This window comes from Xiphophorus hellerii, chromosome 21, assembly GCF_003331165.1.
Source record: "Xiphophorus hellerii strain 12219 chromosome 21, Xiphophorus_hellerii-4.1, whole genome shotgun sequence".
NCBI classification, from domain to species: Eukaryota; Metazoa; Chordata; class Actinopteri; order Cyprinodontiformes; family Poeciliidae; genus Xiphophorus; species Xiphophorus hellerii.
Window position 1 is genome coordinate 140,028 of NC_045692.1, and position 114,570 is coordinate 254,597.

The 114,570-nt window shown below is 39.5% G+C and overlaps 5 protein-coding genes and 2 long non-coding RNA genes across 8 annotated transcripts; 5 read left to right on the forward strand and 2 right to left on the reverse strand.

The window, feature by feature from the left end:
• The first annotated feature begins 3,960 nt into the window (after nucleotides 1-3,960).
• On the forward strand, nucleotides 3,961-36,614 carry steap2 (STEAP family member 2, metalloreductase). The gene is made up of 6 exons (XM_032552165.1): nucleotides 3,961-4,335; nucleotides 13,035-13,468; nucleotides 21,391-21,557; nucleotides 22,007-22,534; nucleotides 30,221-30,385; nucleotides 35,330-36,614. Exons 2-6 carry the CDS (start codon nucleotides 13,093-13,095, stop codon nucleotides 35,621-35,623), a joined length of 1,530 nt encoding a protein of 509 aa, XP_032408056.1. The 5' UTR covers nucleotides 3,961-4,335; nucleotides 13,035-13,092; the 3' UTR covers nucleotides 35,624-36,614.
• A 1,709-nt stretch (nucleotides 36,615-38,323) lies between these two features.
• On the reverse strand, nucleotides 38,324-40,397 carry mos (v-mos Moloney murine sarcoma viral oncogene homolog). The gene has a single exon (XM_032552171.1). It carries the CDS (start codon nucleotides 39,978-39,980, stop codon nucleotides 38,967-38,969), a length of 1,014 nt encoding a protein of 337 aa, XP_032408062.1. The 5' UTR covers nucleotides 39,981-40,397; the 3' UTR covers nucleotides 38,324-38,966.
• A 5,264-nt stretch (nucleotides 40,398-45,661) lies between these two features.
• Nucleotides 45,662-59,524, forward strand: alg14 (ALG14 UDP-N-acetylglucosaminyltransferase subunit). 2 transcript variants are annotated; one of them, XM_032552179.1, is made up of 4 exons: nucleotides 45,662-45,890; nucleotides 46,119-46,270; nucleotides 52,049-52,171; nucleotides 58,015-59,524. In XM_032552179.1, exons 1-4 carry the CDS (start codon nucleotides 45,749-45,751, stop codon nucleotides 58,243-58,245), a joined length of 648 nt encoding a protein of 215 aa, XP_032408070.1. In that variant the 5' UTR covers nucleotides 45,662-45,748; the 3' UTR covers nucleotides 58,246-59,524. The 2 variants fall into 2 exon arrangements, with proteins under 2 accessions (XP_032408070.1, XP_032408071.1); XM_032552180.1 differs by lacking the exon at nucleotides 58,015-59,524 and adding an exon at nucleotides 46,912-47,258.
• A 3,183-nt stretch (nucleotides 59,525-62,707) lies between these two features.
• cnn3a (calponin 3, acidic a) lies at nucleotides 62,708-74,990 on the forward strand. The gene is made up of 7 exons (XM_032552172.1): nucleotides 62,708-62,887; nucleotides 69,724-69,845; nucleotides 71,948-72,014; nucleotides 72,129-72,266; nucleotides 72,377-72,493; nucleotides 72,630-72,776; nucleotides 74,021-74,990. The coding sequence occupies exons 1-7, from the start codon at nucleotides 62,831-62,833 to the stop codon at nucleotides 74,360-74,362; spliced, it is 990 nt and encodes a 329-aa protein (XP_032408063.1). The 5' UTR covers nucleotides 62,708-62,830; the 3' UTR covers nucleotides 74,363-74,990.
• Nucleotides 74,991-97,127: 22,137 nt separating this feature from the next.
• On the reverse strand, nucleotides 97,128-101,809 carry LOC116712303 (uncharacterized). Its single transcript, XR_004337496.1, has 2 exons — nucleotides 101,620-101,809; nucleotides 97,128-97,708 (listed from the first exon to the last, which is right to left on the reverse strand). It is a non-coding gene; the product is annotated as an uncharacterized LOC116712303 (long non-coding RNA).
• Nucleotides 97,468-112,002, forward strand: f3a (coagulation factor III, tissue factor a). Its single transcript, XM_032552173.1, has 6 exons — nucleotides 97,468-97,660; nucleotides 99,024-99,144; nucleotides 104,713-104,906; nucleotides 109,064-109,245; nucleotides 109,375-109,543; nucleotides 111,194-112,002. Exons 1-6 carry the CDS (start codon nucleotides 97,606-97,608, stop codon nucleotides 111,337-111,339), a joined length of 867 nt encoding a protein of 288 aa, XP_032408064.1. The 5' UTR covers nucleotides 97,468-97,605; the 3' UTR covers nucleotides 111,340-112,002.
• Nucleotides 101,816-103,227, forward strand: LOC116712300 (uncharacterized). The gene is made up of 2 exons (XR_004337494.1): nucleotides 101,816-102,315; nucleotides 102,745-103,227. It is a non-coding gene; the product is annotated as an uncharacterized LOC116712300 (long non-coding RNA).
• Nucleotides 112,003-114,570: the final 2,568 nt, after the last annotated feature.

Here is a 114,570-nt window from a genome sequence, read left to right on the forward strand (position 1 = left end):
GGATTTAACAAAAATCATTTCATGCATTTGCATGGTCAGTAGTAGATGGTGTATTTTATGATGCATTAGTGTCCACTTCAGTGGTCTGTGTGCATTTATAACATAAAAATCCACAGGAAGCACAAGAAAATGGCTTTTAGATAGCTGTAAACTTCAGTGACCTCTATGCATGAAAGGGTTATGTTCTCCAATAGAGAAGGGTTAGTTCATCAATCATCAGTATAACTCTCTTTCCTTCTTAAAACATCAACATTTCAAAATTCAGTTTTCTTCCTTCCCTGGATTTCATTAAGTGATAAATTATACCCTCTATGTATCTCCACAAATGTGCTTACTAAAATATCAACCTTTTCCCTATCAGGTACTGCTACTATATTGTTTTTTATTAAGTATTGGATACCATTCTCTTCTACCAGCCATCCCCATATTTTTATCATTCACCAAATTTTTTCTATTTTTGTTTTGCTACCAATTGTGTCTCAGAAATCTCCCCAATATGTTCTTTTTGCTCTTCTTATTGTACTTCTTACTTTTGCCTGTGCCTCTTTATTTTCAATTAATTGTTGAAAATGACGAGACCTTTTGACCAATTTAAATGCTTTATTTCTTTTTCTTGCTACTGTTCTGCACACATCAGTCCACCATGGAACTAACTTTCTCCTATATTTCTCTGATGTCTTTAGAATAGACTCCTCAATAGCTGTTAAAATGGAATGACTTGACTTATACTTTCAATATTTGAATCATTTTGAACATTTAAAAGTTTACTTTCACATAAATGATTACATTTTCTCCAATTAGCTTTCCCAAATACCCACTTTCCTGGGGGTTTCTGAAATTTCATTTCAGAAATTTGTATCTGACTCATAAGGAGGGCCATCAGGTCCTTCTAGTGGCTCCTCTCTGGCCCAGGAGAACCTGGTTTCCACAGCTCCCCAATGCCCCTTTCCCACATGAAGGTCTTTCTGTCACAGCCTGAGGGTCAGATCCGGCATCCCAATACCAGCCGCCTCCAGCTCTGGGTTTGGCCACTACAGGGCCCGGCATTACCTTCTCAGAGTATGACGGAGACATTGGACATACAATGACTAATGCCAGGGCCCCTTACACATGACTGGTGTACACCCATAAGTGGAAGGTTTTTAGCATCTGGTGTTGTGCTAGACATGAGGTCCCTATACACTGTCCTATTTCTGTTATTTGAACCCTATTGTCTAACTGTCTAACCCTAACCCCTAACCGGTCTCCATCCACTCTGAAAGTCTATGTTGCTGCCATCTCTTGTTGGCATACGGTGGTGGGTGGAGAGATAATAGGCCGTAACAAGGATGTTTTTTTGTTTCTGAGAGGTGCCCGACGTTTGCACCTTCCCACACGCCCTGTTGTGCCTGTGTGGGACCTCTCTCTCATCCTCTCTGCCCTGCGATCTCCTCCGTTTGAGCCCTTGGCTCAGAGGTGAGCCTTGAGTGTTTGTCAAAGAGGACTGCTTTTTTCCTTGCAATGGCTTCAGCAAAATGGGTGGGTGAACTACATGCGTTGTCTGTTCACGAGTCCTGTTGCTATTGGAACCCAGCTGGTTCGGACGTTACTCTTTAGCCTTTCTCCCTAAGGTGGTCTCATCTGCAAGCCACTCTCTGCCCCTCCAGCTTGCTCACTTTGATGCAGGTGGGCCAGATACTCGGGCACTGAAAAAGTGTGTCAGACACATTGCTTCTCTGCGGCAGTCTCCGCAAAGGGCAAGCCCTTTTGAAGCAGCGTCTTACACTTTGGATTCTGGATGTGGTGGAATGGCACCATACACCCGTCCAAACGGGTGTATGGTGCCATTCCACCAGGAGCATTAGTGTGTCATGGGTAAGCGGCCGGGATGAGGATCAGTGCTTCCAAATCCGAGGAGGCTCCAGTCTGGTGCCGGAAAAGGGTAGAGTGCCTTCTCTGGGTTGGGGGGGTGGATTGTCCTGCCCCAAGGGGAGGAGTTTAAGAATCTCAGGATCTTGTTGATGAATGAGGGAAGAAGGGAGTGGGAGATCAACAGGCAGATTGGTGCAGCATCTGCAGTGAAGTGGGCGCTGTACCTGTCCGTTGTGGTGAGGAGAAAGCTGAGCCAAAAAGCAAAGCTCTCGATTTACCGGTCCATCTACATTCCTACCCTCATCTATGGGCATGAGCTTTGGGTTATGCCTGAAAGAACGAGGTCACGGATACAGCAAAAAACCCTACAAATTACAATGAAATAGATCTACTCCCGGTGGGCTCCGGAAGTAAGACCCATAATCGTTTCCCCAGTAAGCCTCCCAGGAATAAGGTGGATAGGGGGCAAAAGTTATGACAATTCCAAGGGCCCCTGACCGACAGGGGGCCATCCGCAATTTATTTATTTAATTATTTATAGAAATAAAAATAAAATTGGGGTCCTGTCAATTACCAAATTAATCATATTGTGTTTTCTAAAATAATTTTAGAAGTAAAAATCAAATGTTACCCCTCCCAGACCAAAGGGCACACATCCGTATTTCGACTAAACTCCCCCTGGATCTGCATGAAATGGTTAATTCCTGCTTATCGCTTGAGGGTGATGATGTTCAGCAGCAGTCAGTAGAAGACAAGGACAACTGTGGCTGTTACTATACTGCCTAGAAAAATAATAAAGTCAGTTTTTCACAAAAAACAGAGAAACAGAGAGAGAGAGAAAAAACAAGAATGTCAATTTATAACCCAGTTTTTCTCCGTGAGGTGAGTAGATTGTGAGATTATCAACCATTTAGCATAATTAGCTCAACTTCAGACTACTGTTTGCCTCCATTTCACTAGCATTCTATGAACAAAGGAAAAAAATTACCAACATATTCATATATTTAACTTGTACCTGCATCTTTTACCACATTTAACAACAGATGAGTCAGTCAGCGGCAGCTCTAACCCACATCCCTCCTGACCCGTCCTCTCCCAAGTGAAATAAAAGCTGCAGTATGTAACTTTTATAAAAAATATTTTTTTACATATTTGTTAAAACTGTCATTATGTTGTGACAGTATGGTATAGAAATAATCTGTGAAAAATCTATTTCCTCTGCCTTCTCTCAATACTATCTAGAAACAACCAGTCAGTGGCAGGAGAGTTTTAGTGCTGTCAATCACAATTTCATGTGGATGCTCCCTCCCTTCCCTTGCTCTGTGCTATGCTGTAACTAGCAATAACGATAAGTTGTTTCTCCACCATTAGCACATTTAGCAGTGAGTGAATGAAGTTGACTGACAGCGCTAAGGCCCTCCTCCTGGTTCTGATTGGTTGTTTTTGGTCAGACCATTGCATCACTTTAGCTAGCAGTTCAGGGAGGAGGTGGAGGAGATTGATTGTTTTCACAGATTATTTGCCTCATAACAGGCTGTCAGGACATGGTGTCAGCTTTAAAAAATATGGAGAAAACATATTTTTTATTAAAATTATGTACTGCAGCTTGAATAAAATGCAACTTCATAGCATTTTTTGAGAAGTCTGGATTGCTTCATGTATATTTTGCATGTTGCCTATGACTGTTGCTCATGAGGAGAGACATTTCAGTAATCTCAAAATAATAGAAAGAATTTAAGCAAACTACTTGCAAATTGTATGCAGACTGTTGCATGTAAAATTCATGAGCCTTAAATATTGTGCTAGTATCAATATTGAACCAAAGAAAGCAAGGCAGTTGCAACCCTTTAAAATTGTGACGCTTTTGATGGGTCAAATAGACTCAAAAAATTGTAACAGCTGCTGCGCAGGGGTGGGGTTGGGGGGTGAGGGGCAATTTTATTTTTTGTCATGGGGCCCAAGATTCCTGGCGGCGCCCCTGCGTCTACGTATTCACGTCTACGCCCGCCGACAATTTAGCTGACCATAATATTTCCTGTTTTATTTTCATCATTATTATTACACTTAGTGTTGATATGTGTTTGATAGGCGGCCTTAGGCGTGTCTATCGGACATTTATAGAAATATGGAATAAATCACGTCCAGTGTTCTGGCCTTTGAGATTCGTCGCGGTGACAGTGCGCCCCTTTCTTGTCTCCTAGGGGTAAAAATCCAGACATGGCACTGCTTCCTGAATACCCAGCAAATATCTTAATATCTTCCCAAGGCACTTTACACTCACGTGTCCTCGCAATAACGGGGAAAACCTTGTTAAAGTAACAACCATGTCTACTCCAATATGCGCAGGATCTAAGCTACAAGACTGAAATGTCCCAGCGAACGTGAACGCTTCAAATAACGGCACAGTGCGCGGAGGTTGCAGCGGCATCAGCAAACAGCTGCATCTAAGCTTGGACAGTTTCATGCACAGGGTCTCCGAGGCAGGTGGGTGGCTAATCGTCGCTCCTTCGGTTTCTGTCTCTCTGTGGACTGGGTGTTTTTCTCCGTGTCTGATTTGCTCCGCTGTGATTGCCACAGGTGCATATATATGCACATCTGCGTCCTTCAGAACATGGAGGCAGGAGGATGTGTTTGCGCGAGCCTCTAGTGAATGAAGCAGCATCACAGTGCAGGCTGCCTGTACACCGCAGCTGCTTTACAGCTGTCATCGTTTCTCTTTAGTGCAAAGAATCTGCTGCAGCGGCAGAAGGAGGAATCTGAGGGGAGATCAGTTTTTGACCGTACTGATTGCACTATAATGATCGCCAATGCTTTGCTGTCATGTTACGAAAAGACTTGTCATGGTGTCATGGAGCATGCTGGTTGTGGAAAAGCATTTTATTAGTCCTATTCAGTCCAGATGTCAGGATCTGTGTTTTTCTATGTTTATTTAGAGTTTTCTGTATCCTTAAGTCTCTTCGTTGTCCTGTCCTCCCCTTGATTGTTCCCAGGTGTGTCTCGTTTCTGTGATTACCCTCCTGTGTATTTAAATCCACCTGTGTTCCTTGTTCCTCGTCGGGTCCTTGTCAACGTCAATGTCTAGTCTAGTCGTCGTCAGTGTTTCCATGTGCCTGCTGCTCGTTGTTGGACTGTGCTTTATCATTAAAATCATCATAATTCATCTGACCTGGGTCCGCTGCGTCTGCCTCACCACCAACACCGCACCGCAATTCATAACACCAGAAGACCAGAAGAGTTGGGCTTTCAGAATGAGTAGTTTCATGTGGATGTTGTTTGGTACACTGCATTAATGATCTGCAAGATGCAGACACACCTAGGGCCAGGCACGTGCAAAGTGCGGGGAGGTGGGGGGGGGGGGGGGTGTAAGGGGCTTGAGCCCCCCCCTCTTATCCTTGATGGCCCAAGTGTCCTTTTTTATTTTATTTTTTTATCTGTGTCAGGAGGCTTGTTTGTGCCCCTCAACAATAACATTAAGCTAAATATAATAATTTAGCAAAATAAACTAGTCTGGCTGCCCTCTCATAATGGACCTTACCAGAGGGGCCGCTTTTCATTGGCTGATGCCCATTCTACATGGTCACGTGCGTGGCCGTCTCACAAACACACTTAGCTTCCCGTTAGCCAAGTACAGCGTAATGGCAGAACTGATACAACTTCTACACCTTGAAGCCTGTCTGCTACACAGTCTTACGTTAGCTAAACAGATCAATATGCAATGTGTCTGTATCTGACTAAACTGTTACTCGTGTTAGCCACGTTAGCACCAAGTACAGCTAGTCAATCAACCATCGCTGTGTTCAGAGAAGCGCTGATTAATAATCAAGAAATAAATATCAAGCCTGGAAACTTGATTTTGTAACGGACTGAATGTTATGTTTTTTGGGTTTTTTTTTTTTTTTTTTTTTACTGCATCATTCACTCAGTGTTTATTTACTGCTTGAGTTCTGCAGAAGAAATACGTATCAAGCACTGGAAAGTAATCCAGTTCTAACATATTACATTTTATCTTGTAATGCAGAACTCATCTGCACTGGAATTCTCAAGTTTATGCGTGATGCTCTCTGTTTTGTGCTTTTGAGTCAATGGCTTGGCTCTATGATAAATATCTATGCATTGGCCTTTGCTTCTAAGGTTAATTAATTATTGATGCTAAATCTTGTGTGATTACAGTACATGCAGTAAAATTAGATGTAATTAAAATACTTATTTGAGTTTCTTAGTGAAAGATCAGTGGTGGTGTTTTTATTTTTAAAACTTTTTTATTTATTTAATATATTTATTGTTTTCAACAAATTAACAAAACTGCAGGACAGTTATCAAAATACAATGATATCCGGATCATCGATCAGACCGCGATGACCAGTTGGCATGGGTTGACGCTGGCATTGGGATCTTCTATATTGTCATCATCAGTGAGTGAGTTCAAACAGGATTGCAGTTACAAATAAATTCCAGAATACGACTGTCCAACTGTCATTTATGTAACCAGAAAATAAACAACAAAAACAGCGATACCCAACCCAACCCAACCCAGATTATTAAGGATAGAAGATAGAACTGAATGTTATGTTTTTAACGTAATCTTTGCTCGTCTTGCGGGGAGCAGAAGGTGTACGCACACCTGTTACCGCACACGGTAACAGGTGTGCGTAAGCTACAAAGAGAGAGAGAGAGTAAAAAGGTAGGAGTGGTTTTGAGTTGATCACCTGTTCGGGTTATTTTACCTTTGTTTACCTTTGCTGTGGCTCATTACAGCTGCTGTAGTTTCTAAACGTTGGACTAATTACCTCGTTCGTTTGTGAGTTTACGTCATTCACAACAAACATCAAATAGAACAAATATATTTCATTAAATTTTAACAAACAAATGGCTTCCACCGCGATAATTATGTGATATTAAATTAATTATATCCCAACTTCAGAAGATTTGCCTTTACCTCTACAGAGCTCTTTGGTTCCTCCTATCAGTCTGTAGCTTCTCATATTGAGGTCATCAAACCAAATTTCAGATCTACCATAACTGACTGACACATGCTGGCCTCAGGTTTGCAACCAGCTTGTGACTGAGAAACCAGTAACCTCCTCCCAGATGATGACATGAACTTGTCAGTTCCTCTGTCCATTGTAGTAGCTGATATATTGTGAAAATCCGGTAGAAATTATGCACTAATCGAGTCATGTTTACATAGAAACAACGCGCTGCGAGGCTTTGTTTGTGAGACTTGCGGTCACATGGGTCGGTTGTGGGCGGAGCTTGGTAAGGTCCATGACTCCGAGGATTCTCAGTTCCTCTGCCTCCATGTTGTTCAGACAACTGGTCCATGGAAAGGAGGAGGGGCCAGATCTGTGCCCTATAGACTATCAAATTATGGGCAGCTACTGAGTTTTCTTTGCCTTGATATCTCAGTCTAATAATTCTAGATCTCTGAGGTGCTAATAGAACAATAATGTAGAGTTAACCCCTCTGAGCCTTTTTGATCTTTAAAGCAGTCTGCAGCTAAGTTGTTGGAGGTTAAACAGAAGTAGTAGGGCTTATTTAGTAAAATAGCAGCAAATTTGCTTATTTCATAACTAGCAAATTTTTCTCCTCTGGTTTGTTTAACACCTACAGTTTCACATCAACACAGCCCTCCAGCTCTGTCAGCAGCAGAAACAGCAACTGTATACCTATCAGGGAAACATAGACTATATTTGCTTTGCATCGTCCCCACATGATGACAATGATACAGTATGAGCTGATTAAATATTAGATTATTGGTTATTGTGGGTTGTTGCTATGTTGTTGTACAGTGTTTTAAGATCTTGTTCAATGTGGCCCTTTTTAACTTTTAGCCCCTGGCCCTCCAAAGGTCTTTGCATGACCCTGCCTAGAGCAACACCAGAAGATAGAAGTGGCCTGACTGTCTAACAAACCACTGACAAGAAATATCAGCAGACACAGAGGTAGTCAGGGAGTGATACCAACAACACCCAGATCTGAGAAGTGATGGAATTGTAATGTGGGTGGGTGGCTGGGGAGTTTCCCTGAAGCCAGGTGGTCAGCATATTGGGCATAAAGACTCAGCATGTGTCTGTTCCCTCACTGGTTCCTCTTTTGAGCCAATGGTACATCTATACAGCACACATGTGGGACAGCTGCATAATCCTACAGCTCTATTTCAAAGAGAAGACAGAGAATTACCTCTATCAATCTAAATCAAGACTGATAGACTTATAAGGTCTATCACAGACCTATGATAATGCCTGATAGGTCTGTGAGGCATTCTTTGTTGTGCGGTCAAATGTTTTATTTGAATTTGTTTTTATCTTTTCTATTTTTTATTTAACCTGTGTTTAATCTGGTAAGTTGATTAAAAACAAATTCCTTTTCAACAACAATCTGTTCAGAAAGCATTAAAACATCATACAACAGAAGATAGAAAAAAAATATGTTATAGAAATCCATCCACTTTCTTACACCCTGTCCCTAGTGGGATTGGTGATCATTTTCTGCAGTGAAATGATATGACGATTGGCCTAATCATTTACGAACTCTTGGGTCTATCAAAGTGATGAATTTATTACAACGCAAGTGTTGCTCTAAATATTGAAGAGTGTCCAAAGGTCATAGTTGTATATATTAATTCATACTAATTTATTAATCTACGTGAATGAAGTGATGGTCAGTTTACAAATGAGTATAGATGGTGGGTATTAAAAGGGGCACCTGTAACAAAACGTGTTACAGTGTGATGACATCTTACTTATGGAGTAGAGTTTCTGCTCTATAGATGATATCACTACTGTATAGTCAATTAGAGGGAGAACTCTCATTCAATTCAAATCAAATCAAAATTCAAAAATAATTTATTAATCCCAAAGGGAAACTAAATGTTGTTGTAACTCATTAATTAAGATTCTTCAAAGTGTTATTGAAGATCATGATGGTTGGTGACAGGAAAGATCTTCTGCAGCGGTCTGTACTGCACTCAATCTGAAGAAGCCTCTGACTGAAGATGCTCTACCTTCCAAAGACAGTCTTATGAAGAGGATGGTCAGGGTTGTTCATAATTTTCTTGATTTTATGAAGAATCCTTCTTTGCATTATCATCTCCTGAGATTCCACAGTCGTCCCCAGATCGAAACCAGCCTTCTTTATCAGGCTGTTGAGCCTATCTAGGTCCCTGGCTCTGATGCTGCTGTCCCAACAGATGACGGCAGAAGAGATGATGCTCTCAACACAGACTTACAGAAGATCTGCATCATCTTGCTACAAACCTTGAAGAATATTATCTTTCTCAATAAGTACAGTCTGCTCTGTCGCTTCTTATAAACCAGGAGTGGGTAATACTGGTCCTCGAGGGCCGGTGTCCTGCAACTCTTAGACGTCTCCCTGATCCAACACACTTCAATCAAATCGCTAAATCACGTCCTAAGTACAGTCGAGTTTTCCAGAGTTCTGATAATTACCTAATTATTTGACTGAAGTGTGTTGAAGTAGAGTCACATGTAAAAGTAGCATTGCACTGGCTCTCAAGGCCTGAAGTTGCCCACACCTTATAGACAGTTTCACTGTCTTGTCTCCAGTCCAGATGAATTCAGATGAACACCGAGGAATTTATATTCCTCAACCACCTCCATATTTCTTCTCCCATGATGGAAATTGGGTTTTTAGGATCTTGGATTGTTTAATTGGGTTTTGTTAATTTCTGTGTTCCTTAGATCCCTTTCTTATTTAAGATCAGCCATGTGTAGCATATTTGTAAAAATAACAATATACTATATTGTTATTCCATATAAATGGATTTTGACCAATAAGATAAATGGTCCTTGGGCTGCCACCTTATTGTGGTGGAGGGGTTTGAGTGCCCCAATGATCCTAGGAGCTATGCTGTCTGGGGCTTCATGCCCCTGGTACGGTCACCCAAGGCCGTACCAGGTCTGGTCCCTAGGTGAGGGACCAGACAAAGCGCAGCCCGAAGACCCCAATGATGAACGACACCATTGGACTTCGTGTTCCCTCGCCCGGACGCAGGTCACCGGGGCCCCACTCTGGAGCCAGGCCTGGTGGCCGGGCTTTTACCCATGGAGCCCGGCCAGGCTCAGCCCGAAGAGGAAACATGGGCCCCCCCTCCCATGGGCCCACCACCCGTGAGAGGGGCCAAAGGGGTCGGGTGCATTGTGTGATGGTTGGCAGCCGAGGGAGGGGACCCTGGCGGTCCGATCGTCGGTTGCAGAAGCCAGCTCTTGGGACGTGGAATGTCACCTCTCTGGTGGGGAAGGAGCCGGAGCTAGTGTGTGAGGTCGAGAGGTTCCGGCTAGAAATAGTCGGTCTCACCTCAACGCATGGCTCTGGTTCTGGAACCAGTCTCCTTGAGAGGGGCTGGACATACTTCCACTCTGGAGTTGCCCAAGGTGAGAGGCGTCAGGCAGGAGTGGGCATACTTGTTGCTCCCCATCTCAGCGCCTGTACGTTGGGGTTTACCCCGGTGAACGAGAGGGTAGCCTTCCTCCACCTACGGGTGGGGGGACGGGTCCTGACTGTCGTTTGTGCTTACGGGCTGAACGACAGTTCAGATTACCCACCCTTTTTGGAGCCCTTAGAGGGGGTACTGGAGAGTGCTCCTCCTGGGGACTCCTTTGTTCTGCTGGGGAACTTCAATGCTCGTGTGGGCAATGACAGTGAGACCTGGAGGGGCGTGGTTGGGAGGAACGGTCCCCCCGATCTGAACTCGAGCGGTGTTCTGTTGTTGGACTTCTGTGCTCATCATGGATTGTCCGTAACGAACACCATGTTCAAGCATAAGGGTGTCCGTCCATATGTGCACTTGGCACCAGGACACCCTAGGCCACAGTTCGTTAAGTGAGCATCGTACAGATTTACGGAAAATGAATGACACCACGCTTTAACTGACCTGCAGCTCTGCTCCTTCCAACATGTCCTAACCTTTGTGCCTCCCCACTCCAGCTAATAGCAGGTAAACTGCGGCGGTACATGTGACCCCCCTACTCAACCACAATTGGCTAATAGTCTCGCGAGACTCGCTAATCATTCTATTAAAAGCATCGCGAGATTTAAGATATAAAAGGCTAAAGAGTGGAAAATTGAAGAATGAGGAAATAAAAGTTAAAATTACACTCGGGTTACACATGTTTCTGTTTTACTTTGGTTCAGTCCTTTCTTAGTGATTCCAGTTTATTATGTTTATTTCTTGTTTCTAGTCATTCCTTGTTACTCCAGTTTATTTGTTTCTTAGGTCTAGTTATTCTTTTGTGTCAGATTAATTTTCTATTCCCCTGTGTACTCTCTCCCTCGCCCCATGTGCCACTCTCTTTCTTTCGTTCCTCAGTCTGCCTTCTGCTCTCTCCCCACCCACCTGTAGTCAGTTACCCAATCAGCCTGGTCCTTTCTTCCAGTATCCACCCTCTCAGTACTTATGCACCTTTTCTCCTTTCACGCCTCGCTGGTTCCTCTAGTTATTCCTCTCTAACGCCTTGTGTTTCCTGGATGATGTTTCCTTGGATTTCTGCGTTATTTTCAGCCCTACCTTCCTGTGGTCTTTTGCATGTTTTTGTGTTCCTCATTTTTCATTAAATATTTTTATCACCTACTCCACACCTTCGCTGTTCTGCATTTGGGTCCACAATCAACCTACCACACATCATGACAAGTGTTTTATCTAAATCTGATTCTTTTGAAATCTACAATCATCTCCTTTGTTTTGTTTACATTCAAGAGAGATGAGATGATTGTTCCCATACCATACCACACAGCGGTCCACCAGATCTCTGTATTCAGATTCTTGTCCATCTCTGATACACCTGACAACTGCAGAATCATCTGAGTATTTCTGTAGATGACAGAATTTGGATTCAGGAAGAGCAGTGTGGTTTTCGTCCTGGTCGTGGAACACTGGACCAGCTCTACACCCTCAGCAGGGTCCTGGAGGGTGTGTGGAAGTTTGCCCAACTGGTCTACATGTGTTTTCTGGACTTGGAGAAGGCGTTCGACTGTATCTCTCGGGGAGCCCTGTAGTGGGTGGTCCGGGAGTACGGGGTACCGGGCCCTTTGATACGGACTGTTAGGTCCCTGTATGACCGGTGTCAGAGTCTGGTCCGCATTGCCGGCAGTAATTGCCGGTGACAGTTGGATTCCGCCAGGGCTGCCCTTTGTCACCGATTCTGTTCATTACTTTCATGGACAAAATTTCTATGATCTATGATCATGAGCTTTGGGTCATGACCGAAAGAATGAGATCACGGGTACAAGTAGCCAAAATGTTTTTTTTTCTGTAGGGTGTCTGGGCTCTCTCATAGAGATAGGATGAGAAGCTTGGTCATCCGGGAGGGACTCAGAGTAGAGCCGCTGCTCCTTCACGTCGAGAGGAGCCAGTTGAGGTGACTCGGGTATCTAGTCAGGATGCCTCCTGGATGCCTCCCTGGTGAGGTGTTCCAGGCACGTCCCACTGGGAGGAGGCCCCGGGGAAGACCAAGGACATGCTGGAGGGACTATGTTTCTCGGTTGGCCTGGGAACGCCAGTGAGAGCAATATTATCATTATTTTTAGCGTTATTACAATAGTACCACAAAATATTGTGATAAAATTCTAATAAAAAAAACAAACTATTACTTCTTTTTTGGGTAATTGTATGTCTGTGAATGCATGGCACAGCATTCATAGCACCTCAAAATTTCCATTGGAAATGGGCTTCTCAGGACACCATACTTAAGAAAGTGTTATTATTTCTAAATTGCTCAAAGTAACTACATTTAATCATATTTTCAAACTTACTGATATGTTTTTATGTTCTTGTGGAACAGTGGAGAAAATAGTAAAAGTAACCTTTCTGATAATAATGTCAGTTTTTAAAAGCATAAATAGAAATTTACTGAAACAATGATAAATCAAAATGTCTTATAATAAGAAATTGTTGGGAAATCGAATTCAAAATGTGTGAGAAGAGTTAAAGATAAAAATTTGTAAAATGTGGCTTCTTACTAGAACTTATGGTTTCTTCTTCTGCTTCTTTGTCTGACTTCTCAGTAAACTGCACGGCTTTCTGTACATCACCCTCTCATTACCGCTAGGATGTCGAGGATAGAGTGGCATCCTGTTGCTACTTTATTCTAAAGTCAAAAACAATCTGAATCTGTCCAAAGTCCAAAAATCAAAAAAACTCTTCACCTCTCTGTTTTCTTTTATAGGTCTACTGGGCTGCTTCTAAACGGAAAAATAGAAACGAAAAAGTGGAAGGAAGAAAAGATGGATTCCATCTCTATGAAAGGGTGCACAAGGAGCCCTGTGTTTCTCACAGCTTCTTCCTCACACTTCAGCCAACCACCAGCTTGTATGTTCCACTGCAACAAACCTGCAGATTCAGGACCTTCCTGTCTAGTCCCTACCACAGTGGCTGTCCTTGGGTCAGGTGACTTCTCCAAGAGCATCACTATTCGCTTACTTCGTTGTGGCTTCAAGGTGGTGATAGGCAGCCGCCGTCCCAAACTGGCCTCTCATTTCTTCCCACATGTGGTTGACGTGTCACACTATGAGGATGCCATCAAGAAAGCTAACATTCTGTTCTTGGCTATCCATCGAGAACACTACTCTGTGTTATGGGACCTCAAGCATCTCATGGCAGGTATTAATGCACCTACACTCGGGCTTAATTCTTATCCAGGGCATGAAAATTAGCACAGGTCACTTTTTATTTGATAAAGTACCAATCCAGATGTCAAACTCAGTCTGTACATAGGGAATAATTAATAAATGATGTAGAAAGTGTCAGAAATTGCGGTATAGATGGTGAGGCAGATGCTTATAGACCCAGGTTGAGGTGAATAATGATGATTTAATAATAAATAATCCAGAAATGCACAGTCCAAACACCTGGCAGCACGGCTGAGCAGAAGCCGGCTCAACCCCGGTAGCAACAGGTGAACGCAGTGGACAGAACGACAGTCTAGACAGATTGACGCGGCAAACGACAAGGACCCGACAGAGACGCAGAGACACAGGTGACATTAAATACACAGGAGGTAATAAGGGAACGAGACACACCTGGGAACAATCAAGGGGAAGACAGGACAACATGGAAACTCGGAAGACACGGAAACTCAAAATAAATACATAGAAAAACACAGATCCTGACGGTACCCCCCCTCTAAGGGCGGCTCCAAGACGCCCAAAAATGTCCAACAAAAAACACAACAAGGGTGGGCGGAGGGGCGCAGGACGGGGGGGGCAGAGTCCAAATAACAAAAAACAACCCACCCAGGGTGGGCAGAAACAAAGAATGAGGCCAAGAGTCCAAAAACAAAAAGAAACCAGCCCAACCAGGGTGGGCAGAGACGCAGGAGGCCAAAAGTCCAAAACAACAAAAAACACACAGGGTGGGTAAAGACACTGGAGACGGAACCCACGGGGGAGGTCCAGAAGATATCGTAGGTGCATGGGCCGGGCACCTGGAGGCGGGTCCGGCGGGCGACGTCGGCGCACTAGGGAAGGCGAGAGAACACTAGAGGGCGAAGACTCAGGAGAAGCACTGAGGAGCAATGAGATAACACAGGGACCACTAGGGAGCGACGAGGGAGCACTAGGGGATGACGAGGGAACAATGGGAGCACTAGGGGGTGACAAAGAAACACTAGGGGCAACTAGGAAGCCCAGGAGGAACACTAGGAAACTTGGATGGACTTAATGGAAATAATTTATGAAAAAATAAATAAATAAGAATTGATCTCCTCTGCCTCCTCCATGTGTTCTGCAGAATTATTCAGCTCAGTCAGAACCAGCCAATCAGAGTCAGCATTTCTCAGCTAGCCATGCTCTCAGGAAGTTTAGATTTAGTAAGTCAGGATTGTTTATTTTGATGCAACCTGCATTTGACTTTGAATGAATGTTTCCCTCTTTTACTAGACATTATTTGATATAATAAGTGTTATGATATTTATTTGACTCATATAATTTAGGGTACAGAGAACCTTACTGTTAAATATTGTTTAACTGGTTGCAGGTTTTTCAGTTGTCCTTTTGACTGAGTAGCTGCTCTATTGTGCCTGCAAGTATGTTGGATGTTTACGTGAATTTATTACCAGATCATTTTTAAATTTTTCCAGATCACATAGCGGCATTTATACCTAACACAAAAAATCAACAACCAATTCAGGTGATCGACAAAGATCGGTGATCGGCAGAGATCAGCCTAATGGGTGATCACTATTGGAATTGGCAGGGAAAAAACCTGCCGATGGAGCATCCCTACAGTAGTTTCATATACAGTATATATGTATATGTATTCAGTGTCATTAACTTGTGCCATCATCTCCAACATGCTGGATATCCTTTTCTGGACCAAATCCTGACTGATGGGACTAATTATTGTCCCATAATTAGCAGCTGAAGTAAATCACAGTTTTTTTTTCTCCAATCTTTTAGAAGCTGTTTTGACTCTGAACATGTTACTCCACCATCCTGGAATATATACAGAAAATCAGAAAACATGCTTAGCTTTGTTCTTGTAAGTAGTGTTACTCCTGACGCCTGCAGGCATTCCAGTGTGTGGATAGTCAGGATGCTTCAGTGTTGGTAGCTCACTCACCCCCTACTGGGGCTTTGGACTCAGGGTAAAGTGTATTGCTGCCCCAATGTCCTCTACAGGGAGGGCCTTCAAAAGCCTGGAAAGAACAGAGGTTCCAGGGGGCATGTAACTTCTGTATGGGTATGGGGGGCATTTCTTAATTACCAATAATTATGGATGTTCTCTGGGGCTTCTATTGTACTAATTGTGGCATGGTTTGAGGTAGTGTAGTGGCTGCTTATTCATTTCAGTGTAAAGCCACTGTACTGTTAAATGAGTTTCAGTTTTCTTTTGATGACGTTCGTTAGCTTGGGTTTTAGCTAACACCTTTCTGTTCCACAATATGCTCTTGTGCATCTCTTAGTGAAGAATTGAAGAAGTACTTACAAAATCCACACAAAATCTGATGAACGATGACCTTTACTTTTCTTTGAGCAAAAACAATTCTTCAATCTTGCACAGCATTCCACGGTCATGGTAACCCTAACCCTAACAGATCACATCCACTGTACTTTCTGATCTACCGTGATCAACACTTATTTTCTTATTTTGCTATATTTTCAAGTACTTTCACTAGGTGGCGCTTTTCTACAAAAACATACTAAAACAGAATCTTACTCTTAAGAAAATATCTAAATATACAAAGGCATATACACAATAGTAAACAAACTTGATTTTTTTGGCTCTTACAGGCAGACATCTGACCACAACATCTCTCAGAAGACAGGAATAAAAGTTTAACAGGTTTATCCATACAAGCAGAAAATTAATTGTGACAACGACCAGTGATGGCATAGTTACTTTGAAAAAGTAACTTTAATCGGATTACTGATTACTTTCTAGAAAAGTAACTTAGATTACTGATTAATTAATTTGGAAAGTAACTAAGTTACATTAAAAGTACGTTTTTTAGTTACTTTCAGCAGTTGTTGGTGATAATGTTCCGCCACCTGTGAAAATTACATTGAGCTTTGCCATTATTTAATTGTAAGTTATTTTATAATGGTAACATCAACAATGTATTTGTTGATGATCTTATAAAGCATTACCAGGGTTTTCGACCTCTCCCCTGACGTCCCGAAAGAGGGTCAAAAGACCCTGAGTCCAAACTGACGACTCTGATGGCTCAAATTAGCATCCCTTCTTCAATTGTAAATGTGGCCATTGACCGTCAGGCCAGAAGGTAGGAGTGTGAATAGTCCATGTTGGGGGTGGGTGCGATCTATGATGGAGGCAGCTCTACAGTAGACTCTCCTGTAGGTAGTGCTCTTCAGTTTAGTTTTGAAGCATACATGAAGTGTTTTTGGAGAGATGTGACCTTTTGCAGCTGATCCATGATGTTGTGCTGCATTATCTAGGTCATTTTGCCAAATGTACATAGAGTTTGCAAAACATACAATCTGTTTCAAGAAATATGCAAAGGTTTTTCTAAAAGAAATTAGTAATGTTTCTCTTTGAAATAAAGCTAAGTGGGTTTAAAATGACAGTTTAGAAATAAACTAACCAAATTAATTGTGTTGATCCACCTCAAAAAAATCATGCAAAAATTGTAAGCAAAAGAGATCTGGGAGACTTTGCACATGCAAATTTGCATGCAGCCTTTTGTGCTGTGGAGGATAAATAGGTGACTGCTTCACCTATTTAGTTCACAAGAACTAATGGCATTTATTTCAGTCATTATCTTTATCCAGGCCCGAAACCTGGGAGTAGTAGTGGACTCTGACCTGAACCTCCAGAGCCACATAAAGACAGTTACAAAGTCGGCCTTCTATCACCTGAAGAACATTTCCAGGATTAAAGGACTAATGTCTCAGCCAGATCTAGAGAATCTCATCCATGCGTTCATCTTCAGTCGTATTGATTATTGCAACAGCGTCTTCACAGGTCTGTCCAACAAATTAATCAAACAGTTGCAGCTGATCCAGAATGCTGCTGCTCGCGTTCTCACTAAAACCAGGAAGATAGAGCACATAACACCAGTTTGAAAGTCCCTCCACTGGCTCCCTGTAGCTCAAAGAATAGACTTTAAAATACTGGTGTTAGTTTATAAATCACTGAACGGCTTAGCACCACAATACATTAAAGATCTGCTTTTATTGTATCAACCTTCCAGACCTCTCAGGTCTTCCGGTTCTGGTCTGCTCTGCATTCCCAGAACCAGAACCAAACGAGGAGAAGAAGCTTTCAGCATCTATGCACCACAAATTTGGAACAAACTTCCAGAAAACTGTAAAACAAGGGCGAAGTTTCAGGTCAACCATCGATGCAGGAACAATTGTGCAACTGTGCGATTCGTTGAGGCCATTACCAGGGTAATGGCCTTATTTACAGAACAAAAGCGCCTGCTAGCTAAAATCCTTCAGGTCAGTCGACCCATCTCTGGGCTCCAAAGGTAGAAATGTTAAATGACCTTTCTCTGGTACCCCCAGTAAGGTTGAACTGAAGGGGAGATTGTTTAATGGTTACAACAGTACAAAAAAAACTTCAGTAATTTTTGCGTGTTTCACTATTGTCTGGAAAACTCAAAGAGGGTTTTTAGAGTTCCCCCCTTCCCTGCCCCAGCCTCCAGGTTCTGTGTTACGGCCCTGCATGTGCTATCAGAGCGCATCACACAGCGCTCCTCCTGCAGGCTCCACAATTCAGATGTCCCACTGCACAGATTTGTGACACTTATCTTAATATTAATGATTATAATGGCGTTTTAGTTGCGCAATTCTATGGACTCGTTCATTTGTAGCTGTTTTCACGTTTATTGCGCTGTTCATTTTAGTCTCAGTGTTTGCAGCTTTCTGGAGCACAACGCTTAACTTCAAGTCATTCACAGCAAATATATTAACAAAGATACAGCCGGACGGATCATCCAGGAAATTATGGACCTGGAAGGCCTGACTAGAACTAACTGGATGTCAGACAAATTCTGGGGTTTGAGGGAATTTTTCTGCCATTATCCAAGAGCACACATGTTCAGTTTGAGAGCAGGTTTCATGTATTTTGTTTCTATATATCAGTGTTGTAGTCAAGGCCACCAGACCCAGACAAGACCAAGACTTTTAGGGTCCAATACCGAGTCAAGACCAAGACCAGCGTCCCACGCTATATGACACAATAAAATATGAAATATGATTAAAATTGCTAATCAAATTGATCTAAAAGATTCACATTCCCATAAAAACACCTAGATATTAAATACTTAGAGCTTACATAAATTTAACCAATATTAAAAGCAGAACAAACTCTTTGTTCTGCTTATCTAAAAAGATAATACCCTGGGCATTTGCCCATATCATTCATGTCAAAAATCACCACTGTCTGCACCATTAAACATAGCAATTGAGGCAATGCCCTGACATAAACAACGCTCAACTATGAACACTGACCAAAGAGCAACAAGCAAGATGTAACCAAGCACAAGGTGCTCACCTTGACTGGTCTCACCCTCTCTCCCACTGCATGAAGCCAAGCAGCACAATGCTGTAATGTCTACCATCATGGCTGACACTATGTACAGCTGCACCTTTGAATGAAAACAGTCAAAGAGCAGTGGGCATGTTCTGCGTGCTCTTTTGTTCTTGTGTTTTATTTATTTGCTAATTAAATAAATATCAATGTATATAATTAAATAAAATAATGATAGCTACTGCATTACAAGAACAAAGAACGGCTCTCAGTGAGGCTCCAGTCAGTAAAGAGAAGTTCAGAAGACTTGGATCGTTCGTGAATGTCACATCACTATATTGCAAACTTTTGGACACAGTGTTGTCCCATATATGCGACACTTAGTCAACACCTCCGGACATTAATTCAGCGCAGTGAGTGACTTGTTATCATCACAAATGCTTATGTGTCTCTGTACAGATAGCTTTGCTAACATCACGTCAACGGAGCTTACCATTCTTTGAGCTTCTTTCTAAGTTACGAAAAAGTTAGACGTAGTCCCCACCGTCTGTGAAAGCGAAGCGCTGCTGAATTAACTGTCGCCATCGGATTTCTTATGATTTATGCAGTGCAATTTTATTACTGACAATTAGACAGACATCTTCTGCCGCTCAAAGAAAACCACTGGGCAAGTTTTGGAGCGAGTGAAAGGTGGGGAGAGGTAACAGAAACACGTTATTGGTAAGTCACGTTGTTGCTTGGATTTTAGTCGGTGCCTTTTGCATCCAGTGAAAACAAACATGTAAAGTAAACTGGACAGTATGCTTTTAGTGATATTTTCACAGTTGCGGTCTTGAAATAAAATCCGGATTCCTCAGCGCCCGAGACCGCAGGGCAACATACAACCATGTACACACACACCGAGGGAGAATTTAGAGAATTTTTCATGTTTTTGGACTGTGGGAGGAAGCCGGAGTACCCAGAGAGAACCCACGCATTCACAGGGAGAACATGCAAACTCCATGCAGAAAGACCCCGGCCGGGAATCGAACCCAGGACCTTCTTGCTGCAAGGCAACAGCGCTACCAACTGCGCCACTGTGCAGCCAATCTATATAAGTAAATCTATATATATATATATATATATATATATATATATATATATATATATATATATATATATATATATATATATATATATATATATATATATATATATATAATATTTGTGTGTGTGTGTGGGCGTTCATGGGGGCGTGTTCATGTTTTCCATCTGAAGAGTTGTAGATTAGAGAGATTAAGCAGCTGAGATGAATCATTGCAGTGAATCCGTCCCTCCCACTTCTTCCTCACATCGTGTCTTTATGAAACCTTCATAAACAAAAGAGGGGGAGTTATCTTACTTTAGACAGAGTGAAATAATTACATATAAATAACAGTCTTTGCCACCTTGTGTCGCATAATCTAAATCAATGTTAGGGAATAATTTAAACTTTTTAAGATTTACAAAAACTCTGTTAGCCTTCATTGCGGGGGCTGCACCCGGTATTACACTGTTAGCACTATGGCTAATATTAACTGGCATTCTGCCCGTGGACATAAATACAGTATAGTAATATTATATCCACAAGACATAAATGGTAATATGTTCATTTTACCTGTGAAACGTTATCCCCCGAGATCTCACGTCAGTAGTCCATCGATATGAACAAAAACATCCGGCAGTGTGAGCGCGAGGAGAAGTTTTGAGTACAAGCGTTACAAGTTTTGAGACGAAAGACATGAAGTCCTGCTCTCAAAATGAAAATGTGTCCTCTTGGATTATGGCAGGAAAATTCCACCGAGTGTTGCATCCTAGAAATATTTAAATATAATAATATTAAATTGTTACTATTTTTTTAATTTATGGATAAAACACTCCATTTACTTAATATATTTTATTTGCCCAGTTGTTTATGTTCAGCCGCAGAAGCATTACAGAATCTGAGCTGCGTGCTACGTCACTGATTGGTTGGGTAGCGGAAGTGTGTCAGTCGGTCAGTTGTAATGTTGTAACGCGGAAAAAGAAGAAACATTGTAACGGTATCCTGTGTTTCTGTGCCCGGCTTCTTCTGAGAAGAACAAATCCAAAAAAAATACACACAGCATGGGGCAAATAAAGTTGCCGAAACTGAAGTACTCCAGTCTGTTTCGTGAGTGCAACATGAGCGGAGAGTTTCGCAGGCGAAGATTTGCTCCGAGCAGAGACTGTGTGTGAGCGCGAGGAGAAGTTTGAGTACAATGATCGCAAGTTTTGAGCAGACATGAAGTTCTGCTCTCATAATAAAAATGTAAGCAAAAGTATTAAAGATTTTGAGAACAACATATGTGAAATCCTGCTCTCAGACTGAACATGTGTGCTCTTGGATTATGGCAGAAAAATTCCCCCATACTGGGGCTTATGTCTTTATTTCAAAACCCAAATAAGCAACTTCAAAAACAAGCCCAAAAAAGCGCATCCCGTGACTCATTAAATTTGCAAGCGACTTTAGAAAAAACAAGCTCAAAACTGCTTATAATAATCGGACTTGGCGACAGAAACTCAAAATAGTTTGGTTGGTTGTTTTCTAGGAAAAGTCCTTGTTGATGTGAGTAACAATCGGAGATTGAACCAGTATCCAGAATCGAATGCTGAGTATCTGGCTTCACTGTTGCCAGACTCTGTCGTGGTTAAAGGCTTCAACATCATCTCTGCTTGGGCCATGCAGCAGAGCTACCCAAAAGATGCCAGCACCCAGGTACAACTGAATATCATCCATCTATTGATTAACTGGTGTCTCTGTACTTCCAAAGATAAACAGGCTAAAGTAAATAAACGAGTCCAGTCTGAGGAAAAAAGCCTACATTTTCCACCCTTACTTGCCTTCTATTATGCTGATTTTCTTGCCTCAGAAACAGAGTTGCTTTCTCAAGGTCTCTTGACACTGTTGTTTTTTTTCTTTTATCTTTGCATGAAGTATGAATACTGTTGTCATCCTCCACTTTCATAAGACTGTCTCCCTGTATAGGAAAGAAATGGAACATAACATGTAGAGATCCTAGTAATAAGTTCTGATTGTGATCGAACAAAGCCCCTAAAGTCATGGAATACAAGACAGTTTGGGACACAGATCATTATCATCTTACCTCTTTGCCTTCTTCCTTCACTTTTAACCTGCATTTCTTGCTCTGACCCTGGCTCTGATAGGTTTTCATCTGCAGTGACTCGATAGAGGCTCGCCAGCTGATCATGGAATTAGCACGCCAGCTCAACTTCCAGCCTGTAGATATGGGCCCCCTATCTTGGTCCCGTTATATCGAGAATATCCCTGTCCAGTTATTCCCTGGTTGGAAGGGCCCTGTCCTTGCTGCTGTTGCCCTCTCCATCTTCTTTTTTGGATATTCTTTTGTACGTGATATAATTCACCCATATGTGAAGCACAAGCAGAGTGACTTCTATAAGATTCCCATAGAGATAGTGAATCACACCTTGCCCACTGTTGCCATCACTCTCTTGGCCCTGGTGTACCTGGCTGGTCAGCTGGCTGCAGCACACCAGCTTTACTATGGAACCAAGTACAAGCAGTTCCCTCATTGGTTGGAAAGCTGGCTACAGAGCAGGAAACAACTGGGTCTGATCAGCTTTTTCCTGGCTGCTGTCCACATTCTCTACAGCCTCTCTCTGCCCCTGAGAAAGTCTGAGAGGTACCTGCTACTCAACACCGCCTACCAGCAGGTTAGTAATGAAAAGATGGCTAAGTAAGGTGAACTTTTTTTTTGAGAACATGACATTTTTGTCTAAATCTTATATGGTGCTACGCATGTCAGAAATGTGTCTGACGCTTCAAGTTCAATGCGTGTGCACTTTGAATGCAGGCTCTTGACATTTTGCTCTACACCTAGTGTTTCGGGCATCAAGCGCGTCTGGTTTACATTCAAAGTCTATGTGGAGGCATGTCCAGGGCACGTCTGACACATCAAAATAGCTCTGGTTGTTGTTTCTCATTGCTGGCCTATTTGTCGGACGCGCTTGACGCGTCAAACGGTTCAAAATGTGCCGTGCTAGACATGTGAAACGTGTGGCACGCCTCCACATACGTTGAATGTAAACCAGATGCCCTGACGCTCAAAACGCACTTGGTGTGAACTCATCATTAGATGTTACTTAGCAGAAGTAGGCATCAAAGTACAGTGGATCCCACCTGTTTGTGGTGCAGGATTCTTGTATTCACCTCTTCATGGATTTTTCTGCAGAACCGCTAACTCCAAATTATTGGTGGAAAATCTCTTATTCACAGATTTTATTCATAGAACATATCTAAGATATTCTAAAGAAAATGCAGCTTGGGAAGATGCAATACCAAACACAATGCCATTTGACATGGTATCAGCTGGCATTTGCAAATTAGCCAATCCAGGAGCTCCATTTATTTTCCTTGGCAATGATTGGCTGGACACCAAAGAGCAGAGATAAGAAGATTATAGATATTAGCTTCTGTGTTAATGCTAACACAGTTTTCACTGTGTTTTAATGCATATTCATATATATTTAGAGTTTAAAAAATTAAAACAGGCAGTTCTAAGTATTTGCAGGGTATTTGCAGACTTTAGGTACTCATGGATGGTTATAGTACCTAGCCCTCAGAAATACCAGCAACCCACTACATGTATGTGGTATCTAAAGTGTATATCATTGCCAGTACCTTACAGTCAATAGAGACTTCTACAAGTTTCCTTGTTTGTTTAACCTCATAACCATAACCCCTCATAACCCCTTTGTGAAAGAAGGTGTCTTTAAAGAAGCACAGAAAAATCCTACACTGACTTCAACAGTGAATCCCCGATCTGCAAGCACAATATCTCCAGGTACCAGTTTGTTCAAGATACCACACTCCTCTGTTATTTGTTTATCACTGGTCCTCCCTCCCAATTCTTTTGAAATGTAAGTAACATAACCCTGAGGAGCAATGCCAATAAGAAATTTTACTGTATTGTGATGCTTATAATTGGAGCAAGTTTGTGCTCTTGCTAATAAATTGGTTGGCTTTTAGAATAGAATAGAATAGAATTCAACTTTATTGTCATTGCACTGTCACAAGTACAAGCAACGAGATGTAGTTTGCATCTATCCAGAAGTGCTCTACGAGATATATATAATATTTATTTACAGATGTGCAAGACTATGTATGTATGGACTATAAGGGGTTATAGCAAAGAGATATAGATATTGTGTATAAATATAAATATAAATATGGGAGCTGTATGCACAGATTATACAGAATATACAAGAATGTTAGGGAATGGATTATACTGTATATGTACTGTATATAATATAATATAATACAAGATAAATAATGGCAGATAAAATTTACAGGTTGTATGTGTGTGTGAAGAAAACAGTCCGTGATGTGTGTGTGTGTGTGAGGATAGTCCATGTGTTATTGTTGTATGAGAGGATAGGGGAGTACAGTCTTTATAGTTTATGTTTTATGTCAGGAGGCGTTCAAAAGCGTGACAGCTGTGGGAAAGAAGCTGTTCCGGTGCCTGGTGGTTCTGGTCCGTAGGCTTCTGTAAAGCCTCCCAGAGGGCAGGAGGGAAAAGAGTGTGTGTGCTGGGTGAGTGGAGTCCTTTGTGATTTTCCCGGCCCTTTTCAAACACCGCTTCCTGTAGATGTCCTTGATGGCAGGGAGCGGTGCCCCGGCTTTTCAAGAAATACTTCAAAACAGTCCAATATCACTGCAACTTTTAGTCCAAAGACCTTTCTGAATGACATGGGCTCAGTTGACTGGATTACTTCTCGCTCTATTAAAAATTCTAGTCTTTCATGGAAAACAAGACAAATTCGAGACACAGTGGCTGTTGGCACATTAAATCGATACGCAAGGTCTTGAATTTGCAGATTCAATCTTAAGTATCATAATAAATTGCTCAAATTTAGGGAGAGCTGACAATGATGACATGGTGATGTATGATTCACAAAGCTCAAAAATTTGCATCAAAACTAAAACGTTGGGCAGTCCAGTGTAAAACTTTGTTTTCTCATTGTTCTGGAAAGTTTCTAGAGTCACTGAAACTTTCTCCTTAAGGTTGCAGATCTCAGTTGTGTAGCCTTTAACAGCATTCTTCAGCTTTGTGAGGTCGAACATGGTTAGCTCCATCTGGCATTCTGCGTTTGCAGATATTTACTTATTAAAAATTAGGTTCAAAGAATTTATTTAAAAAATAAATAAATAGTGTATTCTTTACTTTTGAATTGTCCATAATAGAAAGTGTTTCATTGAAATTTACTTAGACACTATTAACACAGAACTTACAGATGTTATTGAAATTTATTTATTTTGAGATTTATTAAGGATTACTAAAGTACCCCAGGTGAAAAAAATATATACTTTAATATATTTCAAACATACTTACATTTGCATAAATACATTTTAAGTATACTAAGTATTAAGTGTACTAGTCTACATATAAATATATATGAAGTATGCTAACAGCATGCTTGTACCAATTTTGACGTTATAACTTTTTTTTTTAAGTTTTATTTTAAGTTTTCAAAGTTTAGAACATACAGACAAATAGGGCCCAGATGCACAGGTCAAAGCATAAAACATTGCAGTTGACATATGGTGTACACACACAACACATGTATACATAGTCACATACAAGAGTATACATACACACACTAGAGGGTGACCGAGGGTAGAGTCCATGGAAGAGTTTGTTCAGCTTAGTCTGGTCTTCGTAAAGTGTTCCAGGAAGGGACTCCAGCAACGCGAAAAAGTGTCTTTGAAACCTTTTACAAAGTCTTTCCATCTGTATTATGGACATCATGTCCGTCACCCACAAGTGGAAGGAAGGAGGAACAGAGGACCTCCAGTCTCTCAAGATTAGTCTCTTGGCAACAATCAGTCTCAGTTCCAGTGGTTGCCGCATTGTGGTGGATATAGTCCCCGGCACCTGAGGGCTTCCGAAGATTATAAGTCCTGGTTCAGGTTGTAAGGGTGTCTTATGTAAGTAACATAACCCTGAAGAGGGGTACAAATCAAATATTTTCAACCAAAGACCAGTTAGTCAAGGGCAAGACCAAAAAGCATCAGACAGTGTGCTTTCTGACATGTTACACCTGTCACACATGGAGGAGACAGAGGGGTAAATCTTGGACAATCTGACTTTTGAATAGTGTAACCGATGTGTGATTTCAAACTGAATTAATTGATGCCTGCTGTTTATTGAGCAAGAGCGGATTTTAGAAAGGCACCTGTTCCACAAAGGTCCAGGGATTGTTATCCCCAGCTCCTTTCCCCAGGCCTCCCTGATTTTTGTGATGTGTGCCACAGTGCGGTCACCAAATAGATGTATAATTCTTGTAATAAGATGCCTAGAGTCAGGAGGGCTCCAGCTGAAGAATGTCAAAGTTCTCTATCTTTGACTTAATGTAAGGCCTGACCTGCAAATATCGAAAGAAATGTGAATGGGCAGATTGTATTTTTCTTTCAATAGGCTGAATGATGCAAACTTATTGCCAATACACATGTCCTTAATTGACATCAAAGATATTTTGTGTATATTTTCCCCTCCAGTCGTGTTAAGCTTTGTCCTGCCAAGGAGGCAAAAAACTGTGGTTAAAACATAACGGCATCTGTGCTGATGTATTTGGTACTCCTGATCTGATTTAGGATTCTTACTTCGTGTTTTAACACAAAGTTCAGATTTCGATAGGCTTCTGGTTTTTCAAGGCAGGCAAACAACATAGCTGGTAGGGAGGAATTATTCACCAGTTTGGATTCCATCTTGAGCCACAAAGGAGTATCGACCTGGGTTACCCAGGAACCCCTGCTGCCAGAACATTAGTGCTCTGATGTTGGCAGCCCAATAATAGTGTTTAAATACAGGTAGGCCCAGCCCTCTCTCCTCCCTCAGCTTCTGCAAATGCACTCTAGAAATCCTAGCATTTTTCCCATTCCATATAAGGATTGAATGATCGAGTCCAAGTCTTTAAAGAAGGCTGCTTAAGATAAATAGGAAAATTTTGACATAAATACAACCACCTATAGGTAGGGAGATCATTTTAACTGAATTAATGTGTCCAATCATTGACAGGGGCAAAGTTTTCCAGTACTCAATGTTTTGCTTTAATCCTGACATAAATTCTGCAATGTTTAGTTTGAATATAAGTTTTGGGTCTTTGGGTATAGTAAGACAGGTAAGACGGTTCTCAACCACTTTGAATGGGACTTTTTGTAAAAATCCAGATGGGTACGTATTGTAAAGAGGCATCAACTCTTTGACCAATTGATTGTATACCGGGAAATTTTACTGAAAGATGTAATCAAGCTGAGGAGTTGACATTATAACTTTAAACACACTTGTAGTAAATCATGTGTTCATGCCTCAAAACATTGACAGTTTACTGATAGAGGTTCTACAATAAAACAATATTTGTCCTTAATACTAAATGTAGCAGGTATCTTCAGTTTTACATCTCTCCGAATGTGATCTGTTGTTTTCAGTTTTTTAACTAAAACACAGAAGCTATTTTTACAGCTTTTATTTTTACACAACACAAATCAAAAGAAAAAACAACTATAGCAAATTCTAGACTTATTTCATGTGACTGAACTCAAACTGTTGTGTTCACAGCCAAGCAGACTTCAAAAGGAAACTGGAAGAAGAGTTAAATTTAAATAAACAATATAAAAAAAATCTAAGAAAGAAGTGACATTACATTACTTGTATACTTGGAAGACATTCTAAATATAATTTAAATGTAATTTGATCACAAAAATAGTTAAGATATACAAATCAAGCACATTTATATTACATAAAAGCCGTAAACTTAAAGTATAACTTTAGTTGTTCCAAAAAAGGTGTGACAGTGCACTTAGTACACTTTAAATTGTGCTTTTGTACAATTTAATTACTATTAAAATACCCAAAATAACACACTTCAAGATTACTGATGATTAGTCTGGCTGCATGTATCCTCAAGCATGCTAAAATTTAACATCCATCCATCCATTTTCTAACACCCTTGTCCCTAGTGGGGTCAGCAGGGGTTCTGGTGCTTCTCCAGTGAACGTTGCGGGCGAGAGGCGGGGTACACCCTGGACAGGTCACCAGTCTGTCGCAGGACAACACAGAGACAGACAGGACAAACAACCATGCGCACACACACACACACACACACACACACCTAGGGAGAATTTAGAGAGACCAATTAACCTGACAGTCATGTTTTTGGACTGTGGGAGGAAGCTGGAGAAGCCAGAAAGAACCCAGCATGCACAAGGAGAACATGGAAAAAGAGCCCGGGCCGGGAATCAAACCCAGAACCTTCTTGCTGCAAGGCAACAGCTCTACCAACTGCGCCACTGTGCAACCTTAAAACTTAACATGCTTAGCATATATATTTTTCACCTGGGATACACAGAACCTATTCGAAAATATTACCAGAAGTACAACTTCAGAAAAGTATTGTTTGTATACAATATATTTTTAAAATGTACATTTAAAATATTATTTTTTACAAATACATGCAAAATGTATAATTAAAAGTATAATTTTAGTAATCTATTCAATTAGAATTTAAAGTAAATTTTAGAAAAAAATTAACTTTTAGAAAATGTACCAAAATAGATTTTTTAAGAGTGTTAGAAGTGTGTTTTTAAAAATGCATGTCAGAAAAATATAGCATATTTAAAGCATACTTAATTTTTTTTTCACCAGAGTTGTTTTTATTTTCTAGAATTGTGTCTCTCAGGGTTGCAGCATGTTGGAGTAGCTCCTGTTTAGTTTCCCTTTGGGATCAATAAATTTCTGAATCGAATTTGTACTTGAGCTCTTGCTCTTGGAGTAATTTTGCTAGATTGATCACTCCAGTTGTGTTAATGTCTCAGGGAGAGTTTCATGTTTAATGAAAGAGCTTTAAAAATAATTATTTAACCTAAGGTAATATTTTCATTTACATGATAAAAACAAATTAAGGAGATGTATTACATAAGGTCAGCTTTTTTTTTTTTTAGCCTTTTATCATGTTATAATAGTCCATCATCAAAAACATACTCGGAGTGGTGCTTTGATTCTTTCATACATGTTTGAGAAATGCTTGCTGGTGGCAACCATTCTGCTGTGCAAAGCGCTAGTGGGACTGTTACCACCTTTCACACAGCTCCCGTCCTCAACCTTCCAAGTTTCTGCCTTACAGAGCAGCCCTCCCCTGCGTCTTCCAAACTCAATTCTCAATTCCTCCAGACTAACAGCAACAGCAATAAGCAAACACCTGGTGAAACTTTGCATCTGCAGAGTTTATTATATAAACTATTTCTCAGTCTGATGCTCCAAAGAGGGTTAGGGTTCAGCTTAATGCTGAAATATTGTGATTATGCACTGAAGGCCAAGTAACGGAAAGAGCAGGAGCTTCTTAAAGAGACAGAAACTTCATTTTAAGGCCACAAATTGCAAAGTCAAATTCAAATTTCTTTTAAAGGGCCAGTATTACATAAAGTCAACTTTTTTGAGCTTTACATCAAGTTATAATGTTTTTCTCTCACTCAAGGTATGTTTTTATTTCCTCATTAAAATATACCTGGACTGTTGCTTTGAATCTTTCATGCATGTTTGAGGAATCCTTCAATCTCCTGTGGCAACCATTCAGCCGTGCAAAATACCTAGAGCCACATTTGAGACGCAGCTCCTCCTTGGAGCTGCAGTTTCTAAGCTTCCGACTCACATAGCCCTCCCCCACGACTCCCCAACTCAGTTCCTTCAGACTAATTAGCAGCATTTAGACACCTGGTGGAACAGAAAAACTGCTGGGCTCATTATAAAAGTTACTTCTCAGTACAACACTGGTAAAAACATTGTTAAAGGATCCATTGAGGAGCAATGTTGTGATTACCTTCCATACGAATAGTTTCACAAGGAATTTTTAAAGACTGAGGCCCAAATTAAATGGTTAAATTAAGAAGTAAAACTGAAGGCATATTTCATATATATAGCATTTTTATAACAACTGAAGTTAACATAGTTACTTGATTATGCTTTATGCCTGGAAAACACATAGTGCTGCCCCTTTAAGTTATGTTCGATATGCACAGCACTTTTATAACCATGGAAGGTGACAGCTACTTGATTGAGCTATAAAATAGAACTGTGTACCTGGAAAATAAAAGAAGATGAAGTGTTTTAATAGGTTCAGGAGTCTGACTCAGATAAACATCCCAAAGTGTGCTGAAACCATTGTGGACCTTTCTGCATCATCAAGTGGAACTGGTTGTTGCAGTTCCACTTGATGGAACTGCAACTGGACTTTGTAGTGCTATTTAGTGCTATCTCATTAATATCTCTGATGTTCAGTTTGCTAACAAATCTATAAGGACCGTCAAACATACATGATGAATATATTGTCAACCTTTCCCAACAGATTCATGCTAATATTGAAAATTCATGGAACGAGGAGGAAGTGTGGCGGGTGGAGATGTACGTTTCCTTTGGGATCATGAGCTTTGGGCTCATGTCCCTCCTGGCCATCACCTCCATTCCTTCTATCAGCAACTCTCTCAACTGGCGGGAATTCAGCTTTATCCAGGTACAAACCTGTCTTTCAAGACATGTTAATGGCTTGTATCTACAGAATAAGTAATGTCTGATGAAAAAGTAAAGGTGCCTGTTCACCACTGACCAGCTGAAATTGTGTAACATCATCTTATTTCATGGTTTAGTTTGATAGTAAAATGTATAGAAATAAAGCACTAATACACTTGTATGTAACCTAATTTGCATTGTGTGACAGACCCAGTGTCTGAGCCTGTTAAGATAATTAAATGTTCCTTTAAAACACAGGGAAATGATGACACACACAACTGATGTAGGCCCAGTCCCAATACTCGCATTTCCAGCCTTGTTTCCTTCAAATGCAAGTTCATGTTTAAGGGTTTGAATGACTAGTGTGTCCCAATTTACCACATCCGTCTTCCCCCCTTGAGGTCCCGTTATCACATTCTGCTAAACCTGCACCAGACTAGGGTGACCAGACATCCTCTTTTTCCCGGACATGTCCTACTTTTCAGACCTAAAAAGATGTCCGGGGGGAATTTAAAAATCGTCCGGGATTTTGGTCAACTGCCTCAAAACACATTACATAGCTTACAGTGCATTGTAGGGCACTGCGCACGGCGCTGCGTGTCACGTAATCCCTGAGCCGCGTCAGTGCTGGCAGCCCTGTTCTTAATCAGAAGATGGCTGTCAGTACGCCAACAACATGCGAAAGCACAAATGTATGTAGTTTTCCCGCTTTTAGACTTTCTGTCCACGCGCCCTCCCCCCCGCTCTAAGGTGTTCTGGTTTCCCCAACCCCCCCCCCCCCCCCCCCCCCCCCCCCCCCTCCCCCCACCGCTGCAGGTTGTCCGGGTTTTCCCAAAGTCAAATATGGTCACCCTACACCAGACAGACTTTGGGGAAGCATATTATTTGCAATTCATGTGACATTTTGAAATTAGTTTTATTGAAAATTAAAGCTATTGCAAAAAACAACAGCAACAAATGTATAACAATCTACAAAAAACAGAATGCATCTGCTTTTGAAAAAAAGACATGTTATGGGGTTACTATCTGAAACTCTTCCATTAAGGAACAATTTTGTTCCACTTGTGTTCTGCACCTTACTCAGATGCCTTTTGAACAAAGAGTTGATTTGTGAGAGCAGTGAATGTGTTAGGAATTGGTTTTCTCCGTGTTGATTTGAGTTTTTCTGTGTTTATTTTGAGTTTCTGTGTCTTCTGAGTCTCCGTGTTGTCCTGTCCCTTGGTTGTTTTCCAGGTGTGTCTCGTTCCCTGATTACCTCCTGTGTATTTAATGTCACCTGTGTCTCTGTGTCTCTGTCGGGTCCTAGTTGTTTGTTGCTGTCTTGTCGAAGCTGTCTTTCCAGTCTCCTCGTCCATTTGTGTAGCCTGTTGCTACCAGTGTTGAGCCCTAGTCTTCCGCTCTACTGTGCTGCCAGGTTTTTGGACTTTTTGGATTCTGTTTGGTCAGCGTATTTTTGGATTTTTCATCATTAAACTTCATCATCTCATTTCAACCTGGGTCTACAAGCGTCTGCCTCAACACCTCCTCACACCACTTCCTGACAGAATGAGAGGGAGCATTCTGCAAATCGACATTTATGAGTATAATTTTTTGATACAATAATTACAACATTGACTAGAAGACAATGTCGACTAGAAGATAATCTTGCATTATCAGAGATGCAATAAGTTTATAGCAGATGTGGGAATGATCGACTTGTCTGACTGTTGATTGCAGCAATCCACATTATTAGCAGAAATAGAGGGCCCCAAAACCAATTTTTGGTCTTGGACCGGCCCTAATATGGCGTATATAACAAGAAGATAAGACACTGTTAAATTTCTGACAATCAATGCGCAAGGATTTGGACGGAGTCAACAGCCAGAGAGAAGAAGAGGTGTGAGGCTGTGACAGAGGAGCTAGAAGGTAAAACAGAAGAAGAGGCTGAGGACATTTGCCAGTTTCCATCATTCAGACTTCAGCACTGTAAAACATTTGAGCCACATGTAATGGTGTCCACTATCTTCTACTCTTTACGTCAAATAAATCTTTTGAGTTTTAGATTTTTAACCTGAATGTGTGAGTTTGTGACAGATAAACGTACTAAGTCGTGTTAGCCTTTTATTAATTTTGTTGAACCTCCAGGAGTTGAATAAAGTTTTTATGTTAGTACTTCAAAAAATTGAAAGAAGACAAAAGCAGGAGAGGGAACTGTTTCCCAGAGTGCTTAGTGCCATGTTTTTGTATCCTGTGTTGCACTGTGAGTGAGATGGAAGTGTGTTACATTAACCTGACTCTGGTATGTTATTAAGGCAAATCTTAATTAGACATCCATCCAGCCATCCTCTTCCGCTTATCCGGGGTCGGGTCACGGGGGTAGCAGCTTCAGAAGGGAGGCCCAGACTTCCCTCTCCCCAGTCACTTGTTCCAGCTCTTCCGGGGGAATCCCAAGGCGTTCCCAGGCCAGCCGAGAGACATAGTCCCTCCAGCGTGTCCTGGGTCTTCCCCGGGGCCTCCTCCCAGTGGGATGTGCCCGGAACACCTCACCAGGGAGGCGTCCAGGAGGCATCCTGACCAGATGCCCGAGCTACCTCTACTGGCTCCTCTCAATGTGAAGGAGCAGCGGCTCTACTCTGAGTCCCTCCCAGATGACTGAGCTTCTCACCCTATCTCTAAGGGAGAGCCCAGACACCCTACGGAGAAAACCCATTTCGGCCGCTTGTATCCACGATCTCGTTCTTTCGGTCATGACCCAAAGCTCATGACCATAGATGAGGGTGGGAACGTAGATCGACCGGTAAATCGAGAGCTTTGCTTTTTGACTCAGCTCTCTCTTCACCACGACGGACCGGTACAGCGCCCGCTTGACAGCAGACGCTGCGCCAATTAATTAGACATAAGATTTTTATTTATTATGTTTCTAGAACTTAATGAAATTGGAGTGGTACTCTGAGTGATAAATAAATAAAGCCTTTATTAGTCCTTAGGGTGCAGCATAAGGGTGTGGGTTTGTATGCAGGGGGCAGAGAGAATGGAAGGTGGACATATAGATTTCACAGCTATTGGGGAAAAAGCTGTTCTTTAGCCAAGTGGTTGTGCACTTTACATATCTGTACCATTTCCCTGACAGTAGGGGTAGAGTTTGTGTCCTGGGTGGGTTGGATCAGCAGCAATACAACTGGCCTGGTGGTCAGCTACAGGTTCAGTAGCTGACTCTCCATGATCCACTGGGCAGTTGTCATCACCAGAGCCAAGTTCTTTTTGTCCTTGTTTGTGCAGTTGCCGTACCACACAGTCATACTGAGGCTCTTAATCACGGCTCTGTAGAAGTTATTGAGCAACTGAATAGGGAATCCAGCCCTTTTCAATTTTCTGAGGAAGAAGAGTCTTTGTTGGGCCTTCCTCATCAGAAAAGAGATGTTCAGCAATCAAGTTAGGTCTGAGGTGATGTGGATGCCCAGGAATTTGACATTGTTTATGCCCTCCACCACCTCCTCTTGAATTCTAATAAGTGGGTGCACTGTCCTCCTGGACTTCCTGTTGTCCATTATGACCTCCTTGGTCTTGCTGGTATTAAGCACCAGGTTGTTCACTGAACACCACTGGGACAGGTTCTGGATCTCCTCTGTGCAGGGTCTCATCATTGTTTGTTATCAAAGTCACTACGGTGGTATTATTTGCAAACTTTGGAATCCTGATAGAGGAGTGGATGGCTACACAGTCATAGGTGAACAGTGTAAAAATAACCAGTGAAGCACACAGTCCTGCAGGGTGGATGATATTCAGTCCCCTATTCTCACCACCTGAGGCTGGTTGGTGAGAAAGTCCCTGATCCAAAGACACATTGATGATGAAAGTCCCAGGTCACGGAGCTCCACTATCAGCTTCTCTGGGACAATAGTATTAAATGCTGAACTGAAATTGACAAATAGCATCCTAACATTAGTGAACCTAAGCTTTGCCAGCTGTATTCCTTTTTTTCAGGTCTCTTTGGGCATTAGTGTCCCAAAGAGACCTAATGCTAACTTCTCAGATGTTAGCATTAACTTCTCAGATGACCTGTAGGCAGCATCACGGGCTTTGAGCAGAAATCAGTTCCTTCCATTCACGGCTTCTGATCAGGAAAAACCTTACCAGTTTTAGTGGGTAAGAAGACAGCATTTGTGCAGAACTTCACATAAGATAGAACAGCAAATGTGTAGCTCTCTAGATCTGAGCTCTCCTTGAAAACCTCCCATTGAGTAATCTCAAAACAGTCCTGGATGAGGAGGCATCCTCAGCTATCTTAGTATTTGCTTTATGTGGAATATAGTCAGCAAAGATCAGAAGGGAGCTGAACTCTCTTGTCAGATCGAAGGGTCTGCAATAAACCAAGTACTTCAGGTCAGGTGAACAAACGTTCCAACGGTTTTAACTGCTGTGCACCAGGAGTTATGCACAGACCTTAGCTGAGGCTGCAGTTCTGTCTGCCCGGTGTTCTATCAGTGCTACCTCGTCAGATTTTCCTATCGTAGCACGGATAGATAGGTATATATATAGATATGTACTGTATATACATAATACTCTCAAAGGAGAGTTCATAAGCTCTGACAAAAGAGATCAGAGCTCATAAAAGAGGTCAAAGAAACAAAACTAAGAAAACAAAATTAACTTTAAGTTGATATAAATACATATGTTAACTAAATGTATAACATTTAATAATAGAATAAATGTATCCAAATCAACGAATATATGTTGTATTGAAACTAAAGTGTTGTGTTTGTATAAAAAAATAAATTGTGCATAAAAAGAGTTACTGACTTAAGAGTGTGGCCATCACACTAAACAAGACAGCAAAACCTATTCTAGAAACCACACAGGCAGCAACCTGCAGACATTGTGACCCAAAAGTCGTGTACAATATCAGTGCACAGGTGGACACAGGCCTGTTTTCCATTTTTGACATGAGTCGTTTTCTTTTTCTCCGTAGACCACTCTGGGTTACATCGCCCTTCTCATTGCTACTATTCATGGCCTACTGTTTGGCTGGAGACGGGCCTTGGATGAGGATGCCTACCGCTTCTACCTACCCCCCAGCTTTGTGGTGTCCCTAGCTCTGCCTGTCTGTGTCATACTGGGAAAGGTGCTAATGTTGCTTCCCTGTGTAGGTCACAAGCTTCACCAAATTCGCAAGGGTCTGGACACCAGTCCCTGCAAGGCCCGGCGCCTGGAGCCGGTTGGCTCAGCAGCAAACATTTCACCAGAGAGAGTTACCATTATGTGATTTACTCCAGTTTTTTGCTCATTTATGTGACTAAACACTTTGTGGTTTTAACTCTATGAACATACCACTGTCTTTCTCTCAGCAGTTTTGCTGACTTGTGTGCTGCGTACATGTGACCATGTTAGATCTGATGTCACAGTTTTCTCCAAGTAAAGTTATAGCACTGAATAACCTTCCTGTCAGTATAAAAAGTCTTCCTCTAGTGTTTTATCAACACAATGCTTTCATTCTTTTATACTTTTATTTGAAATTTTACACCAATTGGTTAAATTCTTGTTCTCCTAAGTCTGGTAAAACATGTTTGTGCCGAATGTTTCCTAATCTCCAAGAGAAGCTCTGTCATTTTTATGTAGTAGAAATAAAAACAATGATTCAGCAGTTAGTGAATGCTTTAAACTATTAACCGTCCCGGTGACTCATTGAGCCATCCATGTCCACTGAGGTTGATGACTCTTATTTTCAAGCATTAGCCCTGAGAAAGAAGATGAAGTGGAGCCCGACCTTTGAAAATCTTGCATACATTCTATCACATGCATCACTTCAAAACCGCTTCTTCTTTTGATGGATCTCAACCAGTGACATGCCATCATGGAAAAATAATATATAATGACAAGATAATTTATATAGCTATTTTCACCCTGTGGTTTGCACTATAAAGTATTTATTTTTCATTTAGCTAAACCAATTTTGATTACATTTTTCTTCAAAATCGCTGAATTTTCGCAATTGTCCATTCAAATCTCAGCTTGGATTGCGCAACCTCTCTCTAACTGCACTGGCTGCCATTTGATGAGAGCATCCTGTGTTCCTTCTGTGTGTATGTTCCCAATAAAATGGTTAAAAACATTTAATATATAAAATGATTTTCCATAATGCATATGTTTGGTTTTTTTTGTGATGAGGAGCGATCAGAAACGGCAGAGAACAAATTTGAGGTGTTGTTTTATATATGTTTACATATGTTTAACCCTAATAAATATAAACCCTTTTATATATGTTTTATATCTTATATTCAAACATTACAATCTTATTTCATAAGTGCTAAGCTACTATGCTTTCCTTATATCAGTTACTTTACCCTTACAGTCACTTAATGTTTCCATTTCCTGGTCTTCAGGATTGTCCTGCTTACTTGGAAAGTTACATTGAATTCCAGCCACAAATCAGAGTTCCTCCTTTTTCACCTCACCTTTACTTTTAGACATGGTCTGAATTAGCAAAGATACTTTAAATCACCTTTTCATTCCATCCATCAATCGGTCTTTTCAGGGTAAAAAATATTAGTATCCCACATCTTGGCATTTCCTTTTTCAGGTCATAGATCAGATTTACTGTCATGTCCTGGATTCTGGGTTCTATTCAGAAACTGGATCCAGCTATATGCTTTTCCTCCCTTTGATGAGGAAGGAGCTTCATCGTCAGCTTCCTATTGGATACTACAATGTTTTGTCAAAGCTGTCTGGTATTTGGAACTGTTAATTTTATCAGCCTCGGCTAAAACTCCAGTTCAATCCAAAAAAACCAACAAACCCAAATCACGATGTTGCATCACGTTTCACTGTGAGCATGGTGTTCTTTTGGTTTTTATGTGCCCAACATTGCTATCTGGACTGTGCTTTAAAAGTTTAAACTCAATTTCATCAGGTGTGTGAAAATTTTATCCAAGACTTTTTTCTGAAAACACAAAGCCTTAGTTATAGATCTTGTACCACTTAGATTTTAGTTTCTATGAGACACATCTAATAGAAAAAGTGGTGAAATGTTGTCTTATGTTGCAAACTATCAAATGTGCTTTTTCTTAACCAGGAAATTCACCTGCTGCAGCTCCAGCACACTGTCTGAAAATAAAGTGAACAGGGTGAAGAGTAGAGAGGGGCAGATCCACAGAGCACTGAAGGTGACCCACTTTCAACTCCTGGTTCTAATGGTCCATTCAAAGGCCGTGTCTGCCAGAGACCACAATCATTTGGGGTTGATCTGTAAATAAGGAAGACTTAGAGATAACAAATCTAGGCATTTGTGTTATTGTATGTTTTCCAATGCTGAATGTTGATGGAAGAGTACAATTTGCATTTTCATGCTTGTATTTAATCAAGCAGAAAACTGGAAGCTGTAATATTACACACTGCCTTTAAAGTGTCTCAAGTTAGGACATTGGACGTTTAGATTTCTAAAAATAGAACAGTGTGTGCAGATAAGCCTCATCATTCACTACATCTGCTTTAGATACAGAGTCATTGTTTGGTTTTTAAAGGAACTGGGATGTCCAGGATGACACCAGGAGTCATGCAGAGTCTCCATCAGAATCAGACAGTCGCTTGAGCATTTCATAGCTAAAATAAGTAAAAATCATTCGAAGTCTCATGGATGCAGCATAAACAGTCCCTAAGAGTCTCAGAAAGTTGAGCATGTTCACAACAACACTGTACTCACACAGACACTTGGTTCCAACACCAGGCAACAGGTCAAGCCATTGCAGGATATAGCAGTCCACCCACACTCCAATCTGTCTACCTCTTCAGTGCTTGTAATGCCTCAGGTTACCTTGTGGTGTTTAGGTATGTTGGCTCTTATTGATGGAAAATACTAATTAAATTTAAAAACTGCATAGTATCCAAAACAAAAAAAGAATGATTGTCCAAAAAAGCATTTTCCTCCAGAAAGTTGGGAATGAAGGCTTGAAAAAGAAAACAATCTCAATGAAAGTACAAAGCTTCAATATGCTGCCACACTGAGTGACATCACATTTCTACAATTTATTCATATCAACAATAATTACTTTAAATTTAACATACAAAGTCATTTAAAAACCAAAAACTTAAGTAGGAACTGAAATGTGTCCTAATAAGTACAGTATTCCAAGAAGAGGATTAGGACCACTGAAAAAAAAAATAAAAATCTGATTTTAATCTGAAATTAAACTCAATTCTTTTTTGTCAGCAGCCCTAATGGTCTTCTTAACCATTGTCTAAAAATTATATTTACAGCTCGAGAAATACAGTATGTGAATTGGGCCTAATAAATTAATCTGGTGCAGAAATAAACACCTTTATATATATATATATAGTTACAACAATTTTAATGAAACCATTTGAATCAATTTTAGATAAGCAAAACATACATTTGGAGTTGTTAAGAACAGACTGGTCTGCTGACTGCTTAGAAGGCAGAACCCAAGTCTTCAACTCGTCTGGATGTTTAAGTTTGAGGCACATTATGTCCAAACTGAAAGCTGCGATCCTGTCAGGGTTTCGCTGCACAACACCATCTAAACTCCACTGAAACTCTCCAAAAGTATAATAATAATAATAATAATAATAATAATAATAATAACAACACAAAATCATCTAGGTGACCTTAGGAGCTCAAGCTGATGCAGCACATCCTCGGCGCTGGGTCTGCAGCGGACATCTGCGCTCCAGCAGCGGCCCAGCAATGCCGCACACCGCTTCCCCAGCACAGAAAGAAACACCGGGTGGTCACATACAGACGGCCGCAGATTGTGCGCCACCACAGCATAGAGGACGTGTTGCCTGTCACCCGTGTAGGGGGGCTCTCTGGTCAAAAGCTGCCACATGGTTATCCCCAACGAGAAGATGTCCGCTTTAGGAGACACCTGCTCACCTTTGAGCAGCTCCGGGGCTCGGTGTGAATACGTGCCACATCCGTGGCTGACCTGGGGGCTGACGGCGCTCACTTCACAGTCACGCTCCAGCTTCAGGGAACAACCAAAGTCGGCAATTTTACACACTTCTCCCCGCGACACCAGCACGTTGGCTGGTTTGATGTCCAGATGCACAACACTGTGGGAATGAAGGAAGCTCAACCCCTTCACGATGTCTGTGGAGTACTTCAGCCACCGGTCCTCCCCGAGCTCCTCCGAGCTCTCATATATGATCTGCTGCAGATTTCTGCTGCCCACGAACTCCATGACGATCGCTCCGATCGCTTCATCCTCCAAGTCCGCCAGCACGCACGTGCTTGCGGCGATGACGCGCACGACGTTTTTATGGTGGAGATGTGCGGCGTTCAGCTCAGCCCAGAAACTCTGTCGGGACGCCAGTTTGTTCTTTGTGCTCTTTTTCACTTTCTTCATTGCAACAGTTTCCCCGAGGTACTCCGCCTTGTAGACGGAGCCGAAGCCCCCGGAGCCCACAACTTCCACGGAGCGCAGCTGATCCCAGTAAATCACGGAGGACCAGAGGCGGCTTGCGACTTTACCATGGAACCGCTGGGGGGGAACCTGCAAGGTGGACCCTTGGGACAGCTGAAAGAGCGGGCTGCTACAAGCCGCGACGTCTGCAGACGGGTAGATGTCTTTCCGCAACAGGCGCGTGACGGGAATAGGAGAAGGCATGGCGCGAGAGTTCACACGGGTGTGTTCAAGTGAGCTGACGTCACCTCATCCAATTAATCATGTCCTGGAGGCAATGCATGCTGGTTAGTCTCTCTAAAATAAATACTTATAATAAATATGCAGTCATGCAAATGATCAAATGTATCAAAAACAATTTCAGACAACTCAGCCCAGCTCGGGGTTTACATTGGCTTATTTTTTAACCTTTCAAATAAAATATCGATGTTTATTAATACAAAATAAACAATAAGGATGTAAACAGTGACATATATAAAATGTTGAGTAATTGTGCTCAGATTTGCATAAACATGAGCTCATACATTGCAGAAATCTAAAAATATAATATTTCCAATCTCTGGAGTCATTTCTTTAACTATATAATCAATCAACCTCCCACCCCCTCATAACTTTGGCAAATAAAGAGAAACCGTTTCAAAATTCTCTTTCAGTGTTTTGTGTGATAGTATGTTTGAGCCTCCAAAAATGAGCAAGTAGAAATTTCTTTTATCCAGTAATCTGTCATATATTTAACATTAGAAGGGGATTTTCCAGAAAGCCTACCTTGGTGAAAAATAAATATACTAAGTATGTTCAATTTTAGTATACTTGAGCATACTTTAAGTCAGACTAATCATGAGTATACTTCAAGTTCACTTAGGATTGCTTAAGTTAAAGTGTGACATTTTGGAACAACTAATTTTGTGCTTAGTGTATTTTAATAGTATTTAAATTGTATAATTTAAAGTGTACTAAGTGTACTTTCATGTACTTTTTTGAACAACTTAAGTTACACTTAATATACTTTAAGTAGCTATATTGCTTTTTATGAAATATAAACGTGCTTGATTAGTATATTTTGAGTGTACTATTTTGGTGATTGAATTACATTTAAAATATATTTAGAATGCATTTTAAGTATATTGGCATTACAGATTTTATATATTAGTAGTGTTCTTACAGTATGCTACAATTACACTTTTGGTTTATTATAATTGCTAATGAAGTACAATTTTAGTTAGTTAATGTCTTTTATTATTCTGCTTTGCCACTTTGTACATTACATTACATGCTGAAGCATGTAATACACACTACTTTTTTCAGCAGAACTGAAAAAGTAAAAATCCAGATTTTATGTAAGTTGTCACTGAAGCAAACCACAGGGGGCGCAATGCAACAAAATTCATTAAATTCAGAAGAAGAAGTAATAGGTCGGTTCGGCGTGGGAGAGGCAAGGAGCGCGAGTTTGAACAGGAGGTTGGGGAAGCTTCGACGGAATACGATTAAAACGTTATCTGGCGAGTAATACGTTGAATTTAAAGGTGGTTTTGGCATAATCTGGATTGTGAGTGGATTAAGATGGCTAGTTTGTAGTGGGGGGCTTTCAGAAGATGAAAATATGGACACAGGATGGTCTATAGCAGAAAATAGAAGAGGGGAGGGGGGAAAAGATGAGGTTTAAAGGGACTAAGTGCTGGTAAAATATCTCTTGAGGATGAGGAAGAAAGAGTTGAAATAAGAAAGAAAATAATGAAGATTTTAAAGTCATATTAAAATTTAAGGCTGGACAGGATATGATTGGAGTAAGTACTATCAGTTTGTCAAATGGATTTAAAAAGTTATTGGAGATGTAGAACTGGCTAAAGTCTTAAGGGATGGAAGCCTATTTATCATTTGTAAAAATGCTGAGCAAAAGAATAAGGCCCTAAAATTACAAATGGTGTGTAAAAAAGAAATGCTGGAAAGAAAGGTAGTTGGAGAAGAAAGAGGAGTAAAAGGAGTAATATCAGGGATTCCTGTAGGAGAAACTTGGAGGAGCTAAAGAAAATAATAAAAGGAGGAGAGATTACAGGCATCAAGCGATTACAGGCTTTTAGGAGTGGGGAGAAAATGGACAATACATCTACTACTGGATTTCAAAGATAGAGTTCTGCCTGATAAGGTGATGATTGGTTACATGAGCTTTAATGTAAGAGCTTATATTCCACCACCTCTCAGATGTTATAAGTGTCAAAGGTTTGGACATACTGCAAACATTTGTCAAGAGAAACAGATGTGATAGGGGTGGAGGTGAACAGGTGGAAATAATCCTGTTAAATGTAACTGTGGAGGAAATCATACTGCAGCATATGCAGGGTGCATGGTAAGAAAAGAGGCAGCTGAAATTCAAAAAGTTCAAATTGATAAAAGAATTACTTTTGCTGAAGCAGTGAGAGAAGTGAAGAATAATGATAATGGTCCAAAAACAAATTATGGAAGGAAAAGAATTGCAGACAATAATCAGTGTAGCATTACATTGGAAAAATTGATTCCTTTTCTTGCATATATAATAAATTGCTCAGAATGAGCAAGAACTAAAACTGAAAAAATAAAAATCATTGTAAAGGCAGCTACAAAGTTTTTTAATGCCAAAGATTTATCTTGGGAAAAAATCCATGATGAGCTTAGAGATGAGGAAGGATCATCTGAAGCCGAGGCTTCTCAAATCATCACGTAATTCTAATATTACAATGAAACGCTTGCAGTCTAATAGCAAATGGTCAGGAATTTAAAGGCTCATTAATAATCTAAATACAAAACCAGATGTAATATGCATTCAAGAAACATGGCTCAAGCCGTCATTGCAGTTTAGTGTTCATGGTTACTCAATCTTGTGTAAAGACAGAATAAATGGGAATGGAGGAGGCTGCCATATTTGTAAAGGAAAATATAAAATTTATTCAGCTCCAAATAATATCAGATTTAGAAATTATTGCTGTAGAAATTTGGACAAATGATGGGAATGTTAAAATAATAAATTATTACAATCCTTGCAAACAATTAGAAAAGTTAAAACTTGAAACAATCCTAGAGCACTGGAGAGGGAAAATAGTTTGGTGTGGGAACTTCAATGCACTTTATGGAGAAATCAAGATGATTATAATGGAGGGATTTTAGAAGAGATAATTGAAGAAAAAGAATTGGTAATATTAATTAATGGGATAGGCACTCAGGTAGACTTGGTAAGAGGTAAGGAATCGGCTATTGATTTGACCTTAGTTTCTCAATCTTTTGCTGATAGTTGCAGCTGGAAAGTGTTTAAAGAAAGCACAATAGAGAGTGATCATTATCCAATTTTTGTCAGTATAGGAAATAACGTGAAATAACATTACAGAGAAATATTGAATTATTTCATAATGATGAAGAGTGTAAGGAGTTTATTAATATGAAGTTTTCTTTGTTAGAATTAAATAAAGCATTGAAGAATTCCAGTAAATCGACTCCTGGTAATGATCAAATCAGTTAAATTTAGTGATGCGAGTAAAGAAATATTATTAGAATTGTATAATAAGGTGTGGGAGGAAGGGATATTACCTGAAAAATGGAAAGAAGCCATTATTATTTATATTATAGTATTATAGTATATTATCATTATATCATCTGTAAATCTGGTAAAGATCCTAATTCAGCTGAAAGTTATAGACTAATAGCTCTAACATCATGTTTAGGTAAAATTATGGAAAAGTGGTAAATAACAGATTAATTTATTTTTTAGAATCTAAGGAGCAGATTAAGTTTTATCAATTTGGATTTAGAAAAGGCAGAAGTACAATAGATCCTGCATTATGTCTGGAACATGAAATTAGACATGCTCAGATTAATAAGGAGAATTTAATAGCAGTCTTCCTGGATGTGGAAAAGGCTTACGACATGTTATGGACAGAAGGGCTGTTGATTAAAATAAAACAAATAGGTATAAGGGGTCAAATATATAGATGGATAAAAAAAATTTTAACTGAAAGAAATATTAGAGTAAAAATAGGCGGGGAAATAAGTTCAAAATATCAAGTTGAAAATGGTAGTATAATAAGTCCTATGCTATTTATTATAATGATTAATGATATTTTTAGTAGTATAGATAAATCTTTTGGTGTCATTATTTGCAGGTGATGGTTTTATTTTGAAGAGGGGGAAAAAATACAGAATTTGTAAATAGGAAACTACAAGAGGCATTAAATAGTGTAGAAGCTTGGGCTTTAGAATGGAGTTTTAGATTCTCATCATCCAAGTCTAAATTTGTTATTTTTACAAATAGGAAATTAAATATTAATGTAAATCTCAAATTATATGGAGATGTTATAGAAAAGACAGAACAAATTAAATATTTGGGTATCTGGTTTGATAAAAAACTTACCTGGAAGATACATGTAGATAAAATAGTTGAGAAAAGTAAAAAAAAAAAAAAAGTAAATATAATGAGATGTTTGAGAGGCAAAGAATGGGGAGCAGATAGGAAAGCATCAAAGACAATTTATATTGGACTAGTTAGATCAGTTTTTGATTATAGTTGTATTTTATACAATTCAGCTTCAAGTAGTTTATTAAAAAACAGATCGAATACAATATCAGTCATTAAGACTATGTTGTGGAGCCATGAAAACTACCCCAGTTTCAGCTCTACAGGTTGAGATGGGTGAGATGCCACTGGAGCTCAGGAGAGAACAACTAGCCATAATTTATTGGACAAATATTAAAGGACATAATGAAGATCATCCTCCATATGTAACGCTGCAACCTTGTCAAGAAAAAGAAAAGAAGCAAATAAATAGTTTTGGGTGGATAATAAATAAAGTAAAAGATGTAGGAATAGGTAACTTTTTAATTAGTCCTGTGGTTGTTATTCCTGTTATTCCATCATGGATCTTTGGACTGAAGTTGATTTAAACTTACTGAGAAGAAGGAGACAGTTAGAAAAAAAGGAGGTGGAAAGTTATATAAAAAGAGAATATTCAGAGTATATACAAAAATATACAGATGCTTCTAAAATGTTAGATGGTAGAGTAGGTATATCATTTGTAATTCCAGATTTAAATATTATGAGAAATATAAGAATAACAGATAAATTGACAGTGTACACAGACGAATTAATGGCAATTTTAATGGCTTTAGAGTGGATTGAGGAAACGAGAGAGAGGGAGGTTTTAATTTGTTCAGATTCAATAAGTATTAATAAATATTCTAGAGTTAAATTCAGAATCATGGCAAGATATTATATTGGATATAAGTCACTCAATATTTAGGATTAAAAATGATGTTTCTCATGTTAAACTAGTTTGGATCCCTGCCCACATTGGTGTGGTAGGAAATGAGTTGGCTGATAGTTTTGCTAAGAGTGCTGCAAAAAAGAATATTGTTGATTTAAATATTAAAATAAGTAAAAATGAGGTAAAGAATATTATTAAAATTTATATCAAGGAGAATTGGCAAAACCAGTGGGATAGAGGAGGCAATGCTAGGTTTTATTATAGTATCCAAAAAAGTTGGGGAATTAAGGAAATGTAATAGAATTAAAAAAGAAGAAGATGTTATATCTAGAATAAGATTTGAACATACAGGATTAAATAGTACTCTTAAAATAATTAATAAACATAATACAGGTTGTTGTAATTATTGTGGAAAATTAGAAACAGTCCAACATATATTTTTTAGAATGTAATAAATATGTTCAGGAAAGAGAGGTGTTACTTAAAGATTTAAGTAGGAATAAAAATAAATTGGATATTAGGAAATTGTTTCAGAGATCATCTGGGGATGTAGATTTTAACAGTATTTTTAGTTTTCTAAGAAGAACGGGCATTATGGGGAGATTACAATAGGTAAATGTCTGATCCATACTCCAATCTGGAAGGTGGCGGTAATGCACCTAGAAGTTGTTTGCCAACCGCCATAAAGAAGAAGAAGAAGTAGTAGTAGTACTTTTTTGGTTTAAAACAGCTTCCGTAGTTTCTGTGATGTTGCTTTTCGGACTTGTGTTCTCTCTGTTCCTGACAGCTTTATTATTTCTTCTTCGGGTTTATTTTCTCTTAAATTCGGGATCTAATCATCCGCCCAAAACCAGAAGCCATGTTGCTGTTCTGGTCGTTGCAGGATCAGGTAAGATTCAACATGGAGGCAGAGTCGCACTGCAGGCAGGCAGTTGGTCAGAGACACAGCCTCTTCTGCCTCACACCACCATGTCTAACCAGGTCAGGCCAGCTGTCCTGTGTTCACTTTAGTGACGGATCGTCAGTAAAAAGAATCTGGTGATCAAGTCTCCCTGGGTGATGCAGCTGCATGTTGATTTAGTTTCTCTTAATGTTTGTTTGCTCTTCGTGTTTCTAGGTGGTCACACCACAGAGATCATGCGGCTGATGGAGAGCCTCTCTGCTGCCTACACACCTCGACACTACGTGATCGCTGACACTGACAAGATGAGTGAGGAGAAAATTGTCGCCTTTGAAAGTTCAAAACCACAGTCGCACACTGACGTCCAGGTAAAGGCATTGACCTGTCGACTGTACTGTAGCAGGAAGAACCAGAGCAGCTGTTGAAATCTATCGTTGAAACCAAAAGTTCACTGAATGAAAAGACATCTTATTTTCTCACTGTCTGAAGTTAAATCAGAGGGAACTTCTCGTTTTAGATCAGTTCGAATTACCTGAAAGATTTATGTACTACATGCCACAATGAGAGAGAGAGAGAGAGAGAGAGAATATGTCAAGGATTTTCTTTAATTAATGACTTCAAAATCAGAGGCTTACGTACAGAATGATTACTATTTCTGTAAACAATGACCGAAAACCCAGATAATGACATCATGGGTTTGCAAACTTTTGATTGACTGACAGAGTTAATTGGAGGTAGATCTGGAAAACCCTGCTTTCTGTGACATCATGCTTTCATCCTTTCATATGCTCGGAAATTAGTCAAAATATCAGGAAGATAATTGTGGAGCTTCACCAGTGTAGTTCAGCCTTGAGAACAATTTCTACATGCTCAAAACGTACTACCTTCATCTGCTCAAACAGTTATGCAAGTATAGACATGATGGGAAAGTCCAAACATCATAATGCTCAGGAATTAGACGGGTTCTGGTCCAAAATGTGCAGATTATATATAACATAGTATTTTTCAGACAGTCTTCATGATGGGATTGTTGAGCAATCTGATAGACAGTGCGAAACAACTATTTCTGAGCCTGGCTGTTCCTCAGCGGATGCTACAGACTCTCCTGCCAGACGGCAACCAGATGAACAGACCATGGAGAGGATGGGTGGAATCAGAGAGGATCTGGTTTGCTCTGGCTACGCAGCGACTGTGTGCAATGTTCTGGATAGGGAGGAGTGGAGTTCCAATGAAACTCTCCGCTGTCTTCACCTGTCTTCGCAGAGATTTCCAGTCTGAGGCCTTGCGGCTTCCAGACCAGATGGAGATACTGCTGGTCAGCAGACTCTCAATGGTTCCTCTGTAGAAGGTGAAGAGGTGAGAGGGGGGAGGGAAGCTCTTTTCACCCGTCACTGAAAGTGCAGGTGCTGCTGTGCCTTTTTCACCAGTGAAGTGATATGAGTTGTCCAGCCAAGGTTGTCTGTAATGTGAACCCCCAGGAACTTAATGCTGCTGACAGTCTCCACTGCTTTAGGTCTCCACTACCTATATAGGTGGAATACATACACACATGTTCATGACATACTTTGATTAAATTAATTTCTCTTAGAACTCAAAAATAGAACTCAAAAGTTTTATTTTGATCTCATCTGACCACATAACTTTCTCCCATGACTCCTCTGGATCATCCAAATGGTTCAGGGTAGACTTAAGACATGTGCTGATTTAAGCAGGGGAACCTTTTGTGTCATGCATGATTTTAAACCATGACTTAGCTAAATATTAATGTATGACCCACAGTAAGCTTGGAAAGCAGCACAAAATTGCCTGCACTCAGCCGGATTAGTATGATGGTAAGAAAGCTAAGCAAATAATCCAAAAATAAGTAAAGTCTTTGGGCTAGCGGTGGAAGAGGCTGGGTTCTGCTCTCACTGTTGAACCGCCGCGGCGACGTGCTACTGAGACATAATATTTCCAACGTAGCGCAGTTCCCACTCCACCAAACAGTAATCTCTTACATTGAACACCTGCTTAAAGCTGCAGCATGTAACTTAGAAATTAGTTTTTACATATGAATTAAAACTTTTGCTATGTCCTAATGTACATCTTTTGGGTCGGGAGGGGTGTTGGTGACCATCTCCAGCTGTCAATAGGCGAGAGGCGAGGTACACCCTGGACAGGTCGCCCGTCCATCATGGGATAGATAATCTGAAAAAAATTGAGCTCCTCTGCTTTCTCCCTGTATTCTACAGAATTACACCACTAGATCAGAGTCAGCATAAAACGTAGAATTTTGATTTAGTAACTAAGGATTGTTTATTTTGATGCAACCTACATTTGACTCTAAATGAATGTTTCCTTTTTTATTTTATATAGGCAGTGTTGTGATATTTATTTGACTTTATGTATATTTTAGTGTGAAAGTCTAATTGTTAAATAGTAGCAGTCTAACTATTAAATGGTAACGTTCAAAAAATGTTTGACTGAGCGTTTGTCTATATTAGCTGATTTTATGGTTTCGTTTTGCCAGATTACATAGCAGCATTTATACCTAAAGCAAAAAACGAACAGCCAATCCATGTGATCAGTATCAGTGATCGACCCTCATGGGTGATCGGAATTCTCAGTAATAAACTTGATTGGAGCGTTCCTAAACAGGACTGATTGTTTTTGCCAATACTTATTCTTTGCTCTTTTGTTATGACGTGTAGCCAGAGCAACAAGGTGGTTTACAACAGGGAGCAGCTGCTTTACATAGCATAAAATCAAGAAAATTATGGGCAACCCTGACCATCCTCTTTATGAAACTGCCTTTAAAAAAATCAGTGGAAGGCTTCTTCAAACTGTTGTAATACAGACTGTTGTTGCTACAGGACATCCTTCCTATCAATCAATCAATCAATTAATCAATCAATCAATCAGTCAAATTTTATTTGTATAGCACATTTCAGCAACAAGGCATTTCAAAGTGCTTTACATCATAACAAACACAAAGCCATGCAACATAGAATCAACAATCAAAACACGACATTAAGTCAAGTTCCATCATTAAATTCTTAATTGATTACATTTCAAAACCAACTCTGAACGGCTGGGTTTTCAGTCGAGATGTAAAGGAAGTCGGTGTTTCAGCTGTTTTACAGTTTTCTGGAAGTTTGTTCCAGATTTGTGGTGCATAGAAGCTGAATGCTGCTTCTCCTTGTTTGGTTCTGGAGATGCAGAGCAGAACCAGAAGACCTGAGAGGTCTGGAAGGTTGATACAACAACAGCAGATCTTTAATGTATTGTGGTGCTAAGCCGTTCAGTGATTTATAAACTAACACCAGTATTTTAAAGTCTATTCTCTGAGCTACAGGGAGCCAGTGGAGGGACTTTAAAACTGGTGTTATGTGCTCTATCTTCCTGGTTTTAGTGAGAACGCGAGCAGCAGCATTCTGGATCAGCTGCAGCTGGAGGATGGATTTTTTTTAGACAGACCTGTGAAGACACTGTTGCAATAGTCAATGCGACTAAAGATAAACACATGGAGGAGTTTCTCTAGATCTCGCTGAGACATTCGTCCTCTGATCCTGACCACAGCACTGCTAAAGCATATGTCCAAAAATCTACAATAGAACATCTATCACCTGATGTTCTTCAGGCGATAGAAGGCCGACTTTGTAACTGTCTTTATGTGGCTCTGGAGGTTCAGGTCAGAGTCCATCACTACTCCCAGGTTTCGGGCTGATCGCTGGTTTTCAGTTGTAATAACTGAAGCTGTGCATTGACTCTAGATCGTTCCTCTTTAGGTCCAAAGATGATAACTTCAGTTTTGTTTCTGTTCAGCTGGAGAAAGTTTTGGCACATCCACACATTTATCTGTTCTAAGCATCTGTTCAGTGATTGGATGGGCTCTGAGTCACCTGGTGACATCGTAATGTAGAGCTGTGTATCATCTGCATAGTTATGGTAGCTAATATTATTTCCTGTTATAACCTGAGCTAGTGTCCTCTGCTATGACCATCTACAATAACTCTTTAATTAAATGAGTTGTAACATTTAATTTTCCTCTGGGATTAAAAAATAGTTTTGAATTGAATTTGAATTTAATAAATTGCATTATGAGGAAAGAACAATATGTAAAAATATTGAAGCAACATCTAAAGACATCAGCCAGGAGTTAAAGCTCAGGGCCATCGGAGTCTGCCAGATGGACAATGACCCTCCGCAAACAGCCAGAGTATAAAGCGGCTCAAGAACAAGTTAATGTTTTCAACTCAGTCCTATGGAGAATGTGGGCAACTCTGGAAAGATTTGTGAGATTGAGGCACCTAAAGACCTGACTGAGTTATGCCAGTTCCATCAGGAGTAATGGGCCAGAACGACAGCAAACTATTGTGAAAAACTTGTGGAAGGAAACACAAAAGGTTTCGCCCAAACCATCCAGTTCAAAGGCAGTTCTGCCACATACTTAGGAAATGTACATAAACATAAATAAATAAATAAATCTTTGACATATTCCTTCTCTCATTATTGTGGCATTTAGCAAATGAAAATAACTTTGGTCATTCTGACATAAAACAAGAGATTTGGTCTGATTTAACTTCAGATGGTGAGGAAAAAATGTTGTCTTTTAATATGTTGTATCTAAGATTATGGTTTCAAACCTCTATTAGCAGCACAGTTAATTGATGTTGATTGGGAAAATGTCCTTAAGAGATTCCATTATTCATGATAAAAATAATCATTTACTTATGTGGTCAATAACATTTCCTAAACTTCAAAGATCCTCCTGGTTCCTCAAAAGACCATACTAGCTAATCATAAATTGAAACATGGATGACTGAATTCAATTGTTATCAAAAATCATCGTTCCAAATAAAAGACAGGGCCGGAGAGCAATGGGAGAAGCCAAATATGACCAAGAATGCACCGAGAGGACTAAAAAAAATGTTCCTGAACACAGAACAGTTACGTCTGTGTCCCACATTGATCTGACACATTTTACTGCTTTCCATTTACAGAAAGGCAAATAATGGAGAAGTTTGAAGAGAGTCACTTGCCTCTCACTGGTCTGTATTCTTAGTACTAAGATCAGTCAGCTCAGGCATTCCCGATGAGGCAGGTGGAGGTCACCAGACAGGAGCAAATGAACAAACATGGAAATCCATGTTGAGATGATGGATTGCAGGTCAATAAAGCATAAAAGTATGGAGGTCACACATAAGATGACGGTGAAAAAAGACCATCAAACATCATTTCTTATCTGGGAAATGTGGTCATTCGCTTCAAAGAGTTGGGAAGGATACAACAAGTGTTTTAACTCTGGCTTAAGAGGAATATCTCCAAAAGCAACACATTGGACCTGATCAAAGTCCCTGACAACTCTCAGTCTGGAAGCAGGGCTGCAGCGTACACAATATCACCTCCTTTTCTCACTCTCCCCTATGTACTTTCATCACTCTGTGATTTTTAGCATTTTCGGAAATATCATTTGTGCTCTATGAGATTCTGCTGCCATGAGACTCCAACGGGTGTATTGGCATGAACAATTTATGTTCCTAACAATTTGAACACATTAGCCAACAATTATAGCACTAAATAATTCTTTGGAACATGAGCACACTGATTTTGCTATGATGATATATTTTGCAGCTCTAGGGTTTTAAAACTATTTTTCAGAAGGTGTGCATCCTGTTACATCTGTTGTAAAATGAATGCAACATGTCATAAAAACAATATCCTACCTAGTCTAACATGGTGGTCATAGCGTGGTGGTATACGATTGTTTTACTGCTTCAGAACCTGAATGACTTGTTGATGGAAACATGATCTCTGCTCTAAAGCAGATAATGTCCAACCATCAATTTCTATTGCAGGACAATGATCTGGAGCACACTTGGAAGTCCATCGCTGATTGGTTCAGAAAACAAAATAAAAAGTTGGGATTCCCCTAGTTAACGTCTGAATTTACGGATTAAAATGTTGTTGCATGATCTTCAACAGGACATTGATGCTGAATATCTTCCAATGTGGCTGAATGAAAACAATTCTGCAAAGAAGAGTAGGCATCACTCCTGCACAATGATAAAAATGACTCATTGCCTGTTATCTCAAAGAAGAGATAATTATTTACTTACTTTACAGATCAAAAAGAAGAAAATCCTGACTATGTTTTAACTGTTTAGTTCACCATCAATCGGATCCCACGGAGCCGAGAGGTGGCCCAGTCATGGAGTTCCTCTGTTGTTAGCACCCTGAGCGCTCTGAGATACTCCCTCCCTTTGGTGTTCAGACTCCAGCCTGATGTGGTGAGTGACCCATAACCTTGACACAACCATCTCTTTTGATTCTCTCTGCACTTCATATTATTGATTTGTTTTCAGATGATTCGCAACAGCAGAAAACAAGTGTTTTTTTTTCTGTTGATGAAGTTAAGATTAGAGTTAAACCAATGTGAATAAAAGCTCCAGAGACTTGTCTGCCAGGAGCACAGTGTACAGTTGCTTTGGTAGACAACATGAGTGTGAACCACAAGGTTCTGATTTTGTTTTTGACCCGCTCTGTAGCAACGCCTTTTGTCCAGATGGATATTTCCAGACCTCTGGTAGCTAACATCTTTCCATATATTTAGCTGCTGGAAGTAGGAACCACCTGCTTGACTCTAAGGCAGTCTTTCTCAAACTGTAATAAACAACTGTTTAGTTGCCGTGATGTGAGCTCAAAGACACTACAGTTAGCTTAGCTGTGTTTAAAAATAATAATGGATAAATGGAAACATGATCAAGACACTAAAAAAAGCCTGAAGATATTGGTGGAAAGTTTCTCATTTTAGTGACAGAACTTTAGTTTTTTAATACTGTTGCCATGCTTAGCATGCCACAGGTGTGCAGACCTCGGTCTGCAGCTGTGCTGAAGGTGATCTGACGATGAGGAGGTGGTGAACAGCGTTTTGCCCCACGCTGACTAACTGAATCTTAACACATAAAATAAAATCATTTATGTTGGACTATCTAGTGACTGAAAGAAAATGTTTGTTTTTGCCAATGCAACTCAAGTTATTTTCTTGTATTATAATTATAGGTCACCCTAAAATGTTATTAGTGCACAAGAACTTTTTTTATTTCCATGTGTTTTCCCCCCCTTTTAAAGCTCAGAATCCACATTTTCACAATCTGTAAATAACTCACAACGCCCCGGGGAGCAGGCACGTGATGAGGAGGGGGACAGAAGGGGCTTTACCCCCTGCCCTTTTATCCTTGATGCCCCTAGTGCCCTTTTTGAGTTTTATTTTCATTTTTGTTTTTTTCAATTTTTACATTTTTCTTTAATATGTATGTCAGAAGGCCTGCTTGTTCCCCTCAGCAATAATATTTATCTAAATATAATGAATTAGCAAAATAAACTAGTCTGGCTGCCCTCAGTCTAATAATGACTCAGTTTCTCTTCCTCCATGTTGTTCAGACACCGGGTCCATGGTGAGGAGGAGGGGGGCGGATCTTGGGCCTCTATCAAATTATGGGCAAGAATATATATTATATATTTTCCAACACTTATTTGTGAATAAAAACATAGGTCTGATGTTGAAGTTAGAAAAACTTTCTATTTATTTTTCGGAATTGTCCTCACAATAGCGGGACAGAACCCTCCTCAACCCCAATCACAGAAAAGGCTCAGCTGCAGAGAAAACTTCTGACTTTAACTTTATCAGGCTGCCCAGTGCTGGACTGAATGCAGCCAGAGTCGGTCCCACCCACAGATATAAGGAATGTCTGTCTTTATATTAAACATTCTCAGCGTTTCCCTCAGTGTGTTAAAAGCCTGGTGGGCCACTAGGCTTTACTTGAGCCCCCACCAGGCTAAGCATAGCTAATTTAAGTTTTTTAAATGTTTGCATTTTTAAGACTTTATAGTCAAGCATTAATCTTCCAATAACACATAATTATCAGTTGATATTCTCAAATTGGCAAAACCCTGCATCCTGATATAAAGAAACGGTACTGTGACTGTCTTTACAGTCACAGTACCGTTTCTTTGTTTCAGAGGGATGCAGCACTCTTGAAATTGCTCAGATATCAGGGCATGATCATAAAACCCAGGGGTCTAAATTAAAAATGTTCTCTACCAGCCACAGTGGCTGGTAGAGAACATTTTTCACTGACCACTTTTTTTTCTTTTGGTTACAAACCCCACCAGTACAGGCAAATTATATAAAATATATAATTTATTCTTAACTATATGAAAACCAATTTACTGACAAGACGTTTAGCATACAGATGCACATATACAGAATAATTTAACATGAAGCATGGACACCTTAACAGAGGTGTAGTGCAATAAGTTCAGCAAACTTTAACTACACAACCCTAACATTATTGCAAGCATTTTCTATGTTGAACATTTCCACATTTTGGCTTCAACTCCCCCAGATAGTATTTATTAAAGATGTGTCTAGTCATTTTTTAAACATTTTTAAAATAGTATTAATAGCTGTTTTTTAGCTGTTATATTTTTTTCCCTTTTTACATTTCCTATTGAAATTCACAATTCTTATTATTATTACTAAAAACATCTCAGAACGTGCTTATTACTTACTCAGTGTTTTTCTGACTAAATGCTTGTTCAATGTTTGGTACCCCTACCCGGACTCACTCACACACATCTGCCCTCCTGCCTGGATGAAGCTTGATGAACATTTCCACTCCTTCTAACCGGGCAGCAGCAGCTAACCTGAACTCTTCCTCAATCTGCCCCGGGTCAAGTCTCTCTCATCATCCTCCTCCGACGATAATAATAAAGCCCCTGAATCGCTCATTCCTTCTCCTTGTCCGCTACTGAAGCTCCTCCAACGGTCAAAGTTAGTGTAGTAATTAACATATCGGTTAGTTTGACACATTTTTCTGAATGGGCTTATACGCTTTTTAGCTTTTGTTGTTTCAGTTTTTCTCGCATCCGATCTCGGAGGGGAGGGGCGGGCCAAGAAGGACCAAGAGACTTCATTGGATAAGCCGAATGCCCGTCAATAAAATCAACCAATGGGCTGTCGCTGTCAATACAAATGATATTTAATATAATTTTCTTGTTAAATCATGACAGTGTAGGGCTGCCTCATATACAGTATGTGCGTCAGTCTGTAATCCAGATGGTCAGTCCTCCCCTGCACAAACTGAACACAGTTTGTTTTTTTTTTCCTGTTCAAATTGTCAACCCGTCACAGTGGTGGATGCGTTGCTCCAATTTACACGCCACTCCATACTTTTACCTGCATTTGGCCAGTGGCGGGTGCTAATTTCCACTCAATGTCAAATTTATTTATATAGCACTTTAAAAACGGGTGTAAAACTGCACCAAAGTGCTGTACAAGAACGACGACAACACAAATTGATAAAAACAGAGTATCAAAACACTACTTCAAATAAATGCCAAAGAATAAAAATGAGTTTTGGGAAGCATTTTAAAATGATCCAGGCTGTGGGCAGATCTAATTTGGAAAGGTAGATTGTTCCATAGAATAGGAGCAACAGAAAAAGCCCGATCTCCTTTCATCTTAAGTCGGGTCCGAGGAACTGTCAGTAATAGCTGATTAACTCCTGCATAGAACCATCAAATGTTTTACTGCAAATGGTAAACAGGGTCACAGGAAACGTTTTGAGAACTCCTAAAGATTTGAGAAGAATCAAAAATGAAGCTACCAAGAACTCGTTATCTTCTGGTGTTGTCATATTCCAGAACTGCAACCTGCCTGGAATTCCAGAAGTACAAGATGTTCAGAACTCAGAGACATGGTCAAGGTAAGGAAGGCTGAAACCTGACCACCACTGAACAAGACACACTGTTGAAACATCGAAACTGGATCAAGACAGATTTGAAGACAGATTTTTCAAAGCTTTTTGGACTGATGAGATGAGTGACTCTTGACGGACCACATGGATGGACCTGTGGCTGGATCAGTAATGGGCACAGAGCTCCACCTCACATCAGACGGCAGCAAGGTGAAGGTGTGGTAGTCCTATGGGCTGGCATCACTAAAGATGAAATAGTTGGACCTTTTCAGGTTGAAGATGGATTCAAAATCAACTCCCAAACCTGCTGCCAGTTTTAGAAGACACTTTCTTCAAGCAGTGATACAGAAAAATGTCTGCATCTTTCAAGAAGACCATGGTTTTTATGCAGGAAAATGCTCCATAACATGCATCAAACTACTCCACTATGTGTCTGGCCAGTAAAGGCCTTAAAGATGAAAGAACAATGAAGTGGCCCCCTTCCTCACCAGAACTAAACCCCATTGAGAACTTGTGGGCCCTTCTTAAACAGTTCACATCTCTGATCAGTGTCTGGGAGGCTGTGGTTGCTGCTGCACAAAAAGTTGATCGTCAACAGATCAAGAAACTGACAGACTACATGAGTGGAGGACTTATAACTGTTATTGAAAAGAAGGGTGGCTATATTGGTCACTGATTTATTTTTCAAATGTCAGAAATGTTTGTCAATTTTGAATTGTATATTTATTATTCTCACTTTAACAGATGACAATAAACAAGTGAGATGGGAAACTTTTCAGTTTAAATTCAGTTGCATAATAATCCTGCACACATAAATATTGTTTTAAAAAAGCCAAAAAAACTCACTTTTACTTTCTTAAATATTCAGGTTTGAGAGGTTGTTAACATTTTAGATTGACAGAGAGCACTGTAGATGTTCAACAATAAAATTAATCATCAAAACTACAACTTGAGTAATAATTGTGCACACAGTGTAGTTGGTCACACAATAAGTAATAGCATTGATGTCCTCTCTAGGTGTCTGGCAAAGAGCAATCCAAGTTGTAGACTCAAATCAACCTTGTAGGGCTTCTTTGGCTTCCTGTGATTACATTTTCTTGATTTTATACATCTGGACCCTAAAAAACTGTACAGTAAGTGATGCCTAAGACCTTTACTTAAAACGTGACAGCACAATGCAATTCTAAAATGTCCAGCAGTCTTAACGATAAGAGTGAAACGATGGCTCCCACCTGCAGTTCCTTTGTGGTCGACCCTGAGCCATAGATCCAGCTCTTGGAGCGCTAGGGCTGGTATCTCTTTCCATCCTGTCCTTGTTCCAGGCCTGGGCGGGTCCTCCTCTCCGTCTGGCCAACATACACAACAATGTTGAGTGACAAGTTTCAGCTCGGGTGAGCCCCTCTGTGGCCCCACTACAACCTTACTGTCTCGGTTTCCTTGGGGCTACTCCTCTCTTACGCCATCACCTGCGATGACCCTGAAGCTTGCATCCTTGTTGCTGCTGCTCAGAGCTTCTGGCTGCAACTCAATGCTGGTACCTGGTCATTTTCTGCATGCCTGGTTTACATCTTCTCAGCAGTTTCTGTCTTGCCTCCCAGTCCCTGGCACGCAGGCTGGGTGTTGGCAATGCCCTCATTGCTTTTGTCTCTCTCTGTCCCGTGCTCTCTCCAGACGCCCCGTTATTTCCATCTCCCATCACCACAGATGGGAGAAACTTGTGTAATTAGTCGTAGGTCTCTCCCTGTGACTAATTACAGGGAGGCAAGACAGCAAGCTGCTGAGAGGATCACCGTGATCGATGACTGGCACTGACAGTTGTGGACGAGCCATCGACTTGCAGCCAGAAGCTCTGAGCAGCAATAATGCGGATGCGAGCGTCAGGACCTGTGACCAGGTTCACAGCCAAGGAGAGAACCAGTAGCCTCTAACTCAGCCAGGGAGTGAGAGGCTGCTCCTTCAATAAATGATACAACTCACAAACCTAGAAAGCTAAAACCAAAACCTACATGTAAATAAAAATGGCCACCTTTCCACATATCATTGGGCGTAATGATGTAGCATGTTTATTACCCATTGGAGAAGATCACATTGGAATGAAAAACTGTGAATCAGTATTTGCCAGTAAGAAGCCCAATCACTTCATCTCTCTTTCCACTTTGTGTTCATAGCATGAGAAGCATTTTGTCTAAATGTGGCCTTCAACTTTGAATATAAGTGTGTTTACAACCTCCATTTCTCTGATTAAAGCCAACTTTCCATTACATGGCCCATTTACTGCCATCCTGAAGAGACAAACATGTTCTGATCTTTGTCAGTGTTATATCCTGGAAATGTGCTCAGCCCTCTCTCTTTGTGTCTGTGTGTTTTCACAGGTGCTGTGTAATGGTCCAGGGACCTGCGTTCCTCTGTGTATAACTGGACTTTTACTCAGAATTCTGGGAATAAAGAAAGTCGGGATAGTGTATGTTGAAAGCATTTGCCGAGTGCAGACACTGTCTTTAACCGGCAGGATCCTGTACCTGGTATCTGACTATTTTTTTGTGCAATGGTCATCTCTGAGGGACAAATACCCCAAAGCCATTTTTCTGGGAAGAATAGTTTGATAGGTGATAAACCATGGATGCTAAGTTGCACACATGCAAATAAAGGACTGAATGTCTGCTGTTCCACTTATGTATTTTTCATACTTGCTGTTTTCAGTTGTATACACAATTAAAGTTGAAATATGAAAGAGGTCCACCTCCTGATTAAACCTGTCTGCAAATCCTGAATGTTTTATTCTTAAAAATGATCCCGTCATGGTAAGAAACCCTGGTGAAAAATAAATATACTAAGTATTTAAAATTTTAGTATACTTTGGAATATACTAAAGCCAGCATACTTTAAGTCAGACTAATCATGAGTATAAATTGGTGCACTTTAAGTTCACTTAGGATTAGTTAACTTAACATTTTGGAACAACAAATTTTGTGCTTAGTGTCTAATAGTATTTAAATTGGATTAAAGTGTACTTTCATGTACTTTTTTTGGAACAATTTAAGTTATACTTAATATACTTTAAGTATATTGCTTTTTATGTAATATAAATGTGCTTGATTAGTATATTTTGAGTGTACTATTTTTGTGATCAAATTACATTTAAAATATATTTAGAATGTATTTTAAGTATATTGGCATTACATATTTTATATATTAGTAGTGTGATTACAGTATGCCACAATTCCATTTTTGGTTTATTGTAATTGTAATGAAGTACAATTTTAGTTAATGTCTTTTATTAATCTGCTTTCCCACATTGTACATTACATGCTTCTTACACACTACAGTACTGCAAACACATCAGGTACCAGAACAAGAAGGATCAATTACAACACACTTTCCAGATGAAACAAATTACATTGTGTATTCAATATATTCACATTTTTCATGAGGACATTGCCAATATACTATCACAGAATTGTACAAATTGTCAGTATATTCAAAGTTTACAGGCAACATGCTTCAGAAAATTAGCACAATAAAACAATAGGTACACTTTAGATCAGTGGTGCCTAACCCCCGGGCCGCCCAATATTTCTGTTTTTCAGCTGCTGCTGCTCAGCAGTTTGACCCAAAGCTGACAGGCATGAACTACAGCCATACTGTCAAAAAGTGGCTTTGTTACTCAACAGAGCAGGAGGAAGGCATCAAGGAACCAAAGTGATGCCAATCAGAGTCAGACTTGGGTTACCCCAACTTGTACCGTTTCCCTGGTTCATTCAGTACAAGGCTTAACCTCATGGACGTTGTTCTTTCATGGACGATGGAATGTTGTTCAAAAAGGAGTCAAATGTGTTTACAGATTTATGGCTATTTTCCTAAATAAAATGTAATATTAATGTTGTCATTTTTAAGTTTGTGTAGACACATTATTTTGAAAATATGTATTGTAAGATAATTTTGAACGACATGATATCCATCGTCTGCCAACAAAATTGCCTGTTTAACACCAGTGAAGAAACCTTTAATGGCATGTTATGATGTAGAACTATCAGACCAAAAAGTGTACATGAATCAACATTTATTCCTTAACTTTGAATATAAATCAACACAAATGTGTAGATCCACATTCAGATGATGGTTGAATCAACATTGATATAGTGCCAGTTATGTTGAAACCCTGATGTTGATTCAACATGTAAGTCACCGACCACTTTCAATATCGTTTCAATGTCAGGCTTCAATGTGGATTCAATGTTTCTGCTTAACATTGTTTCAGAGTTCATTCACTCATATTTTCCTATCTGGGATAGCAACTCCATAGCAACAGTCATGACAGTTAGTTACAGTACCTACAAAGATGGCTGTCAACTGCAAAGTTCTTGAAAGTGTGATGTGACATGAGAACTATGTGTTGATCCCAAAAGTATCCCAAGATTCTTGAAAGAGTTACTGTACATGGTGACAGCTGTGAGCAGGAAAGACCTCCTGAAGCAGTACGAGAGAGTGGAGGAAATTCAAACCATCTCTTCCATCTATCATAATGGGCAATGTGAGGCATCACTGTGAGGATCATGATCTTTGAGTTCTCCATTGCACTTAACACAATTGAGCCTGTTTTTGCACAAAGGCTTCTTCTTATTCTCTGTAATACAGACCGTTACAGGAGATCTTTCCTGTCAGCAGCCAACACCATCCACAATTTCTCTTTGAAGAGTTTTGAATTAATACAAGCTACATTTAATTTCCTTCTGGGTCAATAAAGTATTTTTGAATTTGTAACAGAGAATGTGAAGAAACCTCCTACTAAATACACTTTGTTTTTCTGTGACAGTCTCATAAAAAGAATGCTCAGGGTTGTTCATAATGTTCTTGATTTTATGTAAAATCCTTCTTTGCACCAGTGATTCTACGGTCGTCCCCAGCACAGAACCAGCCTTCTTCATCAGTTTGTTGAACCTCTTTGAGTCCCTGGTTCTGCTACTGCGGCCCCAACAGATGATGACAGATGAGATGACACACGTCTAGAAGATATTCAGCATTTTGCTGCAAACCTTGAAGGATCTAAGCTTCCTCAAGAAGTACAGCCTGCTCTGACCCTTCTTGTAGATGGTTTCACTGTTGAAAACCAATCAACAGTGATTGGTTTTCAACAGTGAAAACCACTACAGTCCAGTCTGTTTGACAGGAAGGCTGTAGGTCAAAGGAGGGCGGAATGTCTATTTGGCTGGAATCGAGAGAAGAATGACGAGCTTGTTCCCGAAGTCATTCTGTTAAAGAAAGTGTTCAGCTCATTTGCTTTGTCCAGACTTCCTGTTTTTGGTTGAAGCCTGTGAGCTTCTTCATCCCTGACTACTCATTTCTGATGATGTCCTCTTGTAGCTTACTCTCCAGCTTCTTCCTATGCACCACCTCGATGTCTCCAATCTTAACTTTGAACTGCTTATGTATACTCCTCAATAACTCCCTGCATCTCACACTAAAGACTTTTTTTCTTGTTTAGTAGCTCCTTCACAACTGGCAAACCAAAGTTTATTAGGGAAGCTTCTCACTGTTCTGGTGGGGACGATGTTGTCCACACAGAGGCTCGTATAGTCAGTCACGCATTCAGTCATGACATTGATGTTCTCTCCATGTGGCTGATGAAGAGCAAACCCATCTGTAACCTCAAGAAACTGCAAGGCTTCTTCAGTTTTCTCAGTCTTTTTCTTTGCAGCTTACCTCTGAACAAGGGGTTTATATTTTGAGCAGAGAAAAACAAGGCAGTGATCTGATTTCCCCAGAGGTCTGTCTTTGGAGACATATGAATTCTTGACATTATATTCTATTCTAAATTATACACAACCCATTTTTTTAGACAAGGACTGTAATTCTTTATTCAGTTGTATTAAAAATTTGATCCCACATATCATCAAAACTTGCAAAATATGTTGTGATGCTGAAGCTAAAATCAATTAACTTTATGCTGTGGTTAGGAGAATGGCCTTAAATCAATTTCCTGGTACATGTGGCCTCACTGTTCATTTTCAGAGTAATAAACTTTATTTGAAAAGGGTCACTGTACAGCTCAAATATAAATACCACCATTTCCTACTGAAACCAGATTTGATAGTAAGATCATTTGCATTAGTGTGATCACAATTGTCACTTTATGGATGCAGGTGCAAACACAATACAGCATTCTGAGTTTTGTGATAAATTTCAAATATGTTGTACCCCTGCAAAGTCTAAAAAAATTCAAAACCCTTTCTAATCAGCTTCAATCCATGATTAGACAGGAGTAGATATATTCCAAGGTTTTCCCTCAGATATGGACTCTGTATTCAAAATGTTGATTGTTGTGTTGTCAAATGTAATAACTCTGTAAGTAACTGTTTATCCAATTACTCTGCCGGTGGTGCACTTAAAAGGGAATATAAAACATATTCAATATAAAGAGACTTTAATAAGAACCCTAACCCATAATAAAAGAAATGCAATTTCAAATTATAATCAACATTTATCCAGCTAATGACGTTCTGAGACAGGTTTGAAATGGATATGTGTATATTCTGTGAGAATGGATTTGGATCATCTGTCAGATTGTACTGATCTTCATCAGTTTATCTGGTTCATGGAGTTTATTTAACAGATATACCCATCCAAGAGGTTACATTTGGTGTATTTATTAATGACCATAACAACAACTAAAGGATAAACAATGTTCTCATATGTGACATTTGTATATTTAATGTTTAATTTAATGCTAAAATTTTAGCCAAACATAAATTTGTTGCCTGAGTCCTTTTTTTTTTTTGAAGTCGAAATTATTTTCAGCTGACGTCTTCTTTTTTTTCTAAAGAAATAATAAAAAAAACATTTGTACTTTAATGTATTGTCCTGAACTTTTATGCTGTATACAAGTTTTCATTTTTGGTTTTTACTGTTTTTTGTTTGGGGTTGTTTTGCTGTATGTACTTTGAGCATAGTGTATACGTTATGGTGTTGATTGTATATTCTTATAGTTCTAATATAAAACACAGATGTACAGAAGATGAGAGCAGTAAAAAGTATCTGATTGGCTGTTTTGTGACGTCAGCTCGTTTTCACCACGTCCTTTCTGCCAGCTTTCCTCTGTCCTCCTCAGCTCTGCTTTGTTTCCGCTGCTCTGCTGGACCGCAGATTTTCTTCAGTTCTTTCTGCTTCTGTATTTGGGATTAGGAGCAGAAAATGACCTATTTTAATAAAGGACCTGCCTACGGCTTGTCTGCTGAAGTTAAAAGCAAAGTAAGTGCTTCCTTTCTTCGACACTCGCTTGTTAAAAACTTTTTAATTTGCTTGCGTAGTTACTCTGTTGTGCAAGGAGATATTTATGGTAGAAAAACAACAGTCTTCAAACATTTTAGCTTCTAAAGTTTGTAGCAGGGACAAACCCAAACTCTCCGAAGTTTTTCGAACTCCACGAGTTTCTGTCTCCAGTTCCAACCAGTTTAAGTTTCCATCGTGACCACAAGCGGTGCTTGAGAACAGCTTTAAAAGGCTGGAATGACCTGAGGCCCACAGAAAGGCGAAGGAAGAGAGGAGGGAGATGGAAAGTTGAGTTTTCTCTGATATGTTCCATTTTTGAGCTTTTTTTTTTTTTAATCAGAACCTGAAAGCTCCTTAGGGAGCAGATTGATACTGGAAGCACTGCGTCACACTGGACGGTTTTTGAGGAGGAGCCGGGCCCTCCTGGGCCCTGCTATGATCTGCTGTGTCCGAATGGTTTCACGCCGATCAGTGCCGGCCCAAGCATCCATGGGGCCCTAAGCGAAATTTTGGTTTTTGGGCCCTCTGTTTCTGCTAATAATGTTGATTGCTGCAATTAACAGTCAGATAATTAGATCATTCGCACATCTGCGTTAAACTTATTGCATCTCTGATAATACTGTTTGCAGCTTTTCAGACTGTCTCATAAGATGAGATGGACTGTTGGATGAAAATGCAGAATTTCATTAAAAGTTCAATAATTGTGGTCACTCATTTCAAAAAGTATTTTGTAAATTAATTTAACATAGAGGGAAATGTGTCAGAAAATAAAAACACGATAAAACAATTTTAAATAAAACATCTTCATAAAAAGTTAAGTAAACTTTTTACATAAAAAGTAAACCAGCAACAGAGATACCTGCAACCTGATATGGATATGGCCCACGCTGCTAAAGGTACCACAAGCTGGTTCAATGATAATTGTATACCATGCTTGATTAGCCAGCAAACTGGCCTGACCTTTAACCCTATGGTAACATGGGCCTCCAGAACACCTCAGTAGAACCACTGGGTGATCTTCTCTATTCTGCGCTGCATTGATGTAGTAATTCACACAAGAAAAAGAAGTCCCAATCAAGTACTGAGAACAAAGAAAGTCATAGTTTTCAAAAATCTGACGTATCTGTTGAAAATAACATTTTTATTCATCTTCAATTTTGTAAGACTCTGTTTTTTTGTTTCCATCCTCTGTTAGCCATAATCATCAAAATTACAATAAATCAAACTTTAGATATTTTTACTTGATGTGTAAAGAATCTAGAATATGAGTTCCACTTTTTGAAATAAGTAAATAAATAATAAAATATGATACTTTCTTGTGATTTTTTTTTGCTGTACTTTTATCTGCGACTAGAAGTGGACATTTATTGTAACCCAGGCTTTCCCTCTGGGGTTTGGGTTAGCCCTGACTTTGATTGATGTCATGATAGTACTACAAAATATCATGATAAAATTAGAAATCCATGTAGCCCACCCAGCCACGGCTCCAGAAAAATTTAGCAGGGGGGACATTGGCTTAATTTGGGGGGCAGAGTAAATGAGCTTTTATTTTAATATAAATACATAAACAAACTGTTCAAATAAAATAACTATGTTTATTGATACAAAATAAATGATAAGGATGACATGTATAAAATGTTGAGCACTTATGCTCAAACTTGCATAAACATTAGCTCATACATTGCAGAAATCTAAGAACCTAATGTTTTCAGTCTCTGAAGTATATTTCTTTAAATGCAAAATCAATCTACTACTCAAGTAAGAGTAGTAATAATAATATTACTCAAGAAAAGGAAAACATTACAGTGCATTAAAGCTACTCTCATAAGTACTTTTTCCCCCAAAAGGTTACTCAAGTAAATGTAACCTACTGCCCACTTTGTAACATAGAGCAGTCATCCCCAACCCCCGGGCCGCGGACCGAATGGGTACCGGGCCGCACAACAAATAATTCAATATTTCCGTTTTATGTATTATCTGAGTCTGGAGGATCTTTTATTTTAAAATCCTTTAACCGGATTCTCTCAGTTACATCTTGCGCGCCAACATTGAGCCCACAAGCAGCAAAATGAGTAAGAAACAGATCAGATGTCTTTGGAAAGTTTCTTTGCAAAGGGAAAAGGCCCAGAGAAGAGACAGGAGAATGGATTTATCCCGGATTGGCAGGTTATTCCCACATACCAACCTCGCTCTGCATGATGTGGTGACCGGCTCGTTAATGAAGCATTGAAGCTTCAAACTGCTTCACCACGTAGAGACCAAGAACCCTGAGCATCAGCAACACTTGGGGTGTCTGAGATTGTCTCTCATCACTCCCAGATGGACCGTCTTTTTGCAGAGAAACAAGCTCAGGACTCCCATTAGTCATTATTGTGAGTTAAAATTTTCAGGAAAGTAAAATGTTTGTTTTTGTGATGCATCTGTATCTTATTTTGAAGGGATATGTAAACGTTACCATAGCAACTAGCGTCAGAGAGCGTTAGGGCAGTGGTCGAGACGAAATGAGAGGAGTGGAGCTTGTGAGTTTTAGGTCTGGTTCACACAATTTAAGGATTGTCGGCCGAATTTCCAAACCTCTGTGACCACAGAGCCGATAAAAGTCCAACAGGTTCGGTCGGTTCATGAGTCCAGCCACACGGCAGGAGCAACACACCACAGAACCGATTCCAGAAGAAAATCCCCAACATACTATACGTGAATTTAGAATAATCAAACACAGATGACGATGTAGAAGTAGTAGTGATAGTTTGTGGCTCATTTTAAGGGATAAAAGACGTAACAAAATAAAAGGCCTTTGATAAAAGGCGGCGGGAGCTGCCGCTCTATTTGCTGCACTATGATTTGGAGGTGAGTTATGTTTTTTCGTAGTTAACAATTTAACTGAATAAACATAACCACATAAAATAAACATACACTGCTCAAAAAAATAAAGGGAACACTTAAACAACACAATATAACTCCAAGTAAATCAAACTTCTGTGAAATCAAACTGTCCACTTAGGAAGCAACACTGATTGACAATCAATTTCACCTGCTGTTGTGCAGATGGAATAGGCAACAGGTGGAAATTATTGGCAATTAGCAAGACACACTCAATAAAGGAGTGGTTCTGCAGTTGGGACCACAGACCACTTCTCAGTACCTATGCTGTCTGGCTGATGTTTTGGTCAGTTTTGAATGTTGGTGGTGCTTTCACACTCGTGGTAGCATGAGACGGACTCCACAACCCACACAAGTGGCTCAGGTAGTGCAGCTCATCCAGGATGGCACATCAATGCGAGCTGTGGCAAGAAGGTTTGCTGTGTCTGTCAGCGTAGTGTCCAGAGGCTGGAGGCGCTACCAGGAGACAGGCCAGTACACCAGGAGACGTGGAGGAGGCCGTAGGAGGGCAACAACCCAGCAGCAGGACCGCTACCTCCGCCTTTGTGCAACAAGGAACAGGAGGAGCACTGCCAGAGCCCTGCAAAATGACCTCCAGCAGGCCACAAATGTGCATGTGTCTGCACAAACGGTTAGAAACCGACTCCATGAGGATGGTATGAGGGCCCGACGTCCACAGATGGGGGTTGTGCTCACAGCCCAACACCGTGCAGGACGCTTGGCATTTGCCAGAGAACACCAGGATTGGCAAATTCGCCACTGGCGCCTTGTGCTCTTCACAGATGAAAGCAGGTTCACACTGAGCACATGTGACAGACGTGACAGAGTCTGGAGACGCCGTGGAGAGCGGTCTGCTGCCTGCAACATCCTTCAGCATGACCGGTTTGGCAGTGGGTCAGTAATGGTGTGGGGTGGCATTTCTTTGGAGGGCCGCACAGCCCTCCATGTGCTCACCAGAGGTAGCCTGACTGCCATTAGGTACCGAGATGAGATCCTCAGACCCCTTGTGAGACCATATGCTGGTGCGGTTGGCCCTGGGTTCCTCCTAATGCAGGACAATGCTAGACCTCATGTGGCTGGAGTGTGTCAGCAGTTCCTGCAAGATGAAGGCATTGAAGCTATGGACTGGCCAGCCCGTTCCCCAGACCTGAATCCGATTGAGCACATCTGGGACATCATGTCTCGCTCCAGCCACCAACGTCACGTTGCACCACAGACTGTCCAGGAGTTGGCGGATGCTTTAGTCCAGGTCTGGGAGGAGATCCCTCAGGAGACCATCCGCCACCTCATCAGGAGCATGCCCAGGCGTTGTAGGGAGGTCATACAGGCACGTGGAGGCCACACACAATACTGAGCCTCATTTTGACTTGTTTTAAGGACATTACATTAAAGTTGGATCAGCGTGTAGTGTTATTTCACTTTAATTTTGTGTGTGGCTCCAAATCCAGGCCTCCATTGGTTAATAAATTTGATTTCCATTGATGATTTTTGTGTGATTTTGTTGTCAGCACATTCAACTTTGTACAGAACAAAGTATTCAATGAGAATATCTCTTTCATTCAGATCTAGGATGTGTTATTTGAGTGTTCCCTTTATTTTTTTGAGCAGTGTATATAAAATGACCTTTACATATAGTAATAAACATTTTCACATATCAAATCCGATGTCCACCGGACTCTCAGTTGCCATGTCAACTGTTTGGGATTCCCCTCCATTCTTATGTTGCAGCGCTTTCTGATTGGCTACCTGTCACATTCAACAGGCTGCGTTCTCGCTCCCAGTCAGGAAAAACCCCACAGGCTGTGACAATTGGGCCAAGACAATGTTGAATATGGGACCACTGACATAGATAACAAAATCAGTAGCCTATTCTCGCTAAGAAGCTTAACATGATATATTGCCATTGGCTGCATCCAACAGAATTATTCAACTCACTCGGTTGGTTTGGGGGTGGGGAGGGACTGTACAAAGTTCTTTTTCTTTTGCTGGTTTGCGGCTATGAGTCTAACACATACTCAGCACAGCAGCAGCATGTCTGTTGCTGCCACACAGGTGTAAAACCATGCAAACATCTTTAGGGCTCATGTTACGTTAAAAGGCAGTTCGGACAAATATGTTGTGACATGTTAACAATAGATTAAGCTGTTGTAAAGGCTGAAAAAATGTGTGGGACAACGGGCACAAATATGGGAAGTGCAGGATTCCCAACTGTGTCAAATCAGGAGATGGTTTGATATGACAAGTTGGCCACTGGGGTAAAAAACTGTTTCCAGTCCTGGGGTGGAAGGCTAGGGGGGTATGGCTGACTCTGTAATGGGCAATGCCCCCCGATGCCTGCCCATGCCGCCGGGCCTGAGCCTGCCCCTAATAACTCCTGAGTTCTTGAGTTTAGAGCCCTGTGGGCCAGTAGTGTTGAAGTTTCTTCAGCATTTAATGATTTAAAAGGCAAATAAAACTGTGTTAGATCATCATTTTAGGCCACAGGTCTCAAACTCCAGTCCTCAAGGGCCGGTGCCCTGCAACTTTTAGATGTGCCTCTGCTGCACCACCTGAATAGAATAATTAGGTCATTAAGGCTCTGATCTACACAAGGAGGAGGTCATTAAAAAATTTAATTCCAGTGTTTTGTACCTGTGACACATTTAAAACCTGCAGGACAGTGGCCCTTGAGGACTGGAGTTTGACACTCCTGTTTTAGAGCCTCAACAAAGAGAATCAGTGCAGAAAAAGCCTTTAGATCACTGGAAGATCAATTCTCCACTAGTGTCTGCATTGAGACAGTTCCTCTGTTTACTAGAACTTTTCTACTCAAGTGATAAACTGCATAGGAACTAACTCCACTGCAGGTGTCTAACAGAATAATCCAGTCCCCGTTTTAGTGAGCCCTTTATTACACAGTGAAAGGGATTTTTCAGTATGTAGCACACATTTTTTTGGGTGTGTGTGAGTTACAAATAACTCGGAGAAAAGAGGAGATGGGCTCCAGTCATGGTGTTCTGACAGCATACCTCGGCTCATAATAGTTATGCAAATATTTCATAGAAAAATGTCATTGTTAGCAGCCAGCTGGCACATTTAAAGATCAACACACAAGTACTACATTTAAATCAGCATATTTCTGGCTCATGTCACTAGAAGACAGAAGAAATGATATTATCAGCGTCTACGTTGTCTGATAATATTCTTTCTAGATATGAAGAGGATAATTATCTTTGGCTGCTTTGAGGTTAGTGGAGATCCAGTTGTCCCACAGTCAGTGTAGGGGCTCTTAATGCCTCAAGATCATTTCTCTTTCCTCTTTCCAAAACTCAGGATTCTGTTGTAGTTATTTCAGTACTCAGTTCTGTAATAGCTGAATCATTATTTTGCTTTGTTTTTGGTGCCACTTTGGAGTTTCCTGTCATGCTGCAGGGGGTGCTGAGCTGTTTCTTTATATGATTAAACAGGGTTTCCCCCAGAAAACTTGCTAACCCCCGTGGTTGGGGCCCCCACTGCGTTTTTGTTTTTGTAGTGAAAAAAGACTGGCTAGATTTACCCACCCACATGAAAATTTTCAGCAAATAGACTGAGTAGTTAGTACTCCGTTTGTTCAGGTTTGTGCTGTTAAAATTTTCTTTTGTGCTGCTTTGGTGTCTGAGACATTAAAAATGAAATTTTTAGGCCATCCAGAGGTCACCATCCCTATATCTTGCTCCAAAACACACCAGAGTGGGCAGGTCTGTGCCGTTAAAACTGTCATTAGTTCAGCTTTTCTTTATGAGATATTATGGAGCCCTTGAATGTTATTGTTTACATCTGGAAATTTAACTGGAATCACCAATGGGTTTCTTGAAGACTGATATTCTTCCATAACTTAGCAATACCTTTCACAAGTTAACTACATTTTACTAAAAAATAGTTTTGCAGAAGTTTTGAAAATGTTTTCATTTTTTTAGATTGCTCAAAAATATGACCCCCAGAAGGAGGAGGAGCTTCGCTTCTGGATCGAGGATGTAACAGGGATGGCTATAGGAGAAAACTTCCAGAAAGGTTTGAAGGATGGAGTCATTCTTTGCGAGTAAGTTTTGTTTGTGAGTTTTTATGGCAGACTGTAGGCAGAACATGAGGACTTGGGGTGACTCATCTAAGCTTTCTGCAGATCTTCACTATATCTACGCAGAATGAAGAAGGCTGCTTTGATTTTGCAAATCCTCTGATTAGGTAGAAATCACTCATCTGACTGTCAGATTGAGTGCAGCCTCCGACTCTAAAACGATTTGTATGTGGCAAATCATACTGACCAAACAGAAAGCAGATGTCATTGATAAAGTATAGAGCCTTTTGTGTTCTTCCTCTGTACAAATCAGATGTGAGTAGAGGTAAGACCTAGTCACTCATTCGCAAGTCACAAGTAAGCCTTTGCTTTTCCAAAAAGGCCTGTTTTCAGTCTGAAAATGTAAGCACAAATACTAAAAGTTTGAGGACATAAGACATGAAATGCTGCATTCAGACTAAAAATGTGTGTTGACTTGTGGAAGTAAAATTCCCGAATACCATACCATAGCTACAATCTGATGCTGTGAGTGTAATCTTTATGTTTGAGCTTTGTTTGTTCATAAATACATCTCAGCAAATTACAATTGTCACCGATTAAGCCGGCCAATTAAACTGGGCCCCTCTCCCAGATTCCACTTAATCTACGTATGTTGAGATGCTGTTATTGGTGCTGATGTTCTTAGCACACATGACTTCCTAACATCAGGGAAGCCTGATTGAAGATCAACACAGTGTAATTATAGTCAAGTTAAAGCACCAATGTCAGGTTCTGCAGTATCGCTGCTCGGTGGTGCCAGAGAGACACACTAAACAGAAATTAATTTGGAAGGTGAAGAAAGAGAAAGCAATAGATAAACATAAAACAACAAAAAATAAACAACTTCAGTTTTTATCAGTGACAGCTATCACTTTGTTTCCAGAGGAATCCACAGAGTATCAGGTTTCCAATGATTATGATTTACTGGGAAAGTTTTTGTTTTGGGGGGATGGTGTGTAACTGGCCAGCAGGTGGGCACTTGGAGAAATTAGAATTTCTGACAGCTCAAAATCATGCAATTCCTGTATTGATGCAGCCATTAGTATTATAAGTTCGACCTTAAACTAGTGGGTGCACCGATTTCACAGATTAGGGTTATTTTTGCTTGACTTTGACAACCTCACCAGGTAGATGTGATGTGAAATTTGGTGTGCTTTGGTTCAGCTACAAAATAAAAAAAAAGACAACCAACACACCAAGTCTGACAAAGCAGGTGTTTAAATTGGCTAATCAACCACCTCTGCGTTAGATTAGCTAAAAGCAGCAGTAGCTAATCTGCCACAGCAATCACATTAATATTAGTTGCAAAATAAACATCAAGCCTAAAAACAAAACTTTAACAGATTGAAGGGTCTGTTCTTTGTGTGGGAAGTTTTTGAGTGTTTTTTGATGTTGGATCTTGAAACATATTGTGGTGTTGTTGACAGTTGCTATGGTAACACAACTGTGTTTAGCATAGCCTGTCAAGGAACTGGGGTGTAGTAGGTAGCCACCAGAGGATGACAAAGTGAACCAGTTGCAGGATTGAGGGCTGATTCCCTACAGGTGAGGCTGTACACCTGCAGCTCCTCAAGCCTTATTACATCCTGGATATGAGGAGCTGGTTGCCACTCACTCTTTGCCTGAGTGTTAACCATTGTGGTAATTTCAAGCCCTTCTTGTGAACTCCTGTGTGAACAATATAAGCCCCAGTGTAAGTCCGCATGCTGACCTCCTTCAAGGTCACCATGACCACCTCCTGTGACCTACTGGTGAAACCTTAAGTCATACAAGATCCAGCCATCGCTTCAGTTGAGCTGTACTTCAGCTGTGAATGTAGCACTGAATTAATGCTTAAATCAGCCTAATAGATATTAAAATGAGGCTTTATCCCAGGAACTCTGTGCGCCGCCATATCAACCATAATAATTGTAACCCCCACAACCCGACCCTGGAAAAGCGGAAGAAAATGGAGGGATGGATGGATGCTAATGTTATGTACTCTGAAGTGATGGGAATGTGTGTCAGTGAGCCTGTTGTCACTCAGTGTTTGACTACAGAACCTCAAAAAATAGTTAGTATTTTCAAGTCTGTCTTGTTCCATTTAGATTAATAAATAAGCTGCAGCCTGGCACAGTTAAGAAAATTAACCACTCCCAGCTGAACTGGCACAAGGTAAGACTCCTCTCTAATATCTACCTGAATGTCTTCTGTTTCTTGTCAAAACTTTAAAACAAGTGTTTGTTGTTTTGTTTGGTTGTTTTTTTCCCTCCATGTTGATTTCTGTAGCTTGAAAACCTTGGGAATTTCATCAAAGCAATCCTGACCTATGGCCTAAAGCCTACTGATATCTTTGAGGCCAATGACCTGTTTGAAAATGGAAACATGACTCAAGTACAGACCACACTGCTTGCACTGGCCAGCATGGTAAGTTCAGACGCATTGCTAATGAATTCTTTGTTCTGAGCAGAATTTTGCTTGTGAATGATTGAACTCATGAGGAATTAGTCCTGGCTCTGTTCTGTTGGGTCTATCAGGCAAAGACAAAAGGCATGGACACAAAGATTGATATTGGGGTGAAATATGCAGACAAACAAGCACGGCAGTTTGATGAAGAGAAGATCAAGGCTGGGCAGTGTGTCATTGGGCTCCAGGTAACAGTTTCAGCCTATAAGTTTTCAGTCTTTGCTGAGACAGACATCTCTTTTATTTCTAAACTAAATCTCCATGTTTATTCTAGAGAATTAAGTGATGTGAGTTTGAGAGGCCATCTTTCTGTTTTATCCTCAGATGGGAACAAACAAGTGTGCCAGTCAGGCTGGAATGACAGCATATGGAACCAGAAGACATCTGTATGACCCAAAGACCCACACTGATAAGCCGTATGACCAGACCACCATCAGTTTGCAGATGGGCACCAACAAAGGAGCCAGCCAGGTTAGACCTTACTGTTGTTTGCACCTCAATTTTGATCATTCTTTTTAGTTGTTACATGATGTCACAGAGATGGAGTTCTCATAAAATCCACTGGTTTATATCACTGAGAAATTCAAACAATATAGTTAAAAAAGGGTTAGGTTTACTGCAGCTTGAAGTGACCAAATTCCGATTTTGTTTGTAATGTAATGCAACCTGTATCTGACCTTTTCATGACAGTCTGAACAACACAGGTCAGCTTCTTTTCGAATGCGACCCAGGCCACTTGGGTATCTGATACATATCCTATTCAAATGTGACCTAATGTCCAGGTCACTGGTCACTATCACTGGTACTCGACAAATGTCACTCTTCTTTGTCCTGATAGTGCCAGCGTGAAGATAAACAACAACCCTGACTGACTATAATGAGGATTAAGTTAATATCCTGGCTCTGGTTGGACAACAACTTCAACTGTGTAAATGGATTTTCTCCGTAGGGTGTCTCTGCTCTCCCTTAGCGATAGGGTGAGAAGCTCGGTTATCCGGGAGGGACTCAGAGTAGAGCTGCTGCCGATGCTAACGGTGGATGCTCCACCGTTAGCATCCATGTTTACTTCAGCAAACACTGAGCGCTTCTCCTTCTTATGGCGGTTGGCAGGAGGCTGAGAACGCTGACGTTATTCCACTGCCTAACTGGGACACTTTCAGGTTGTTTGCCCGTTCACACTGGAGAACACATACAGGTCGCATATGTTTGGAAGTGTGAATGGCCAAGGCAAAAAAATCTGATTTGACAAAAAAATCGGAATTGGGTAACTTCAAGCTGCAGTGAACGCAGCCTAAAACACACGATGATAGTTTGATGCACCGTTTACAGTGAGATCCAGAGAAGTTTTTGAGGCCTTCAGAAAGAGGATTGTTCCAGAGATTTAAAGAGTCGCTGTAAAAAAAAAAGTCACAAGTGTGAAACAAGAAAGGCAGAAATAAAACTGGATCCTGTAACATTACAGTAACTAAACATACTCATGCTTTTATTTAGGATTTGCTGAGAATTCATAAATAAAAAGTTTTTTTGTCTGTGTCAACCATATCTTATTCTAATATATCACTGGCATGAATGCCATAGTCTTATTATTTTTTCTCTGCTTTTGAACTGATATTCTTAATGAGGATGATCTGATTAAGGACAAGTATCTAAGCACTCTCAGTGTAGGACATAACAAGCAAATTACAATAATCATGGTGTAATGTGATGTCTGACAGGCAGGCATGTCGGCTCCTGGTACCCGCAGAGACATCTTTGATCAGAAGGTGGCGCTGCAGCCACTTGACAACTCCACCATCTCCCTCCAGATGGGTACCAACAAGGTGGCATCTCAGAGGGGCATGAGCGTGTACGGTCTGGGCCGGCAAGTTTATGACCCCAAGTACTGCGCCCCTCCAACAGAACCAGTTATTCACAAGAATGGCAGCCAGGGCACCGGTACAAATGGTTCAGAAATCAGTGACAGTGATTATCAGGTTGAATTTCAGGAAGAGGAGTACCACACAGGTTACCATGACGACTACAACTCTCACTATAATGATCCCAACATTGACTATTAGTACAGAGATTTAGGTGTAAAACAGTATTATTTTATCCCACATAACAAAGCAGACAAAACATTTCTTCTTTGCTTCAAGAGTTTTTTTAACTCTTGAAGCAAAGAAGAAATGTTTTGTCTTCCCTCCTGAACGAGACGCTGAGCAGCAGAAGTAACAGGTTTTAGTACTATTAAAGAATGACAAATAGACATAGTTATGTGAAAAGTAATCTTTTCCATTCTTACTTTTTGAAGGATGTTTTATTGTTGTAACTCTGATGTATGGACCATTTATATGAAGTGAATTTGTTAATGTCCTGTATTTATTTTCAGGATGAAAGCTGATCCATACAGTATATTTTGTTAAATCTTTTGTTTGCCATTAGTTCATCTCTGCTGCTGCTGAAGTTACATTCCAACTATGGTTATTCAAAACAACAGGATTGTTATTCCTCAGTAATAAGCACCCGAATGCTAATAATTATGGGATGGTTAATATTTTACAGCCAGACATTATTTTGCATTATATTATGTTTCTATCTTTTTCTTATAGGACCAAAATGTGTTTATTATAGTGACTTTATAATTAATGTTTCATGGTCAAGAATTAAAATATCTTTCAATAAAGTTTTTAATTGTTTTAACCAGCATTCCTCTGTGTGTTGTGCTTACACACAATGTTTTTGCTTAGACACGTTTGTTGAAAAAAGATCCTCCTGAACATCAAGGAAAATATATATGTAGAGTCCAAAAGTTAAATCTATTTTAATGATAATATAAAAATCCAAACTAGTCTGTCTGTAGACACGTTCTTCCAGTTCCCATTGTTTTTGTTTCTCCAAATTCTGATTGGGAACAAGCTTCACTGCATTACACTAGTTTCTATAACAATGAAATCTCCCTGATTGGAGGGAAATTGTAATGGTTCAGTTGTACAAAGAATTTACAACCCGTTTGTTGTGGGTGGGTCTTTTCTTGCCCGCTGATGAAAAAATAGGGAATTTCTTTCCTTCCACTCTGTGACTTCAGCATCTCCATTAGACAGTTTAGCAAAATGTAGGTATTAAGGGTACAAACTCAATAAATTAATAGAAACCTGCTGTAGTTACACAGGCTGGTATGGTACAGTATCTTAGTGTTTGAAAGTAAAGTATTTTATTAAATTAGTAGTTTGTTGCTCACCAATTTATTCAGTGGCTCCTTTTAAATGTCAAAATGGTATAGCTGATCTCTGAAAAGGAACAATTGGATTATTCTATAATATAGTCTTTCTTATATGTTTTTAAGAGTATTAGATATCAATCCACTATCTTCAGCTTACCCTGGATCTAGTCCCAGAGGGAACAGCCTAAACAGAGAATCCCAAACATCCCTTTCCACAGGAACTTTGGCCAGTTCCTGCTTTCTTATCTGATATAATTGAAAAAGCTGTAAAATCAGACAAGAGAACATTTTAAAAACAGTATTATGTTTGTAAGTGTGGCAAGCTCTCACTAGTCTAGCCCCTTAAAGCTCTTTCGTACGCGACACATTTCTTCTAAAAAAAGAGGTCTTGAATCCAACGGTCATCTTTAAGTCTTTACTGAACTTAAAAGGAAATAAAAATAACAACCAGATTCAAAAGAAATTGAAAGTGACGGTCAAAAGACTGTGTTACTCTCAAGGTGCCAGACTTCTACAATGAGCAAGTACTTTCATCTTTCAAAAACTAATTAGTCAATAACCAATGTAATAAGCTTAAACACAATACAATTACAGATGCTTATCTTTTTCAAATAGCAGCGTAACAAATGAAACTCACGTAAACACAAAATAACATTTTGTATGAAGTTTCAAAAAATGTACCTATGCCTCCTACAATGTTGCTTAAGATCAACACAGTCAAAGTGTTGGAGTGGTCATCACAAAGCCCTGATGTGAAAACCTGACTCAGTTCTGACAGGAAGAACGGGCCTGAATTCTTTCTGTCAGAAACCCGAAACATTTGATCCCAAGTCAGACAGCAATTCTACCAAATACTGTGGAAATGATTTAAAACCTCTGACTCTATAAAACTATGTAAAAACTACTCTCGTTAAAGTTTTTTGGTGATGTTAATGGACACAAAACGGGAAAATTCAGTTTGGTTTAATGTCAGACAGTGAGAAAAAGAGCTGTGTGTCTTTTTATAAAGTGGCAGACGAAGACAAAGGGCTGGGGATCAAAGAACAAGGACAGTATATTCTCAAGAAGTCACCAGTCTGTCACAAGACAAACAAACAACCCTGACCTTAGCTCAATTTTAATCTTGAATATTATGAAAAATTTAGATAAGTGGAAGTAGTCCTGATTAAGTTAAAGGCCTCCACTATGGAAATGACAGATTTTACTCTGCGCTCTGCCCTTTTGGGTGATGGCAGTTTATGCGCCTCTTTGAAAACTAAACTGGTTCAAAATTGTAAACTTTTAAATTCACAGTTCAATACCTTGTTTATACTTATTCAAACCACCACAGATTAATCTAAGAATGTTTTATGTTCATCAAAAACCTTGTATGATAGTGCTGGGAGTTTAAGTTTATGCTTCAGTAACGGAGGCAATATCTAGAAAAGTTTCTAAAATCTAAATCTATTATTATAATCTTAATACACTAATATCACTTCAACTAATTTTTCAATGCAACCTAACCTGATCTTTTCGGCATGGTGAGTCTAGTAACTAATGGTGTTTGGAAAAAAAACCCAACCAGAATATTTATTCACTACTGGTAACAATAGTCTTCAAAATACATGCAACACATAGCAAGATGCAGATCACATGAACGGTAAATCTGTTAACTTATTAGACTGCTGGAGCAACAGGGTCACATGTGATTAAAGAAGAAAGTATTTGAAGTTCCAGTCTACTTTTAGAACCTATGATTTACCAAAAGGTGGAGCTCTACTACAAATTATTGGTTCCCTGGTAGAACAAGAGGACAGATTCCTTCCTTACTCCTATGCTTGCCCTGAATGCATCACTTATTTTGTGTCTTGACATGGCTTTAATAATAATCAGTTTTATATATAAAGCCCTTCATATATCAAATTGAAATCTCAAAGGGAACATTCACACACTGATGATGGCAAGCTACTGCTGCCATGTACCAGTGGACTGGGGCAGTCTGACCAACACCAGCAGACAAGGTTTCGTTTGTGTTCCCTTCTTGGGACAGAAAAGAAGGGAGGGGCGAACCGGATCCATTGATTGCAGGGCGGACTCCCACCATGTCGCGACCATCACCCGTATTTACGCTCAGTAGTGCTACGAGGAAAAGACAAGAAGTACAGACTAGAAGAGCTCCTTGAATAGACCTAATTGTGTGAAATATTTTAATCACATTCTTCCATAACATGATATATTGTACAGACGAACATCAGTTGGACAGTAAAAGATACATGCAATGCTTGATATATATTAAAAAAGCCCAAGTGAAACATGTACCAGTGGACCGGCTGGGTAAACGACCTGTGTTCACACAACTAAGGTTGAAACCAGATATTTACACATCTAATTAAAAGACAGACATTTTTTCTTACTGTTACAAGTTAAATCTTCTTCAGGTTAGTTTGAATTACCTCAATTATTTAGATTCACTAAAAGCCAGAAAACTTATCAATATCTTATTTTAGAGATTATATATATATATATATATATATATATATATATATATATATATATATATATATATATATATATATATACGTAGATATATCTATATATATAGATATAGATATCTATACAGTAGATAAAATACAAAATACAGTATAACACAATATTAAACAATAACATATTGTTACAAGAACACAAATAGCTAAAAAAATATAGTGAGAAGGCTAAGTTGAACAAATGAGTTTTGAGTTGTGCTTTGAACAAAACACATAATTTCTATTAATTTCTGGTTACAGTCGTCAGTTTTATGCTGAGCTATAAAAAACCGATGCTTTTCTGAACTCTAACAATTCAAAAAGTTTCTGAGGATGAGTTGAATCTATGCAATAGTCCTACTCTGGAGGTGATGAAGGAGGCAACCGATCTACTTAAAACTAACAAATCATCTGTCACTGATGGCCAGAAGAACTAGCCTCTTTTCTATTCTTGGTCTTTTTAAAGTGTATGGAACAGCTTCCTACCACTATGACTCAAGGCTTAATAACTTTATTTCCTAAACTTAGCAAAGACATTTTCCTAATTGTTAATTGCCGTCCAATATCCCTACTTAATACCAATTACAAAAAATATTTGCCTCAACCTTCTCTAGAAGATTGAAAAGGGTACTAGACTCTTTTATTGAAGGTACACAATCTGGACTCATGTCCAATAGACACATAAACAATCTTAGGCTAGTTATGGATATTTTGGATTACTCTGACTTAAGTTGATAAAAACTACATCTTAGATTTCTTAGAATTCTAAGATTTCTACTATAGCTTCCTATAAAAGAAGAAGTTTATTAGCTGGGTGTTGTAGTAACCAAAGATCAAAACAAAAGGTGCACCTCTAAATTTAATTCAGTCATACTCGAAACCCCAAAATAAAATAAATCAGTGGCTCCTGTGAGATCAAAGAAAGGTAGAAGTTTGCTCACTAATGCAGAAGGTATCCAGGTTGAAATATGCAGCTCTGTTTCTTAATGTGGACATTGTAAAAACAATTGCAGTGTCTGCAATTGTCTGTTTAACTTTGTATGGAAGAACAGAACACACTGAAGAAATTGGTTATGATGAACTCTTACAAAAATGGTGGTCTTAACTTTCTGGATTTTGATTCCTTAGCTGGATAAAACAAGAATTCCCAACCTAAATATGGAATGTTATATTTTGCCATTTTAAAAAGGCCTTTCTTTCATGGTCCCTCATTTACAAACATAATTTCTCTCCTCACAGTTACTTAATTTGGAATAATAGCAACATTATGTACAAAAACAAATCTCTGTTTCTGGAGTACTGGTTTAAACATGTCATATATTGGGTCATCCAGTGATTCAATAATGAATGCCACCTATGCAGAATTCTTTAGAAGATACAACATCCCTGTTACATACTTTTATACTTTTTCAAGCCCATGACTTTACCTATCCATTCCTAAAAAATACAACTGTAGCAAAATTTGTTTAGCTGATCATCCTGTTAGCAGGGGCGCAGTAAAAGGGGGGGAGGTTAGGACAATTCCAAGGACCCCTGACCGACAGGGGGCTCTCCACAGAATAGTTTAAAAAAAAAATTTATCATAGAAATAGAAAAAAAGGGACCCTGTCAATTACAAAATCAATTATATCGTGTTTTTAAAATTATTTTTAGCAGTAAAAATTAAATGAACAAGAACGACTGTAGCAGTTACTATGCCACCTAGAAAAATAATAGTCAGGTTTTCTAAAGGAGAGATCGAAAAAAGACAAGAGTGTCAATTTATATCCCAGTTTTTCTCCGAGACGTGGGTAGACTGTGTGAGACTATCAACCATTTAGCATAGTTAGCTTAGCTACAGACTGTTTGCCTCCATTTCACTAGCATTTAAACAATGAAGGAAAAAAATCTACCAACATATTCATATATTTAACTTGTACCTGTATCTTTAACAACAGATGAGTCAGACAGCAGCAGCTCTAACCTCGATACCAGAATAGCCTTTAACCCTTTCCCCACTGAAAATGGTGAGCAACACTGTGTTCAGTTTTCTAGATTTTTCCTGTCTCATTACTCTTTTTACAATTACACAGCAAAACAATATATTTATTCGAGACAGAAATTCAAACAATCTTTATAAAATTATAATGAAAAAACAGCCTCTTGCCAGTCCAGATTTTCCTGCTTTAGCTTGCATTTAAAAGATCTGTTGCCACGTCCCTCCTGACCCGTCCCATCCTCAGTGAAATTAAAGCTGCAGTATGTAACTTGTATTAATGAAAAGTACATGTTTGTTAAGACTGTCAATATGTTGAGAGATTATCTGAGAACAACTTAATTCCTTAATCTTTAGCGGTCAGTAGTAGGTCAGGGAGGAGCTGGAGGAGATTCATCTTTCACAGATTATCTGTCTCATAACAAACTGTCATGACAAGAAAGTGATGCAGTTGCATCTCTTTAAAATTGTGCCGCTTTTTATGGGTCAAATAGACTCAAGAAAATGTAACAGCAGGGGGCCCCAATTACATTTTTTGTCATGGGGCCCAAGATTCCTGGCGGTGCCCCTGCCTGTAGGTAACGACAAACTCATATGAACCATATTTCAGAAGGAACTTTTAACACGTCCAGGTATCTACTGGGATAGATTTGTAGATGGGATTTCATGGAAAAGGGTCTGGATTCTTCCAAATGAATTTTTGATTACTAACAGGATTAAAGACATCTTCTACAAAATGATTCATACAATCTACCTCACTAAGATGTATGATAAGTTTAGATTCAAGACAGAATTTGATATTAACTGAATTTGAGATTAAACTGTTCTCCACAGGTTTGGTACTTAAAAAGCCAGTGCTGGTCAGACTGTATCTGACTAGATTTCCTAATGTAGCTTCCTACAATAGGAAATCTGCCACTGAATTGTTCAGTGGTTTCAGGAACCGCTGAACAATTACTTCGCTCAGTGGTTTCATGTAACAGGAGGAAGAGAAATAACTCACTTTCCACCTTTAATATAAAATATCCTGTTTATTTCCTTCTGTTGGGAAATTCAGGTTTATGAGCAGCGAAGTGACATAAAGTTTGTAGACACATAAAATAAAGAAAATGATCAAAAAAATGAGATACTGTACAACAGAAGAAAAAGTGTTTAGTTAAGAAAAAACAGCTGATTGTACGAAAGGCTCAGCAACACAGAGCAGGATCAAACAAACACTTGTTGAATTTTGCCATGCTAGAAGAGAGCGGAGCGTTCCTCTCCTCTTAGCATTCACAGTCTGTCTCACACAGCCCAGTTCATTCAGAAAATGTTTCATGATACTTGTGACTCAGCAAAAAGTCAAGATCAGCTTTTTCCAAGACCATAACAATCTGAGTCCATCACTGTGGATCATAGGACATATGAGAGAGGAAGTGAGTCACGCATGTTATCAGTATCATGTAAGATTTAGTTGGACTCTTTTCTCCATCTAACTCAGAGTTTGGAAAAAAGCAATAATAAAAGCTGCTTCCTACAGCCAGCAGGGCCAGCCAGCGCTTTGGTTTCTCTGTTGCCTGGTTTCTCCTGTCATGTTTCTAAAGAATGCAGCTGGACTCACTGACTGCTCTGTGGGACTCCTTTTCATTTTCACCCAAATAAATCAATGATTCCTCTGAGAATAACACCAGCTGAACAGACAACATGTTTCATAATTATTGTTCTTATTAATAGATACTATTTATTAAAGTTTGTACATATTATCCCTCAGTTGGGATACACTTCTACAGTAGTTATATAGTAGTTGTTTATATCTACTTTTTTTTTTAGTTTTTTGGTTTTTATTTGAATGTTCAAATTTAAATAAACATTCTAATATACTTTAATGGTCCCAAAGGGAAATTAAATGTTGTTGTAACTCATATTAGTTCAAATTCTTCAAAGAGACAGTAGATAGTGTGTCACAGTGAATTTCAAGAAGCCTCTGACAGACAGTCTCATGAAGAGGACGGTCAGCGTTGTCCATAATTTTCTTGGTTTTATGTTAAGTCAAGTCTGCTGCACTCACTGACCGACAATATTTCAGAGGAAAAGAAATGGCAGTTAACTCTGTGAAGACAGAAGGTCACATATTCTGCAGATACAATTAAAAGCCTTCAGCTGATCCAAAATGCTGCAGCAAGAGATCTGATAAAAATTAAAAAAAAAGAAATATTTCTCTTATTGTAGCTCCCCATCATTGACTTCCTGTTAAATCCAAAATTGAATTTAAGATTCTCCTTCTCACATATAAAGCCTTCAATAATCAAACTCCATCGTCCCTCAGGTCTGATGCTTCCATGTGTTCCTAACAGAGCATTTTGCTCTCAGACTGCAGGTTTACTGCTGGTTCCTACAATTTCTAAAAGTAGAATGGTGAGGCAGATCCTTCAGTTATCAGGCTCCCCTCCTGTGGAATCAGCTCCCAGTTTTACTCTGTGAGGCAAACATCCTTCATACTTTCAAGTCTAGGTTTAAAACTTTTTTCGATAAAGCTTGTAGTTGGGCTGGCTTTGGTATTTAGCTACTTGATTTATTTCTGCAGTGATGCTGCTGCTATGGGCCTAGGCTACTGGAGGACAAACTACCTTTTATTATTGGCTGTTATCAGTGTCAGTGTTTAATACTGTCTCTTTCAAAGACAGAGCTATTGGCTGAGCTTTTATTGTTGACTAACTGTGTGTGCTCTCTTCCATCCTATATGGTAGAAAACTGGATTCTAGCTTATCTGCTTAACTATGTTTCTCTTCTAAATTACCTTGCGAAACTCTTTACTTTTCTTTAACATAGAAAGTTCTACTGGTTTATGTTTCTTCGTTTTACATGTTTGTTTTTTGTGCTCTCAACCCTCCAGATGGTCTTGGGAAATGGTTGTTCCCATTGAACCAGGGTTCTGGTTCTGCTGGAGCTTTGTTCCTGTTAAAGAGGAGATTTTCCTCTCCACTGTCTCTATAAGCATGCTTGGTGTGATGGATTGCTGTAAAGTCAACAGCACAATGCAAGCGGCAATTCAGTGGACAGTAATACTGAGAAGGTCATTTTAAGGAAAAATGTGTTTAATTCCATAAAACGTTTAAAATGTGTTGGTCACGTTTTTAAACAGGACAAATAACTTCTCCTGGCCAGCCACTTTAGTAAAATCTTCTTTCATTTTTACCTTTCTATCTCTACACAGAATATACATTTGCTGTAGTTGCTGATAGCAAGAACAGGGGGATCAACAAATACAAGAACATTTGAAAGACCAAACAAGGAGCAGGCTGTCCAAGGCCTCATCACCTTGGAGAGCCTGTTTCCCATCAGACTGAGGGTGGCTGAGATGCTTACACAACTTCTATATTGTTCAATTTAGTGAAAGTTTTAAGAAGAAGTTCTTGGAATTTGCCAAAAAAGCAAGTACTCACAGTGTTCAAAGTGACAATCTGTATAGAAGTGCGTTCTCTGTGCACAGATTTGACTAAACATTCTAATCTGAAAAAATCCACCAAAATGTCACGTATGTTTTTACTGACTGAAAATAAAATGACTAATTTTCCACAACAGGGTCCTGATCTAGTTTTCTGCCCCAGGATCAGAGAAAAGATGCTTCATACTCTGTCATGTAAATTTATTTGATGCCAAAAATGGAAACTTTAAATCTGCTCACTGTTCCGGATCTCCTGGTCAGGATAATGTTTTGAATTGGCTTTATGGCAGCTATAAATCAATTCAAATAAGTTGTTTCATTTTTACCCTGCTTCTCTGTTTTTGTTAGCTTATTTTATTTAGAAACTGTAGAGTACTCATTATTTAGACCAATATTAAACTTCCTAGATTAGTTTTTAGATTATTATGCAGAGAGACTCCTAATACTGCAACCCAGAAAAGCCCCACAAACTTAGAATCCAGAAAAACTACCTTAGCAACTACTTTTTAGACTCTTATTCTTCCAACCCAGAAAAAGAATTAGACCAGAGGATACTTACTTATACTGATCTACCAACCCTGAATAGGAGCATCTAGTTTATCTAGTTTATATACTTTGGATCAACACTACTTTTTAAACTCCTGTTCTTCCAACCCAGAAATGGAATTAGACCAGAGGATACTTAGCAACTCTGAGCAGAAATATCTAGTTTACATACTTTAGATCAACATTAGATTCTTTTTCTTCTTTTGCTCTTTTCTTTGGTTTTTATTTTGTTTGTATTTCCTTTTAATTCCTGTAAAGCACTTTGTATTGCTTTGTTGCTGAAAATCTGCTATATCAATGAAATTACCTTTACCTTTCACCCACATTGGATTGTTGTGAGAAAGTATTCTTACTGAAAAATATATACACAGCCAATCTGTGACCCTCACAGCTGGACTGTCCTCTCCAGGGTCCGAGCAGAGACAGAAACAACAAACAACATTCTGCAAGTTTAAACTGTGTCCTTAATGTACCAACTGTGACTGAGGCAACAAAGAAGTAGTTCACTAAACAATTTAAAATGCCTTTTAGCAGCTACTTTTCTTATAGAAATATTGTGATAGTAAGTAGGGTGCATTTTACTTTTTTAACAGGTAAAACAAAGTGCTTCACAATATAGTAATATAAATACGTATCGTAAAGCAGAGGTGAACATAAAAAGGTAACAACATTATAATATAATCAGTTGCACATATGTAAGTTATGTAGTTGTCGTGATGTGAGGCCAATAATACTACAAGAAAAGGAAGAAAAAGACACTCCATAATAATAATAGAATAACAAATTCAGACCACAACAAGAGCCTGTTTAAAGACTTTTTTTGTCAAATAAAGATTCATCCACAATTCTCCGGCTCAGAGAGAGAGAGTTCCAGAGTCTGCAGGTCACCACAGCCAACACTCAGTCTCCTTTTCTCTTTAGCCCAGCGTTCAGCAGAACATGTCAGAAACAGATGTACTGTCCTTAAACTTCATGAATCTTTTCAACAATGAGGCTAACTTTATGTCACCCCATTTCCTTTCAATTACATCTGCTAGGTCCAATCAAATTACAAGGGAATCATTTTTAAGTTTATACTTCAGTAGAGAAGAATTTTATCCCAGAATATGTCTTGGGTCGGTTTTTGGCAAAACCCAGATGTGTATACTAGATTTCCAACTAGTAGAGTTTTCTTCTCACCATAATATTTTAGAAGTTTAAAATCTTCACAGTTAATATTTTCTGGCAACTTTAATTGTAATAGAAGAACTCCTATATAATCAAAAGTTTTCCACTGGGAAAATGTGTGGAGTGCTGTGGTGGCGCAGAGTCTTGGTCCTTGACACAGACGTCACGGGTTCGAATCCTGGTCTGATAACCTTTGCTGCATGTCTCTTCCACTTTCCTGTCAATTCACTATCAGATAAAGGCCACTAGAGCCAATAAAGCTTTGAAAAAAGATGTGTGGCTGATGTCTTCTTTTCCCTGCAAAAGTTGGAATAAATAAATTATGCAAAAAAGAGGGAAAGAAATAAAGTTCACGAGGAAAAAAAAACACATTCTTTACACAGAGGAGAGTCCAGTAAGTAAATCCTTGGACTAAACAAAGCAGAAACTGGAAGCAAGATGGAATGTCTCTCATCGTGCTCGAAACATTTCCAACATAAAACAGGAACCAAAGTTTGAGATAACACTGAGTGCCATTAATCTGCAGCACATCCTGGACACTCTATGCAGAAATAAAATTACTGGCTCTAGATTTGTTTTGTTCCCATTTCACTTTAAATGAAACATTTTTCATCTTAGAATGATGGATCACTTTTGCAGAGGCATGGAAAATTATATGAGCCGTGCTGCATAAACACAAAAAACCTGAGGGAGTCTGCTGCCAACACATTTCAGTTTGGCCGGCATTCAGCTCCTGATAAGAAAACTTTCTAGGTCAGAACTTTTCCAAAGCCAAGCCTAGAACTGGTGCTGTAACTTAGCTTTGGCTAGAAACCTGCATGCATTACATCCACCTTACATGTAAATCAATGTTTTTTGTTAAATAAGCAAATAAGATAAAATAAGAAGAAAAATAAATTAAATATTGTTGGTTTGACAACTAGGTTACATGCTATATCTAACTACTAGGGAGTCCTGCAAAAAATTTAAGTGAAAATAGAAAAAACAAAAGTATATATATATTCATGTTTGTCATAAAAACTCTAGTATGTTTTAATGGATGAATTCTTGTCTTTGTTCTGCAGCACTGCAGCCAGAACTCATCCGTTATGGTTGCATTTGATCCAGTTATGATTTCACTAAAGCAAACAAGACACACCTAGTACACATTTCTGCACTTTTCACCTGCATCTGCTTCTTCTTGTTCTGGACTGGTTTGTGCTTGACATGCTTCCATCAAACCCAGTTGCTTCACCTGTGATTCAACTCAATAGTCCCCTTGGAGACTATTTCCTTATCCAGCTACTGTGATGTGATCTGCTCTAATGGTGAAGTCAAAGTTTTCAGCAAATGTGCGTTACTACTTCTGCAGCCAGAAGAGATATTATCTCTCTAGTCTGGTACACATCCTTTATGATCCATGTGATGTCTACAGCATGTATGGCCGGAGCCCTTACTACCAGCCTGAGTCATGAAGATGTGGCTAACAATATTTCACAGGTTTTTAGGTCACTACTAATTTCCAACTGTTATAAATGTCTGAATTGTTCTGACAGTTTGGAATATTTGGGAATAACCATCCATCCATAATCAAACACACTGATCCCTACTGAAGTGGTGAGGAGTGCTGGTGCCTGTCTGCAGTGGTCATTGAGCAAGAGGTGGGGTCACCCTGGACAGGTTGCCTGTCCATTGTAAGGCAAACAGGACAAACAATCATCCATGCATGAGAATTTACCGAGACCAACTTGACAGTCATGTTTTTGGGCTGTGGAAGGAAGCCAAAGCCTCCAGAGAGAACACCCCCACACACACACACGCACACACACCCCCACCCCCCCCCCCCACACACACACACACACACACATAGAGAGAGAACATGCAAACATGGAAGGTTAAGACTTCACCTTTATAAATTCAGGCAGAACCAGAATGAGCTGCTGTTTTCAGATCCAAACTCAAATGTCCACTTTTTATGGCGGAAATGACAGAACAGAAAACTAATGGCAGCAGCTACAGGAACTCATGCATATGTTGAGAAAAATAAACTAAAATATAATGTCTTTGTCAGTAAAAATATAATTGTCTTGCATTGGTCTATGGTTTGGGTCCGTCACTACCAACTAAAAGTCAAGAGCTTTAAGTTGGTAGTCTGATTTATTTCTGATTTACTTATGGATTATGACTTTAGAAATCTCTCTCATAATAGTGAATGTGTAATCCTCTCTCTAGGTGGGTTCTTGATGTCTGAGCTTGCCCAGGAATTTACACAATGGATGTTGGCTGTGTTGGCAGAGGTGGGACCTTTTCTTGTTGGAACATGGCAGTCTGTACTTTATCTCCAGCTTCAATCACAGGAATGTCAGGATAACAGTTTACTGGCTTAGCCTCCATACACCCTGCTTCCTGATACACATTACAGGGAATTATAGTCTGAACAAAGAAGATCTCTTGGGCTTGTTTTTACTGTTAATATTATAAAGCTTGGTAAAAGAGGAAGAAAGAATAATGTACATCTTTGTGTGGTATAAATATTTTTTAAAAGTGGAAGACAAAAAAAGGTCTGGCTTCTAAGACTAACTTCAGCAGATAAGTTGTATCTGGCACAAGCGGTGACAGATGCAGCATCTTTCAGGAAAATATTCTCTGGAACCTTGTTAGTGACTAACTATTATTTTACGTTATCTTTCAAAAGTAATCCCACACCTTCACCCATTAAAATTCCTGCCATTTGACCCAGATATACATAATGAACTATTTTACATCTAATGCTCCAACTAGGGGGCTGCACAATGGAGCAGTGGTTAGCAGTGGTTAGCAGTGGTTAGGGTTAGGGTAAGCCCCCCTGGTCCGACCTGGACCAGGGACCAGGTTGGAACCCCTGTTGTGTTTCTGCAGGAGTTTGCATGTTTCATCCTGTGCATGCTCAGCTTCTCTCCTTGTACTCTGGCTTCTTTCTGCTATTAAAACATGTTGGAGGGCAGCTGTGTATTTAACTGAGGCAGGCAAAGTCTGGAGGAGGTAAATAAGGATCAGTGGGATGAGAGGCATAAAACAATGCAGCAGGAGGAATGTGAACTCTTGTGAAATTTTCTGCAAGCAGTCATAGAAGGTGTGTCCTGGACATTGAACTGTTTGTTGCGACTGTATGATAATTTTATCAACAAAAGTATTTTAACAATGAGACAGATCAGTAGAGCCTTTGATGAGGGGGAACAGAAGTCCTCTCGCCATGTGTCTTTGTAGGAGTTACATTTATTTTCACTTGGAAAGGCAAATTAGGAACAACATGCACCGTATTTATTGTTTGGCACCATGTTGGTAAGAGACAAGATGCAACCTGCTTCCAGAAAGTCTGTATCATCCACAAAGATCTAAAGCATGGGTTGCACTGAGAGATAGCAATAGCAGGCACTGAATACATCATTGTGTTGCTTCACTTTGAGATTAATCCAGGCTTAACTTAATTAAGGCTTCAAACATTTAGTTGTGTTTAGCTGAAGAGAAAAAGCTTGCAGTCAGAACAGATCCAGGCCGACATGGACCAACTGGGTTCCCAGCTTTTCTTGATGCTCTCTTCATGTTTTTAGTATAAACAAACGTTGAGTTCTCGATCCTGAAAACTTCACCCTGTCACTGCTAAGTCATGTGTGGCTGTTCTATTTTTGTCCCACTGTTTTCCTTACTTGGAATGTAAAGCCAGTGCATTTATCAAAGCTGGCTGATAACCTTGTTAAAACCCTGAGTGGCTGCTACTCAGTTCCCAGCAGGCCTCAGCCCACTCAATTATTGCTCACAAACATTTGAGTATTTTACTTTTATTATCTATGTGGCATTCCTTCCCAGACATCCTGCGCAGTAGCTGACTGCAGCTGAAGAATCCAGACTGCCTGACTTTAGTCCTTAAACCAGCCGCTTCAAGCAGTATGTGGTTCTGGATGTCACATTATGTGTCTCATTGCTGACCATATTTCTGTGTAAATAATCTCACTGTATGAAACCAAAGCTAAAAGATGTAACCTAGTTTGAACACCACTGCTCTAACATTTGCCTTGACGCCTGTAATGTGAAAGTTCAATGATATGAAGCTTACTGGAAATTGTCTATCTTGTGAACAGCCACCCTCCACTGCCAAGAGAGAAGTGCCAATCCAAAGAAGGCAGGTGTTAATACAGGCAATTCTAAAACAGCAGAAAATCTACATAATCTTTCACAACTTATCTTTCTGTTTGCTGATTGGCCTAGTAGAAAATCTACCAAAGAGAATCCAGACTGTTCTTTCTTCCAAAAAACATTTTGTTCAATCAGAATTGTACAGGAAAGCAGGTTATGAGTTTGCACCAAGATTCCAATCATGTGCCCTTCGTCCCTCTACAAGGGAATGAATGTTTGACACACTGCCACTTATTCAGGGTTTCCACCTTCTACGGATGGAGAGGTTCATCCCTTATAAGAGGAATTCATAGGTTCATTCATAGGTTCAATGCTATGACAAATCTATATATTGTTACATAATTAAGCCAATACCTAAAAGGACCTAAGGATTTCTGTCCTTTGTTCTTTGACTGCAATGACTCTTCAAGATTTAGCTTTTGCATCTAGTCAGTGCAACTATTAATTTGCTTCCAACCAGAGACAAGGACCACCCTTGTCCCTGGTTGCCACTATGATTCCAAACATTTCTAAACATTTAGGTAAACATCATATATGCAAGAACCTTCTATGTTGATTTTTCACCTCCATATAATTCAATAGAAGTGAGCATCTTTGCAACAAAAATGATCCAAAAGTGATTAAATATATATGATTAAATATGCCACTTTCCTGACAAATTGGATCCCAATTGTTAACAAAGCCCTATGGTGCAGCTCCCAGGGATGTGAGTTCAGCTATTTTGTTCATGCCATACAAATTCAACAAATCAATACGCATTTGGCTGCTGCTCAGATAGTTCACTCACAAGCTGATGACAGTTTTGCTTTTGTTAACACGTCAGACGTTAGTCAGAGCTACATGTGCATGTTCAAGATGTTCAACGGACTGATGAACTTGCTTAACATAAAAACAAAAACTGACAAAAAAAATATGTTTTTGCGTTACTGGCAGTCATAAATTCCATTCATAGTGAAGATATTATCTTGATACTGTTTTAGAAAAGTGTCAGAGTCATAATTGACCATCTGCTGTCCTGGAAAAACCACAATGAACTGGCATGCCAAAAGACTACAGGATATTTCCTCAGGTCTGGAAGTCAAAATTAAGAAATTCTTCAGTTTTGAACCTCAGTGATGATGAGTTTTCTGCTGTGCTGTAAACCACATGGTATAAAAATTGATCCATTCGGAATAATCTGCTTCATGAAATGATTTTATGTTTAAAGTCTGTGGGCCATTAAGTGGGAAAACTTTGAGACTTGTCCCACCATAATCTGGTCATGTTAGCCAGTAACATAGCACCTCTATAGACTGTCCCCATCAGGTCAAACATGACGCATTAACCTGACATGTTCTGACCCACATGCAGAATCATATAGAGGAGGCCACATAAAGGAACTGGATTCATTTTCAAATAAACACAAAAGATGAAGAGATCTTTTGTTTTTCTGGAGGGGGGAAGGTCACAAAAACGCTTTTGTCTGGAATGAAATGAGAGTGGTGTTAATAATGACCAGAAACGAGATGATCAAAGAGGGGGAAGGAAAAAATAAAGATAATAACTGTGCTTACTCTTTTACTTTTGGACAGTCATTTTCATGGATAACCGTAGCAATAAGGTATTGTTTTCACAACTGGCAGCAGCTGTGAAAACTGGCAGCTTGAGCTTTTAAGATAGTCAAATCCAGTTTGAGCTATGCTTAGTGATAACTATAAAAAGCAGCAACTGTTTTATTTCAGCTGCCATGCTTTGTTGTTTTAAGTTAAAGAAAAGGATCTGACTTTCCTTTAACACAAAACAACTCCAAGTTATTGACCCCAAGGACTTGAACAGGAGGTTTCATGGATTCAGAGAAAGACCAAAGAGCAGAGAGAGAAGAAGGAAGTTCAAACCATCTCTTATATTAATCAAAAAGGGTAAGGATTATATCACCGACTCTTTCTCTCTGTCCAACTTTCTGACCAGAAAGAAATTTTAAAGAGGAGCGGCAAAAGCAAAGGAGGTAGAATAGCTAGCCTTCCCAACAACTGATGGTCTCATCAAAGACATGTTACTGTGGAATATTATCTCTGTTGCCTGGAAATGAATCTGTTAACATGACTCTCATCACTCTGAGTCAGACACTCATGAGACTGACCGAAGACAGTCAGACAGCCTGTGACTGTCTTCAGTCAGAGGCCTCTTCAGATTTGTTGCAGTACTGACTACTACAGATCCTTCCTGCCCACAGCTCCACCATCCAGTACAACTCTGAAGGTACTTGGATGATAAGAGTTATGACATTTAATTTCCCTTTTTCAGAAATGTTTTTGAAATTAATTGGAAATACTAGTTTATACATATCAGTGGTAGATATGAGATTGAATTGATCTCATGTTGGGGATTTTAACAGTAAAACTGGTTGATACAATAAAGGCAGATTTCAGAGTGTGTGTGATCCATCCCAGGTTCTAAGATCATAACACAGATGACAACTTTTATTTTTATGCTTACTGAATGTGAAAGAATCCAGTTCCAAAAGAAGCAGAAAAACTCTAATTCGGATATGAGTAGGAGTGAAAAGACTCATGGGACAGTTATCCTTTTGCTTTAAGCAGGTTGTTCTCAACATGTGCTATATGATAACAGCTGATATTATGATTAGCATTATAGCCTGTTGGTCTCAATGTTCCACTCCATGGGCCTCGTGTCTGTGGTATCCTAAGATTAGAGACATATTTTGGTTCAGGCGGTCTGTGGGGTTCTCTCACACTGAATGCAGCAATCTCAAAATTTCTACATCCTTATGCTTTATGTTTTCCTTTACTTAGAGTATTTGCTGGACTGCTGAGTCAGAGCTGCTGGTAAAGATCTAGGTTCCAACCAAAACAAAAGCACAACAGCCTCTTTGTGCATTTTGATCATATGTTCCATAGAAAGGATGTTAGGTGGAAGAGCTCCACAGACTTTTTAGAATTACACATGATTTAGTTTCCAGATGTGATTTGAGATTCCAAGGTGCTGCTGCAGTCTTCCCTCTCTGTGGCTTTCTCTTTGTGTGTGTGTGAGGGCATGTGTAGGCGTGTGTGGGGGTGTGTATGTGTGTGGGCGCATGCGTGTACATGCTACATATAGAGAAAATGTACTTAACCAACAAAGGGAGTTATTTTTTGGGAAGTGAGGACATTTTCCTGGTCCTCACTTTTTTCTAGTTGTACTGAGGTCTGCTGGTTAGATGAATTAAGTTTTGGGTGAGGTTAGAGTTAGTAATATACTGAATATATAGAAGTACAAAGATCTGTGAATGTTTATAAATTTAGTCTGTGCAAGATGTACCCATCTCCCTGTGTGGAAGTACTTCATTCATGTCCTTTGCATATGTTACAGGAATCCAGATGATGGACGGTTGTGAGTATGGTTGCCATGCTCTGGTGGAAAAGCAGTCTTGCAGAGGATGGCTGTGAGCAGAGACATCCTAACAAACTGTTCAGCAAACAGGAAGTGATTCTTAAAGACATTTCCCCAGCCTCCAGAATCAAGAAGAACATTTCCTTTTCCACACAACATAAAGCAATTATTAGAAATGTATCCTTTGAAGCTATAACAATCATGGTGTTGATACCAACATATTTATTCAATGAATAATGGTGTTATTTCCTGGAAATGTGTTTTTCAAAGCTAAATTAGATCTCCAACATACTCCACTAGATCTCCAACATATACACACGAGGCAACATTAATATGCTAAGCTCTTTATACCTCCATCCCCCACACGCCCACACACACACACACACATACAAATGCTTCCTGGCAAGGAAAAGGAAGGAACAATGTAAACAGGAGGAACTCAGATGTTACCTTCTACCTCAGCCTCAGTTCAACTCAAAGTTAGATGACTAACACACAATAACGAGCCAAGCTGTTATTGTGTCCTCACCCACTTTATTCATAAAACACATTTCGAAATCTCCGGTTGTCATGGTGCTGTACAAGCTACATGCAAAGATAAATAATCAAGCCAACATTCAGCGCATAGAATGTCTGCGTGTTATTGTCATGATCTGTGTTTTTCTGTGTTTATTTCTGAGTTTTCGGTGTCCTTGAGTCTTTTCGTTGTCCTGTCTCCCCTCGATTACTCCCAGATGTGTCTCGTTCCCTGATTACCTCCTGTGTATTTGGTGTCACCTGTGTGTCTGTGTCTTTGTTGGGTCCTCGTCTCATTTGGCTTCTAGTCTGTCGTCTGTGTACCCAGTCCGTCGTCTCGTCCTCGTGTAGCCTGTTGCTACCAGTGTTGAGCCCTAGTCTTCCGCTCTACTGTGCTGCCAGGTTTTTGAACTGTGTATTTGTGGATTTTCATTATTAAAAAAACATCACTTCATTTCAACCTGGGTCTACAGCGTCTGCCTCACTACCCTCCACCACAACTTATGATAGTTATAGAGACTGAACAAATAAAGAAATCAGCTGAACAACAGGGTAAAACTGGCTGACAGTAAATGCAGTAAAGGTAAAAGACAAACCACAAAATGTTTATGCTAAGAGGAAAATGAAGTTTTAAGGAGGGTTTTCAAAGTTTCCTAGGTCACAACTAGGTCAACACAACTTTGACCTAGTTGTGTTTCTCTCTGAGATGAAGCCACTAAAATAACTACTGCTATTAACTGTTATTTTCTTTAACAGAATGTACTCTTGTGTCGTGTTTGTGTGGTTGGGTGTGTTTGTTCTGTCTGCTTAAACCCCCCAGTCAATCATGGTGGATGGCCACTCACATTGGTTCTGGGGAGTGGGTGGATGGATGGATGGATGGATGGATGGATGGATGGATGGATGGATGGATGGATGGATGGACACCTCTGAGTTTTAGGAACAAGTGAAAAATATAAAGGACCTTAAGGACCTTAGCATCCTACATGGGGTATAAAAAACTCAGAGATCTATAAAGTGAAACCATCTAAGAATGAAAAACCACAAGTACAATTTTAAAATGAATCCTACAAAGCAGCTGTCTTCACAAGTAAGTAAAGTGTGTTAGAGACATGTGGTTAATATCAGCATGCAAGTGCAATAACTCTTAATAAATACAATGATGCATTCTCCAAAAGTTTATACGGCCAAATTTGCCTTATGAATTATAAGTTATACTAGAAAAGCATTTTAGCTACATATAATTTCCGTCTATTTTAATGCACTGTGAAAAGCAGCTTTTCGGCGATTTGAGTTAAAATGATCGCCTGAAAGATGTTTGCAATTGGCTTTGCCATATGTTCTCCATATGTTCTCCATATGTTCTAACATAAACTATAGCTTTCTCTCGTCATCCACGACATACTGAGAGTAAGTTGACTTTAACTGGAGATAATATTTTCCCTGGAAAATAAGAGTTCCATGGAAGCTCTTATTTTCCAACATATGCTCCAGCTGGATCTGTAATCAAAAGTTTCCTCTCTGAGGGGCTCCAGACCAGCCGTGTGCTGTAAGGAGTGGAAACTATAATGAGTCTGTTCTGCTTCTGAACGGCTCATCTGGTGATCACTGCTACACACAGAACAAAGCTGTGGACTCAGAAGCTGAACTTCTTATCGGTGGAGGACATTCATACGTGTATGTTCTTGAAAGGTTTAAAAGTGTGTAGGCAGGAAATCTCCTTTAGTAACAACAATAATAAATGGACTGACTGAAAACAAATGTGTGATCTGGACAAAGTTTGGCTCACATCCAGACCACAGCTTGGTGGGTACATGACTCAGTTGAACCCAGTTTTTGTGTGTAAAATGGGCCTGCTCTTTACCTCATTACTGTAAGACGATGTGAGAGGCGCTCTTACCTCATTGGTGTTGGTGTCACTTACCTGGGCTTTGTCGACAGGCCAGTAGACTCAGTTCGGTTGGGGACCAAAATTGCAACATTTGTTTAATTTTCAGATGGTGCAGTTCACTTTCACACTGCACTGAGTCAGACGATCCAAATTCACTGAAAAACTCTGAAAACATGGCTGCACTCCAGAGTTTACTCCATGGCCAATCAGGTCCTGTCCTGGTCATAGACATAGACATGACTATGGTCATACCAGTTGCCAGACAGACCTAGTTTCCATTCTTGTTACTAGTTGGAATGTGTAACTACTAATGTTGTTAGTCACTGATGTACTGTGACCAATGCTACTGCAACAATCAACAACCACAACAGTAATAATGTTGGTAAAATAATAAATAATGTCACAAATTTCAGATATTAAATTAAATGACTAGGCTTAAAACTTTCCTTTGTGATAAAGTTTATCAGACTAGCTTAGGTTAAGCTAGTCTGTGCTGCTTCTGTAGTCATTCTGTAGAAAGGCCACTGGAAAAATTGTCCTCTACCACTTTTTCTCACTTTCTTCTACAACTCTCCAATTTGCATTATTTGCTGTTCCTTCAACTGTTAACTTTTTGTTTTCTTTCAGTTATTTTTCTCTGGAGAAGCTGTCCCTGGTCTAGCATTCAGTTTGGCTGTGATTCCTTCCTGTAGGAGAGCATCAGCTGAGATAATGCTGACATCACTTAACTGTTCTCCCTCTCCTGTTATATTTACTTTCACAAACATCAAAATAATCCTCCATCAGTTCATCTGTTTCTTCTGGTGCATTCTTCTCTAGTTGGTCCTGGCAGGTGGCCACTTTTTCTGAGCCAGGTTCTGGTTCTGCTTGAGGTTTATTCCTATTAAAGGGGAGTTTTTTCTTTCCACTGTCTCTACATGCATGCTTGGTATGAGGGATTCCTGTAAAGTCAATGACAAGAAGACAATGCAAGCTGGTGTTGCTGTGTGTAAGGAGTGGATGCTACAAGATCCAAACTGCTGGCTTTCCTTAGATAGAAACTGAATAATAGAGCATAATGAATTTTTTGATAACTAGAATCAATTGAAATGTGTTTAGAATTGTTTTTGTAGAGTGCCTTGAGATGGCATTTGTGCTGAATTCCCATTATATAAATACAATTGAATTGTATTGAAATGTTTTTGTATCTTCAAAGAGTTATTGTGGATGGTGATACTGTGGGCAGGAAAGATTTCCAGTAGCTGTAAGTCTTGCAACAAATCTGAAGAAGTCTTCAGATTGAAGACACTGTTGCTTTAAAACAGTCACATAACTGTCATAACATGCTAAAAACTCAATATGCAGGCAGCAGAGTAAATGTTCCCCAGTGTCATGTCCTGGATGACACCATCAGTTGTTGGCAAGCACTGCTTTGGTCATTTGCTTCTGCTGCTCCTCTTTAAATCTCTGTCTGGTTGAACTGGTTGGGAATGGATCATTGTCCATTTTGATTGATGGAAGAGACGGTTTGAACCTCTCTCTCCTCTCTCTCCTCTCTTTGGTCCTGCTTTGTATTCATGAAGCCTCCTGTTCAACTGGTCTGTGGTTTTGGCATCATAGTTCTGATATTGTGTAAGTTTTTGAGAGGATAACCAGCTGCTCTTGGTTATAAAAACAGTATTTCGCTGCATTACTACCGTTAAACATCATAACAAGTAAAAGGAAACTGCACAGCACCAAAAATCAGAGAAGAAACTTGTTCAACTTGTGAAGAAACATCCCCCAAAAATTATGAAAAAAGTCTGCAGGAAGAACAAATCAAAACTAATGAACTTGCACTGCTTATTTATTAAGTAAGGATTTTTTTGCGAGATTTTTAAAAGAGATTTTATGTGTACTGAGTGACACTCAGGATTATTATCTGAGTGCCAAGGAGACCCTAACCCTGAACCCTACCCCACAGATTTACTTTCACAAGTGGAGCGTTGCAGATTCCCCTATAATGCTCCACTGAACAAAAAAATATTAAAAATTGCTTCGTGTTTATTTCAAGTGCATTGAAGATAAAGACAGAAAAGAAAGGAAATCCATAATTTATAGTTGTACTATTTATGCACTCATTTTATTCTGGGCATCATTTTTCTCTGTGAACCTTGCAGTAGACTGAGTGTCGCTACAATGGCAATAAAGATTTATTTGATCTTTCTCCAACATACTGCTAACATGATTGGTGCACTAATAATAATAATAATAATAATAATAATAATAATAATAATAATAATAATAATAATAATAACGACGATTAAAGGAGAGCATTCCTTTTCCATGACATCTCTGTATTGTGCAGCAGATTACACTAATATGGATGAATCACGTAATCAGTGCAGCACGCAGCTATAAATGTAGTCTATTGACGTCATAGCCGGACAGCCCTTATTTGGTCAAACCCAGCGCCGAGCCTCAGCTCTAAAAGCGGCGCTTTCAGGTCAACTCAGTATTGTAAGAGAGAATAAAACAGGAGGAATAGCTGGATACACCCCGACAAACTGAACTGGACATTTTTCTTTTTGTATTTGACAGAATGAAGCTCCAAACATCTCTCGTCATGGTCCTCCTCTCCACACACTGCACCTCCGGTGAGTTCAGTTTGAAGATGTTTCCGATCTTTGATTCTCTGGTCAGGTCTGCGGGAAAAAGTTATTTATTGAAGTTCCAGTTAGATTTCAGGTTTGTCAAGTTGAATAAAAATGATCAGAGAGAATACTTGATCTCTCAGTGGCTTATCGTTCCACTTATGTGCTGATTTGCACATCTATATCTATATTTCTATATCTAAACTTCCGCAGTGTTAGTTTATGAACGCTATAGGTTTATATTTAAGGTGTAAATGGGATCATTTAGTTCGCTGCTTAGCAGAACGCCCTTTTTCATACATGTCCATTTAGCACGTTCTGAGTCTGTGATTGATTGGTTATGTTTATGTTTTTATCTCCGTCTTCTCTTGTGCTACGTTTTGGTCCACCGTTTTTGTAAAAGTGCTAAATATGGTTTAATAATGTAAACTTAGGCTGGGAAGCTGGCACCGTCCTTATTACCTCGGCATTAATCCTTTCATGCATGAATTATGATCCTTTGTGTCAGGATTTTTTTTTTCCAATTTTTTATTTTATTTTCTTAAGGCATAAAAAAAGGTAGGAAAATTTTTTGTAAAAAACTTTTTTTTATTTTTTTAGATGATCAATAGTAATTTTCTCCAAATACAAAGTTGTTATTTGAAAAATACATCAGTAGTATTGTTCTTTAGGAATTATCTGATGTCACAATATGTTTTTTACTTGCAAGAGTCGTCTACAGTAGAAGGAGGGACCGGGTCGGTTCTCATGCTTTTTTGTCTGTCGGCCATATTGTATTTAACAAAAATAATTTCTTGCATTTGCAGCTGATGGCCAGTAGTTGATGGTATATTTTATGATGCATTAGTGTCCACTTCAGTGGTCTGTGTGCATTTATAACATAAAAATCCACAGGAAGCACAAGAAAATGGCTTTTAGATAGCTGTAAACTTCAGTGACCTCTATGCATGAAAGGGTTAAAATAAATGCTTGATGTTAAAACTTAAATTCAGTTGAGTATATTTATATATAATTCAAAAATATTGTCTCAAGGCACTTTACTGAAAACATCAGTTCAATCCAATCACATCTCCCTTTAACTATTGAACAGTGCATGAAGTTCACTACATTATTAAAATGGTTTAAGAAGCTTTCTATCTTTGGAAACCCAGCAGATTCCATCAAGTCGCTGACCTGAAGCATTCACTCCTGGATCAGCACATAGCCAAATTAGTAATTAAATGAATAATAACAAAAACTCAATCAAAACTTTCAGTCCCATTTCCAATAAAAGATGGAATACTCATAACAAATTTTCAGCATAATGAGCAAACTAACTCCTGAAGACAAGTCTAACTTTTTATATATACAATTGTTCTACTAACAGGGGCTGCATACTCATATCCCCGGGCTCAGAATGTCACTTGGAGCTCCACCAACTTTAAAACTATCCTGAGCTGGGAACCCAAGCCATCTGCGGATTACTCATACACTGTGGAGTTTTCTGTGTAAGTACCAGAATGTTTCTGAACTTGCAGCATGTCTCGTGTTCTCTGATGATGGAGCAAACTAAATAACAATCCTCTCTACAAATATGCTCCATTACAAGAATGTTGGCCCCAGACATTTTTAGTTCAGGAGCCCTACCATAATTGGTCAGATAAAATCCCAGAAGCAGATAAATATGTATTTGTAAAGTGATATGAAGATGGAAAATAGCTTTACAAAAAGTGTATCAAGAGTTGAATAAGTCTTTATGAAATAAATATAATGCAATTTGTTAGAACTAAAACATGAATACTAAAAGTTTCACAAATATATACAGGAAAACTCTGTGTGTACTTACAAAACATCTAGTATCTGAAGAATGGATTTATAAAAACTCAAACTCCAAATAAATGAAGAAAAAAATCTCAAAAACAATCTAAGATTGAATGTCTTGCTCCCCAAAGGAGAAGAGTCTCTGGAAAATGTGAATATTTAAAGAAAATGGAGGTTAAATCCAAATTATAGTTTGGATTATATATAATTATAGTTTTAACAAATTACATTTAATGTGTTCTGCTTCTTGGTGGTGAACAATATGGGTTTAAAGTTGGATGTATTACTGATAAATGCTTATTCAAAATACCACACAGGAATATCTCAGCAATCATTAATATTATTTTAATAATATTGCTTGTACATGATGTAAATTTTGGCCATACACAGTCAAAATTAACGTCCTCATCACCTCACACTTATCCCCAGTGGGGTGGCGAGGGGTACTGGGTCTGCAGATGTCAACGGATGAGAGGCGAGGTGACCCTGGACAGGTCACCATCGCAGGGCAGCACAGAGACACACGGGACAAACAACCATGCATGCAGGAGAGCTTAGAGAGATCAATCAACCTAACAGTCAGTTGTGGAGTAGAGGTGTGCTGATTGACATTATTTGATATAGGCTGTGTTGTGAGATTTATTTGACTCATATATAATTTACGCTATTAAGAGCCTTACTGCTAAATATTATTGTACTGACTGCAGGTTTTTCAGTTGTCCTTTTGACTGAGTAACTGTGGTATTGTGCCTGCAAGTATTTTGCATGTTTTATATCTAAATTAGGTGAAGTTACTACCAGATCATCTTCTTAATTTTGCCAGATCACAAAATAACATTTATTTATATTTCGCGATCATTATCGGTGATCGGCAGTGATCGGCCCTCATGGGTGATTGGAATCGGCAGCAAAAAACCTGATTGGAGCATTCCTAATCTGGACTGTGGGAGCCAGGGCTGGCCCAAGCCTTCATTTAGTTTTGGGGCCCTAAGCGAAATTTAGTTTTGGGGCCCTCTATTTCTAGAACAAATTGCAAGGTCTCCCTCAGAAATCTTGCTAAGCCCGGCGGTCCACTGTGTTTTTTTTTTATTAAAAGATGTTAAGTAGACAGAAAATGTAAAAATATTACTGGATAATAAAGTGTAACATGAAAACATGGCCAGTGAAACAATATTTAAACCCACAACTAGTCTGAAAAACAACAAATCAAAAAATACAATTAAAATGAATATCAATTATTTTATTTTATTATTATATACTTCTGTTTAATCCAAATTAAGTCAACGGCTCCATCAGGCCCCCAGGGCTTCAGGGGCCATGAATGCTAATATTTTAACAGAGATACATAAATGTAACATTTGTTTACTGAGATTATCAATTTGATTTAATGGTTTCAGCATAAATTAAAAGATTTAAATTGTTTAACATTTAAATGTAAGATTTTAAGGAGCTGGACAGTTTACTTTGTAAAAGTTCAAAGAACAATATTCATAGTTAAATAGTTTTGTTACCATAGAAACAATCTGATGTTCTGAGTCTAATCTTTGACATTGAGTTCTGTTTGTTAACAAATACATCTTACTTAGCTACAGTTATTACTTTTTAGATCGGTCAATTAAACTACCCCCTTCTCCCAGAATTTACGAAATCCATTTTGAAATGCTGTTAGAGGTGCTGATGTTCTTAGCAGGAAGAGGGGCCCCTAAGTAAAATTCTGCTCAAACCCTGCATGATGAGTAAAATTTGCTGCATTGTGCAGCGGGACAAAGAGGAGATTTAATTTATGTGGCTTTAGTAGCTCTTCCATTTCATGTCTGTTAAGTTTTTAATAAACGCCACAGAAACTGTTTTGGTTGCCTGAGCTTTACAGTATGAGTTTTTCTGATCTCCGCACGGCCTCTTAGTCAGTCAGCATTAGTGGTTCAGCTGAACCGCTTTACCACTAAGGCACTGGCCAACTGGGACCACATGCATAAACTTTATCAGCACAGACACAGAGCCACACGCTGGGCAGTGACGTAAATACACATGCCGCACATAATTCTTTCTTTACAAAGATATATCATTCTCATTGCACACCTCTGAAAGTGCAGTAATGGGTTAAATCATAGAGTTGTGCAAGCACAGCTCTATGACCACAGCGTTGGGTTTTAAATTCTTACCCTGATGTAAAGTTCTCCAAAGAAACACGATTCCTCACAGGGGGTTGATCCATACAGGTCAGCCTGTGTCCAGTTTGAGTGAAAGGGGGAATGCAATCTGTGCTGAGGTAAACTTAAAGAGAGCAAGCAGCGACAGCCTGTGAGGCAACGCGCGGAGGCAACGCGCGGAGGCAACGCGCGGAGGCAACGCGCAGAGGCAACGCGCGGAAGCAAAGCGCGGAAGCAAAGGGCCCAAGTAAAGCCTTTTTCTCGTGCAACTTTTCTGCACCACCCTTTCTCGAAAAACCAATCAGCACTGTCCAATCAGGGCTCCACCCTGTGGCTCTGTCAGACATGGCAGAGTCACACCAATATAACAATCTTTTTTTTCCATCAACAGAACTATATGATTGGTTTAGTACAAATTCAAAAGTGTTAAATGTTTCAGTGTTAGTAGATTTTTTTGCAAAAGCAGTTAATTTTACTCTAATCGAGTCGCATTATGTAACTCTGGGCTGTATATTATTAGTAGTTAAAATCGAGTGTTAAAACAAAGTGTTTCCGTATCAAATCTAGAATTGTTAAAATGAAATCAATAAATCTTGACTTCTTAACTCTGAACTCCAGAATCTCAGGTTCCCACCAAGCCAAGCAACAGAATCCAAGTCATTTCACAACAATTTGCTTTGCACATGTCTGAGTTGTTCACCACGCTTGGTAAGTAATTTTTTTCTGAGATGGTTTATATAGCTATTATTTTGAGTTGATACCAGCCTGTATGATAGACGTCACCTTCCCCACATGGCTCGGTGTTAGCATGTTTAGCTTAGCATGTTTGTGCAGTGTAAGTGTTGGAGAAAAAAATTGAGCAGGTCAACATTGAGTCAAATTGTTGGCTAACGTAAACAGATTGGTAATAATTTTTAGTATGCTTTCCATGATCTTGAATGTTTTCATAAATACTTGTCAGATTTATCAACCTTTCTGATCCTGATTTTTTTTCTTTGAAAAACTGTAAAAGGCTTTTTCATATTGAAAGCATATTCCTCACTGATAGCAGATATAATTTATGTTGTCATTCAGTTGTTGTGCCTTCTCATATGAATTTTGCAGCATGTTTATAATGTCCATTGCCTTTTTTTCTAGATATTAAGAGCACTTTGGTTGAGGATGAATCTCCAGTCGTCAGCGTCAGTCCCTCTCGCACCCTCACCCTCCATGGCGTCTTCCAAGATTCTCCAAAAATGGTTAAGTGTTAATATCTCTGAAACTCCACATCTCTGTAATTGAGGCTTGTTGTTATAGTTATAGTAAAAATGCATTCCTTTGTTCCATTTTTCATTCTTATGTTTTTTGTTTGTTATGATCCAGAAACCAACACTGGCTGTATTACTTGTCCAGTGCAGTCAGTACCTATGAGCAGTTGGTGTTTTTGTCCCCGGCCAAGCTTCCATTTCAATTTCATACATGTTGTATTGAAGAAAAATGTATTTAGCATACTGTTTTTTGTATTGCCCATATCAGGCCTTTTGATAAGCAATATGTGAATGAAAGTGACATGTGAAACATGAACGTGTACATTATTCCACGTTGTTACATGTTTTGAAATAAATGCATCTCAGAAAATCATTGCCTCTTTATTAAATCTTTATTTTCCAAAGACTTTTTAAAAGTTCAAAGTAATAAAAAGTATATCTATTTAGTATTAATTACAAATAACTCTTATAAAGTAAAAAAAAAAATACTCTGGAAGAGTTAATATTTAAGATTTAAGACAGAGTTAGTGTTAAAAGATGAACTCAGATTTGGACAGATTTGGTATTTGACACTCTCCAAAAAGTGTTAAATTAACACTTTCTGGTGTGGACACTTTAAAAGTGTTGAAATCAAATCTGACAGAGTTAATTTGGGCCTGTTGGATTTGCTGTGTGGAAACCATGGTAACCTCTTTTCAGTAACTTCTTTAAGTGAAACAGTTCTTTAGTTGAAAGTGATTTATGGAAGAGTCTGAAAACCCTGATGAGTGAAGCAGCAGGCAGTGTCACTACGCGTCTCTTTCAATTTAATCTAATCCTGCTCACAATGGCTTTGAGTTTTACATCCATACCATGTTTTTCCCTTACCAAAAACATATCTGAAGTGTTGCTTTGATTCTTTCATTTGTTTTTGAGAAATTCTTTAATCTCCCATGGCAACCATTCAGCTGTGCAAAATGCCTCAGTGGACCTGAGTGCCTCAGCACCGCCTTCCAGATACACAGCTCTTCTTAGGAGCTACCGTTTCCAACATTCCCCCATCACTCCTCAACTCAGGTCCTTCAGACTTGCCAACAGCAACCTGATGGATCTGCAGAACTGCTGAGCTCATTATAGGAGCAACGTCTCAGTGCAGCACTGGTACAAACATTGTTAAACGGTTAATAGAGGAGCCATGTTGTGATGACTGGTGGAGTTTAAGAAAAACCTTTTTAAGAGTTTTTAAAGAGACAGAGACCCAATTTCAAGGTAAAATTCTAATTTCTTTTAGGTCATAATTTATATATAGGATTCAAGGATTCAAATATTTTTTTATTGCCATATCACCTTTGATTGTTTGTGGTTCAAAATTCAGACTCAGGTCCCAGATTAAGAAATTTAATACAGAAATAATAAATAAAGTAGTTTATGTGACATATGGACATGTACAGTATATTAAAAAGGTGTTGTGTGTGTAAATAATTTATGAGATGAAGCTGTGTTAGGTGCAGCTTAAGTTGAGTAGTCTGACGGTTGAGGAGTAGAAACCGTTTCTCAGTCCGGTGGTCTTGCTCTGGATGCTTCTCAGCCTTCTGCCTGAAGGAAGGGGCTGAACAGACTGTGTGCAGGATGGGTGGAGTCCTTCATGATGAGGAGCGCCCTCCTCCTGCTGATGTGTAGAGGTCCGAGGTGGAGCTAAGGCTGCTAAGATTAGGGTTAACTAATAGGGTTACAAAAGTGAATGGCAGTCAATACAAAGTAATGAGTTTGCATAGAAGTATCAGGATGTGTGTGTGTGTGTGCATATGTGTGGATCAGACTCATTAAAACTCTAGTACAGTTTTATTAGTAAGAAATCTTTGTTTGGTCTGTGCTGTAGGGCTGGAGGAGACAGACAGAGGAACCATCACTGCATTCGCTCCAATACCACAATGTGTGACCTGTCCGTCTCCCTGACTGAGCTCAAGTCCTGCTACTCAGCTGACATCCTGTCAGAACCTCCACTGGGAACCACATCAGATGACACAGAGTTCCCACATACCACCTCACCCAGATTCTGCCCTTACCAAGACAGTAGGTTCCTCATGTTCCCTTCAACCAGCATGATGTGTTAGAATCACAAAGACTGGCTCAGCGGAGGCGCAAGAATGACATCATCTTTATATTGAACTGATGTTATAGCAGATCTTTCATGCAGGGAGCCATCTAGAAGTTTGTCAATTTGAAATTCCTCTCCCATGTTTTTAGACCTGGCAGAGTTAATTAAGACTCAAAAAGGAATGACTGCTCATCATGTTTTTTTCTATAGACAGTAGGAACACTCCTCTGCAACTTTTCAGCAGCGTCAGGTTGTCTAAAGGAACACAGAGTGATGAAACATGAGACAGTAGTGCCTGCAGGCATGTTCTGTACTGTTCTTTAGTGTATGCTAGATCAGACACTCCCTTTTAGTTCACAGAAGAAGAAAATATGAGATTTCTTGTTTGTGTGGATGAATCTATTTCAGATAAAAGTTGTCTGATGAGACAATGGCTTTTATAATCTACTCTGCTACTATAGGTATAAAAACTTTTGTTATGAAGTTATATTAAGTCCAAAATTATTCATACCTTTAGACAGGAAATGAGACAGGTATCCCAGAGGAAAACAATAGAAAATGAGCATCATGATTTTAAAATAAAATCTATTTACCCATCCATCCATCCATCCATCCATCCATCTTCTTCCGCTTATCCGGGGTCGGGTCGCGGGGGTAGCAGCTTCAGAAGGGAGGCCCAGACTTCCCTCTCCCCGGCCACTTCTTCCAGCTCTTCCAGGGGAATCCCGAGGCGTTCCCAGGCCAGCCGAGAGACATAGTCCCTCCAGCGTGTCCTGAGTCTTCCCCGGGGCCTCCTCCCGGTGGAACTTGCCCGGAACACCTCACCAGGGAGGCGTCCAGGAGGCATCCTGACCAGATGCCAGCAGGGCCACCTCAACTGGCTCCTCTCGATGTGAAGGAGCAGCGGCTCTACTCTGAGTCCCTCCCGGATGACTGAGCTTCTCACCCTATCTCTAAGGGAGAGCCCAGCCACCCTACGGAGAAAACCCATTTCGGCCGCTTGTATCCGCGATCTCGTTCTTTCGGTCATGACCCAAAGCTCATGACCATAGATGAGGGTGGGAACGTAGATCGACCGGTAAATCGAGAGCCTTGCTTTTTGGCTCAGCTCTCTCTTCACCACGACGGACCGGTACAGCGCCCGCTTGACGGCAGACGCTGCGCCAATTCGCCTGTCGATCTCCCGCTCCCTTCTTCCCCCATTTGTGAACAAGACCCCGAGATACTTGAACTCCTCCACTTGGGGCAGGACACCCCGCCTGACCCGGAGAAGGCACTCTACCCTTTTCCGGCTCAAGACCATGGCCTCGGATTTGGAGGCACTGATCCCCATCCTGGCCGCTTCACACTCGGCTGCGAACCGCTCCAGCGAGAGCTGCAGATCACGACCTGATGAAGCCAATAGGACCATATTGTCTGCAAAAAGCAGAGATGAGATCCTAAGGCCACCAAATCTATTTACATTTTAGTCAAATATTACGTCAAACTTTGTTTAGTTCCTTATCAATAACGTATGGAAAAAGTTTATGAGCCTTTAGAAGGTTTCTTCTGGTATTTGGATGATTTATCTTTGAGGATTAACATCAAGAGCCTGGAGTGTGAATGTTTGCATTCACAGTTATCTTTAAGCTCCTTACACAGAATCCAAAAAAAGTAATACTTCCAGTCTGAAGAAACATGTTTGTCACATTAGATCTGCCAGTGGAATAAATCATGCTTTATTCTCTGTAAATGATACATGGCAGCAAACAGCAACCGAAGATGTTGTCCGTTTAAGAACAGGAGTCAGAATGTGAACCCACCTGTGGATGTGAGAGCAGCCAGAACAGATTTATGAGTGAGGCTGACTGAGAAGGTTTTCTGTTGCTTGGAAGAAGACGAACGCTGTTACGTAAAATTGGAAAAACTAACATTTGTGTAATGAGCCCAACATGGACGGCCATGTTGAGCCGTACGGAGCCCTCCAGGGGACATGGAGAATTTTTTTTCTTTTGCGTTCTCTCGCAATAATGTTCATGTAGTCAGTTCATGTGGCATAATTGAATATTGTAAGCCTTTCTTATGGGGCCATCATATTTTCTGCTATAATACAAAGCTTTCATGAGGTTTTTCCATGTATGTTAAGATCTTGTTGTGAAATATCTGAAGTTTTATATCTTTTTATTTAGGATAGAAATGCACCACAAAACTATAAACATAAAGAAATAGGAAAGAAGGAAAGTAGGAAAGAAATAAAAATATATCCAAACTATTTGGACTATTTCTGAGTTACTATCACCGGGTAATGAGTCATCTGACAGTTTTGATTATGTCTCTATTGTGTTAGTCTGAATGGTTTTAATGTGCAGTTCCATCTCAACCTTACACAAACAGACATAAACATGCAGTGAATAAATCGATTTTCAATAAATTTTTTGCACCAAAGAGTTAAGAATAAGGACTGAGTCTCTTTAAATGTGTATATATTTGAAATTTCAAATTGACCTTTGTGACTGTATACAAAATAAATAAGCAAATATTGCATATTGCGATTGAACGCAAAAATTATTGCAAGGGAATGCAAAGAAAATTTTTTCCCCATGTCCTCTAGAGCGCTGTAGAACCAAAACCTTAGAGAGTGTATTTCATTATTTATTTTGTTTATTATGCAAAAAACACAGTAGATGTCTTTCTGCTGCCATTTCTTCTAGAAATGGCAGATTTGCAGTATTTACAATTATTAATAGTTTTTCCGTCACCAAATTCACTAAAATGACCTCAGATTGAATCAGACACAGCTGGACTCTGTTTCCCTAATAGGTGAAGGCAATCGTTTTATTGGATTTTCTTTAGGAGATATCACAGTAAAGGGAGCTGAATATAAATGCACACCATGTTTTTATTTGTAAACAAAATTGAAACTCTGCATCCATTATCTTGTGCCTCAAAAGACATTAGAGAAAAGAGCAGACTCCACAGTAACACTTAGAGCCAGAACAGATGAATGAATCTTTGGACTCAACCTCCAACAGAGACACATGCAGAGACACCCGATATCCAGGGGACACAGACTCAACAGAGGCACAGCAATTCTTTGCATGGTTTTGTTGCTTTGTTGAAGCAATTTGTACCTAAAGGAGAGTTTGAACCTGGAGGTTCATATTTGTGCCTTGTCTCCATTTTTTTCTTTCTCTCCTTCTCTCTTCTTTTCCTTATAATCATTCAGTCCTTTTTCGTACACAATCTTCTGTCTAACTTAAACTTAGCTCTGGGCACATGGTTGAGTTTTATGACTCCTTGTTCCAAAGTGGCGGGCTCATCTGAGTCTGGACATCATGTCAGTCTCTGACACCTGATCAAGTCACCCCTGTCTTTCCTACGTCTCCTCCTCATCCGTCTTATTGCCACAAAATTGTGGTTCCACTGACTTTTCTCTTCCAATTTTTCCAATAATTTTGAAGTTATTGATCAGTTTTCATGTAATTTTGTCATAGTTCGTTTAATGCAGCTGTTTGGCTATTTGTTAATAAATTCTCAAACTTAACTGAAAAATGTGAAAAGTTTCTTCTGCTGGTTCTGAATTCATTCCTTCAGGAGAAAGAGATTGATAAGTTTGACTTACGATTCCAGAGATACTGGAATCGGTGACCGATTCAAGTAAAATATACTAGAATTGTATTAACAATTTCATTAATAAATTAATAATTGTATAAGGCAAACATTGAATTTTTCTCAACAATATACCATTTAATACAACATTTTAAGAAAATACACAAAGGTTTCTGGCTGTAACATGAAAGCATGTGGAAAGGGTCAAGCAGCATGGTGACCTGCAATAGAATGACAGGAAGAGCCCAGAGTCAGGGTTCAGAAAGGCTTTCATTGTAAGATGAAAAGAAACAAGTTCTGAAAATGTCGTGTTTTTAGGTTGATAAAGTTCTAGGTTCTAGCTCTAGGCAGATGTCAGGTCACTCTTTTTGGCAGTCAGACACGTGCAGCTAGAGGGCCCACACTGGAGAACCTCCAGGCTCTGCCCTCCGCTAGATCCACCACATTATCAGGTCATTCCCTCTGCTCCATTGAGTTGGCTATTAACTGGTTTTGAATATTCGACTGTCAGTAACAAACCTTCACTCTCCTATTTCCTTCACAGCTGAGATTGGGAAGCCTACCTTCAACCTAACAGTGCATGAAGACAAAAAGACCATCACCCTGCATGTGACTGACCCACTCACAGCTGTGTTTAAAGATGATCATCAGCTGAGCATCAGAGACATTTTTTCTGATGAGCTACAATACAAAGTCTTGTACCGGAAGCAGAAGAGCACTGGCACAGTGAGTGATGCCAACCATCTACGTAAAGATCTTCCACTTGTCGTCTTCAAGAATCATATGTGCAATGTACTCTTAAGTCAGGCCACATTTTTTAGCCTTTACCTAATCTCTTCCTTTTCTTCTTTTCAGAAAATGCAAATGTTCAGCTCAAGTGTGATAGAGATGACCAATCTAGATAAAGGCGAGAGCTACTGCTTCAGTGTCCAGGCCCACATTCCCAGCCGAAGGTCTGAGAAGCAGTTTGGACAGCTGAGTGCAACCAAGTGTTCTCATAATGATGAGGAGCCCATCTTAAAAGGTCACTTCCTCTGACTTCTTCATGTATTTTGTCCCTTTTGTCCCTTCATACTGAAGTTACTGATGATGTTTCAACAGACACATTCACACAAGTATCATGTCATGCATTGAAGGTTAAAAGTCACTACATCATCTGTCAGCAAAACAACTTGTGAACAACAAATAGTCCTAAAATCCAGTGTTGGTGAACTCCTGAACGTGCAATAAACTATGTGAATTCACATAATGTGCATCATGATGTATACCTTGTGAATTATTAAGAGAGACAGTGTCAGGTTTAACAGATATCAGCACCTCTGTCTCCTGAGCCAGAGGTAACTCATTAGTGTCACAGACCTAACAGCTCTAGATCAGGGGTGTTTAACTCGTTTACATTTCAGACCACATAAAGACAACGAATGTCTCAAAGTGCTGGTTGTGACATCATGTATTACAGTTCTACTTATGTGGCCCTCTAGATTGTGGAGGGCCATATAAATAAATCTGGTGGGCCAAATTTAGCCCACAGAGGCCCTGAGTTTGACATGTGATGTAGTGGAAGCTTTGATTTGTTAGAGGTTATCAAAGCTTCTTCTCAGTACTCATCATGTCATGTTGACAACAGGTACTGGTCAGGTTAATCTTCTGGTCTCTGGCATTAGTATGGACATATCAATGTTCTCCTGGGTGAAGGTGCAAATTATCTGACAGCAACATTTACAAAATAAAAAAAAAATAATTCAAAATATAGATTTTGAAGTTTTTAAAAATAAAGTTACATTTTTTGATAAGGGTAGGGTTATTGATCTATTCACAGTGGAAACCAGATGTTGAAATACACCATAATAGTAGAAACACACATTTTTTTCTCACCCTCAGAAATTCAAAGAGACCAAACTTATTTTAGGCCAGTTAGATTCACCAAAAGTATTTCTATTTGCTGAATGCCACAATACTGAGAAAGAATATCCATTTGTTCATCCATCCGTTTTCTTCCACAAGAAATTGTAGGGTAGCATCGCAGGGAGGCCCAGACTTCCCTCTCCCCCAAGGCTCCACAGAGAAGTGGAGCCTTGGGGTTCACTTCTCTGTGGGCTCCACAGAGAAGTGAACCCACAGAGAAGTGGCCTGAGACTGGCGTTCTCAGGCCAGTCGAGAAACATTGTCCCTCCAGCATGTCCTGGGTCTTCCTCTTGGTCCCAGTGCGTCCCAGTGGGACGTGCCCAGAACACCTCATCACCAGGCGTCCAGGAAGCATCCTGACCAGATGTCTGAGCCACCTCAAGTGACTCCTAGGGTCCTAGGAGTCAATGGAGGAACAAAGCCCTCCATTTCCAAGCCCTCCTTTGAATTCATTTAGATATTTTGGTTTCTATTAACATGAGCCAGTTGAAGCCATAAGTAGGCAGGATCAGAACTAACATGCAGCAGGATGTTGTGATAGTTAGGTAAGAGCAGGGCGAAGAACAGGAAGCTGTGGACTGAACCAATTAACAGCAACAATGAGTAATTTTACAAGATTAATGCCCTGAGAACATACATTACTCAGAGTCAGCAGTACTTTGGGTTCATGCTGGATACAACACAATGTTTGAAATGCTTTCTTTGTGTTTTTGTGTACTGTGAAGAAGAATGATTGTAATTGATATTTTGTATTTTCTTATCTTTGCAGTGTATTCTCCTGCTGTTATTGCTGGTGGTATTCTCTTCATCCTGCTTGTGATAGGTCTGATTATCACCATCACTGTGATCTACTGCAGCCAGAAGAGAAAAGCTCTGAAGAGCGGGGCAGAAGGATGTCCACTGCGGGACGTTTAAAGTTTCCTCCATGTTCCTGGGTACTGGGCAGAATGGTGGGTGGGGCTGAGCTGTGGGGTATCCAGCCTTCCAATGTCATACACTGGAATGATCCTACTTGAAGTTTCTGTGAAACTGCCTTACACTGTGAGACGTTTAAATGGTTGTTCTTTCAGGCTGCAGATAACATGCAGTTTGAATTCATACTGAAACTACTTCACTATAACTTCACCATTACGATTTCTATGGATCTCTTTCTTTGGTGAGCGGTACAATATATGTTTTTAAATAATTTCCGGAATAGTTGAGATGTGGGATTTCTTTTGGGCTCAGTAAAAGTTAATTTAAAACTTTATTCTAAATGAATGCACTACAAATACTTTATATCTGCTGTTTAATTTATGGAAAGTTCAGTTTGGTGGCATTTTAACCTTTTTGTTGTTAGATGTGTTTATTGTCAAAGGTTTTTAGAATATGATTGAATATGAACATTTAAAACATTTTTTATTATAATTTTTATGTGATGTTTTGAATAAAACTAATGTTATTTATGTCCAAAGTCCTGGTTTTATTTGCCATTATACAATTGGAATCCTCATCATTTGTGCAAAGTACACACAACATATGTGGATTCTGATATTCCAGTTTTATTTAAACCAATAAAGCAGAAGATTTTTACATTTAGCCTTGAAATGTCTATTTAGATGATGCTAACTGGCATTCTGGCTTGCTTCTTAAACATCCTTACATATTGCACAGCTTCATATTTTCATCATTAATGAACAGCCACTATCCTGACAACATCGCCACCTCATGGACGCCCATGAGGTGGCGATGTTGGTAGGAGTAGTAGGACCACTGAGATGACTTTTTGTTGTCATTAGATCACAAATTCATTTAACCTTTTATTTACTATAAAACTAACATGCAGCCATCCATTGTCTTCCTCTTATCTGAGATCAGTCCCAGAGCAACAGATCCAAGTTTGAATCTCAAACTTTTCTTTCCATCACACTTGTCTGCACATCCTTGCAAAATATCAGTTGTCTTCATCACATAAACTTCTTCATGCTAAGCTTGACAAACTCATCTTGACTTGTTTTCCATTCCATTGCCCCATATCCCTCTGAGTCAGTGAGCTTCTGCTTTGTGCCCACACAGTCATTTCCTGATGCTCTCTTCCATTTCAATACAATCATCATTATTCATCATTACTGATATTTGTAATGATTGATTCCTTACATCAAAAATCATCCTTTGATGGCTTCCAGTTTTAACCTTAAATCATTAAAATTTTCTCATAACATTTTATAATTAAAAGTTGTTTACATAAAAGACACAAGTACAATCTCGTTGCTTGTATCAAAGTTACATGGTACTGCTAGTTTAAGCTATTTCTTTGCATTTTTGAGTTTTATGGTTGACTTCTAAATTCCAAAGTTTTAGAAATTTTGGAACTTTAGCCTTTCACTAGAGGGCCTGTTGAGTTGACAAAGAATTTTATGATTTAGTGTCAAATTCCTTTGAAAAATCTACAAATATACCAAGTGACAAAGTTATCAACAAACTGCAGAGAATTTTTTTTTCTAAATTCATACTGATAATTGTACAAAAGTTATTCATTTTCTTTTACAATTTTTAAGTACTTTAGATAACACAGAAATTGGCTGATAGTTACTGAATAAATGAACATCTCCAGATTTGAACAAAGTTGCTCTTTAGCTACTTTTAAATCCTTGGGTAAATACCTGTTTTAGGAGACAAAGAGAGAACATATATAAGGTGCTCAGTAATAAAAGGAGCTACTTTGTTTACAAGACTGGCTCTAATGTCATCATGTTGGCCTTTCTGACCACATCTCCCTCCTGCTGGTGGCAGCATATCGTCCGTTGATAAGGCGGATTACGCCAACGAAGAAGACAGTCACTATGTTTCAGGACTGTTCTCAGTGCACAGATTTGCATCTCTTCCGAGAGGCAACTACATGATGAGGGAGTGCTGGACCTGGAGGAATACCTTCTCTGTTCTTGGCTTCATCTCCAATTGTGCTGATGATGTCACCACCACCAAGACAGTAACCTGTTATCCAAACCAGAAACCCTGGCTGAAAGCACTCAGAGGTGAGGAAAGGACTGACTGCAGGCATTGTGAGGGCCAAAACCAAATATGGCCAGAAAACCCTGGGTCACTTCACCACCGACAACCCCCAGTGTATGTGGAAGAGCATCAAGCACATCATGGACTACAACATCAGGGATGCACAATGCCCAAGGGAGGAAGCCGGAGGAAAACCAAGGCATGCACAGGGAGAACATGCAAACACAGGACCTTCTTGCTGCTTGGCAACAGTGCTACCAATTGCACCACTTCAGTCTGTTTCCCCCAATAGGTAAAATGTTGCTGTTGATGGGTTTCTGCTGCTGACAGCTGGAGGGCTGTGTTGATCTGAGACCGTAGTTGTTAAACAGACCAGAGGAGAAAAGTTTGCTGGTTATGAAATAAGCAAATTTGCTGCTATTTTACTAAATAAACTCATCATAATGTCTGACTGTTTAATCTCCATAGCAACATGGCTGCAGACTGCTTTAAAGATCAAAAAGGCTCGGAGGGGTTAACTCTACATTATTTTTCTATGTTAGCACATCTGAGATCTAGAATTGTAAGACAGAGACATCAAGGCAAAGAAAACTCAGTAGCTAACAGTAGGCCCCTGAGGGCCCCTATAAATGTTTGAATTGTAACACAGATTATAGATCTAAAACTTTATCATTCATTTCTTGAGAATGGCAATGCTATTAAATTTGATTTAATCTGTTCAGCAGAGATAAAATTTAAAATAAGATATTGTACATTTAATATTTAATTAAGACGCTTACTTTGTGAAAATGCAAAGAATCGTCTTGATAGTTGACTGTTATGCTACCATGGCTACAATGTGGTGCCATCTGTAATCTTTGTGTTTTAGCTCAGTTGGTTCACAAATACATCACAGCAAATAATAGCCAATAATCTGATTGATTTCAACCTTGGGCAATTAACCTTGGTCCCCTCTCACAGACTTCACTAAATCTATATTTAAACACTGTTGTTAGCAGGAAGAGGGGATGAGGGGCCTAAATCTTGATTCTACCCAAGGCTCTGTATTGCCTTGGCCCGGCCCTACATGAAGAGCTAGAATGGCTGCCCATCTCTCTGATGGAATCTACCTGGAATCCTCCGGTAACCCTGTATGACAGTCCCCTGCTTTTGATT

Excerpts from the sequence above, each read along its gene's own strand:
- steap2 (XM_032552165.1), top strand. The coding sequence starts at position 13,093 with ATGGATTCCATCTCTATGAAAGGGTGCACAAGGAGCCCTGTGTTTCTC. Across the intron at positions 13,469-21,390 it reads CCTCAAGCATCTCATGGCAG|GAAAAGTCCTTGTTGATGTG; the intron begins GTATTAATGCAC and ends GTTGTTTTCTAG. Across the intron at positions 22,535-30,220 it reads TCAACACCGCCTACCAGCAG|ATTCATGCTAATATTGAAAA; the intron begins GTTAGTAATGAA and ends CTTTCCCAACAG.
- alg14 (XM_032552179.1), top strand. The coding sequence starts at position 45,749 with ATGTTGCTTTTCGGACTTGTGTTCTCTCTGTTCCTGACAGCTTTATTA. Across the intron at positions 45,891-46,118 it reads TCTGGTCGTTGCAGGATCAG|GTGGTCACACCACAGAGATC; the intron begins GTAAGATTCAAC and ends TCGTGTTTCTAG. Across the intron at positions 52,172-58,014 it reads TCAGACTCCAGCCTGATGTG|GTGCTGTGTAATGGTCCAGG; the intron begins GTGAGTGACCCA and ends GTGTTTTCACAG.
- mos (XM_032552171.1), bottom strand. The coding sequence starts at position 39,980 with ATGCCTTCTCCTATTCCCGTCACGCGCCTGTTGCGGAAAGACATCTAC.
- cnn3a (XM_032552172.1), top strand. The coding sequence starts at position 62,831 with ATGACCTATTTTAATAAAGGACCTGCCTACGGCTTGTCTGCTGAAGTT. Across the intron at positions 72,015-72,128 it reads CCCAGCTGAACTGGCACAAG|CTTGAAAACCTTGGGAATTT; the intron begins GTAAGACTCCTC and ends TGATTTCTGTAG. Across the intron at positions 72,267-72,376 it reads TGCTTGCACTGGCCAGCATG|GCAAAGACAAAAGGCATGGA; the intron begins GTAAGTTCAGAC and ends TGGGTCTATCAG.
- f3a (XM_032552173.1), top strand. The coding sequence starts at position 97,606 with ATGAAGCTCCAAACATCTCTCGTCATGGTCCTCCTCTCCACACACTGC. Across the intron at positions 99,145-104,712 it reads TACACTGTGGAGTTTTCTGT|GGCTGGAGGAGACAGACAGA; the intron begins GTAAGTACCAGA and ends TCTGTGCTGTAG. Across the intron at positions 109,246-109,374 it reads AGCAGAAGAGCACTGGCACA|AAAATGCAAATGTTCAGCTC; the intron begins GTGAGTGATGCC and ends TCTTCTTTTCAG.